Raw genomic sequence first — 108,201 nt, forward strand, 5'->3', positions numbered from 1 at the left:
AAACTGGTCCAGGAGGTGGCACCCACGGCCAGTTGACGCCTCCACCTCAGTCCTGCCCTTTCATAATTCAGGAGGAGGAGGAGGAGGAGGAGGGCGGCGGCAAAATTAGGTGAGTTATTAGCCCTGCCTGTCATGGGCTACAGATGCACTTGATGTTGGGCAGCATCAGATTTAGGGCAGTGTGGGTGGATTCCCTGCACAGGGCTCTGAGCCAAGGGAGCACAAAATTGAGAAGATCCATAGTTGAGAAGATCCATTTGGGACTCCCTCAGGGTGCCATATTACCAACGATAACCAAAGGCTGCCCCTGTTTTGGGTTCCCTGCCTTCTGCTTCACCAGTCCCAATGGTTTACTCTCTAGGAAGTGTGTTTCGCATTGCATATTCATATTTAAACATAGTCTAGCTCAGTATTGTCTGCAGTGACTGGCAACAACCTTCCAAGAAATCAAGTAGGGGACTTTCTGAGCTCTACCTGGAGTTGCTCTACCTGCCACTGAGCTCTGAACCTCTCTTCAATATACTGCTATGACAGGTACAGGTAATAGTGTGTGTAATAGTCCCAATAAATATGTCCTTGGGGAAAGCATTTCTGATGGATGGTTTTAGCCTGTGGAGCTCTCTTTGCCCTGGAGGAAATCTGAGTGTCTTTGGAAAGAAGCATGACACCTTTTTATCTAGGAAATAAATTATAGCTAGGGATTACGGATCCTTTCAAGATCAGCCTTCGTTATTTACTTAAAACATTTTTATCCTACTCTTCATTCTCCTCCTGCAACAAAAAAATGTGGTTTAACTAATTTCAGTGAGAAGACAGTTCCTGTGCTAAACATTACGATCCAAGAGACATGATACAAAAGGGAGGAAAAGGACTGGAGGAGGAAAAAAGAAAACACCAGCATTATTTCTTTGTTAAAAAGTTCTTGTAATGAGGGAGAGGCACTACTGTCTCATCCCATCTTTGTCCCACTCCTGACAGAATGGCCACTGCTGATGACAGTTGAAGAAGAAACCCAGTGGAGTTGGGCTTTAGCTGAGCAGATTTTAACATTCCTAAAATTGCTTTTGGGTTACACGTTTCCTGAATATTAGCATGACTGGGGCAGGTGAGGCTTCACTACACCTGCACACAGCACTTGCCCTATGCTGCCACCTGCTGAGGAGAGGGATCCACCAAAGCTATAATAGCCTTGGGTGCAAGTCTCCAAGGCTGTGTTCTAAGGGGCAGGACTTCCTCATCCCTGTGGAGGCTCCAGACTATGCCAGGCTGATTGGATAAACCCTTTTGCTGCCTCATGGGCAGCCCAGCTGCACAAGTAAACTAGGTGGCATTAGGCACATCTGTGCCACCTTGACTTCCTTGGAGGAAAGGTGGGATATAAATGCAATAAAAAACAAATACAGTGAGGAGAACCATGGAGGGTAAGCCCAAAGGGCCCCGCAAGGTTCTGCCCTAACCAAATTGACCTGACAGGTTGAAATCCGGAGCTTAAGGGAGAAAGGCAGTCTCTGCAGTGCAACCTCCTTCCCAGAAGGAGTGTTCCGAGTTCAGGGTTTGAGCCCTCCATTCCCCTTATCTCAGCTGATTAGACATTCTATGGCTGCTAAGGAGCCTCACTCAGTGCTACTGTTTTTTGTTTTTTTTTACTGATACTTCTGCCAACCTAAGGACTCCTGGCCAACCCCCCATGCATGTTGATATTACCTTCCTGTTTTGAAAAGAGTCTCCTCCTTGGAGCTGCATTTGCCCAGGGCCACCAACAGCTAACTGCCTGCCCATCCATTTTTGCTTGTCAGCCCAGCTGCATCACCTGTCATTTGGCTCAGCCCTCAACCTGGCAGTCACCCATAAGCAGATTAAAAGAGAAGGGGGGAGGATTCATTGAAGAAGGAAGAACCTGCCAGGTGAGAATGGGGACTGGGGATTGGCAGCAGGCCCATGTGCCCTGAAGCAAGCAAGGCTGGAGAAGAGGCAAAGCAAAATGGGAGAGGGTGGGCAAGGTCTTTTCATCCTACCTGTAGCTAATCTGCTGGCCCACCCACTCCCCTAATGGGACTCTAGATCAGGCATCTCCAAACTGCGGCCCTCCAGATGTTTTGGCCTACAACTCCTATGATCCCTAGCTAACAGGACCAGTGGTCAGGGAAGATGGGAATTGTAGTCCAAAACATCTGGAGGGCCGAAGTTTGGGGATGCCTGCTCTAGATTCCACCAATTCCCTCTTCTGCTGAGCTTCCAAAAGAGGCTGTTTCCTAGGATTTTCTTGGGTGCAGGTGGTTGCCCCTGGGGAAGGGGAGAGTGCTGAGCCAGGGCCTTCCACAGGGCTGCTGTGAAGCAGGGTAATGCATACCATACCTGCACCACGGCCAAGGAAGACACCTACAACCAGTGCTATTTTTATTGAGGAAAAGGTGCCGGACCAGTTGGAAAAGGCCAAGAAGGGCTCTGGCACCAGGAGCATGATTCACCCCACTGCACTGGCATTTTACAAACATGATCCAAGTGACGCTCTCAATTAGTTTGTGAAGATCTAGTCAGTGATGGTCTAGGATGGTGATTCCCAATTAGCTAAGTTCTGCAGATCCTCTACTTTTGAAAAGCCACGCAATGGAACCCCAGCTTCTAAAAATTATCTCTAGGGTAGTTTTTGTTATGTGAATGGTGCCATAGACACCTGTGTGGGTTACATAGACCCCCTGGGTTCCATGGAGCACCCATCAGAAACCACTGGTCTAGGGCATAAAGATTACAACAAGATGGGTGGGGGGAAATGTTGACTCTGTAGTCTCATTAGAAAAGACCTGCTCCTGCCTGGATCCTGGAGGAGGAGTTGAGCCCAAGGAAAAGAGCTAAAAATGTGTCCCACTTACCCTTATCACTCACCAAGATAAGAGCCATGTACTGTAGGTGTTGTCTATCACAAATTTAGACTCCCTGTGCGGAAGGGCTCTATATGATGCCATTTTTAGGGTTAATCTTCAGCCACCCTGCTGGGTCATTCCCAATGGATGGAGCAATGGAAGGGTGGAATGGGAGTGGGAAGCTTTGCAGAGATCAGCTAAGACCTTTGGTTAGGGAGAGAGAAAGAGGTGGCAGAAAGAGAAAGGTCTGCTTCTTCTTCTTTGGCGATCACTCGTAGCCGAGTAAGATTGTCTTCCATAAACACGATTTTAACAATGGGTCCGTAAGTGACTGTGGAGGCCAATTCTGGATCCACACATCCTTCCACAGTGGGGACATTGGTTTCCAGGCGGGAGTTGATCACGGTGTGGATTTGCCAAACGTGCCTTCCTCTTAGCACGTTTCTCCCTTGCGTCCTGAGATCGAGTTTCTTCAAAGCCCATGACACCTTTGGTAAAGGCTGTTCTCCAACTGGAGCACTCGCAGGCCAGTGTTCCCCAGTTGTCAGTGTTTATACTACATTTTTTTACTGCAGCCAGAGGGCACTAGTGCTTCACCCTTCTGGACAGAGGAAGCACCTTTCTGAACACAAACAAGGTTAAGCTTCCATAATCTGTTGCCACTCCCAGGGCTTGGACTCTCCAACTGTGCGCATGCAGCTAGTATGCACTTTGGTAAATCTGGTTTTCTTCCCGCTTGAGTTGCAGCCAATATGGCCAATGATCAGGAATTATGGGAGCTGTGGTTCATCAACATCAGAGGGTCACAGGTTAGCCCCTTGCGTTTTGAAGTTTCATTGGTTTCCGCACGTAACACTAAAAAGCTGTGGCTTTTTAAAGTGCTTAAGTTATGGCTGCATCATGCTGTATCATTTATTTTAATTTTTGTATAGCATTTGGAAGAAAATTCAAATCCTATACCCACTTACAGGGGAGTAAGTCTTACTGAACTCAGTGGGAATTACTTCTGAGTAGAATCATATAGTGTTTCACAAGACAGGTCCTTGTCCTGAAAGGGTTACGGTATAAAATGCAGGAAAAAGGAAACAAAGGGAAAAAATTCAATTCAAGAATTTCGCCTTCAATACTATATCCACCTACCTAGGCGTAAAATCCATTGAACTTAATGGGAATGTTTCACAGTGGACATTCACAGTTGATCTTAAATCCTTCCAACACGAGTTTTTCAGCCTTCCCTCAGTCATTGTGTCTCAGCCTAATCTACCTCACAGGACTGCTTTAGCATCTTGCTTGCTTATTTTTGAGAGCTGTAATTAGGGAAGTGGTATGGTCTGACCCCCCCAGAAAAGTCATTAAGTGTTCTATCAAGACCACCAGCAATTTTACAAGTGGTTCATGAGAAAAAATGTTTGGGAACTGCTAGTCTAGCCCACACCACAATCAGTCTGTCACAATATCAGTCATCAGCCAGAAGCTGATACAACTTCAATATTTCAAGTGGGAAGGAGGGAAAGCCACACTTTAGAAAGAGAAGAACAGAACCACTCACTGGAAGAGAAGACTATTGTGGGATGTTGTGCAATCATCCAGTGGTGTGGCTGGGGGGGGGCATGGGGCAGTCGCCCCAGGTGCAAAATTCTGAGGAGGCACAATCAGGTGTCTCCACACAGGTGCCAGCTTCCCAGGAGCATAGCCAGGATTTTTGTAAGGGAGAGGGGGCTTAACAGTCAGAGCTTCTGATCAGGTGGTGCTGGAAGTCCCAGCCATTTCTGCTTCATGAATTCCTAAACACATCCATTCAGAAGCAAGCTGTGCTGGGTCTTCTCTCCAGGAAGTTTTATCTTCAGGGGGTTTTCTTTCGAGGAAGTGTTTAGGATTGCATACTTAAGCACTGTCAGGAACTCCTCTGCCTACTCAGATTGGCTGCTGTTCCCCCACCCACAAAACCAAATGGTTTTGAAAGCACCCAAGAGTTTTATTTCCCCCCATCCTATATAGACACAGATTGATAGTGACAGAATCTCTTCTGGATCAGAGCCCACTTGCGATACTGGGAGTCAAGCCAGCTGAGTGGCTTTAGGATTTGGAGATTTACAATGTGTTTGTTGTTTTCATTATGTTTCTATTTTATTGTGTTTTTCTTCTGCCCTATTGGGCTCAGCAGCAGCAGTGACACCACCAGGGGGGAAAAATGCAGGACGAGGGACAGAAAGGGCAAAGTACAATTCTAAGTGGGTGAGATATGCCCACAATAAAACTGCCACCCTAAACATATTTTTTCCTGAAATAAGTAATTTAGGTCATGTTTTTTATATAGCATGTATTAAGAAATTCAAATTACAGTAAGGAGAAAGGCTTTCAAAGAAGGTAGAGTCGCTCCACAAACATTGCCTTGACATACTGTACAAATTAGACATGCAGAACACTTTCTTCAGGAAACAGTTCCTTTTGAACCAGTGCAGACAGAACCAGGAATGAAGACTTGGAAGGAAAGTAAGAGCAAACAGATATCTGGGCCCTATACACCCAAGAAACTGACAGCATGTTGTGTGTCTAAAGAGCCACCTGTGTGCTGTCACTCACTGAGAAGGAACAGATCAGTATGTAGATATAAAATAGTCAAATATGCTTCTTTTGTACTTCTGCAAAATGACCTACCTCAGTTTTAATGTTATAAGACTTTTGATGGGATTTTTCTTTTTTTTAAAAAAAGTTTAGAGTCTCCTTGGAAGCATCAGGAAACCTGAGGCTTTACAATGTGGGAAAGTTTGTTGTTCTGATATTTTTGTATATTCCTGTTCTTCTTTCCTCCTGGTTTGAGCAGTGGCATAATTCTGGTGCCAGCCTAATGAAATTATAAGATTACTTTGCCCATGGCCATAAGATCCTTCCTTTAAAAAAAAAAAAAGCAACCAAAAGACTCTTGGCCTGTGGAGTGCTCTGCCCAGGAAGCTCTTTTCTTCACCTTTTTTTTGCTCAGGTGACACCTTTTTTCGTCACCTCAGTATGGTCACTAAACTTTGGTGTGTGTTGATAGTGCAGGTCAGGGACGAGGAACATCTGGTGCCCTCCAGAACCTGCTGGACTCCAGCTTCCATCATCCCTGACCACTGGCCAGGCAGGCTGCTGGGAGATAGCAGTCCAACCCCATCTAGAAAGTCACAGTTGTTCCCCACCTGCAGGTGAAGGTGTCGGGTTTCACTGTTACAGATGCAAAACCTGACTGTCTGTCTCCAGGCACTGCTGTCATCTGCAAGGGATTCCCATACAGTGGGGTGAATGTTGCCAGCTTTCACGTCCCATTTGCAGACATCTTTGTAACACAGAGCTGGTCTGCCAAAAGGCCTAGTGCCTGAAGCCAGCTCCCCATAAAGCATGTCCTTGAGGATCCTGCCATCTTCCAGAGAAAATGGTACTTTATCTTAGGCAAACAATGATGGGAACATGTCCTATTAGGTTTGTGTAAATAGATAAATATACCAGTGCTTTTTTCGGAAAAAATGTTTAGGCGTACAGTGGTACCTCTAGTTGCAGACACGATCCTTTCTGGGGTGCCGTTCACACTCTGAAAAGTCCGCCAACTAGAGCGCCGCTTCTGCGCATGTGCGAAGTGCGCAGAACGCTTCTGTGCGCACGCGCGCGGTGAAACCTGGAAGTACACACTTCCGGGTTTGCCGCGTTTGCAAGCCGAAAAGACGCAACGTGAACCTAACGCAACACGAGGTATGACTGTACTCTCATTTTGACTCAAGAAAACCACCATTTTATAGTTTAAATCAGGAAAAATAAATACTGTACAGTAAATGGACAAAAATTACTAAGATTCACAAAATGTTTAGGGGTATGCGTACCCCCAGAAGAAAAGAGCACTGGATATACCGTACTACTGCTTGATGTGATTGTAATAAAAGTTATGCATCTCACTTCCTGACGCATTTGTCTTGAAAGCACTCCACTACAACATGGTGAGGACTGGGGTGTGAAAAGTGAAGTTAATTACCAAGCTGATTAAAGATTCTAACCCTGCTAAAAATCAAGAGAAGTGCTACCCTTAAAAGTCTTATTAAAACAAATGACACTTACAAAGCATCACATAGGTTACAAAGCATCACCTGGAGGAGACTCTTGAGAGTCCCATGGACTGCAAGAAGATCAAACCTATCCATTCTTAAGGAAATCAGCCCTGAGTGCTCCCTGGAAGGACAGATCGTGAAGCTGAGGCTCCAATACTTTGGCCACCTCATGAGAAGAGAAGAATCCTTGGAAAAGACCCTGATGTTGGGAAAGATTGAGGGCACTAGGAGAAGGGGACGACAGAGGACAAGATGGTTGGACAGTGTTCTCGAAGCTACGAACATGAGTTTGACCAAACTGCGGGAGGCAGTGCAAGACAGGAGTGCCTGGTGTGATATGGTCCATGGGGTCACGAAGAGTCGGACACGACTAAACGACTAAACAACAACAACAACCTAGGTTCTAATCTGTACTGATCAGGGCCAACAATTCTTTATCTAAAATATATTTTAAATTATGTCATTTATATCCCACCAAGGAGCTCAAGCAGCATATTGGGTTTTCCCCAACCCACCTAAACATTTAATCCTCATAACAACCATGTGAGGTAGGTTAGGCTAAGTGAGAGTGACTGGGCCCAAGGACACCCAGTGAGCTTTGTGGCTGACTCTGCACTCCATGGCTACTAAGCAGCCTCACTCACTCAGTGCTCATGGAGGGGTTGCTTTTAGCTGATCCCCAAGGCTTTTTTTTTAAAAAAATAAAAATAAAAATAAGTACCTCTGAAAACCTGAGGACTCCCCACAGAATCTGTTATGCATGCTGATATTGCCTTCCTGTTTTGATTACAAGCCAGACACCTACTATTAGAAAAGAGATTGTGTTTGCCCAGGGCCACAAACAGCTAACTGCACTCATGTATCCACCCTCCCTCCCTAGGCACCCCCTTCTCTGCTTCTCAGTCTAGCAGCAACAGCAGCATTCCCTGGCATTTGGCTCCGTCCTCAGGGCTTGCAGTCACCCAGTATAAGTAACTTAAAAGGGAAAGGGTGTGGGGAGGGGAGGCGTTTGGAGCAGGAAAAACCTGTTGGGCGAGTATGGGGACTGACAGCAAGCCAAGGGGCCCTGAAGCAAGTGATACTTGAGAAGGGGCAAAGTAAAAGGAGTGGGTGGGCAAGGTCTTTTTAGCCTAGCTAATCCCCCACCCTTCAAAGAGAGAGGTGAGCTTCCAGAGGAGACTGTTGTCCAGGAATGTGCTGGAGGCAGATGGTTGCCCCTGGGGAGGGGGGGTAGTGGTCAGCCAGAGTCTCCCACAGGGTTTCTATGAGGCAGGGTGGTGTATGCAGCTGCATCAGTGCAGTGCCAGGAAGACACCTGCACCCCCCAGCCCTGTGCCGTGCCTCTTCCCCAGAGCAGCTGTGCAACCCTAGCAGCCCTTTCCTGCCAGCTCCCTTAGGAGAGTTTAACAGGGACAAAAATACAGTTGCAAAGGTTAAAAAAGGCAGCCCTCCTAGGGAGGCCGAGAGAGGTGGCCTTTTGTGGCAGGGGAAGCAAAGCTGAGAATTTGTGAAGATTCAGTCAGGGATGGTCTGGGAAGAGATCACAAGGCTATAGGAACATGGGTAGGCAAACTAAGGCCCGGGGGCCGGATCCAGCCCAATTACCTAAATCCGCCGCGGATGGTCCAGAAATCAGTGTTTTTTTACATGAGTAGAATGTCTCCTTTTATTTAAAATGCATCTCTGGGTTATTTGTGGGGCATAGAAATTTGTTCATTCTCCCCCCCCCCCAAAAAAATATATAGTCCGGCCCCCACAAGGTCTGAGGGACAGTGGACCGGCCCCCTGCTGAAAAAGTTTGCTGACCCCTGCATAGCAGTTGGGTGCAGAGAAAGTGAAACGAGAGAGGTGGGTGGGAAAAACTGATTAGAGGGCCAACCCCTCATAGCTGGGGCTTTTGGGAGTTGTAGACCAAAACATCTGGACAGACCTAGGCTGGTTTATGAGGTGGTATGGTATAAGGGTAGGGGAGAGAGGCATTCCAATTGGGATGGAGCATTTTGCACGTGCACTGAGCTGCCCTCTCTCTGCCCCAGCTGCAGTCAGCTTTGGGCCAGTGAGAAAGGTTTATGGAAACAGGCTTGCACTTGCCACTAGTGGAGCAGCTGGCTTTGAGGGGGCAGATCAGGAGATGTTCTGTGTGGGTTTGTTTTTTTCTTCGATAAGTTTTACTTTTCAGTTCAGGGTAGGCTCTGGTGCCCCATGACATCCCTGAGCAACTCTTGATGCTCTCCCATCACGCACCCCAGGCAGGCTCAGGGAAAACACCCATGTTTAAAAAAGAAAATCCTTTATTAAAACTTTACACCCTGATTGTCCAACCCTTTAGCTTAACACCAAGTCTATTTCATACCTAAAAGTAGGAAAGAACTGACCTAGGAGCACTTAGGAGATGCTTATTAAAAAAAAAAAAGCAGCCAAGAGTTTCTAAGAGGACTGCTGGCACTTTGGGGGCTGAGCCAATAGGGAGCAGGTGCCCCAGCTGATCGCAGGAGTCTGGGCAGGGCTGCTCCACTACAGCACACACAGAGCTACTACATCCCCATGCACCACACCAGCCCCATCCCCATAGTCCATTCATGAATCTTGTACAGAGGCACCAAATGAATATGGGTGGAACACACATCAGCTCCAGCAGCGAGAACTGGGCATCTTCTGACACACGCCCTCTCTTGGAACCAGGGTACAGAATGCAGACCGGTTCCTTGGCAAAGGATGACGCTTTCATCAAGAGGCACTCAGAGGCAGGTAACATACAGCATCGCTCATCTGGCTAGAAAGCCTTTGCAGGCACATTCAGGAAGGCAGCCTGTGAGTTCAGAGGAAGCCAGACACTCTGCCAGGAAGCTGCTGGGTCCTTCTCAGGGCTTCAGGTGTTGCCACCAGGGACTCAAGGAGGAGGTGCTGTGTGTTTGGCATTCGGACAGGAGCCGGTGCAACGCAAGGGAGGCTTTGCTGGGAAAGAGGAGCATGTGGTTCTTGCAGAGATCCCCAACAGCAGGGGTGAGAGCCAGCCACGACCACCCTGTCTCTGGGCTGCAAAAGTCCACCCACGCCTCTTAGTCATCGACGCCCCCGCCGTACATGTCTGCCAGCTTCTTGAAGCGGCCGCCCCAGTCGTTCAAGTAATCGTAATCCTGGTCCTGGTCGGAGTTGGAGGAGTTGAGGGAACTGAGGGAGCCGGCATCTGAGCCACTGCCCTCATAATCAAACACCAGCAGGGAGTCGTAGGGGGGCGCCGTGGGGTCTGTGTCAGCCGCCTTTAGGTTCTGCAGGAGAAAGGGGAGATGCTGCCTTTATAGATGTAATAGTTTTACACATGATTTCAGTATATTCTAAATAGCTTTGGGATGCCTCATGGAACGTGATTCATAATAATAATGGTCTCAGTTGTATAGAACAGCCAGTTATATCTCTGAGGGTCAAGAGGAATTTCACCTTTTACACCAGAGATAAGAACCAACTGTGCAGGATAACTTTTTTTCTCAAACTGCAGTTCTCTTAAGAATTAAACATTGCAATCTGGTAGAATGGATAGTTATTTCTGAATGAACAAGCAACGTCCTGTGAGAGAGGTGGAGTGTAAAATCAGTCCTAGTCGTCTGTGGACTGCAGAGTCTCCAGCAGCACAGCTGGGAAACCAAAAATCTGCTGCCTGTCAATTTAGATGGTACCAAACTAAAAGGACAGACTTCTAGAAACTATTTAGGGGTTGAAGAGCAGTATAAAAAGACAAACTAATAATAAATAATAATACGGTAATAATAATAATAATAATAATAATAATAATAATAATAATAATAATAATTTTATTATTTATACACCGCCCATCTGGCTGGGTTTCCCCAGACATGCACACTCAAGCTTTAGCCATTTGCTTGCCTTATGCAACAGGGGTGGCAAACCTGTGGCTCTCCCTACAACTCGCCATCCTTGACCACTGGCCATACTGGCTAGGGCTGCTGGGAGCTGGAGTCCAACAACATCGGGATATGCAGCAGATTGCCTACTGGCGTTCCCTTTTGGCACCCTCCTCCTCCAGCCTTACCTCATGGATGAAGTTGCCAATTTCATCTGGGTTTGCAGGGCGTGGGCGGTACTGTGGAGCTGGCAGAAGGGTGGGCAGGACATCGTTCCTGAGGACGACTTCTGGACGAGCATCCAGGCCCCTGTGTAGTTGGCTGAGGTCATAGTCCTTTCAGAGGAAGGGGGAGAAGAGGAGAGAGAAAAGATGATGCAGAGGCTCTGCAGCTTGAAAACTGCAGAATGCAACAGGGCAAGGAAGCTGCCTCTCCTTCCTTGCCATTTTGATGCTGATGGTAGGCAACTGGAGGTACTGGAACAAAATAAAGACACTTGGAGAGGATGAAGATCAGGTCACAACACCACCTGACCCATTGTGGGCTGTAGAGAATGAACAGCTGTTGAGGATGGGACATGTTTTTCAGCAAAAGACCTTGCTTATCTCTGGGAGGAGAGTCTTCTGGGGGCATTGCACATATAAAAGATACCATAATCCCATCAGACATTTGCAACACAGCACATCCTTTGCAGAAGACACGCTCTCAATTGCCTCATGTCCCTTTTAAATGGATAGAGCTGAAGGGGCACCCACCTGGTCTTCTTCGCCACCTCCCTCTTCGCCGTAGTAGAAAATGTTGTCCCGGGTATCTTCTTCTGGAAGCAGCAAAGGCTCCTTCACCACTTTCCTCCTTCGCACAAAGAGGAGCAGCAGTAGGAGGATAACTGGGAAAGAAACAGAGAAAGGCTCAGCACAGCATCTTAGCAGGAGCTTCTGCACTCATGCCGGAGGAGCAAGCCTTTCCTTGTCTGGTGCCCCCTCCTGGTGTTTTGGACTACAACTCCCATCTGTCCCAGCCAGCATGGCTATATGAAGCTGGAGCTGATGAGAGTGGAGTCCAAAAGAGAGGGCACCAGGTTTCGGAAAGGTGAACCGAGATTCTACTGGAAGCAGGCATCTATGCCTCCGAAAGCCTTGCACAGCTGTAGCAGCTCTGGCTACAAGCTCGGCAGGCGAATGGTGCCTCTGGGGCTAGCCAGGGGGTGGTTCCCAGGCCCCCATGGGGCAGTGTCAGGAGGCACCTCTTTTTATGGGGCAGGGGATCAGCTCAGAGATCAGCAGCTGCCCCGAGGATTCCCGAGGAGAGGAGGCTGAGGGAACACTCCACAAGGGAGCATATTTGAAAAAGGGTGAGATGCTGCCAGCTCGGCAGGCAAGGGGTGACATAACTGGGCTCCTGAGCCCCACAGAAAGAATGGTCAAGGGAGCTATGGACTCAAAAAGGTTGAAAACCCCTGGTATAAGAAGTTGCCCTCCATGGTTTCACTCCCCCACTCTGCCCACAGAGACAGGAGGACAGTGACCTGCACACTTACTCAGCACAGCCAAAATGGCTCCCAGGATGGCTAAGATGATGGAAGCCTCAAAGACAGTCCCCTGCGGACCTGGGCACCCTTCTGTATGCCCCTCACAATCACAGACAGTTGCTGTCAGGACCGTCAGCCGCTCCATGTTCTGGTTGTCAAAGAGCTGGAGGTAAACTTTGTACGTCTCTTGCTTCAAGGGCTGCAACAGTGTCAGGGTTGCAGTTTCTCCTGCAAAAGGAACAACCAGAGCATAAGCGCAACGAAAGAGGAACGGAGTTGGCTCATGGGGAATGGATTATGGCTACCGAAAGAAGCCTTCCGTCAACACTCAGCTAATGAATTCTCTTCAGCTGTACTTGCTGAAAAGGAACAATGGCCGTACACAGTGTAGAACCTTACCCAAGTAGACTGTCTTAGAAAAAGGATTTCCAAGCATGTGCAGACAGGGGAGCTCACCCCAGCCAGGGCAATTGGCTTCCCTGGGATATTCCTAAATCCTAAAGGGAACAGGGAATAACCATCTCTGGCTGGCTAAGACCTTGGGGGAAAGTGGGGAGGAGAGAAGGGAGAACTAAGAAGAGGGAGTCACTTGGGCATTGCTGCATTAGGAGAGAAGATTCCTGTTCCAGCACAGACCATGCACAGCTATTCTGGAAGGGCACCCCATTTCCTCCCCACTGCTCACCCCACCTTTGTTGTCCATCTCTACGGCCCAATTTTCTTCCGAGTTGTGAAGAAGCTCTGCACGGAATGGGGAGGTGTTGGGGGGAAGGTCCTTGTCCATGATGCGCAACATTTGGGGCACTGGCTTGCTGTTGCAGACGATGATCTCCCGCCGGTCGGGTTCGGGGCCATTGTCGTTCACATCTAGCAGAGTCAACAGGAGGGTGCCTGTCCCGGTTGCTGAAGGCGTTCCTGTTTGGAGCAGAAAGGAAAGAAGGTGGCTTTAGAAACAGCCCAGAGATGAATGAGCAAGAGGCATGGCTGCACTCTGGCTCAGACTCATTTGCCACACCTTCCCAGACACAATTCTGCAAGAATCCCAGGAGCCCGGCATTCAAGTTATGTCCATAGGTTTCAGAACTTTTCTAATGGATATGGTCAGAGATAGGCCTTAATAAAGGCTGGCAGTGTCCCCTTACACACCAGCATGCAAATGATGGAGCTTCTGGGTCCTGTATAGCTACAGACCCTCTCTCATGGCTTCCTGCTCACAAGAGTTGCTCTTTGCAAAAACAAAACAGAACCAAGCATAAAGAAGTCCAGAATCCTACCAATTACAAACAGTAAGTTCAGAATGTACAGAATGAGGACATGTGCAAAACATTCAGGTTTGTGCCAACTATCTGCATTAATGTAATTTATTCTGAGGCTCTGTGTTGTGTATGATTTCTTGAAGTAAAACATGCTTAAGTACATCAAAAATAGGCTTTTTATTTAAGATTGATGCTCAAACTGCCACGGCTTAGATATTCCCATTTGCTTTGGCTTTTGAAGAGCATTAAACCCTGTTCAAAATGCATGCAATGTTGAGAAGAGCATGCTTAATTCAGCATTAATCTGCAGAATGTGGCTTATTAGCCTGTTGTTGTTTTTTAGCACAGAATGTGAGACTTTTGCGTAGTAAGAGTTGTGGCTGTGGTGCTGTGCATATCATCCACAAGTGAGTCCTTGCAACACTGTTCTTCTCAGGAGAAGCAGAAAGTGGGCTGGGGTGGGAAAGGGGCAAAAGGTGTCCCAGGTAATTAATGTGTGGATGAACATTTTCCTCCTCTTCCCCACTGCCATCCACTGGGGCCTGGGGCTGCATCTCACTCCCATTCTAGTCAGCAAGCAGGAAGCTGTCTGGGACCCCTGATTTGTGTCTTCAGAAGGCCTGGGTTGCACCCGCCTCTGCCCTTGTCTCCACTTTTCTAAACAGATAAACAGCCAAGGTCTGGGATGTGGTTTCTCGTGACAGACCGTGAAAAGGCTGCAGCTCCACAGCCACGTGCCCCTCACAGGGGAAGCTCCCAGTCGGCTGATCCCCAGGCCAACAAAGAGTCCTTTGATTCCCTTCCCCCACAAGAGATGGTGACCAAGGGCAGGGGGCTCGTCCCTCCTACCACACAGAGCTTACCATCATCCTCTGCCAGCACAATGGCCATGTAGGTGTCGTTCTTGACAAAGTGGGACTCCCGGTCCAGGCTGCTCTTAGCTGTAATGATGCCATTTTCCGGGTGGATGGCCAGCCAGCCAGCCGGGTCATTCCCCATGGAGTACCTGGCAGGAGAGAACACGTTTAATCCCAAGAGACCACAAAAGGAGGAATGTGCCTTGTAAGGCCTGCCAGCAAGAAAGCCCCTGAGAATTTCAGCTTTGGGGCTAATTCGCACACGCTGTTTGCTACAGCAATGTTAGGATGGTGGAGACATTGCTTCATTGTTCTTCTTCCTTAAAAACTGCTTGTGAAGACTTAGCATGCCAGAGAGGCTGGCCTAAGTTTCTCCTCCTCCCTGATCTCCCAGTTTTTCTGTGTGCATCTAAAATATATACCTCCCTTGTTTTTTGAGAACAATGCATCACAAGTGAGCCACATAGAAAAGGGTTGTGGGGCAGCCTACTTGCATTTTGGAAGCTGCTGCTTTTTGCCCCATCCCCAGCGGGAAAGGTAAACGATCCCTACCCCTCGAGACATACATCTTTCAAGATGCAATTTATCCTGCTTTCAATCTTTTCTCTGGATCAGGCCAACATCATGTCTTTGACTTCAGCACAATATGCTTGCTGCATTGAACTCAAAAGCAGATAAAATGCAGTCTCATTTGACCAGCTGCTGCTATTGATCCAGGGAGCCTGCATGCCTGCTCTGAAACTCAAGACTGACTTCTCCTTACACTCTGCAGCACTTACACATTTCTCAACACCAACCTGAGCTGGTCCATTAAGAGGTATCACTTTACCTTCCCTGCATTTCCTGCCCTCCCTTCCAAGCACCCAGAGTTCCATTTATTAAGACGGAGCCACTGAGCACTGATGGACATCCCGTTCTTGGAAGGTGGAAATGTTTAGAAGCAACAAAGCCCAGCCTGATGTGGCTTTTGCTATCGGCGATCAGCCCCATTGATCTCCACCCACCTCTCATCAAGCCATTAAGCCAATGCTGCCTGCCTGTTAACATTATTCACCCCGCTAGGCTCAACTCCTGGCCAACCAGCAACAGAAATGCTTACTTGATTTTCTGGGGTTGCATCTTATCTGGGTCCTGTGCCGTGTATGCGGTGACTTTCTGCCCTATTGGGATGTCCTCTGAAACCTCTGCCTTGTGGATGGGAGGCACAAAGACTGGGGCCTCATTCACATCCCTCACATTGATTATCACAGTAGCTGTGGAGGTTGGGAGCTTCACCACAAAAGGGGCCTGGTTGGTGACAGCTACCTGCAGCAGGTACTGTTTCTTTGCTTCAAAGTCCAAGCCCTAAAAACAAGAAAAAGACCAGACATGTGGAACTGGCATTTGCTGGGGCTGAAGCAGGAGAGAAGTGGAGTGGCAAAACCAGGGAGGGCAACTGCAGCAACCACTGTTGTGAACTAGAGGGCAAGGGCATTTGCTTCCCTCGCCGTGTGTGTCTCTTGGACTAGGCAAAATACCTTACTGCAAAGACAACAGCTGTAGGCAACAGCAGTCTTTGCCAACCGCCAGATGTTTTGCACAGCTTGGCTACAGCATTGCTGCTATTGCTCCTTCAGCATCCTAATTCCTTATTCCACATTTACAAGGCATTCATCTTTTAGAGTGGCAGCATTTGTTCTCTGGAACTCCCTGCCCATTGATATCCAACAGGCACCTCAATTGGACTGTTTCTGACACCTGTTAAAACCTCTTCCACACAGGGAAGCTTATCCAGGCATGCTGTTTTATTATGTATATTTTTAAAATGTTGATTTTATCTATATTCTGATTTTATAATGTCTACTGTTTTTAAAGCCTGCTTTTGTTCCCCCACCCTACCCACAAATGTTTTGTACAATTCTTTGCCAACCACTTAAATGATACTTTTTTGATTAAGCAGCACAAAAAAATTGCTATAAAAAAAGGTGTACAAGCACACACATTCCAGCACCTACTTTAGCCGTTTTCAAGATGCCTTCATTGGTCTCTGGATCAGTGGAGATGGTGAAGGAATTCCCCTCATTGCCTTGCACAATGTTGTACTCTGCAAGCCATGCTGGGGAGCCGACTTCATCCTTGTCAGTCACAGCCAGCCTCACGACCTCCAGCCCTGCTTCGTTCTCTGGTACTTCTGCAGAGTACTAGAAGTGGAACCACGCAGTTAGCTGCACGGATAGGGAAATGCTCCTCTGCTTGCAAGGCACAGGCCCATCATGCATGCACTACACAACCCAACCACCCACCAATCCCCAACCCCTTCAGCTTAGTATGCAAACTCCTGGCGGCCTTGTCAGCAGCAGTCCTTAGTCTGCTGGAATTATTTGTGCAGCCAGGGGTGCGCCTATCCTGTTGGAGCTTTGGGATGAAATTCCTGACCCACATAAGCCAAAGGCCGTTTTGCAACCAGGAAGATCTAAAACAATGGGGGTTGCTATAAGCAGCAGTTGTCTACACAACAGTTACAAAACCCTAAGCATTCAGAGGAGCTGCTGCATTGTCTGACCCCTATTGAGACACCCCAATATCATGTGCATCTCCCCACAAGCCTCCCCCAAGTAGTTGCTCCAAAGAATGCAGGATTGCTACCGTTGGCTCCTTGAACTCTGGTGCGTTGTCATTTACATCTGCAACTTCTATCACGGCCACTGCGGTGCCAGTTAACCCATCGCCGTCCAAGTCTGCTGCTTGCAGGGTCAGTGTGTATTCACTCACTCTCTGGAAGAGGCAAATATTGTGGTTGGTATAAGTGATAGATTGACAAAGGCTCCATTTGAGTAAAGGCATCTCTTCCTTCACTCTGTAGCCTGTGGAAAAAGTATGCCATCCACTGCAGACTTTCTCACACACGCAAACATGCCGTATCACAAGAACACAGCCCTCCAGGAATTTGTCCATTCCAAATTGTTGGCGGCCACTACCTCTTATGGCAGCAGAGCCCAGAGTTTAGCTATTCACTGTACTTACTGTGAGGCTCCCCCCCCCCCCCGTGCTGGCCTTTTACCTCTCGGTCCAGGCCACTGGCAATCACACTGATGACCCCTGTTGCCTTGTTGATGGCGAACATCTGCTTGTGGGGCACCTCGGGAACCTGGCTCAAAATGGAGTAGGCAATGACACCGTTGAGCTGTGTTATGCCATCGTCTGCATCAGTAGCGGTGACCTGCATCACAGAGGTGCCTGGATTGGTGCCAAAGGGGATGGCAGAGGAGGAGGGAGAAGATAAAGGAGGGGGGAGGAGAGATTGAACGTAATGCCCAGCATATGAAGCAGCAGCCTTAAAGACAAGCAAAATCTGTCTATCAAGCCTATGACTGTTTCCTCTTGAAACTGGGGTCCCTTGCACCTGCAACACAGGTGCTCTGCTCCAGCTGCTATAGCCCTCCCATAGCTTGCACCATCGTTCACCAACCTGGTGCCCTCTAGGCATTTTGGATTACAACTCCCAAAATGCCAAAAGCTTAAAAGGGTTTGAGCCAATCTTAGTGTCCCTTTTCTCGACAGGATATTTTGTTTCAAGGGCTTCTTGGTCTGGACAGTGTCATTGGCTGGAGTAAGAAATTAGTTTTCAATAACACATTTAATCTGCTACTGTTCTAGATTGAAAGATTCAGAAGCACATGGCAAGGCTTGCTTATATTTTAGAAAACAAAAGAGCAGGTTGGCATTTTGAGCACCTTGGGCAGTTTTCTCTATTTGATTGCCTCCAGATATGGGTGGACTACAACTCCCATTAGCCGCAGCAGGCTTGATCAATGGTTAGGAGTGATGGGAACTGTGGTCCAACAATTTCTGGATGGAAACAAGTTGGGTAAGTAGAATGAAGATGCCTCTTATCAAATCTGACACCACCACACACTTGCATAATCAACCACCAAAGTATATGTAAATCTCCACTTCAGCCATAAGCATCCAATGAAAATGGTCAAACCCGTCCACTCTATAATCAAGGCTTAGTTTTGGAAATATAATCTGCTGCCAAAATGAATGAGCCAACAGAATTAATAAATTTGCACAGTGGATGTTGGATTTATCTATCAAGAGGGGGACTTTTTCTTCTTTATTGAAATAAGCATTGTTATAGTTCCCAGTTAGAAGAGCCATTTGTATGTGTGGTGGTGCCAGATTTTGCTTTATTTTTAATTTTTAAAGCATGGGGGAAGTCCACCCACTGTTGCAGCCAGATTGCAAATAGGAAAAGGCAGATAAGCCATGCCAGGGGTAAGTTCGAGCAACCACAAGCAAAATCCTACTGTTTCTTATTTATTAAACTTATCTCCCATGCCCTTCATCCCAAAGGAGATCAGGGTGGCAAATGCGCAAGCGATAAAATACCTACAAACAATCCCATTACAGATGCAGGCTGGCGTGTGCATCACCAGGCCAGAGATGCCCCCTCTTCACACACCCCACCCGCATGGTGCCATTTGCTCCCTCTTCCAACCCCTCCTTACCAGGTGTCACTCCTTCCAAGACAGACCCTCTGAAGACCTCCTGGGTAAACTCAGGCCTGTTGTCATTTTGGTCTGTGACTCTGACAATGATATCCATGGGCTCTTCCACAGGCTTGCCGTTCTCAGACACAGCATGGGATAAAAGCTGCAGAGAAAAGGAGAGCCACATTTAAAGCACTTCCGTGGCCTGGAGGTTTCCTTCTTCTGCTTCTAATTTGATGGGAGGAACATCCATCCAGCCTAAATGCCTGCAGACAGACTTAAACCGAGCAGGGGACCTGGTCTATTTATTTATTACATTTATATCCCACCTTTTCCTCCAAGGAGCTCAAGGTGGCATATATGGTTTTTCCCTCCCCCCCCCAGCCATGTCACAACACTCCTGTGAAGTAGGTTAGGATGAGAGGCGGTGACTGCTCCGAGGTCACTCAGTGTGCTTCATGGCCGAATGGGAATTTGAACCCTGGTCTCCTGAGTGCTAGTTCAAAGAGTTCCCTTACATGGTACTTGTCAATCTCCTCCCTGTCCAGCGGCTGAGTCACTTTCATCCATCCTGTCTCTTTCTCAATGATGAAGACTCCTTCAGGAGGGCTATCCGCACCCTGACCAGTGATGCTGTAGAAGATCTTGGTTTCTTTGTCCCGGTTGGATTTGATCTGAGGCAGGCAGAGAAAGATAGGAGATGCTGCACAAAACACTGGAAGCCCACTTTCCAAAAAGGGCTGCTGGTTCGGGAAGGCTGAGCACCCTTCGCTATCCGAAAAGCTCAGCCACCTGCAACCTCAAGCAACCTATTATAAAAGGGCATTAAGCACAGATACCCTGGGAATGAATCCACCTGCCCTTATTACCTCTGGGGCAAGGCCCACAGACACACCTACCATCACAGGAATCTGCCATACCTGAACAAGGTTCTTAGGGAATGGGCCCCTTTCATTTTCAGGAACAGATATGGGAGGAATAACCCAGTCCCTTTTCTGCCTCTTCAGGCCAGGCTTTGCCGGGGAGAAATACAGCACTTCTGCTTGGCTGGCAGGCTCAAACTCCTCCTGTAAGAAGGGAGCAAGAGTTTTAGAGTCCTCCGCAACAGCAGCTGCCTTCCCAAAGCAGGTGTTGCTCTCCAGGTGTGGGTGGACTGCCATCAGTTCCAGCAGCTGGGAGCCCACAGGTTGGGGAAGGCTGAGCGAAAACAACAGAGCAGAGTAAGAGGGACCATTCTGGTGCCTTGACTGCACACATATCCTATCCAACTATCAACAAGGAAAGAAGGCAGGTGGCAGGTTTGTTAGCACTGCAGGCTGCAAGGCCAGCAGTGTGGGGAAGTCGCTGTCAATTGCTTTGAGAACAGCTGACATTAGCCCCCGCCAGGACGGTAGTAGCTGGCCCAGCTAAACCTACCAGCAGCTTCAGAATGGGGAATTCTACAGGTGAAAGTAGGAAAATTAGAATATCGTCAGAAAGTGCATTTATTTCAGTAACACAATTTAAAAGATGAAACCAATACAGTGGTACCTCGACTTATGAACGACTCGACAACCGAATTTTTTGACTTACGAATGGGGCAAATGGCCGCACGCTTACAAATTTCTCGACATCCGAACGGAAACCGCGGCGGTTTTAGATAGGGAACGGATTAAATTCGTAAGTCGAGGCACCACTGTATATGAGATAGATGCATGACATGCAAAGCAAGGTATGTCGAGTCTTTATTTGATGTAATTGTAATTATTTGTCATTAGGCGGGTCAATTAGAAATGGAATGTAATTAATGAAATGTGACCCAGGTGGCGCTGTGGGTTAAACCACAGAGTCTAGGGCTTGCTGATCAGAAGGTCGGCGGTTCAAATCCCTGCGACGGGGTGAGCTCCCGTTGCTCGGTCCCAGCTCCCACCTAGCAGTTCGAAAGCACATCAAAGTACAAGTAGATAAATAGGGACCGCTCCAGCTCCCTCGGCCTATAGAGCGAGATGAGCGCCGCAACCCCAGAGTTGGACATGACTGGACCTGATGGTCAGGGGCCCCTTTACCTTTACCTAATACAGTAGCAATGTTTATTTTTGTTTATTTTTCTATTATTGTAACTATTTGTTTTATTACTGTGAAATTTCCAAAAGCAAGCATTTGTAAAAATTAAAATTAAAATTAAAATAAGTTGCATTACTGAAATAAATGCACTTTTCGACAATATTCTAATTTTCCAAGTTTCACCTGTATATACAATTCTAACCCTTCATGGAAAGCCAAATGCCATCCTCTGGAGAGCAAGTTCCCATCGAAGTTTTCTGCAAAAACCCAGAAAAAGAGCCAGTTTTGAAAACACCAAAAATAAGCTCTTAAGAGCGACAGAGTTAAAAGCTAGAGCAAATGAAGGCTGTGGGGAAATCCAGAGTTATTTCTGTAGCAGGAAGAGTTTCCCTCCTTGTGGCAAAGGGAGCCCCTCCTCAGAGAGGTGCATTCCACCTGCAGAGGTACAGCCTTGCCCTATTAGCATAGTTTCCAACACAGCAGCCATTCTCAAAGGACAAAGGTTGCCATGGTGCCTGCCACCTGCACTCCCCCGAGGCCCCTGCCAGCTGCTTTGCACACTACCTTTGGAGAAGGAGGGCCTTTGTTTCGCACCAGCACAGTCACCAAGGCAGAGGAGGATCTGGTACCCGTGGAATCCCAGGCATGCACAGCGAAGGTCGTCTCCTGCCCATGGAGCAGTGTTTGGCGCTGCACCAGGACCGTCCCATTGGGCAGCACCCGGAAGTTGGCATCCTCTGTTGTGTACGAGGCCAGCTTCCATCCCTGGCAGTCTGCAAACTGGACTGGTGGGTTGGGGAGGGAGGAAGGGAGGAGAAGAAGGAAAAGAGGCTGTGTCAGCCTGGATCCTAGCCTAGCAGGAAAAAGCTCCACTCAATAACATTAAGAATTAAATCTTAACCTTAGAGGAGAGATATTTTGGTATTTTGGCCCTGATGATCCTCCAAGCCATCTGCAGCTCACAGTCCAAGTTATTTAGATCCACCCTGAGCATCAGCAACCCTTATCAGGGCCAGCCAAACTTTGACCTGTCTCGGCACATGTGCAAACAAGTTTCCTAATTGAGGGAGCAAGAGTTTGGAGGAGGAGAGCTGGAATGTGCTGCTGATAAGCCATCACCCAGGAAGGGAAGCACTGAAAGAGCTTAACTGCATTCAAGACAACTCCTGCAAATGGATGGGAGGGGTCTTGTTTGCCCTTTAATGGATTGGCACTCAGAGAACCTTGGATTGCTTGCGCAGGGGCTACGGAGCAAGGGGTTGTTTGAGCAGCAACAGCCAGAGCAGCAGCAGAAGAAGAAGAAATCCAGGCTTAGTCCAGACTGATTAGAGCACTCTGCTCTGCTGATGTAGCAAGCAGCCAAGCCCTCTGTGCATGCCAGAACACATCCCACTGACTGGCCTTGGAAGCAGAAGTCCACCGCAGCTTAAACAAAATATGCCAGGGGCTCCCCTCTTGCTCACGACTGAACCCACACCCAGTCCCAAAGCGGGCTGCTTGTCATCATCAGATTATCTGGATTTTCCCAATGCAAACAACAAAGCGTCCACTTTGCTCCCAGTCCTGACCTCACATTTCAGCTGCAGCTCATAAGATGGAGACCCCACCATCCCCCCCAAAAAATAATGGCCAGGGAGTGATAGCAGCAGCATTTGCATCAATATAGACAAGTTGAGAAGCCTTTTTCCAGCCAACAGGAGAACAAAATATACTTTGCACCAGATCCAAGAAACAGAAATTGGATAAGTACATGTCAGGGCCGTCTTAAGCATGTCGGGCGCCGTGGTGCGGAGATCGCTCCCGCGCCCCGGCCCATTTCTTGCCGCGGCTGGTGGGCGGCCGCCCCGTGCCACCCAGCCTACCCCTAGAGCCAGCCCTGAGTTGTGTGTACAATTGCATATACATGCACATGCCTGGCCAAACTGTATTCCAATGTCTTGGTGCTGGAGTGGAGAACCTCAGGCCAGTGCCAATGTGGCTCCCCAGGCCTCTGTATGGCCCTCAGAACTGCCCCTGCTTTGTACCCTCCTTGAATATTTTTGCCTGGCTGGTAAAACTGACCGTGAATGCCTGTCTGGGTATAATAATAATAATTTATTATTTATACCCCGCCCATCTGGCTGGGTTTCCCCAGCCACTCTGGGCAGCTTCCAACCGAATATTAAAAACAGTACAGCATCAAACATTAAAAACTTCCCTAAACAGGGCCACCTTCAGTTGTCTTCTAAAAGTAAAATAGTTACTTATTGCCTTGACATCTGCTGGGAGAACGTTCCACAGGGTGCCACTACCGAGAAGGCCCTCTGTCTGGTTCCCTGCAACTTGGCTTCTCGCAACGAGGGCACCGCCAGAAGGCCCTCAGTGCTGGATCTCAGTGTCTGGGCTGAATGGTGGGGGTGGAGATGCCCCTTCAGGTATACAGGACTGAGGCCGTTTAGGGCTTTAAAGGTCAGTACCAACACTTTGAATGGGACGTATGGGACGTAGGATAGAGGAGTGTGTGCAAAAACCAGCCCACTGTGTGAAAAACTGAAATTTTCATTATTGACTCTGCCGGCGTTTACCACTGGCCCTGCCCAACCTCTGGCACGTGGCCCTCTGAAGGTTGCCCAGAAGGGAATTTTGCTCCCTGGCTAAAAAGGGCTTTGCATCCTGTACTTAAGACAAACATATTGAAGCATTTTGAATTCCGGGGAGGTCAGATCCAAACAAACACAACATAGGTTTTGGGAAATAGTAGAACCCCATAAACAACAAGTCAAAATCCCCATCCCACCAGGATGCCACTACTACGGTATGTCTCCCATTTTGCTTCAAATGTTGAGGGGGACAAGGTGAGGCAGTGTACCCACCCCAAATATTAGTCTGCCTCTCCCCATATTCTTGTTTCCAGCCATCTAGCAAACCCTCCGAACACGTTAATTCTGGTGTCACCAGTGCAGGCAACCGCAACACACCCTAAATCGCCTGCAGCTGCTGCAGCCAGGGCATTGGCTCTGGATTCTGGGAAAATATGCCCTTCCCACCAGGAAATTGTGTGGCAGTATTTGATGCATGATGCACTTCCTGAGACTTTTCATAAAAGCCCAACTAGTTTCACTGCCTCTTTATAGCCCCTGCTTTCAGTCATGTGGCTTATGAGTCAGTCATAGGAAGGGATAAGTATTTGAGCTTGTTGCAGAGAAGTTCCTCTATGCCCTTTCAAGGATGGGCTTCACTGCCCACTCTAGACCAGCCTTTGGCAGCCTGGTGCCCTCCAGATACTGTGGACCATGACTCCCATCAATGCTGGCTGGGGCTGATGGGAGCTGTAGTCCAAACCATCTGAAGGGCTGCAGGTTGACAAAGGCTACATTAGACCTTTATCTTGTTCCTGTCTCATTGTTTAAACTAGACACCCAAGATCCACCAACTGAAGTCAAATAGTCCAGAGATGGGGAGATTGTGCCCTTTCTCCAGATATTGTTGGACCCCATCTCTCATCAGCCCTGACCACTGGTCATGCTGGCTGGAGCTGACGGAAGCTCAACAACATCTCCAGAACCACAGCAGGTTCCCCCTTCTGGGGGGGGACCAGTGGGGTAGGCACACAGATTTAAGTGTAAAGGGCACTATTTCCGAGTGCATATGCTCAGCCCAGGAATGTGTTTTCAGTCCCTTAACTGAGTCAAGCTTAAAAACCAACAAAAACCAACTCCAGTCTTCCCTCCTCATTTCCACCCGCTCCCCCAAGACAGCCTAATTTAGAAAGAGGCTTTTAGTTGCTGCTGTTCTACCATTTGGAAACAAGAGCACTTTGCCAATGTATGGCAAGTAACTCCAGAGATCTACTAATAGATCTACCTTCTGCCCGCTCCTGTATTATGGAACCTGGATGAAGACTATCAAAGTCTCTCAAGCTGTTCCAAGGTATGAGCTGAAACAGTAGAGCAGGCATCCCCAAACTTCGGCCCTCCAGATGTTTTGGACTACAATTCACATCATCCCGGACCACTTGTCCTCTTAGCTAGGGATCATGGGAGTTGTAGGCCAAAACATCTGGAGGGCCGCAGTTTGGGGATGCCTGATCTGGAGGGTACAAGAGTGGCCAAGAAAGCTCTAGAATGACTCTGAGATCAAGAAAATCCCTGGTGACAATTAGTGATAGTATTATACAAGTGACTTTTTGCAACTACGCTTATCTGACTGTTGTTGACAAGCCCTGTGTGGGAGACAGTGAAAAGCCTGGAGTAATTAGCAGACACCATTAACAACTGTGAGGCTCTGAAGAGCAGAAGGACTCATGAGTCATGCCCCATCAGTGAGAGTATCTGAAGCCACAACTGAAATGAGACCCTAAATGAAACAATTCCTTTCTTTATTGGACTAGAGAGAGCCATTAATATTCCAAGAGAGCTTTCAAACCACTGATGGCAACAGCCAGGACCGGCCCTACTGTTAGGCAGAGGGAAAGTCACCTCAGGTGGTAAATGCTGAGGGGTGCAGAGCAGACAGAGCTGTGTGCTCTATGAGGTTGGCACTACATTGCCTCAGCTAGCCTCCTGTCTTCAACTGCAGTAATATAATAATAATAATTTATTATTTATATGCCACCCATCTGACATGGTTGCCCCAGCCACTCTGGGCAGCTCAGTAGAGAACATGGCCCCATTGCTCTTGCTGAAGTAAGATTCAAGTGTCCATCTGGTTGGTTCTGGCACCTGGAATGAGAGGAGGCACCATCTTGCCCTTTGACTCAGGCAGCCCCAGTGGTAACACTGCACAAAACACAGAACCCGCAGAGCCATGCAATGATGCCATCAACAACTGCTTGTGAAACCCATGAACAGAAGTACCAAGTTCCAGAAAGGTAGCACCTGTGTGTCAAGCACATGATCCATGCATCTGGTCAAGCAGACTTTCCTCCATGCAAACTTATGCCATAACAAACTTATGCCATAACTTATGCCATAACTTATGCCAGTGTTTCTCAACCTTTTTTGGGCCACGGCACACTTGTTCCGTGAAAAAAATCACGAGGCACACCACCATTAAAAAAGTTAAAAAATTTAACTCTGTACCGCCCTATATTATAATTATGACTGTAGAAACACTTGCCAAATATTGCTTTCCGGTGGGTTAGTGTTGTGTATTGGCGGCCGCCAGGCTCGTTTGCACTGAGCTTTGGGAAAGAGGAGGAGAAATATTGCTTTCCGGCGGGTCAGTGTTGATTATTGGCGGCCGCCAGGCACGTGACAATGCAAATCACCCTTCTCGTCGCCGCACGTCGCGGCACACCAGCCAGCGTCTCGCGGCACACTAGTGTGCCACGGAACAGCGGTTGAGAAACGCTGACTTATGCCATGCAAACTTATGCCATAAGCCATACCCCAAAAATAAGACATAGTGATAGGCACAGTTCTGGAGGGCACCAAGGAAGAGGCTGGATGCGTAATAAAAATAAGACATCCCCTGAAAATAAGCCATAGTGTGTCTTCTTGAGGAAAATAAATATAAGACGGTGTCTTATTTTTGGGGAAACATGGTATTACCCAAGAGTCTGAAGGCCTCCAAGCCCTTGCACTTTTTATAAACAGCAACTGAACTTGAGTTACCAGTCTGGACATTTGGATGATGAGTACCAAGCTATATGTATAAAGAAAGATGGATGTATGATGGTTCTTGTATTGTCAACATGAGCCGCCTTTTTTGTTTGCTGTTATTCCCCCCTTAACCCTCCTTCCACTTTTTGTTTTGTCTTCATTAATAAATTTGCACACACACACCCCCAAAAATCGTATGCCATAACAAATTTGCTTATCTTTTAAAAGTACCTCAAGACTCCTGTTTCAGAAGCATCAAAATCACCCTGTACTGGTCCTAAAATGCAGAACAAACACTCATTGCCAACAGTGACATTCAGGACTATGAGTTGCATTCAACTAAGTCCTACTCAGAGGAGACCAACTGAAATCAATGAGCCTAGGTTGCTTGCATCCACTAACTTCAAAGGGTCTACTCAGAGTAGGACTAGTATGGAATACCAGTGGGTAATTCCCACTGCAGTTCCTCCTCCCAGCTCAGGGATTTGTGGCTGCAGAGATGTGTCTGCTTAGCTGCGACCTCTCTGGAACAAGGACCAGCATTTATGCTGGGAAAGAACAGACGCTTCCGACTCTGTGCACATCAGGCATGGAAAGGTTTGGAGGTCAAAGCCATCTCAGTCCATCTCTGAGCTCTCATCACTTAGTAGAATCTGCCGCGCCCCAAAGCCATTAGCAGAGACCCCTCCGTATGCCATTACTGGAAATAGCTTCCTTCTTCCCTTCCCCAAGAGGCTTTGGCAGCAGCAGAGGAAAGCAAGTGGGTTGCCATGCCTCCTTCCACAAGCAAGGCAGCTCCTAATGGTCATGTGCGTGTGCAGGGCTGGAACCAAAAGGTTTGCTGGGGCCTCATAAGAGCAGACAGCAAGGGCTGAAGAGGCAGGCAGGGGCCCATCACATCCTGCAACCTGCCCCTGAAGCCGTAACTCAGCCTTTAAGTCAGTGCAGTCAGTGGAGCAGTTAATCCCCAGCCAGCCACACATCAACAAGATGTGTAACAAGAACGAAGGAGTTAGCAATTAATCGCTCAGATATTTCACTTGGCTCTGGACTGGGGCTCCAACTCCAGCCCTCCAAGGAGCTGGGCAGTAGGGAGAGAGGCACAGGAAGCCCTTGGTGCTGCTGTTGAGCCCAAAGGGAGAAAGAAGAGATGGCACAGGGGCTCCTTCTGTGCCCACATGGGCAAGCAGTTTTCGGCCCACTTCACAGTAGGTAACAGGGGAACAAGCTTACAGTGCAGCCCTGCCCCCCACTATGACCTCCCCCTTTCTCCAGCATGCATGGAATTCGCTCCCCCCTCCCTCCCTCTGCGCTCTTATCTCAAGGCCCCTCCATTATGGAGGTCAAGCTGTGCAAAGAGGTGAGGAGAGCTGCAGCTACAGCAGATTAAACTCTCCTTCAGCAACTCAGTAAACATCAGGCAAATTCTGGAAGGGGCAGAGATTACAGCCAGGAACCCACCAAGGCTGGCCCTATGGAAGACAAGGCTGAACAGAACCACCTTCGAAGGAAGGTTTGCAACAGAGGGCAAATAGGCACAACAGCTTTGATAAAACTGGGGGGGGGGAGAGAGATGCTGCAGTAATTTCAGCTAATCCGCTCACAACTGCCAAAGTGTTCTGATTACTGTAGTTTCCGTCAGGTATCAGTTTACCCTGGCCTTTGACATCATACACACACATTCCAGGACCAACTCTATTACTATGAATGTACAGTAGTTTGTTTGAAACTCTTTGCTGAATACTGAATTGCTGTAACCCACCCTGGGAGCCTAACGGTGAAGGAGCAGGTAAAACATCATCACCATCACCAATATACAAAAGAAGACATTAGAGTGCAAAAGCATAAAGAGAAATCTGTTTGTAGCAGAAACATACAGATTGCACAGTAGCTACACTGACCGGCCAGGAAGTCTTGCTCCTGAATCTCAAATATACATGCTGCAATTATTTAGTTGAAATTAAAATGTACTCTGCACATGAACCAAAGCCCTAATTACTTTGTATGCATCATAGCCAAGCCCTGGCTTTAAATTATACCTTGGGCAAGGATAAGGAGGCATTCCTGGCCTATATGACTGCAAGTTGCACTCTGGAGAGTAACAGACACTTTCAGGAGCTGTAAACTTTTCCCTCCTCCAAGTTCCAGAGGCTACCATGAGCAACAAACAATGAAATCATAACGCTATACAATTGGACCATCTCCCTGGGGTAGCAGAGAAACAGAGGCCAATCTAGAGAGATTAAGTCAGCCAGGATTTCCTCGTTGTGCTCTAGCACTGAGCTGGCACATAATCTGGCAAATTGAGAATTCCCTACCATACAGAGGGGAGATCAGATGAAAGTTTTGTGAACACGAAACTGGGGCTACAGAGCCTCCCACCGAACTATGCAGGGAGCCCAGGTTCTGACCTTAAGGACACAAACATTTGCATTGGAAGGCCTTTTAATTGGCTTTGGGTGCCAGCCAGCAAACTCTGTGTGCAGGTTGGATTAGGCCATGGCTGGGTGAACAGGTCATTTCTGAACACTGAAAGGACTTGCTGAGCGAGGACGGCCAGCTCCAGTGTGCCAGTACTCTTTCACCGCTCATGCCTCCGCCTTTCATTCCCAACCCCAAGGCAGGTGGAAGGAATTCTGTTTGGGGAGGCGGAGGCAGGGAGAGCTGGTCGCTTGCAGCAGAAGGGGCAGTTTCGGTCTCTGGGAGAGTTAAGTCACTGGCACAGAGAGAGTTAAACGGATTCCTGCTCCTGGCAGGGGTGACCGAGAAAAGGAGACAGACCAGCCTCTGTTCCATGCACAATGTCCCTGTTTCACAAAACAACTAGACACACATTTGCTGGCAATTAGGATGCCATGCCGAACAGCTAGGCCAGCCTGCCTGCCTGCCTCCCCCCCCCCCCCGCCCATCAGCATCATCTGGAGCAGCAGACCCCAAGAAAGATGGAGGATGGAGAGAAACCGCAACGGCATCACGCAGCAGGTGCCTGGGGGTCTATCACGAAATTGAGGTACGGTAGCACCCACCCTCAGGAAAGAACACATTCTCATCCATCCGTGGGTGGAACAGTGGAAGCCGGAATGTGGGACATCAGCCAAGCCCAGTTCTGTTGGCCCAAAGGCTGCAAAGGCCCACCTGCTCCTTGTTACAGGAATTCAAGTGGGGCTCAGGAAGATCAGCCTTGAGGGCACAACAACCTCCTCTGGGAAAGCTGCCAGAGAGGCAGGGGTGGTGCAGAGATGACCGGGGAATCCTGGGTTCAAATCCCCATTCAGCTGCAAAGCTCATTAGGTGAGCTTGGACTTTTCACTCTGTCAATCAACCTAGCCAACCTCACAGGGGTGTTGAGAGGATAAAATGGGGGGGGGGGCAAGAGTAATGTGGCCATGGCAACTTATCTGGAGGAAGACAGGATAACTACAATATTAGTAACTATTATTAATGATAGCAATAAGTATGAAAAGTAATGATAAGCCTCAGTCCCCATAGAAGCAAAATCCACCTTGTCCCACTGTAAGCTTATACCATGAGGCAAAACTTGGCTGAAGCTTATTCAGGCAATGGATTTGGTGGTCCTTATGGAGTGCAGGAAACAGTAAAACAATTTAAGTGTAGAATGGTGGAGCTTCGTTTCATTTACAGAACAATTTCAAAGATTTATAATGATCTGTGGATCACGTAATAATGTGTTATATAGATGTATAAGTTGTGGTGTATGAGAATACAAGTTTTCATAATGTAGGGGGGGGGAGGAATTCCTGGGAAAATAAACGATTTTTAAAAAATTAATATCAAAATTGCAAACCCTTTGGCCAACTTCCACTAAAGGTTAACTGGGGGGGGAGTGAATTCATGAGCAACCTTTGGGGGCCTTAAGTACAGAAGGGGAAAAAAGATGGACTAGAGAGGAAGTTGGGCAAATGAGAGAGAATATGCTAATGCCAAAACAACCAATTTGCTGGGATTTGAATTGCAAAAAGGCAAGACAAGGGAGGGGGGTTATCAGAAGACAGACTAGGTAATACCGGTAGGATAGTCTCAAGAGTTATGGAAATCAACCCACAACTGAAGTTCCTTTATTGCCTTGCCAGGAATTCCGTTCCATTGAGTTGGTCATTTCCAAGCCACACCTTGTGGAAAACCAACTCAGCTCCGACCCCCTCCGACAGCACAGCTTCACAAGCACCTGGAGGGGGAGGGGAGAGCACATGGCAGCGCCGGAATAAGCCCCACCCCACCCCCAGGCCCAACCAGGTACCCATCAAGGGCCATCAGCCCAGGATTATCATGCAGAATGGCTGGGGACAAAGCGTCTCTCCAGGAGTAAGCAGGAAGGAAGCAGGACCCCCCCCATTCCAAGACACCTCCAACAGTACTGCCGCGCCGGGCGGAGCGCGGCCACCTCAAGGGCCAGAGACCACGGGCGAGCAGCGCTTGCCAACCCCCCTCGAAGCTCTCAGAAACGGCGGGGTCGGGGAGTGGTCAGCCCACAGTCCAGTTTGCAAGGGGCGGAAAAAAGGCTCTGTAATCCCGCGGATAATAAAAGCGGTGCCCGGGGCTGCAGGAGGAGCCCGTCGCAGCCGTCGAAGGCGCCTCGCCTGCCCTGTCGCAATCTTCGAACCGGAGCCCTCGAGGCGCACTGCCGAGATGGATCTCACCCCCGCCCTGTCCCATAAACTATACTACGGGAAATCGAAAAAAACCAGCACAGGGAAAGGATCAGCCAGGAGACCTCGGGGGGCAACAAAGCCGGAAGAGCAGAAGGGACAGCAAAAGGAGGGGGGGGGGAGACGCGAGCGCGCCCAGATGCCACGGAGAGGGGCTCACTTCAGACAAATACTCGAAATCGTGCAATCGCCTCCCCTAAGCCCAGCACACAAAGCCCCCAGTCCTCTTCCAGGTCCGGGAAAGTCATCAGGGCACCCTCCCCGCCCCCCGCCTCCTTCTCACCTTGGCCCAAAACGTGTCCCCGGGGCAGGTCTCCGTCCGGCACCTCGAAGGTGAAGACTCTGGAGGTGAAGCCAGCGGAGCAAGGCTGCGTCGGGTCCGCTAGCAGAGTCCACACCTGAGAGGGGTAAACGGAGGGACAGTCAGGCACCTGAAGCCTCAGTGAAGCGGAAAAGGGAAACGTGACCCTGTGCCCCCCTCCCCTCGAGGAACAACATCTCCCCCTCTCCCCAAGGCGTTGGTGCGCCCCTCGGCTCCATTCCAGCCCTGGGATGTGCTGTTTACCGACACCGTCCTTCGGGGACCCGCTTAGTTAGGCACTCACCTCGAGGAGAAGAAACAAGAGGAGGGGCCGCAGGCAGCTCCGCTGGAGCCCCATCGCCTCGACGAGAAGGGAAAAGGCCGCCGTCGGCAAAGAGAAACCTCGTCGGAGCTCCGGGCGCGTCCCGCGTTGCGTCGCCTCGAGCTGCCTGGCCTGAAGGAGGCCCCCTCGCGTCGCCCGCCTGCTTTGCCTGCTACTACCACTGCGGGGCTCCGCCCGGCCTGCCCGGCGTCTTTAAAGCCGCCGCGCCAGGTGAGGCTCCGCGGGCGGGGCTCCCGCTGCCAACGCCCCGGCCCCTCCCCGCCTCCCCGGGTCCTGCAAAGGCGAGCAAGGGGCGAGACCGGCTCTATCCCGAACGCTACAAGGGGGCCCCCTCTTCTCTCTCACACACACACATTCACTCACTCAACCCCCCGAAACTCTGGTCGACGGCTGTGTTTCGGTTACGCAGGGGGCGCTTTTCTGGCAGGGGGAGCCTCCCTCTTTATTCAGCACCCGCTTCCAAATTGCTTTCACCTCCCTACATCGCTTAACGCGATTTTAGCTTTCTGCATTTTTAAGAGGGTTTAGCTGGAGGCTGCATTTTTTTAAATAAAAAGTACCCAAAGAAGGAAATAAAACTTTTACAGTGACATCCTCAAAAGGGGATTGGCCAAATTTCTCTTTGACTTCTCGCTCCCACTTTTGAGTTCCACGCCTTTGAGCCCCCCCCCCTCGTTGTTGCAACTCTTCTTGGGGCTCGATCCTGGCCATCCCTTCTACAAGGTCACGTGGTTTCTCTCGCTAGGAGCCCCGGACCCCAAGGCACTAGCTCTCCAAGGTTGTGGGAGCTAAGATTTGCAAGGGCCTAGTTGTAGAGCACCAGTGGGGGGGGAGCCCCCAGTCCAGGGACTATCATTCCCCAAGTGGTAGAAGATCCTGGAAGGACTTTGTGCAATTTGGGAGACAGTGAAATATTCCAGAAGATGCTGGAAAGCGTCTCCAGCAGAGAGGCGCTCGGGTTTGAGCTTCCATAAAGCTGTGCCCTCCTTTAAGCTGGGATCCTGTGTTCTCATTCCTGTTTGAAGGTACCTGTGGACAGCTTCACAACAGTCAGAAAAGGCCCTTTTGCCATGCTCAGAGGCATAGCTTCCTTCACCTGTCAACTAGAGATGAGTGCCCAATTGCTAGGGTTTTAGACTAGTTTTAAATTTATTTGTGGTTTTTGTGCAGTTTAAACTCAATTTTAATTACCTTATGTGTAAATTACCTTGAGATGGTGATTTGGAACATGATTAATAAAGACTTTTTTTAATTTAAAAAATCAGAATGCCAAAAACATTATTTAAAGGTCACTTGTATTTCTTCTTAAAATATTCATGCTCTTTAATCAGTTTTCCAATGAATAGGCTAAAAACAGGTACTTGGGTAATATGACACCACAGCTTTAATATATGGAGGTAAGTGTGCATATGGAATCAATAGTTGGCAAAAGACTGAAGGATTTTATGTCCAGTCTGGGCCATGAAAATGGGCTTTTAGCAGGCTCAAGGCCTTTACAAGAATCATATGAGGGATGAGGAACATTGTGGCCCTTTGGGTGCTTTGGACTTCCAGCTCCCATCAGCCTCCCAGTGCAACCAATGACTTGGGCTGCTGGAAGTTGTAGCCCATCTACATCTGGATGAATCCCACAGTCTCCCCAAGCCCTGGATTAGACAAATTCATGGAGGAAGAGCTGCCTGCCTGTGACTGTTGTTGGCCACAATCATTACATGAAAACCTGTGCAAAGGTAGTCTGCCTCTGAATATTGGTTGCCAGAGAGGCAAGTAACTGGGGTGAGGGCAGGGAATGGCCCATTGCTTTCTGCTTCACTTATCTGCTTCTGAGAAGCATCCAAGGGATTGTCTTGGGAATCAGGAAACAGGAAACTGTTCTAGATTGACAGAGCCATTTAAACAAATCACACCAGGGAGAGAGCGGGTGACGCCACCACTGTGCCAAGAGGATGGCCTCCATATCATATACTCAGCTAGGTGCGAGGCAAACCACACACACAACAAAGCATGAATGATAGTCAAAACATCCTGTGGCACAGTCAGCAATGACCCAAGAATCCCTGTAGGGGATCGCAGCAGGAGTGGTTAAGATTTGTATGCTGCTCGGAACACCCAGCGTGGGTGGAAGAGGCTAGATAGCAATAAAAATAAATAAATATTTAACTGTGATCCCAGCTAGTTTAGCACCACCTTCTACTCCTCTTCAGGATTTCAGTGAGAAATCTCTCCCAAGCCCTTCCTAGAGATGCTGGGGACCATCTGCATGGAAAGCAGCTGCTGTGCCACTGAGCCATGGCCTTGTTCTCACACACACATGGAGGGAAAGCAGATGAAGCCACCAGGACACACAGCCCCATTAGTAGAAGAGGAGAAACAGCCATTCCTGGAGGAGGGGTTCAAGACCCACTGGGGGAAGGAAAACCCAGCAGGGAAACAGAGGTTCATTCAAGGCAGGCTATGAGGGAAGCCAGAGACACCCGTCTGACAGAACCAGCTTCCAGTAACAACCTGCATCTACGTAGCACTTGGGCCTGGCAAGTTCAAGCCCCCTTGGGAATATGGATTATCCTCCTACTCTAACATTTTCCATGTCTGGCCAACATCAGATTGTATTAGAGGAGGCAAAAGAGAGGATGTTCCTGGGAGCCACTGCAAGCTAAATAGGGCATCTCTCTAACTACCAAGCCACAGTACCAACAGCTGGCAATGGCACCCTGGTGGTATAGTTAACAACAACAACAACAACAACAACAATAACAACAACAACAACAATTTATACCCCACCCATCTGGCTGGGTTTCCCCAGAGATTCCCCAGCCACTCTGGGCGGCTTCCAACAAAATATTAAAATACAATAGTCTGTCAAACATTAAAAGTTTCCCTAAACAGGGCTGCCTTCAGATTTCTTCTACAAGTCTGGTAGTTGTTTTTCTGGTGACATCTGGTGGGAGGATGTTCCACAGGGCGGGTGCCACTACCGAGAAGACCCTCTGCCTGGTTCCCTGTAACTTGGCTTCTCGCAGCGAGGGAACTGCCAGAAGGCCCTCGGCGCTGGACCTCAGTGTCTGGGCCGAACAATGGGGTGGAGACACTCCTTCAGGTATACTGGACCGAGGCCGTTCAGGGCTTTAAGGTCAGCAAGTCAAATCTGCTACATATCTATTCCTGAAAAATAAACTCAAAAATTAAGCGATACTAGAGGACAAGCAAAAAAAGATTCATTTTCAAGCATGCGGCAAAAATATACTGTTTATATCAATAATGATAACAGTGTTGAAATGCCCCCTGTGAAATATGCTACTATTTGGAATTAGTAGGCATGTTTCAGTTTTAAGTGAGAATATCATAAGGCCTTGAGGTCAATATCATGATCTTTAAAAAAAAAAAGTTACTACCCCACCCCCAATACAAGTAAAGATAATTATTTCTCCCAGAGACTGTGAACAAAACAACCCAAATTTGGTAGTGTCCCTTCCTCTCTGTGTTTAATTTTTATTCATTTGTGTTACCTTTCTTTTTTCTTATATGTTATTGAATTATTTGTTCTTGCTTCAGTAAAGGGGGGGGGAGGCAGCTAGCACAGTTAAAAGGATTCTATTTCCCATTAGTTCCTGACTGCTTCTGAATGCCAGTTAATACGCCAGATGGATTTGTTTTTTTGTTCCTATAGGACTGTGCAAGCTTTAAAGTTACACAGAACACTTCATCAACATGGATAGGAAGGTAAGTGACTCTCAGGGCTGTGCAAAGAGCAAGGCTGTTGCTCCTATAATGTTCACATTTCTTCAGTTGCCTTATGTTTAGCCTGGGGAGATTACACCCTCCAAGTGGGCAGGAATGGGCTGAAGAGTGTGTGTGTGTAGAAACTAGCTTTCTGCTCGAAACTCATTGCACTGCCCACTTTTGCCTCAGGCCCCACCCACCCACCCCTAGCATGTGGCCCTTGGAAAATTCCCCACAAGGGAATGCGGCTCTCAGGCTAAGAGAGGTTCCCTATGCCTGCTTTAAAAGTCTAAGGAGATCCTGACAGGAGAAGCAGGAGAATGCATTTTCATGGCTGGCTGAGCTTTCCATATTTGGGCACAGAGGTGACACCTGAGGCCTCTCTGTGGCACAATATCCTGATGGAGCTCAGCTTTCATCAGGTTGCCACCTGCCAACTATTTCCAGTGAAAGCATCGGACTTCCTCTCCCACACCTTCTGATCTGCATTTCCTTGTCCATGAAAGAAGGGCGGATGGGCCAGAATGCAAACAGAAGGTGCTTCTCTCTCCCCTCAGCAAGCCAGAGGGAGTGGTTTCGGTTGTTTTGTATGCAATCCCTCCCTCCCTTCCCCCACCCAGGGCCTGTCCATAGTCCTTTCATTCTGCCTTGGTTCATGAGTGATTCCATCCCTTTGGCATTTGCAAACGCAGCCTTGATCTCCTTTTGCTCGCAGCCCACGAGTTGGCTGTTCATTCCGGCTCATCCATGCATAGCTGGCAGGATAAGCTGGGAGGTTTCCAGGTCCTGTTCCTCCCAACCCCCACCAGGCCACTGCAAAGCCTCCATGCAGCGTTGCCAACTAGTAGGTGTCCTTCAGGTGCTTCGGACTACAACTCCCATCAGCCCCAGCCAGTATGGCCACATTATGCTAATGGGAGCAGCTGCATTGGCAGGGGCTGGTGGGAGTTGTAGTCCAAAACATCTGGAGGGCACCAGCTAGATAAAGACTGCCTTGATGACAGGGTTGAGCTGCAGTCTCAACATGAAGGTGAGAGCCAGTGTGGTGTAGTGGTTAGAGCATTGGATTAGGACTTGGGAGACCAGGGTTCAAATCTCCACTTGATTCTTGGCCATGAAGCTTAGCATGTGACCTTGGGCCAGTCCTTGCTACAGACATCCCTCTTTCAACCAACCTTTTAAAAATCCTTATCCCAGTGGTTATCCGTCCTCGATCTGATGTTATATCTGTGCTGTTATTTTAAACTGTATAGTTATTGTTGCTTTTAAAAATTGTTTTAATATGCAATTGTTTTTAACTGTCAATTCACCCTGGAAATAGCAATGAGGTCCTTACCCTTGGGACGTGCCTTGTTATTATCATTTGCAGTAGTCGTATTAAAAGTATTTATTTTCTTATTACCCACCCTTCACCAGCACTGGGAGATGTTTTAGTTATGTCCAATAACTTGGAGAAGACACTCTGAAGCTTCCCACTCTCCCTGCTCTCTCCCCCAGCCTTGCTCTGTATAGTGACTGAGGCAGCTTGAATTAAAGCTAATAATTATAGAAATCATAGAATTGTTAAGTTGGAAGGGTTCCTGAGGATCATCTAGTACAACCCCCTGCAATGCAGGAATATGCAGTTGTCCCATGCGGGGATCGAACCTGCCACCTTGGTGTTACCAGCACCACATTCTAACCAGCTGAGCTAGCCACCAGAGTTGGAAGGGACCCGAGGGTCATCTAGTCCAACCCCTTGCAATGCAGGAACCTTTTGCCCAATGTGGGGCTTGAACCCACAACCCTGAGATTAAGAGTCTCATGCTTTACTGACTGAGCTATCTTTGATGATGATGATGATTTTCTTACCCAGTCATCACCATGATATTCCAGGAGGGTTACAACAACTTAAAATAAGCTAAGCCAATTGTGCTCAAGAGACTAAGGAGGTTCCTAAAACTTATATCCTCATCCTCAAAGGCTTGGCCAGTGAGTTGCATCTTCAGTACAGGAGGCAAGCTGCATAAAGGAGGTGCTAGGTGGGGAGGGAATTCCACAGTTTTGGGGCTGCCATAGAGAACTGGGCGGGTGGTGGAACTACCAAGAGGGCCCCCCTGCCAGTTTTAATGTCCAAGAAGGTCCAAGGTGGCTGTGCTTCAGATACTGGAGCCTAAGTCGCTGAGGGCTAAATAAGGGAACTAACTGCTTCCACATAATGGCATTAGCAGGTAAATGGATCAGGCAGACCTGGAACTGCAATTTCATTTCTGCAAAGCCAAGCCCTCCTCGCCCCTCCTGGTATCATACATGGTGAATAGAGAGTGGGGTCACTCACTGCCCCCATCTCACTCTTTTTTCACAAGTGCATTTTCAGCTTCTGAGGTCTGTGGCAAGTCTTTGGGCAGCCAAGGCATCTGCTTCCCATCCTGGAGAGCAATTGGGCTCCAAAGGGTTCTTTTTTAAACATTTTTTTAAAACTTATTGTCTTTATATCTCACCTATTTCTCTAGGGAGCTTAAGGTAGCATAAACCTTTTAAGTGGAGATCTTTATCCCGGTCTGCATCTCTACTGGAACTATTTTTAAACATGGAATAGTGTTGTTGTTGTGTTTTAAATGTGCATTGTTTTATGTAGGGAACTGTTCTATTTGTTTTCTAATTGCATATTTCATTGTTGCGAGGCAACCTGGAGCCTTGTGGTAAAGGACGGTCAAGAAATCGAATTAATTAATTAAATACTGTTGTTGTAAGGAGGGCAAATACAATTACAATTAATATGCTTTGCCACTGGAATTTGATCCATAAAACAAATAACAACACCCGCACCCATACATAGAGATACAGTACTAGGGTGTCCCAGGAGATTCCAAGGCCCAGCAGGCCTTCTGAGGAAGAACAGATTGAGAGAAAAACTCTCTGACATACTCTGTCTTTTCTTGTTTAATGTTCCTAGGAATAGTAGAAAAATAAAAAACGAGGGTTTGGGGAACAAATATCACAAATGGAGAAAGAGATCTGTTGGAATGTAATGTTAAAGTGCTGTCTAAAATGTGTAAGATATTATTGGACTGGGAAACAAAGGATGAGAAAGTAAAATCTTCAATGATACATTGGGCAATAGACATTGGTTATAATATTGGTTATAATACTGCATGCGCAGAAGCACTAAATCACGACCTGCGCACGCGCAGATGCGGCACTGCAGGCTGCAAACGCTGTGGGTTGCGAACGTGCTTCCCGCACCGATCACGTTCGCAACCCGAGCGTCCACTGCAGGGCTGTCTTGAGCGTAGCTGGCGCCCTGGTGCGAGCTATCCCTCCGGTGGCCCCCCCCCCAGTTTCCGAGCACGTGGCTGTCTGGTGGGCGCAGCACGGCTTGCGCAGGCGCTGCAGCGCAGTGCCCCCCTGGCGGCCCTGCACCCTGCACCTGCACCACCCAGCCTTGCCTTAGGGCCGGCCCTGGTCCACTGTATAAAACCAGAAGCTTTCCTTCTGGGAATTTACCTAAACAGTAAAGAAATGTATTTATGTATGCGACTACAGCGGCAAGAATGTTATAAATGGAAAGAAGAAGTCCCAACAAAAGACAACTTGATACAAAAACTCATGGGCTATGCAGAAATGGCCAAACTTACTGGAAAAATAAGAAATCAAGACAACAAACTTTTTATAAAAGAATGGAAATGGTTTACTGAATATGTACAAATAAATTGCAAACAAATAAGGACATTGGCAGGATTATTGTAATGACTTGCAGTTTCATAAGAGTAAATAATTAAAGTAGATCAATAAAAGAATAAGGTAATTCAGAATATGCAGGAAATAATAAATAGAAATTTAAGGAACCGTAGAAAGAGGAGGAAGTCAAGTTTTGAAATGTTAAAATGCCTGTAAAACTATTGAAATGTATATAACTGAAAATTACAAATATATATATATGCAGTATATAAATGTTCCTGGGAATAGTGTGGAATCATCCCCTATTCAACCTGCCTCATCTGTGACTCAACAAAGGAGTCACAGGAGAGGAAGTTCAACTGAACAGAGTTGTCCTTCTCTCTCCTAACTTTCCTTCCTCTCCTCTTCCCTCCTCCATATTATTCCGAATTTGATGCCCAGCCTGGATTTCCTCTCTGGTTAAGGTGAAGAAACCTCCAGGAACAAAGAAGTCTAATAAAAGAATGTGCCCACATTTTTTGTATGGTATAATTTATGGAATATAATTTATTCAATTTATATGGGATTTTTTTTAACCTCATATATCTAAAATTTATCCTACAGTGTGGAATGGGTTTCCATTGCTTAAGCTTAATTTGTTCCCACATATCGTAACGTGTTATTAGTACCTTCTTATGATTAGCTCCAAGACTCCCTTTTTCCAAATTTATCTAATTCTAATTTAAGCATTGATAAAAGCTTTCCATGAATTAGATTACATGCATACCATATAACCAGCACGGATGCTTAATAAATGTTATTCTCCCCATCCCCAGTAACCCTTCATATGTGCCTTAGATGTAGTGCAATTGCTACTGGTCACAGGGAAAGGGTGGAAAACAATGGGGGGGGGGGACAAGGGGCAACCTTGATTTGCTCCCCTATGAATGTGAATAGGGTTTGAATTCATGTCATTTGTGCAGACAGAGGCCTGATGAAAGGCGATGAGAGGCACAGCATCTTCCTGGTTTGGGTATAACAATGATTTCTGATGTGGACCAAGCACTTTGGGAAGACACCGCTCCTCAAAACGTCATATTTGGTCAGTGGCGTATCTCAAGTGCCACTGGCCTTGGGGGCTTCTGACAAATCCCATGGCCACTTGGCCAGCAAAACCAAAGTAAACGATTTGGAATTTTGCTTGTTCCTCTGCTTCCTCTTTCCTTTCATGCCTCTTAACTTATAAGCCTGAGAGAAGGGACTGCTCCTTCCAAAATCCTCATAAAAATGCGGAGAAAATTGTAGGTCCAATAAATAATAACAACAATTTTATCTTTATTACACTTTCTTTCAATTATTCTTGTTTATTCCATTACTATTTAAAATTATGATGACAGGAATAATAATAATACCTTACCTGTTTTGCACTGGCCTGGAGAAGTGCTTCCACCAGATCACTCAGTCTTGGGTCTTTTGCTTAAATACCGCTCTGGTGGTGGAGGTGGGTGAGTTAAGTGGAGGTGGAAACTTTTCTGTATACTCACAGTGCCCTCTTGTGGTGGCCAAGGGCAGCGCTTCTGCCAACCACGTTAGCTTGAAAACAGTTTATAAAGCAACAAACTTTGTTCCGAAGTTGAATGGTGGGCAGCCATTCTTTGTGCTCCTCTGTGGAAAACCTCTGCTGCTGCTATCTGCACATTAGCTTGCTGTTAACAACTTCATGGATAAATCTCTGCTATGGGGATTTAAAGAGAACGTCAAGACAAATGAGGACCAGATCCTGGTTAGTCTTTTGATATAATACAGTGGTGCCCATGTTTGTGTGAGTGTCTGCCTCCTTCTGCTTACTCGTGCAGCACTTTCTCATGTTCCAGGAGAGCACCTTCCTCCAGGACTAGGGTCTCAGTCACAAGAGAGTAAAGCCTTCACCAAGACACTTAGCCAAGAGGGCAGAGTTCCATAGGTCCAGCAGACAGAATCTGTCTAGGTCCAAAATGTGATCTACCGGTAGAAGCAAAGTCAGGAAATGGTCCACGGTCAATCACACAGGGAGTTAAGGGGTGCCAAAGCCAGGAACAAAGAGCCAGAGATTTGTGTTATTTCTGGCAACTGAAAGGCTCAACGGGTGGGGGGGGGGGTCTTATATACCCTGTCCTTGGCAATAGGGGCCCAGGCTGAGCCCTGTTACAAATGTAGCCCTGCTGTCTAGTCTCAGACGTGGCGAGCACCCCACAGAGCCTCCTCGAGAGAAAATCGCTCTCACCACTCTCTCCCCAGCGCAGCTGAAAGAGGGGAAAGCAACTGGTATGAGGGGCTTCCGGATGGGAAACATGGGAGCAGGAAGGTGAATTTCAATGCGGCACAGCCCATCCTGCGAGATTATTAGAAGCACGGGTGCTTAATTCGGATTAGTGCCGCTGCCGCTACCCCGGGAGACGCACTCCGAGCGATTCTACGAGGAGTACAGTTTCAGGACGTGCTGATGCCGAAAGGAGGCGCCAGTGAGCCCGCCCGCGCCTTTCAAGGGGTTCGGGCAGAAAGGCACCACAGCCCCCCGCTCCCCCACCCCTTCAGGCTGGCTCTACACGTGAAGCACGGCAGAGGGGCTTTCCCCATTCAGGAGGAAAAGGCAAGACTGCCTGTAAGCGGAAAGCTAGTCTCGCAGCTGCAGAGGAAGGGTTCTCGCTACGCCGCTACTTTTCTCCTTGCAAGGAGCAGAGAACGACTCTGGCACATCCCTCTTCTCCTGCCCCGCTTCGGGTTCAATGGGGGCTCTGGCTTGGCCTGAGGAAAAGAGTGGCGCTGGCGGGGAGCCCCGCCCCTCGCCACGCATGGGGCGGAGCCTCGTTTTAGGGCGGGGTACCGCACCTGTGTGAGCCGAGTACGCGCCGAGGGCCAGAAACTGCCTAGCGCTCGACGCTTGCGCTTGCACGATGGCGATGCTGCAGCCACTGCCAGGACGCCCGTCGGGGCTTTGCTTATTCCTGCTGCTCTTACAGGTAAGAGGGGCCTCACGGGGCGCTGCTCGGCTAGAGGATCTGTCCAATCTCCCCGCGACCGCTGAAGCCCACCCTGCTCTCAGAGAGGGAGCCTTTCTCCTTTCTTGAAACTATTTCTATTAAAACTTTTGGGTTAAGTGTAGTGTACAGATATATACATAGATAGCTAATAATAATATGCACAGATAATAATAATAATAATAATAATAATAATAATAATAAAATTAATATGATGTAGTAAACGGGAAACAGGCGGGGAAGTTTTGTGGAGAGAACATAAACTTGAAGTGTTGCATCCCACAGTTTGAAATAAATGTCACAGTTTCAAACATTGTCCTTCTCTGAAGCTGTGGTACAATAAAGATATTATATGTTACCCCAAATTAACCTTCAAGAAGGAAGTAGAAGTCAGTTTTGGGCTGACATAAATTATAAAACAATCCACCTTCTTCTGAAAACTAATTTTTTGGTTGTGGAAGGTTTATTTGACTTAGTTGTCAATCAAGACAATGGTCCAGCTTTGTCTCCTTTCAGGTTACAATTCGCTTGTTTCCAGTTTCTTGCTACCACAAGGTCTAGCAGGCAGGCTTAAAAGTGACTGCTTTTCTTGAAGCTCAAGGGAGGTGGTTTTTAGCCTCTTGATTCATCCTTATTTTTCCTGCATGCTAGGCTGGAAGGTGGCTTTGTGAGGAGACGGCAGCCCAGTGTCAACCAGGCTTCAGTCAACAGACTTACACTTTCAATGTGCCCAGGTCTAACTTGGAAAGATATCGTGTGTTGGGCAAGGGTAAGAGATATTTCTTAATACTCCCTCTCTCCTTAAGATTTCCATTTGTGGGTGGGGCATTCCGCCTTTACTTATCCATAATCACAGAATAACCTTGTCAAATTTGCTGTGTAGCCCAGTCTCTTTCTTTAAAACACAGTAATGTATTTAGGGGGCTGGATTCATCATTCTGCTAAGTATGCTAAAGAGCAGAGCCCAAGCCCCCTGCTGTGATGTCACCGTCTGGGAGTTTCCAGGGACAAGAAAGTGCCCTGTTTCCTAAATGTCATTGCAGCTCATTCTTCTGGCGAAGGATGACTCACAACCGATAAGTGTGAACAATCCTGCGAGAAAAAACAGGCTATAGCACCCATGAGGTAGATACAAATAATAACAGAATTTACATGCCCTGGGCTTTGGCTCACTTGTAGATTCACTGGATGATTACTTCCTCCTTCCGTAAGAGGAAACTGACTGAATGCTGGGCAAGCTATTCTTTCTTCTGTAAAATGGGTATAACATCTTGCCTTTCAAGGTGATAGGGATAATGAAAAGGCTATTCTGCAAAGGACAAAAAGTGCAAGTTTATGAATGATAAATGGAAGAAAGTTGGTGAATATAGACGCTCAGCTCAGCTGCATATGAATCTGTGTCCAGCTGGGAGCGCAGATTGCCACCTAAGAAGCTCTGAAGCTCTCATATTTGGGGCAAGTTAATGATACCAGGTTTTTGCCCCTTAATCTGAAGCACTGCTATTGTCTGCTTGTGACTGGACTGGAGGAGACTGCTTTTTAGTCCTCTGGTATAAACCTAAGTACTTTATAGTACTGCTGGGTGTGTAGCTTGTGTTTGTTCATCTGAACTTTGACTATTGCTCTTGACTGGTTACCAGGCAGCCCAATCAGGGGCTTCCTGCTTTTCTGCTTATTGTAGTTTCGTTAGCATGATGAGGCGGGCTGCGGGCCTTGTCAATAATCCTTTGTGAATCATTTACCTTGTTTCATATGGAATCAGCTTGGAGTCTTATTTTCCGTTCTGCTGTGAAAAAAGATTGGCTCTTGACTGTTGACCTTGGCTGGTGATCATGAAATAATCCTGAATTTGAGCTGTCTTTGCAGGTCGCTATCCTATGTCCTGACCTCTTCCTCTTCATGTCCTCTTACCCTGGTTGAATGCAAGGCCAGGCCCCTGTAATAATAATCATCATCATGCTTATGCAGCTTTTATTATTGGTATTTCATCAAATAAAGTTTAAGGCAGCCTAACTTTTAAGTAACAGATCTTACTAGTAATATCAAGACTTTTAAAAAAGAGAGGCTTTTGAAAGTCTTGCCCTTCCCCATGTTCATTCTTGCCAGTTACTAGATTCCATTCTTGCAAAATTAGAGGGAAGCTGAGTCAGGTTGTCGTGTGCGTGTGTAAATTGCACTTGTGCCTCCCACAATTGGACTGCTTATCACAGGCTTTTGGGGGTTGTTGCCAGTGAGTCAGTGCTGGTGATTTCCTGCTATGGTAACAAATCTGAGAGTTGCTTGGCGTTGTGGTGAAAGGACTGAGCTGCAACCAAGGAAATCATACGGTTGAATCAGCTTTGCTACAAACTCACTAGACTGCCTTGGACTTCAAATCCAAGATGGCGACGTGAAGGGTAGCTTCGGCGTGCACTCGGTAAAGTTTCTGTTCCTAAGAGCCTCTAAGTGCTTTAAGGGTGCTTTAGAGCAGTTTTAGGTTTGTTTTAAGGTCTTGGAATTCCTTTACTGCCCTTATTATTTTTATCATGCCTATAAATCTATAAGACAGCGCTGCAGTTTAAGACTGCTAAGGAGCGAACTGTTAAAGGGGGCTCAAAAGCGGGCAGGCATCTGTGGGAGAAAAAGACTTTGACAATCCCACCCACCATTGAACTCAGTGTGTTTTGACTATACACGATTTTTGGCTTTAGGTGCTCTCCCCAAAATGTAACCCCATCATAAGTTGAGAGTCACCTGCATATAAAAACCTAGACTTCCAGTTCCACACATTCAACATGAGATACTGTGATGCTGACCTGAACCAAATGGTACCACTTTAGAGGTTTTTAAGGCTCCCACTTTGATGAAAGGGCACATGACAATGAAACAGTTACATTTAGGAAAGCACTCCAAACTCTCCCTGGAATCTAGGAAGCTCCATGGAAGTGAAGTTGCATCTTTTGCCAGATTGCGCCTGAAAAATCTGTCTAGGTATTTGTGGGCGAGTTAGAGCCTTATTGCTCACCGCCTTGGCCTTGGCCTACTCTTGATAAGGCTGCCCAAGATAAAGGTCCACTGCTGAACCCATTTGAAATGCTGTCCAGTTGAAGTTAGGGACATAGGAAGCGGGAAACTTCAGATCATTCACCTATCTAGTTCAGTATTGTCTGTGCTGACTGGCAGCAATGGCTGTCCAGGTTTTCAGGCAGGGAACCTTCCCAGTCCTCACTGGAGATGATTCTTCCATGTATTGAACTCAAGACCTTTTTATATACAGAGCAGATGCTCATCCAGCCAGCCAGCCACAGCCCTTCCTCAACAGTGAGCACCCGTACAACAGGCATGCAGATCAGCCAGGGAACAGCCTTTTCGATCATGTATTGCTATCTAAATTATAGTTGGGAATTTTTAAAATGTGCATCTATGCATATAAATTAGTGTATGCAAATGATATTTAAATGTATGTTTTGTAAGCAGAAAGGGGTATCCCCAAACTGTGTCTCTCCCTACCTGCCACACAACCAAGCTCTTCAGCCGCTAGCCTGTTTCCCACCATTCTCCGAAAGTGAACCATTTCCAACTGGAGCAGCTGAAACACTTACTAAGCTGCCTGCACAGTTGGTGAGTCCGCACCCTGGGAGTGGCCCCAGATTGTGGAAACTTACCTTGTTTGTGTTGGAAAAGGTGCTTCCTCTGCTCATAAGTTTGGTGCGTGAGCACCCCCTGGCTGCAGCATTTTTGGAAAAGCTTATTTTGGTAAAGCCCACCTGCCAGTTCATCCTCTTGCTTCCTAATTGCTGAATCTCTGATGCCCCCCCTCCCAATCTTTCTCTCTCCTCCCTTTCATGCAGTAAACTTTGAGGGATGCTCAGAAAGGACACACCAACCCTTCGCTTCGGACGACACTCGCTTCAGGGTGCGCTCGGATGGCGTGGTGGTGGTGAAAAGGCCTGTCCACATTCGCGAGTGGCACTTCTTCATCCATGCCTGGGACGGGGCTGGAAAGAAACACTCTGCCAAGGTGACACTGCGAAGTCATGGCCATGGATCCCACAAGCAGCATCCTCACGCGGTACGGAGCCTTCTGTTCAGAGCCTCCTTCCTCTGCCAGCCTCCCTTGCCCTCTTTGTTTGCCAGGGAGCCTTCCAGAGGCATCAGCCAAGGCTTCCATGATGAAATGCCCTGCTTTGTTCATCCCTTGCTGAGCTAGAGGTGCATTTATTTTTATTTTTCAGGAGCTCTATTCCCTTGGTCATGGAGAGGTGCTGACTTTCCCAGTATCCGGCCCAGGCCTGAGGAGGCAGAAGAGAGACTGGGTCATCCCACCCATTGTTTGCTCTGAGAATGAGAGAGGTCCTTTCCCCAAGCAACTGGTGCAGGTAAGTTGAGGCGGCAGCATCTCCTGGAGTCCCTGCAGGGGCCTGCTTCCCTTTAAGTTACTTGATGCCCAAGTTGGTAATGTCTTAGGGTCACTGGGGGTTGAACTAGATGGGCCCAGAAGCAGAACATGGGTGCTTCAACATTAACCCCACCTGTGATTCCATGCAGCTGGCATTCAGAGGCATACTACCTCTTGACCGTGGAAGTAGAATATAATCATTGTGGCTGGTAGCTCTTGGTACCCTTACCCTCCATCAAAAGGTTGACTCTTCTATTCCCCCACCCCATTTTTATTTATTTATTTTATAACACCACACACAAATATATACAAATCCACCACAAAAAAACACACAATACATATAAATTCTTGTCATTTCATCATTTTTCTTAATCTCTTTGGGTGACTTCCTCGAGTCCCCCCAATTGAATTTCAATTTTTATCTATTATATCTGTCAGGGGTTCTTGCAACTACTCTAGAGTAACGACGTTCCGCATGCCGGTTTTTAAACAGTTTTTATTAGTGCAGTCCATTTTCAGTGAGACAGGTGTGTAAAAGCATGTCTGCTCATTCTGATGCAGAATCCGGCACTGCTCCTCCCCTTGACTTCCACCAACATAAGAGTCTAGGGACAGTGAACCTTCTTCCCCTCTTTCTTCTGCGTAATTCCGGAACCGGAGGAAAGGGTCTGTGCTCCATGTTTTCCTTCTCCCCTCTTTCCCCCTCTATTTCCTCCCTCCTGTGTGGCCGGGTCTCTCTCATGCTGCCAGAGCCCCGGACCTCTCCCTCCATTTCCTGACAGGCTTCCTCAGCGTGTTCGCTTTCATCACTGCTTGGGGAGGAGCTACTTCTGATGCACGGGGGAGGCTCTCTATACTGTCTTCCCCTTACAATATCCTTATCAAAAATTTCTCTTAAAAACTTCCTCACTTATTAATACACTAAATAAATTTTCTACTTTTACACCGATAGCCTTTATCCACTTCCAAAAAGATTCCAAAATATCAAATATTACAATATTTATTCAGGTATAATTTAAATTTCTTCCAATCTTCTTCCACCGTCTCTTCTTTCTGTTCGAGGAGTCTTCAAGTCAGTTTGGCAAGTTCCATAAAGTCCATCATGTTCATTTGCCATTCTTCTATAGTTGGTATTTCTTGAGTCTTCCAATTCTTGGCAAGTAATAATCTAATAGGTTGACTCTTCTAAAGGCATCCACGTTAGTGGCCATCACTACATCTTGTGGGCTGTGCATCATTGGAGGCTGTCTGCTGGGCTCATGAGCTGCAGGTGCATCTCTGTTGGTGTGGAGGGTGGGCAGAAATATGACATGCGTCAGGGAAAGGGATATGGCATGTTTCAACCAGCCTTGACTACCTAATGCTCAATACCTGTCATCATCTTGATTATTTTCTCCACCAGATCCAATCTACTAAGAATAAAGAGATGACAGTCTTCTACAGCATCACTGGGCAGGGGGCTGATACTCCCCCGATTGGAGTCTTCATCATTGAGAGGGAAACTGGCTGGCTGAAGGTGACCCGCCCACTGGACAGAGAGGATATGGACAGATACGTTGTGAGTCCCTGTGCACTGTTCACGATCAAGCTTCAGGTTCTTCTTTCAGGAGTTGGAGCTGGCTGTTGAGCAGCATTCAGTGCTTGGGTGCTGCTCCTCTGGTGGGTGGGAGGAATGGATGGGAGAAAACATACCAGTACGTGAGACAGATGTCTCCCTTGGGTGCCCTCTAGGGGTTTGTCGGCAACTGCCAAGCTGTTTGGTGTTGCATTAGAGCTGGCTTCTCCCAGCCTGACCTCCTCCAGATAGTTTGTATTACAACTTCCATCAGCTCCAATGAGCATATGGAGGCTGCCAAGTTAGTGAAAGCTGTGTTGTAGATTAGAGACATATGAAATTGCCTTATACGGGTCAAACTATTAGCACATCTATTTATTTCAATCTTATAAATACCACTTATAATTTACCACTTATACCACATATAATTTATACCACTTAATTGCGGTCATATCTAAGCAGTATACAGGAGACCCAGTATAATAAGATTAAAAATTAGTTTGAACCATAAAATCTGAGTTCAATTAAAAAGCCTGCTGGAATAAAAAGTTTCCATCTAGTTCAATGGGGGTGGGGCCTTTCTGACCTCAACTGGAAGGCCCCATAGTTCTTAACATGAAGACTTCTAGTGGAGACAACCTGTGCATCCAAGACAAGACCCACAGTGACTCCCCTAAGTGAGTGAGCAGAGATATAAAGCATCAGATTGATCTAGCTCAGTCTTACCTGCCCTGACTGGTAGCAGGGTCTTGTGGGGATTGAACCTGGGTCCTTTGGCATGCAAAGCAGCTGAGCAATGGCCCTTCCACAAGGCCCCCCTACCTGCCTCTTTTTCGCTCCCCTGCCAGAGAAGATAGTTGCAGTCCTCCTTCAGGAACTTTCAGTTTCAGAACATGATGTCCATTTGGCAAATAGAAGAGCATGTCCTGACTCCCATGAGGTGTCTTGGCTGTCTCAGGTTTCTTTGTAGTGAAATTTCCTCTTGAAATATTGGGTGAATATCTCTAAAGCCTCATGAAACCTCTAAAGCAGGCATCCCCAAACTGCGGCCCTCCAGATGTTTTTGCCTACAACTCCCATGATCCCTAGCTGAGAGGACCAGTGGTCAGGGATGATGGGAATTGTAGTCCAAAACATCTGGAGGGCCGAAGTTTGGGGATGCCTGCTCTAAAGCTATAGGGGTTAAAAGCTGGGCATCCTGTTTCTTGAGTTGCTGTTTTTTGGGAGTGAAGCTATAAGGTGCAAAGGAGGAGGTGGCTGTGACAGGGGAACTGGCAGAAGCCTTTTGCTGCTGTCCCCATCATATGACTTTTGCCTAGAACAGTAATAAACTTTCTATGTCTGTGGTTCCTTCCTTTAAAAATAGAAAAAGAGCACTTTTTCTATTTTTGTGCCCATACTAGTGAATTAATGGCCCTTTGTTGCTTCTCCTCTGCAGCTTTTCTCTCATGCTGTGTCTGTGAATGGGCAGCCTGTGGAGTACCCCATGGAGATCATCATCAAGGTCAGGGACCAAAATGACAACAAGCCCATTTTCACCCAGAGCGTCTTTGAAGGATCTGTAGCAGAAGGAGCCACCCCAGGTAGGTGTGCGTGTGCATATACTGTAGTTTTCGCTCCATAGGACGCACCTGACCATAGGACGTACCTAGTTTTTAGAGGAGGAAAACAAGAAAAAAAATTGCTTTCTTGAATTGTCCTAGGCCGGGGGTCGGCAACCCGCAGCTCCGGAGCCGCATGCGGCTCTTTTACACCTTTGCCGCGGCTCCGGGGCGGATACTAACGCCACCGTCGCCTGCCGCCCTCCCACGGCGCCCCTGTGCGCCTTTCTTTTGGTTTTTCCCCCCGGCGCGCCTGTGGATTCCTCTTTTTTTTTCCTGAAGCTGCCGGGCTGGGGGGCGGGACCTGGGAGGAGGTGAGGGGCAGGCTAGGCTAGCATGGCGGCGCGTTATTGGCTGGCTGACGCTGACGCCCCTCCCTCCTAACTGGCCCGCCCCTCGCCTCCATGCCGGCTGCAGCTTCCTCTTTTATTTTTTCTCCTCCCGCCGTTGCCGGGCGAGGGGCGGGCTAGCGAGGCGCCACGCTAGTGGCTGACTGGCGTGACGCCCCTCCTCGCTGGCCCGCCCCTCGCCCGACAACGCCGGGAAAAGAAAAAATTAAAAAGGAAGCTGCCTGCCGAGCGAGGCTGCCGGCTGCAGCTTCCTCTTTTATTTTTTCTCCTCCCGCTGTTGCCGGGCGAGGGGCGGGCTAGCGAGGCGCCACGCTAGTGGCTGACTGGCGTGATGCCCCTCCTCACTGGCCCACCCCTCGCCCGGCAACGTCGGGAGAAGAAAAAATAAAAAAGGAAGCTGCCTGCCGAGCGAGGCTGCCGGCTGCAGCTTCCTCTTTTATTTTTTCTCCTCCCGCTGTTGCCGGGCGAGGGGCGGGTTAGCGAGGCGCCACGCTAGTGGCTGACTGGCGTGACGCCCCTCCTCGCTGGCCCGCCCCTCGCCCGACAACGCCGGGAAAAGAAAAAATTAAAAAGGAAGCTGCCTGCCGAGCGAGGCTGCCGGCTGCAGCTTCCTCTTTTATTTTTTCTCCTCCCGCTGTTGCCGGGCGAGGGGCGGGCTAGCGAGGCGCCACGCTAGTGGCTGACTGGCGTGATGCCCCTCCTCACTGGCCCACCCCTCGCCCGGCAACGTCGGGAGAAGAAAAAATAAAAAAGGAAGCTGCCTGCCGAGCGAGGCTGCCGGCTGCAGCTTCCTCTTTTATTTTTTCTCCTCCCGCTGTTGCCGGGCGAGGGGCGGGCTAGCGAGGCGCCACGCTAGTGGCTGACTGGCGTGATGCCCCTCCTCACTGGCCCACCCCTCGCCCGGCAACGTCGGGAGAAGAAAAAATTAAAAAGGAAGCTGCCTGCCGAGCGAGGCTGCCGGCTGCAGCTTCCTCTTTTATTTTTTCTCCTCCCGCTGTTGCCGGGCGAGGGGCGGGCTAGCGAGGCGCCACGCTAGTGGCTGACTGGCGTGACGCCCCTCCTCGCTGGCCCGCCCCTCGCCCGACAACGCCGGGAAAAGAAAAAATTAAAAAGGAAGCACCGGCCGAGCGAGGAGCCCCGCCCAGCAGCCCTCCGGGCACAGAGCCTATGCCTGAGCCAGCGGGCACGGAGTGGCAGCCCTGCCTGCCAGGGCGTGCTGCCAAGCGCCAGGGCCGGAGACGGCTGGGCAAGCCAGCAAGCCTTGGGTGCCTGGTTCCTCAGCGGCGTCTCCTGGGTGCGTCGCCGCTGGGACAGGGAGAACTTAGCTGAGGAAAGAGAAGGTGTGTGTGGGTGTGTGTGAGTGAGTGAGTGAGTGAGTGAGAGAGAGACAGACAGACAAACAGACTGTGAGGGAGAGGGGGGAGCCTTGCCCCCTTCTCTGTTTCTTCCCCTCCCTCCCATCCCTAGTCTGTACAAAGTGGGCCAATGCCATGTGGGGAATTGCTTGATAGGCATGGAGTGATCGGCCAATAGGGGTGTAAGGAGGGGAGGCCGAAGAGGGAGGCTGGTCAGGCTTTACCCCACCCTCTAAGAGAGGCATCATAGAATCATGGAATGGGGTGGAATTGGAAGGCACCCAGGGATCATCTAGTCCACCCCCCTGCAATGCAGGAATCTCAACTAACGTATCCAAATGGTCATCCAACCATTGTTTCAAAGCCTTCCCGGAAGGAGAGTCCACCACCTCGGGGGGGGGGGTGCCAGATGGTGATCTCGCCTAGGGCGCAAAAAACCCTAGCACCAGCCCTGCTAACGAGGCCAACTGGCCTGGGCCAACAAGGCTCCGCCCCTTGTCCGCCGGGCGCGCTCCGGCTTTTCTCGATCGCGAGGCACGCACTTTTGCCGGGCGACCTCCACTGCCACGCGCTGTCAACGGCATTTTAAAGAGGTGCAGGGCAGCACATGACTCCGGCTTTCCGGCTGGCTTTCCCGAGGGGGCCAGCAGCGCGCGCGCCTCCAGTCTCACATTTCCACCACGTCTTCTTTCTTGGAAAGGGCTTTTGCGAGGCGAGCAGCTACTTGTGGAAAAATGTAACCGAAGGGGAGGAAGGAGGAGAAGAGCTGAGCGGGCGGTGGCGGGGTGTGTGTGGAGGAAAAGGAGGGACACACACACACACGTCCCGGGCGCCCTCCGTCCTTCCTTCCTTCCTTCCTTCCTTCCTTCCTTCCTTCCTTCCTTCCTTCCTTCCTTCCTTCCCTCCCTCCCTCCCTCCCTCCCTCCCTTTCCTTCCTTTGCCAGCCACTCAGTCTCTCCAAGGTACAGTCAGAGGGCGCTTTAGCCATGCCCGCCCCCTGCGGTTGCTGTTGCTGCCACTCCAGCGCTGAGGAGGCTCCCGTTCCCCGGCCCCTGCTGCCGCTGCCACTGACAGACGCCCGGGGAAGCGGTGAGGAGACGGAGCCGCGCCACTGCCCCTCACCGCCTTCGTCCCTCCTTGGCATATAGCCCCCCCCCGGGGGGGGGGCTGATGGCTTTTTTGTATGGTTGGACAACTCCATCTATTTCTGGTCTATTCTAATTCTGCACAAGTCCATTCCATTAATCTGCCACCTATTTAAACAAGAACCCAAAAACACACATTTTGAAATGTATATTCTTTTAAAAAGACATGTTTCTAAAGATATTTTCGCTTTTTTAAATAGGCATTTTTAAACAGAGGTGTTTTTTTGGCCAGTAACTACATTTGAACATTTGAGAAGTCTAAAAGCCAGTAGATAATGATCCTAACCATGTTTCTCAGAAGTAAGTCCCACTGAATTATATAGCATTAAGGTAAGAAACAATATATGCAGTGTTATATTTGTTTTTAATGTCGCAATGGTTTTGCGGCTCCCAGTTTGTTTGTTTTCTTTGGAAACGGGTCCAAGTGGCTCTTTTTGTCTTAAAGGTTGCAGACCCCTGTCCTAGGCGTAGCAGTCAACTCCTAGAGGCCTAGGTGCCTTTGCCCCCCACCCCCCAATTAAATATTTGAGGAAGCTTCTTTTGCAAAGGGGGAAAGCTCCATTTTTTAAGGATCAGCTCAAAGTTGTGCAGCTTTTTTTTGCTAATGGGAAAAGCCCTGTTTTTTTGAGGGGGGGTCAGATCAGGGTTGTGCATCTTTTTTGCAAAGGGGGGAAGCTCCATTTTTAGGATCAGCTCAAAGTTGCTGAGTTTCCTTGCAAAGGGAAAAAATCCTGATTTTATGGGGTTCAACTCACAGTTCTGCAGCTTCTAGGAAAGGAAATAGACCCATTTCTACAGTTTCCAGACAGATAATCTAATCAGCCAGTCACATGTCTCCCTCTGCAGACAACAATTGAGGCCTAGGGGAGGGGCCAGGAAGGGAGCTAGCTCTCTTATCTCCCTCCCCGATCTCTTGCAACCAGCTGCTGAGCCGGTTCCTTTCCCTCTTGTTAGCCTTTAGCTCTTTCTAAAAAGATCTGCCTTTAGCCCCTGGCAATTCAGCTCCAGGGACCACGCATTTGCTCCATAAGACGCACAGACACTTCCTCTTACTTTTTAGGAGGAAAAGAGTGCGTATTATAGAAAGAAAAATACGGTATGTGAGAAAAGGCCATCAGTGGCTGGTGCCCATTGGGACTGGTTGGGTGGAAGGCAGTGAGCCTGGTTGTAGGTAGGGTTGCAGCCAATGAGAGGGAGAGCAAATGAATTCTAGCTTTGTCCCCCCTGCCCTGCTGAGTTCTACAAGGGCAACACTGAGGCTAAAGGAGAAGGAAGGTTGCAGCCAGTGGCATCCCACCCTCCAGAATGGATGCATTTAACAAGGAGGGCAGAGTGGTTGGGCAAGCTGAGGACAGACAGACATTTGTGGCCCAGTGCCCCATTTGTCCTCCTGGACCCAGCCACCATGGGAAGTTGCTGCAAATCCTCTCAACCCTGACCATTGACCATGCTGGCCATTTCCCCATGATGGGAAATGGAATCCAACTCTGCCTGGGGTCCATGGCTTCCCCAACCTTGATTTATGTGCATGGTACTACTTCACTGCCCCCCTCTAGTTTATTTTCTGCAAAGCCCGCTCAGGCCAAGCTGTGCTTCCACCTCCCTATGTAGATTATGCAGCAGGTAATGGAGCCCACAGATCCCTTCAGCTGTCATGCAGACTGGAATGTACAGTGGTGCCTCGCTTAACGAATGCCCTGCTTAACGAAATTTCCGCTTAATGAAAGGTTTTTTCTAGTGGAGGTTGCCTCGCTAGACGAATTCGTTTTACGAAAAATTCGTCTAGTGAATCGCGGTTTCCCATAGGAATGCATTGAAATTCAATTAATGTGTTCCTATGGGCAATTTTTTTAAAAAAAAAATTCAATGCATTCCTATGGGATTCGCGAGACAAATTTTTCGTTATAAGAAAAGACCCGTGGAATGAATTAAATTTGTCTAGCGAGGCACCACTGTATTGTGCTCAGGTGCTCTGTGGCTTAGGAACCTAGCTCAGGGTTGCTGACAGCACAGAAAGTATGCTGAAACCTTGGAAAGACACTGTCAGCCCTGCCTGGAGATGCTGGGGGTGAGATGCTCACTCCTGAACTCTGGAGTGAGTTGCATTCACTTGGCACGTCTTTTAACACCTGTCTGAGACAGAATCTGTTCTGCCTTCCTAACTAGCATCAAGGCAGCCTCCCCGCACCCCGTTTCTGCTTCTCAAATGCTTTTTTATGCATTCCCAGGTACCCCAGTGATGCAAGTGTCTGCCACGGACAAAGATGATGCCGTGAATACCTACAATGGGGTCATCACCTACTACATCATCAGCCAGGAGCCCACACAGCCCTACAGTCAGATGTTCACCATCAACAATGAAACAGGGTGGATCAGTGTGATCACAACAGGCCTTGACCGAGAGGTGAATGTCCTGGCTGTGGGTGGGCGGGGGCGGGCAGTGTTTGAGGGTGTCAATCACTGTCAAGCACACCTGTAGCATTTTCCAAGTCTGCACACTTGCAATGAGTCACTTGCACTTAAACCCTGTTGGAAGCAGTGATACGTAAGCACCCGATCAAATGCTGATTTGAAGCCACCTCTTCACTTATTATGTTGTATGAGTTTAACTGTTGTAATGATAATGATAAGAAGTGGCTAATCTAGGCTAATCTTTTCACATGCAAGGCTATGATCTCCCACTTCCCCATCGAGAATTCTCTCTCTGTAATGTTAACATAACATGGTTATTTGGTTTGCTTTCAGAAATTCCCCCAGTACACGCTGGTCATTGAAGCTAGAGACATGTTAGGAGAAGGCTTAAGTACTACAGGGAAAGCAGTGATTATTGTCACGGACGCAAACGACAACCAGCCAATATTTGACCCACTCACGGTAATGTTGAGGCTTCTCCTACGCCTTCCTTGGCCAGTCTGGCATCGCGTCCTACCCTGCCGAAATCCTCTGTCCCTGTATCCCAAACTCCTGTCTTCTCCAGAAAAGAAGGGGGAGGCCCTGGGGAAGTTCCAGAATAGCACCATCATAGCATCCCACTGAGCTGGGCCTCTGCACCCCAGCAAGGCAAAGCCACACTCAGTCTAAGTCAGTGTCCTCCTTCTGTCTTCTAGTATGTTTCAACTGTGCCAGAGAACAAGGTGGGATTCCAAGTTGCCAGGCTTTTGGTGAAAGACGCAGATCAGGCAGGGACCTCAGCATGGAAAGCCAAGTACACCATTGTGAAAGGAAATGAGGAAGGCAACTTTGAAGTGGCTACCGATCCCCAAACCAATGATGGTCTCCTGACAACCATTAAGGTAAGCCGAAGTCCCTCCTTAAGCTGCAGTCCTCTTAAGCTTTCTGCCTCATAAGCTGCTGGGACTTATGCTTTGCCCTGGTGTTTAGGTGGATGTTACTGACACCGCCTGATTGCATCATCTCTCTCTCTCTTGCCTCCTTTCCAGGGTCTGGACTTTGAGGCGAAGGATCTCTTCACCCTTCTGGTTACTGTGGTGAATGAAGTTCCCTTTTCAGTGACTCTCCCAACATCCACGGCCACAATCACTGTCAACGTAAGGGATGAGAATGAAGCCCCCATCTTTAATCCCCCTGAAAAGTCTGTGACGAAGTCTGAAGACCTCCCTGCTGGGCAGCTGGTGACTACCTACAGCGCTCAGGAAGCACAGTTCCCCTACCCAACCAAAGAATCCTGGGAAGTGCAGTTTGTCAAGGGTGCTAGGAATTGTAGCTCTGTGAGGGGCAAATTACATTTGCCCAGATCCTTTGGGGGAATTCATGTGCTTTATCTGTATGGTGTGCAAAAATGAAGCATTTACTCTTAAGAACAAGAGTAGTCTAGTATTACAGCTGTGACCCATTTCCATTTACTGTATCTGAAAGTACCCTAGTGAGTTTGAAGTTTCCTCGAGTTACTTGGCCAGTGGGGCTCTCAGGATCTTCTATAACACTGCTTTGCCATGTGGGGCTTTTATCCCCTCTGCCCAAATGCTAATGGAATTATTTTTTTACAAGTAACTCCCCAATACACTCTGATCCTGCAGGCTACAGACAGCTTAGAGAAGGTCTTAGCACTACAGCAACAGCAATGATCAAAGTACGTACTGAGAACTCACAAATACTCCTGGGTAACCATACCACTGCTCCTGTATCTTCCTTTTTGCTCGTGCTGGGGCATGATGATATTGCTGGTTCTCCCACAAAATGCTTGCTGCATTTTACTCCAGTGAGAAGTCCCAAAAACTTCAAATGTATATTTTACAGATTAGGCTGGGTAGAGATGGAGATGGAACCCTCCCCCCTTGCCCTGAAATGAATCCTCCCCCCGCCCAGAAATGAATTGGTCCCTTTCTCATGTTTTCAGGGGGGCCCCTGTTGAGCCTGCCCTCATGGCACCACAAACCACAAAAGGGTTAAGACTTTCTGCTGAGTCATGACAGGCAGCCAGCCTTCCAGGGGAAGGCAAGAAGGAAGTGGAGTTGGAAGGGGCTGCATCAGAAATGCCCCAGAATGGATGAGAGAAACCAACTACCACAGAGGGACGGAGGAGGGAGACCCCAGGTAGTGAGAGATTCTAGGATGGTGGGTGGGCTCAGCCCAAGAGAAGGGATAGCCTTCCTGCTTTGGTGTTTCATTGGGGAACTTGGCAAGAGGGTGGGAATGTAAATTTCTGGCAGCTTCAGAAAAACAAGAAGCTTGAATGCTACACTCTTGAATGTCTTGGGGAGTTTCCTGGCATGTGCCAGAAAGTAAAGGAACTGTGTGGCCAGGGATCAAATGTTTAAGAAGGCAATGAAATAATACATGGGGCGGGGAGTGAGGGGGAGGAGCAGAGCTGCCATTGTTCAGTCCTGCCTTCTGGGTGGAGAGGGGCCATAGCTCAATGTTCTTAGGTTCATCCCCAACATCTCCAGATAGGGCTGGGAAGGACCTCTGTTTGAAACCCAGGAGTACTGCTTCCCGATACTTAAGAGCAGAGGAATGCACTTCTGTGAGGCAGGGCTTCTGTCAAGGGGTTGGTATTGTAAGGCACCTGCCCCAGAACCACTGCTGGCCTTTACTGCCCCTGAACCTCCTCTACACCTTCACTACTTGCTCACCTGCCCTCTCTGTACAAACAGTGGCAGGCACTATATTAAAGCTGCAGGGCTACAATTTGGGCAAATGAACAGGCAGCGTGGACAGCAGCAAGCAAGCAGGGTCTGCCGAGGGCATCTTGTCCTTACCCCAGCCACCTACCCACCCACCTCCAACAAAACCCCTCACCCTGGAGCCAGCAGAGTTTGTGTTTGAACACACAGCTGGTGGATGGGTGAGCAGTGGGTAGGCTGGGGTTGACAGGCACAGCTCTGCTCCCTCTCCCCCCACAACCACAATGCCTCATAGAAAGCCCCCATGCACACAGCACTTGGGAGAAAAAGCAAACATTTAAAAATGGGAAGGTTGTGAGGGCAGCAAGAAAGAGCTTGGAAAATAAGGGCCTGCTGCTGAGGCTGACATCTTCCTTTGGGAGTCATGGAAGGGGAAGGAACTTGTACAGAGGCCTTTGTTCCACCCAGCTCTCCATTCTGAATCCCAGGTGGCTAGTTCAGATGAGGCCCACCACGCTTTCCTGACTGTCCATGCACTGAACGTGCTCACCGGCCTCCCTGCCCAAGGCCTGACCATGCACTTCTCTAAGCTGGAGGACCCCCAACGTCCGTGGGCAGAGCTCATGAGGAGGTAAGAGGGGATGAAGTGGGACAATCTCCCTCCCTTGGTAGGGCTGGGGGCGTTGCAGTTTCAGCCTCATTTATTCTGTTCCAGCAAGACAAATCCTGATGGGCGCTTGGACAGAAACAGCCCGATGCCCAGGGAGCTGAAACCTGGCACCTATAAGCTGCGCTTTGAGACGAGGGAGTACTGGGAGCAACAAGGATACAGCAGCTTCTACCCTTATGTGGAAGTAAGTTTGGTTCCCAGATGAAACTCATACCTGGAAGGGGGTGGGGTGAAAGGCTCCTTCCTACATAGGGAGGACTGATGGTGGCAGTGACCATGACTCACTGCCCTTTGAGGGATGTAATTCCTGGCAGGAAAAGAACAGCATTGGAAAATGGGAGAAATCAGCATAAACGTTACATTATGAAGGCTGCATGCCGTGAAGGCCCTCAGAAACTTGGAGGAAGAGGCCTGGGTGGTTGGCAGGAGATGCCTGGTGAGCTGGATGTTGTGCATGAGACATCCCTGAAGGAGCACAAAGCCAGAGGTGTGCCAGGACTGGGCACTACGGGTGCTCCAGACCAGGCATTGGTGCCCCTGACAAATGTCTTCTCATGGGCTAGGCCCAGTGCAGCGAATAAAGGATCTCAGACCAAAGAGCACTACCAACCTCCTGCTATCCCCCCCCTGTATTTATACACCCTCTTTCTTGTCTCTCTGTTTAGATTGTCTTCACCATCACAGGGGAAGAAAAAGTGCACATCCCCTTGCTGCTCAGCCCCTATTCCTACACCACCTACAGGGGAAGCTAGTGGGAGACTGGCCAGCAGGAGGGGCTGCTTCAGCAAACCAGGGTGCCTGTTTTGAGAGAGCTGGTACAGTCCAGCGGATGGAGAGCTGTGGTTACATCCAAGGACAGCTCTGGCCCAAGCCTCAGGCTGGGGGCTTGGTCATGAGCAGCTGCCTCGTAGTAAATGTGAGATTAATCTAAAGACTGATACTTGTAAGCCTCTTGCTTTTAAATTGGAGATGCCATGAATTGGGTCTGGGTCCATGACACACGTGTGCTCTACTGATTGGGTAGGGCTTCCCTCAGTTGCTGGGGAACATGAGTGGGGAGAGGGCTGCTGCACTCACGTCCTGATTGTCGGCTTCTCAGAGGCATCTGCTTGGCCACTGGGGAACAGGAGGTGTGGAGGACTTTGGAGGCTCTAGATAAGGTGGGATTAAGTAGTTCAGGGGCTCATTAATCAAGAAGAGGATGGTTTTCAAGTCCCCAAGCTCTGCCTTGATGTCGGCAGGAAAGAAAAAGGGAGGCTTTGCAGAGAGTGAGACCGAATAGCCCACCACAGGGCCTCTTTAATACAAATGAGGGCTGGAGCAGATTCAATCTCTTTCCAGGGGCCTGCTCTCTTCCTCCCTCCCCTCTACGGCCACAGCAGGAGCGGGACAGTGGCTTGCTTGCACACAAGGCTTAGGCTGAAGGCATTCCAAAGTATGATGTCAGGCTGTGCTACGTGGGGGTTGAGACAAACCCAGCAGGGCCCTGGCCCAGCGTGTGGCCGATGACGGAGGTCTCCAGGGGCTTGAAGCCCAAATTGTCCAAAGGGATCCCAAAGGCTGTGAGCTTGGCCTCGTACGTCCGCAACAAGTCATTGTGGGCCTGCAATGGGAGGCAATTGCAGGTTGAGGAGAGGGATCAAACATCATATATCATAACACAGCCACCTAAGGCAACTTCTCTTGTCTATGCTCTGGTAATAGCCAGCGCAATGCACCCATGGCAGTGGCAGCTGCATCCATATTTCTCCAAAAGGATGCAAGAGAGCAGGAAAAGGCCAACTAAAATGGTTGCAGGCAAGACCATCTCAAGGAACAAATGCTTAGAACAAACTTGTTAACTTAGAAAAATGGGGCTGAAGGTGAATACGATGCAACTTGGTAGGTCAGATGGAGCGGTGGCTAGTACAACATTTGTCAAACCCATCAGCTGTTCACAGAAATGGGTAGGCAGTGGGCATTAGAAAAGACAGAGGAAGTACTTATTGGCATAAACCTATGGAACTCACTGCCACAGGATAGTGAATTCCTGCTAGCATAAGTGGCTTTCAAACAAGCCAACTGCTAAGGAAAATATATTTCCTTCCTGGGTTGTGTCTAAAGAGACCTGCTCTCTACATTTTGCTCCAACAGACATTCAAGTACATTTATAGGGCTCTCCTCAGCTGGAGCTCTTACCTTGCACACTCTGGCTAGCTCATACTGCAGGTCCTTGATGGCATTGTTTTTCGAATCCAGCACATCCTGTGAAGGAAGGTTGTTTGGGTGTTAACACATCAGGCAAGGGAACTGGCCCACAAGGGAACTAGTCAAGGCCCAGCCAGAGCTTCTGGCCATTTCTTAATGGGCCACGACAGGCTTATGCAAAGTTAGGTGCCCTTCTGCAGCACAGTCTTGTGCTTGGCTCTTTCCTTTCTGCAAATTCTGCACGCTGAATGTCCTAATCTGTCTGTTGTTGGCTTCCATGATTTCATTAAGCAGTGCCAACGTATTTCCAAGCGTCTCTACGGCCATGAGGTTTAGAAACCTACTTTTACAAAATCAGGTAAAACCCGAGAATCTCACGGGAACTGAATCACAGTACTGCATCCCACACTTGGAGTGCTCCACTGTGATTGCTTTGCCATCTACAAACAGGAGCTAATGCGCCTCTTGCCTCCCTGCACAATTTCCTCTTTGTGACTCAAATTAAGGCTCATCTGCGTTGCCCGCTAGTAATGGGAGATGAGAGCTGTGGGCTGGCATTTCTGCCACCAGGCCATTTTTTGCCCTATTTGGCACAGGATCTGGTGCTACAATACCCAGGGAATCCCCTATGGACGTGCCTCCTGTGCAAGCAGCAGCTGAAGGTAGGAATGTGGGAGGCCTGGTGGAAGGAGCAGCTGCCTCTGGGAAGAATCTCCAGTTACTGGCGCCAGCCGTGCTTGGAATGTGGAAGCCGCTAACTAAGCCCCCTTCCCAGGCAGGCCAAGTCATGGGAGATAACTTTGTTTCCATCCCATCAGGCATTTTAGACACTGGACAGGACAGGAAGCCTGAAGAGTGAGGAGGCCACAGAGGTCCCTATGATGGAGAACCTCCCTTGGCTCTTGGGGCTGGAAACACAGAGGGGAGGGGCCCTGCCAGCATGATGGGCAGCCCCTGCTCCCCAGAAACAACTTGACATGCCAGGGGAATGCTTTGAAAGTGCAGATAGCCTTGCTGTGCACCAGGGCGCTGTTAGAGAGAACCCAACCTTAGCAAAGAAAGCGGGCAGCTAGGAAATTGGCAACCATGGAAACCTCATGGAGTGGAACGGGTTGAGAGAAAGCTGTGTGGCAAGAGGTCCCCAAGCCACGCTTGTGTGGCTAGAAGATTCTGACAGTCCCAAGTGGCCACAGGGAGAGAAGGGAGGCAAGGAACCGAGAAGGCAGCCAGGAGCTCATTCTCTCTCTCCCTTTCCATCTCCACTGGAGACTGAGCAGCAGAGCAGGAAACACTGCCAACGAGGGCACATTGCTGCTTCAGTTCTCACAGTTCTCATGCTGCAAAGGGGCATGTGTGCTCTGTGTACTGAACGGATTCTGGGACCAGAATAAACGGCACATAGGTTCAGCAGATCTGCATGTAGAATCTCTTCCAACTCCACCAGCCAGAGGGGAAAAAAAACAAGTCTCTGAGCACTGGAACTTCCCCATTCAATCTGGCTCCTGCAGATTTCCCCAGGCACGGCACCCTCATGCCAAGTGTATTCCCACAGCCAGAAGGACAACAGACACTTGCTGACTGATTGTGCATTCTATGTCCCAAGAAAGCACCAAAGAGGCTCAGGTCAGATAGGAAGGAAAAACATTCCCCTGTGGAGCAATTCACCCCACCACTGGTTCAGTCACTGTTGCGAGGGTCCCTTCTGTCCACAGTACTGCCCATGTGACTGACTTCTATAGCTGCTGCTGGAAACAAACACCTCCCAGCAACTTCTAGCCAACCCGAGGCAACTAGAGGCCAGTTGTGTGCATGTGCATTCAGAGCCTGCTTGGCAAATGAAAATGTTAGTACAGTGGTACCTCGGGTTACAAACTTAATTCGTTCCAGAGGTCCGTTCTTAACCGAAAACCGTTCTTAACCTGAGGCGCACTTTTGCTAATGGGGCTTCTGCTGCCGCTGTGCCACCGGCGTGTGATTTCCGTTCTCATCCTGGGGCAAAGTTGTCAACCCGAGGTACTACTTCCGGGTTAGCGGAGTTTGTAACCCGAAGCGTTTGTAACCTGAGGTACCAGTGTACATGCTCTGATTGCTTGGAGGGCTGAGGCAAAGGCTCTTTCATGCTTGTGGGCCTCTTGTGCACAACTAAGGGCAGCTCCTCTGAAATACTGTGCAGGCTACATTTATTAATTGCCCCTTAATGAGAGGGAGTGCTCAGAGAAAAACTAACTTCCCCTTGTCAGGTTGGGTAGAGTCTTATTATAGGATGGCTCCCTACACTTGCCCACACCTTGAGCCCCTGGCAGCTCCCTTTTAGCCAGTGCACCTTTTTCATGTGCATTGCAAAGTTTTACCTAGATCTTGCCTAATCCAAAACAGTGCTCCCTCCCAGCAGCAAGAAGGAATCTGACCAATTGTTCTCATCTGGCTTGGGGGTTGTTTGTTTAACTGAAGGGTATTAGAAAAATATCTATAATCCATCTATATAAACCCCATGGTGATTAGGAGCACAGTACCTCCAGCTTGCGGGTGACCACACTGAGAGCACCGGGATCAAGGTTGGTGGCAGCCAGGACCTCGTTGAGCTGCACCTCTTTCTTCTCCAGGATGTTGGAGAGGCCGAGAAGCTTCCGCTCCAGCAACAAGTTCTTAAAGCCAGTTTTCTGCTGCACCTCGTTAATGGCTTTGGTGAATTTCTGGTACAGCTCATCTCGCTCGTCCTGCACCTGTGCAGAGACAACCATCAACCCCAGAGTCAAAGAGAGCACTGCTCTGAGCCTTGGCACAGACTGGGTGCTCCATGAAGCCTCTGAACCAGATACTCTGTCAGTTAATAATGGGCTTTGGGTTTTGGTGTGTTTTGCTTGTCCACTGTGAGCACACGGGAAAGGCCTGGAGATCAGTGGTAGAGCACATACTCGGCATACAGAATGTCCAAAGTTGCATCCTGCACATCTCCAGGGAGGGCTGGGAAAGGTGAAACCTTGAGAGCCACTGTCAGTCAGTGCATAGACCAGACTGAGCTGCATGGACCAAGGGTCTGGCTGTGTATTTAGGCAACTGCCTATAGTCCTAACATTCATGTGTAAAAATATTCTTCCAAAAACAAAAAGCCAGCTACCCAATGACAACAGCTGCCCACCCCCCTCTGTCACAAACCAACACAGATGAAAACGTGTTGCAATTATTCCAAAAGTTGGGACTTTAGTGAGTCACAGAGGGAGGGGCAATGCAGAGCTCTGAGGCAGCCCTTCAGGCTATTAGGGAAGGCAGTGGGAGCTGGAAGACAGGGCTGGTAGTGATCAGGTTTTTATCAGTTTTAGCAGTTAAAACCTCTTGCATTGTGCTATATATCCTCTTGCATTGTGCTATATATATGGTGGGTGTGCGTGCGTGTGCGCACCATGCAAATGCCCACTCACTGCCATGCTGTGCTCCCATATGCTGACCTTTGTCAGGAAGAGTCAAGCCCCTGTTTTCAACCCCCAGCCTTGCAGCAGTCATAGAGGGCAGCTCCACAGAGGAGCCCAGCCCACTTGCTTGTCTCCTCCTCAGGAGTCAGAGAACTGAGGAATCTGCAGCAACCTCTTTCTCCCATTTCAGGAACAAAAACAGACCACCCGGCAAGGCATGGCAGACTAGGCCATGGGCTTTAAGCCAGCCTCAGGAGAGCAAGAGAATGATGCCTTTGGGGACAGAAAGGCCTCCTTTCTCTCCCAATGCACTTTGCAAGGATCTGTGGGGGAGGGGGGAAGGGAGGCATCCTGACCCAATTCTTGTTAGTAAGGGATCCCCTCATTAAGATAGGACCATGGCAGCCAGTTTTCAAAGGCAGCTAATGAGGTCTCAGATCAATGCTGAATGGCATGCAAACCTGCCCCCATATCTTAATGAGTTACACTAAAAAGAGCCCCTCCCCCCCATTCCCCCTTCTGATGGGAGCTGCCCCTCTCCAGTATCACAGTCCCCACTTTTTAAAGTCATACTGATGACTAGACCAGCCCAGCAGTAGACATGCCGCTGTTCAGACAAACACAAAGTCCAGCTGCTCAAGCAATCCAAAAGAACCGCAAATATTTACAGCTAATTGGGAAATGAAAGGGAATGTCCATTGCAGGCAGTTTGGGCTCAGACTTCTCCATCTGCTCTAAAGGTCTCAACAAAAAACACCCAGGACCACAGAATTCTCAAGGCCCAATGGATGGTGGGTGGTTGGGTATATAGCCTCTCTACTGGATATCTGTAGAAAATGAGCCCATATTTTTCATCCTGTCCCGCAGCCCACCCATCAAATCCAACCCTCTCCAACTTTTGAGTTCAGCCACAGCACAACAGTGATTTTTGATCCCTACCCTGATGAACCTTTGCTGTAGCACTTCATGTTCCCACTGGAGATCCTTTAATTCCTTCTCGGTGGCTTTCAAACGGGCACGTGTGTGCTGGAGAGGGAAGAGAAGGAGGTTAAAGCAGCCGCACACAGTTCCTAGGGCACAGAAAGGACTGATGGGTTTTGACCTCCAAACCAGACAGTGCAAACTGTAAGAGTGGGAAAGTATGATGTTCCTCTATCTGCTCCACAGGGACTGGGCATCATTCAAGTCCCTCATCCTGGAAACATCAGCTCGGAGGTCCCTTGCCCCCCAACTTCCAGCATGTTTCATGATCCTTATGGCCCCCTGCCTTCCTCTTCACATAGTAACTCAATGGCTCTGCAGATGTATTTTGAATGTAGTTGAGACTATTTTTAATTATGGCAAAACTGTTGTGTATTCAGATACACCAACAACTTTGGTGGAGTGTGCAGCATCAGAAGGGAACAAAACCTAAAAAGAGATCTCTGGTTGTGAGTACATGGCTGCATGTAAAATCACAAAACTCTCATCTTGAAACACTGATAAAAATAAAAAGCAACGTGCTGGACAAAAACTAGAATGGAAGGAGCACTAACATTTGTCTAAATGACCACTGTTAGCACTGAAGGACATCACAGAAAGGGTGGTGCCTGTTTTACACAGTACAAATTTCCAAACTCTGGAAATAAAGGGCACATGAGAATAGAGACTATGCAAACTGCTACCAAGAGTGGAAATAAAAATTTGTGGCATGAAAGTGGACTGGTGCAGAAATGGCCCAGTGCTGTTCACACCAAACTAGCAGTGAGTCAGTCCTACTAAGCAACTCAGATTTCATTGGCCAGGACACTCAGGACGGGACCTGGTGAATGCAGAGCCCTGGGACTCACATGCAACATGGCCTTGTCCTTTTCATAGTGCGCCAGTTTCTTCAGCAGCTCCGCCACCTCTTCACGGGCTCGTTGCAGTGGCTCCACCAGCCTTTTGTTTTGCAGCAGCACTTCAGCCATCTCCTTCTCCAGATGCTCCTCCCTCTTCTTCATCTCCTCCATCTGCTCCTGTACTCCAAGACACACACAGAGAAAGGAGGCTGTGTATGCCTCAGGTCCTCAAAAACAGGCAGCAAGCCCCATCCCACCAGTCCTGACCACCTGTCTGGAACATGCTTACTCAAACCTCCCACGGGACCCACCACCACCAAGGCAAAGAGAAACAGCAGCTCTGAATCACCTGAGGATAACCAAGGCTGCACCCTGACACATTTGACTGGCCCACTGAAGTGAATGGAACAAATTTCCAAGCAAAGAAGGTCAGGGTTGACATATAAGATATAGAAGCAGGCTTTCCCCCCAAACCAGAATGGTTCGCTTCCCCAAATGGGAAACACGTGACCTTCAACTACAACAGGGGTTGGTCCATAGTGAGAGGCACGAGAGAAGAGCTTCAGAACTCAAGGTATCCACAATGGCAGAGCAAACAAATGCAACATGTAGTGGCTCTAAAGCAATGGCAGTACAGAAATCAGCCAAAGCAAAACAAAAAACAAAACACAGAAAGCCCAATGAACACCATCTGCTCAGACCTTCCACTACCAACAGGCTGATTTGGGGGTGGTGTCGTGTGGTGCATGTCTTTTACCTTGAGGGTGTTGATAAGTGCCAGGTTATTAAGAGTGACATCGTTGTAGTAGTTCTTGATGTCGCTGAAAGCCTTCTCATGATTCTTCATCAGTGTGTTGATCTGTCCATTCTTCCTCTCCTCAATCTCATGGATTTCAGTCTTCCTGCGCAGGTCTAGCTCGTCGCGTAGGACCCGCATCTTCTTCTCATACTTGGCCTCGATCTCTGGGGAAGTGGCACCCAGGGCAGACTGAGTGCTCTACTAGGCAAACAGGTGACAAGGCTATGCATGCTATCTGTGGGCTGTTGCTCTATGCTGTGGGGAAGAGGAGATGGGGCAAAGTGTTCTCCAGCTCCAACAAGAGGGCGAAGCAAGACTCTAGGCTGACTGGAGAATGTTGTCACCCAAAGGCACTGGAAATGCTCAGACTATATATAAACAACTCTGGGGCCCATGGAGCCTGGAATTCCCAGCAGAGATGGAATTCATAGAAGGCCTAGCTGCAAATGGCACTTCTGTGCCTAGCTATTTTGACACATTTAATTTGATGAGGAGCTTAGAACTGCTGTCATGTTCCACCTTATAATGCATGTGGCATTTCAAGTAAGCCTCAGGCCCCTCCCTCGGAATGACTGCAAAACAGACAGGAGCTGGCATGCAAGACAGGCCCTACACAAATCTGTGCTCTCTATCAAGCTGCTACTTAGCCTCATTTACACACAACATAGGGCGGACTCACAAGATGGGCCTTACACACCATGGCTACAAAGTCACACACATACACCTTCCAGAAGAGTGAGACTGTGCCATAAGGAAGCAGCTCCTTTGTCACTGCATGTGTATGAGAAAGGGCACCCAAGTGATAAAGTGACACTGTGGCCCACTGATCCTTGCCTGGGCACAAATATAGCCTTCCCTTCCAAACCCAAACCCTTCAGCTTTTGGTGGCGAGCCCCAGAACTGACCTTTCACCTGCCTCTCAAAGTCATTGCGCAATCGTGTTATGTCTTCTTGTTGTTTCTGCCAAGATGATGATACTGGTTAGTGACATATGTTGCATATACAAAGGCCTACTCTTCCTAGCTCAGAAGCAAAGCCAAGGCTGGTTTGCTCTGGAGGAACAACTGAGGTTTAAGAACGCCCCCCTCCTTCCCACCCAAGCCCAGCCCAGCAGCCAAGTCCGGCATCACTTCAGACATACCAGCCGAAGGTTCTTCACCACCATCTCGTTGGACAGCTCCTGCTCCTTCAGCTCCACTTTCAAGGTGCGCATGTCTTTACGCAGCTCCATCTCCTGGGACCGGTGATCCTTCTGGGCCAGCTTCATAGACACCGTGCTCTCTGCCTTCAGCTCTGTGATGTTGTTCTGGTGTTCGTACAGCAGGTGCTTCACCTTCTGCTTGTAAACCTGAGAGAAAAGGAAGACGAGGCAGGCGTTGGCCCTCATCGGCCAAGGTACCCTACTCTCTTTTGCAGAGGCCCAAGTAAATGAGAGGCACTTGTGGCTACTCAGGGGAAGGGGATGGAAGTCGGTTGAGGTGCCCCAGCCAGGGGTGCCAGACCAACCAAGCTGGTGACCAACTCTTTCTGCAGCACCATGGCCCCAAGTTCATCAAGTATCAGGAACTGAAGAAGATTCAGGAGCATGTGAGCCTCTATGTCTTTATGCCAAAAGAATAGACCCTTCCACTGCCGTAGCCATTTCCCCACTTCCCATCCACAACATTGGGGGGCTGGCCAGAGAGCATGTTTCACAGGCAAAAGGTTCCTAGTAAAAGGTTGTTGGGAAACCCAGTCAGATGGGCGGGGATATAAATAATAAATTATTATTATTATTATTCCAATGGGAAATGTTTTATTTTACTTAAATACATACTCCATACAAAGTAGCTCATGTTTTTATCACTCACCTGTCAGGGATGCTTTAGCTGTGATTCCTGCACTGCAGAGAGTTGGGCTATATAACCCTTGGGTTTCCTTCCAGCTCTACAAATCTGTGATCTGTGAAGTCCACAGGCTCTTACCTTGATTTCCACCTGGTGACGCTCTTCAGCTTCCTCCATCTCGCGGTCCTTGTTGCGCAGTTCAGCCTTCTTCTCATCCAGCTGCCGCCGAGTGATCTCCCAGAAGGTGTGGATTTTGTCTCGCTCCAGCTGGAAGTAGTTGCGTTCTTCCCGCTCACGGTCCAGTTCCTCCCGAATGCGGCCCATGTGTTCCTCCAGCTGCAAAGCCAAGAAGAGGGTCAGTCAACAGCCAGGCTGGAGCCGAGATAAAGGACTGAGGGAGCCCACCATTGCCACTACTGGCATTGTGCCTTTTCTGACTCAGTGAATTCCGAAGCTTTTTCTTTTTCTTTTCAAGCCAAGGCTTTCCTGTGAACTGGCATAAGAAACATGGCTAATTCCAGAAAGGGTGCAACTGTTTAATTTCAGAATGCACAATAAATAGGTGAACAAATTATCTGGTTAGAGAAAGGCTTGGCTCCACGAGTCTGTTGCTTTCTGGAAGTGGATAAATCAGCTTAGAATGTTTAGGGCAGTTTTTGCCAACCTGGTACCTTCCAGATGTGCTGGTTGTATCTACCATCAGCTACACTGTTGGGTATGCTGGCTGGGGTTAATGGGAGATGCAGCCCAAAACATCTGGAAGCCACCAGGATGGCGAACACTGTTCCTGTGCAATATTCTCACAATACCTGCACCCAAACTATAAAATGGAACTGTGAGCTTAGCTATACTGAAGAGGTGTCTAGTTTTGCTACCCTATGGAATACATAAGGGTATAGTACGGAACGACATGGACCCCTGGCAAAATAGTGGCTTCTCCCAATGCTGGTTCTCAGTGCTGTAGTGAAGTGTCAGAGGGATGGAAAGAGTGGACCTGCAACAAGCCAGCTGAGAGACTGCATGACTCACACTTGGTCTTACTCCTAGCCAGGAAGGTCAGAGATAATGAGGGTAGGCCAAGCACCCCATACATCACTCCACCCCAAAATAAGAGACACCTTGATCATTCTCTAATGTGATACAAGCCAGGGGTGGGAAACATGGGTGGCCTCCAGGGTGTTGCTGGACTACAACTCCCATCATCCTGGGGCTGCCAGGAAATGGAGTCCCCTAAATAACTCTAGGTAGATTGGTTTCCCTGTTGTTGGCAATAAACCACTTTGCATTGTAGTTTCTATTTCCCATTCACACATTTTAAAGAATGTGCCCTCTCTGTGTTGCCACTGCAAAGTGACCCCCTTCTCACCTGCTCTTTGGTCATGCCCTCCGGGGAGACAGCATCCACCACAGGGCTTTTTGCACCTTTCTTCTTGCCGCCTTTCTTTTCTCCTTTCTTTTTGGGAGCCTGAACAAACGTGGTAGTGGGGGAGAGGACAAGAGAGGAGAGGAGAGCATCTTCAGTGTGATGGATGAAGTGGGGAGCCAAAGGAAGGAAGGAGGCTGTGAATTCATGCTCATAAACCCTTTGGGCAATGATGAAGTGCCGTTTTCTCTAGGAAGGGGATCCACGCATCCCTTCCTCTCTCCAAAGGACAAATGGGTTCTGGCTGCCAGCACCTACAGTATTTGCCTGTGCAATTGCTCCATGGCGTTGAGGAGGCACACTTGTAAAATAGGGCGGGGGCGGGGGTGGGGGTGGGGGTGATAGTGAGAGCAGAGCTTACCAGGGCTCAAGGCTTATATCAGGGCTTACTCTTGGCACGCGTAAGGAAGAGTGACGAAGGAATGAGTGCCCCTGAGCACGTGCAGAGTTCGGTCTGTCGCTGAGCACGTCCAGCCCCCGCTCTTCCGGGGTGGAAGGTCGGGGCCTCTTGGTGGGCAGGAGCCCCAGCACCGCCCCGGTTTTGGGGGAGCCCCCCGGAGCCCCCTCATCGCAAGCGCGCCCCGCTTCCGGCCTCACCATGGTGGCGACTGAGACCCCTCTCCGGCTGCTGCCCAGGCTCGGAGTCGCCGCGTCTCCGAGCAACCGCCACCCCGGCCTCGCGAGAGTTCCGGCTCCGCCGGGCCCGCCCCTGGCAACGGGCCCCAGCCCTAGCAACGGAGGCCCAGAAGCCCCACCCCTTGCCCGTTGTCAGCCTCATCCTCGCTTGCAGCCCTTGGAAGCTGAACTGCTCCGTCTTCTGACTTGGGAATAAGCCCTATGGGACTCTATGGGACTTACTTCTAGGGCTGGGAAATGATGGAGGCAGACCTTGCCAGTGATGCAGCAAAACAAGGAAGGTTTTATGACTCAATTGGCTACGACGACGACAATAGCAATAAGAATTCATGGAGGTTTAGTAAGCGCAGCTGCCCACCACCGCAGCCACCTCTGCGGGTTTCCTTGCAGTTTTAGGTGGTGAGCTCTGTGGGAGCAAGGAAGCTCCCTTCGCCGCCTGTCCAACCCTACAAGGCACCAAGGAAGATGGCACAGTATGCATAAATGTATAAACAAGCAAGCAGGCAAGTCGTTTTTATTGCTTTTAATCACAGGCCATTGCAACAAAATACAGTGACAGGAATAGGACAGGTATCAAAACATTAGAGGTTTAGATCAAGAAATTACCTGGACCATTTGCAAATGCTTATAGTAAATATTTGCCCATTGCTGATTTTGCTGCAACTGTGCGTTAAAACTAGGGGACCTCCTGGCAGTGTTGTCTCCTGCTTGCATTGCCTTTATCCACTGACTGTGTGTGACTGGGGCTGATGGGAGCTGGAATCCTGAAACATTTGGAGGGCCACGGATTCCCCATCCCTGCCTTATGCCTCCCCACCCTCTTGAGTAACCACCAATTTGAGTCTGGGATGCTGGAGGAGCTCAGCCCAGAAAAAGGTCCACTGAGAATGAAGAAAATGCCTCTGGGTATGTGCAGAGCACATTTCTTTAACCACTAGGTAACCTGTTTCTCAATCCCAATCTGAGATTAGGAGGGGCTATCACCAAGGTGGTGGTAGGGGGGATCAGGAGGAGGAGCAGAAAGTGTCTGAGCCAGGAAACAGGATGATGAGTGATTCAGGCAGAGGCAACGAGAGGAGAGGCAGGTGGAGTCCAATTACAGGCCTCCTCAGCTTTGCCTGCTGAGCTCTCAAAATTTGTTTTAATCTCCAAGGCTGAAACAATGGCCTCACATTTAGCCTTGACCCCAATGGCCTTGTGTTAATTACCCAGAAGCCCCATCCTCTAGCTAAATTGCTTGGTTGCCCAGGCTAAGAGGCTTCCCTTCATCAGCTCTGTCCACCTGTGCACCCCTAGCCCACTGGGGGTTGTCCGTCATGGCATTGTTCCCTCCGGTTCTGATGGTAGAAGCTATTTGTGTATTGTACACAGCATGGGCCACTTTGACCCCCAGAGAGGCAGCTCTAATGCTCCTGCATTAGCCAACCTTTCCAACCTGGATTAAAGCTCCCATCAGCTCCAGCCAGCAGAGCTGCAGGATGCTGGGGGTTTATGGGAGCACAGCTGTGCTGGCTGGAGTTGACAGGAGTTGCAGGTCAAAATATCTAGACTAGAGGATCCAAGCTGGGGGGGGCTGGTCTTGACCAGGCATCCCCAAACTGCGGCCCTCCAGATGTTTTGGCCTACAACTCCCATGATCCCTAGCTAACAGGACCAGTGGTCAGGGATGATGGGAACTGTAGTCGAAAACATCTGGCCGAAGTTTGGGGATGCCTGGTCTTGACCCTAAGCGAGTGACATTTGTTGAGATTCATGTGGTGAGAAGGAAGGAAACGGGTAAGCAAGCAAATGACCCCACCAGTGAAAAAGGGTGACCTGCTGCTTCACACAGCTATAGTTGACAATGATGTAGAGAGCACTTCTGACAGTGTGCAGAGTGTACCTGCAGGGTCAACTAATCAACCATTATTTTATTTAGTTATTTAATTTGTATTTATTTTATGGTGGAACTAAAGGATTTCTGACAGGGGCTGGATTCCAGGAAGCACTGGACCCAGTTGCCTAGTTTAGGGTGCTATGCATTGCCTATGGCACATTGATTCCCACTGTTCGCTTTCACCCTGAGCCTGCTAGAGCAGTGTTTAGACTTCTGCCTTCTGCTTCGGTCCTGCATGGATACCTTGTTCCAGGAAGACAACAGCCACGGGGTTTCTCTTGTTGGCATTGCTTAATTGGGGTTTTCCGCTTGGATTTGCACCTGGATCTGTTTTTAGAAGCTCTTGCTTGGGGGTGGGGTGGAGTAGAGTGGGGTGGGATAAAGAAAATGGAGGTTTTGCAGCTGGAGACTGGAATAAAAGCCTAGTGCAGCTCAGGTGGCAGAGATGCCAACTTCCCTCCACTCCCCGCTGGGGACATGGGAGGTGCAAAGCAGGACTGATGAGAAAAGCTTCTCTGTGGGTCTTCCAGGGGCGGGGAAAGAAAAGCAAATCTCCATCTGGGCTTGCTGGTTCCCCAGGGATACTGAGCCTGATGGGAGACAGACAGTTCTTAATGTCTACGCAGAGAAGTGGTGCTGTCCTAGGGAACCCAAATATTTATTGGGGGTGCAGTAAATTCGTAATAAGAGCCTTGCTGGATGAGATCAAAGGCCCATCTACTCCCACATCCTGTTCTCACAGTGGCCAGCCAAGTGCCCCAGTGGGAAGCCCAGAAGTGGAACATACTGTAAGTACAACAGGAGCTGTCTCTCCACCTGTGACTCCTATCAACTGCATCTGATCCTGCATCATGATCAGCAGTCCTGGATAGCCTTATTCTCTTTTAATTTCTTGCAGTGCTCAGTCTGATGCCCACAGGCATCGTCTTCATTCCACCCTCAAACCCACAATTTCCAGCCCTCCTCTGCTGTTGCCCCACCCAGCAACTGAAATGCTCTGGTAGACTGACCCTGAAACTGGAGGTTTTTCGTTCTTAGCAACAGACTTCCCCTTAAGAATGTCAAAACAAGGCTAAGGTTGTGGGTCAGACCAAGGGCTGTCTTCCCCCAATGCTGTCTCCGGGGTCCTCACAAGCAGGGAGTGAAGGCCTCGCAGCACCCGTCCCTCTTCCCGCCTCTCTGAAGGAACCCTCTGTCTCTGCTCCTCCCTGGCCATGGGTCCAGCTGCCCCGCTGCAAGTCTGCCACCCAGAAGGTCTCTTCCTCTGACTTCAGCGGGGTGCGGATTGCGCAGGGAACTCTGCATGTGCTCAGAGGCGCTCCCTTTTCGACGTTCCAGGGCTCAGATTTCGCAAGGCGGTCGGGGAAGGTTCTGGAGGGAGCCGAACGCTCAAGTCAGCCCAGCAGCCCGTTGGGTGAGCCGGTGGTGCGGACCGGCGGGCGGGCCATTCTCTCGCTGGCGCGGCCGCCTCCCACGCACCCCGCCCCCGCCCCCTCCCCTCGGCCAGTGCCTAGTGGCGCTCCTCGACGGCCGAGGTGGGGGGCTGCCGCGGCCGCCGCTGCTCTGCTGTGCCTGTCTTTCTGCCTCGCCCCCCGCCCGAACCGGCCAGCCGGGCCCGCTCCTGCTCCTCCCCGGCGATGAGCGCTCGGGCTGCTGGCGCGGCTGGTGCAGTGACCAGAGCGGCGCGCACGGAGGCGGCGGCGGCGGCTCGTCAGGCGGAGGAGCGAACGAGCGCAGCGGCTGCAGCAGCCCGGACGCATGGAGGGGCCGGGAGGGGCCGCCACCCCGGGTAAGTGCACCGCTCGCGACAGAGGACGCAACCCCAGCGGGACCCCCCCCCTCCCTTGGCGGATCACTGGAGCAAGTGGGGCCGCCGCCCCGATGCCGTGGTGAGGGGCTCTGTCTCGCCTGCAGCGGGCGCTGCTGCGCAGGAGCTGCCTGGACGGGCAGGAGGGCGCCACGGACGCTCCGAGGGGGCAGTTGGACGGGGCGCTATCCTCTCCGTCCCCGCGCTGGCCAGGAAGGGTCCCCAAGTGGATTGACCATCACCCGGCTGGTGGCTAGGGGGGCATCCGTCTTAGTTGGTGGTGACTCGGGCGGAGGGCGCCTTGGGGATCCCCACCGCGCGCCCCCAACTTAGGCGAGGCGCCGTGGAGTGTGTCGGCGGAGGATGGATGGGGCGCGCAGTGGGGTGTGACCGGAATGCTCCTGGAGTGGAGTCTGGACCTCTGGGCTGGGGAGGGTGTGGCTGCCGTGGGCGCGGTGGGGAGGTCGCGTTTGGGCACGTTTGTTCATTGCTGCTTTTCAAGAGGCTCCGGGGCGAGGCGTGCTTGGAGGGGCCGATGGAGCTGACTGCCTTGTGGGGCGCCTGCTTGGCACGTGGGGCTGCAAGTAGCCTGGCCGGCTGCTTTTAGTGGAGCGGGAGGGAGGCAGCAATTCCAGGGGTCTTGCCCACGGCAAGTAGGCTACCCGCTCTCCACTTTGCTCCAGGCTGGAGAAAGATCTCTTTCCCATCCCTCCTAGAAGCAGGCATAAGGTCTCTCAGCTGCCCCAGCTGTGGCACCCCTCGAGGGTATCGCCCCCGTTCCACATCTGGAGCCCAGCAGGCGAGGAAAGGCAGCCCAGCAGCCCTATGTCCTGACCAGCTTCCCCTGACCAGGGCAAGCCCGCAGGCAGGCTGGTTCTCCGCGGCCGGAGGGAAGCGCCTCCTCGCTGCTGCCCTGCCGCTGGGAAGATGCTGAGACAGGCCCATCATCGGAACCCGCAACGAGGGTCCCTTTGTGCTTCTCAAGGGCTCAGGAGGAGGCGAGTTGGCCCAGGACCCCGCCGGGCTTTGCTTGCTTTTAATTATAGGCCTCGTGCAAGAGCGCCATTGAGCATGTGCAGAGTTCTTTCCTCTTTTCGCTGAATAAACTCAATCAGCACCCTCCCCTGGGCTTGAGCTGCTGATAGATGCGTGCCTTGCTCTTTTACCCCAACTCTCTTGGCCACTAGCAGGGGGCGGGAAAGGGTGCTGAAGAATATTGGAGAGACAAAGCGTGAATTTCTCCCCAATGATTCCGTCCCTCACACATTTATGGAAAGGCTTCCATCTCAGGCTGGCCTGATTCCTGGTAGGGTGGCAGCTCTTGCTTTGAGTATCCGCAGCCAGCCGTTTATTCCCCTTACCAAACGCGCAGCTTCCATCAGTCCAGGCCCGGTGACCTGGAGCGCCTTTCACGTAATATGAGTCAGCAGCAGTTGTGAGAATCTCCCCCCACTCCTCCAAGCCCCCTTCCTTCAGCTGCAGGAAGGATGCTGGAAGGGGGCAGGCTGGGAGAGGAGCTGAGATGATGCTAGTTGAGAGAAGCAGGTAGACTCCCTCCTTTTTGGGGGGGAGGATGTAGATTGGGGAGGGGGCTGCAAGGGGAAGGGGCAGCCAGCGCAGAGCAGCTGGGGTGATCTCCCCAGACAGCTCCAGTCCTTCCAACTCAACAGTCACCAGCAAATTCTTCTAATTGGATTCCCTCTCAACATTCTCCATTAGGGATGCTGTCAGATTTAGGAGCCTCAGAAGAAAGATGCCATTTCTGAATCTGGCAAGCAGATGCTCAACATTAATGCCTTATAATGCATCGGCATGATTTTAACATTTAAACGCGCACACATTTTCAAACCTGATTCCAAGATCTGGCCAGAGGCATTTCATCAAACATCCAGGGATGGCTCTAGTATACCGGTAGATGTAGTTAGTAGAACCTCTTCTGCTGGAGTCCAGCCCTGGGGTGCCACTTTACATAAACAAGGGCTGGCACAGACCCGACCAGCCTCACATTGGCACAGATAGGTGAGGACTATATTGAACAGGAGGAGTCCAGGCATTCATTGGCAGGAGCAGCAAGAAACTTTTCTCTCTCTCTCAAGGCAAGGGCCTCCTTCCCTAGGGTAATCTGTAGGGTTTATATACTGTTGGTTGGCAAAACAGGTAACAGCAGTGGGTGGGACCAGGGTCAAAAATGGGCAGTGACACCACCTTTTCTTTCTCTCCTTGCTATCCATTTTTTCCACTGCTGCCTATTTTCCCTTTCACTTTTAGGCACCCCTTCTTCTCCACCTCTCTCTATCTCAAGCAGCCCCTTCTCCCCCTCCCCTGCCCACCACTGTCTCTTTCTGGCATGCTTTGTTCTCTCTGTCTTTTTGACACCCCCCTGTCTTTTTCTGACACACCTCCTCTCTCTTTCTGACACCCCTCCTCTTGCTTCCTCTCCCTCTCCACCCAGCAGACTGCCAGGGGAGGGACAGGTCCCTCTTGTCAGAGGCCTGAACTGATGGCTTGCAGAGCATTTTTTGCAATGAGCCTGAGGACCGCTGGTTGTCCCTGCCCCTGCTTTGCAGCCTACATTTCTGACACAGAAGAGGCAACAGAGGGAGGGAAGGGAGATGGAGACTGGTGGGGTAGATGGGGAAGGATATGCATTCATTTCAGAGGAAGCAGAAGAGATCATAAAAGCAGCAGGCACACGAGAATATAAAACCTTATCTAAAACTCTTTTGTTAAAGATAGAAACACACTATGAAGGAATGATTTTTTGCATTATGGTGCTCCATTGGGGAGCAACCAGAAATAATATCCTTTAACGCAGCATCTCCCTTCTTTCCTGCCCGCCCCCCCCCCCCCGCGTGGCAGGAATGACCCGAAAATTTCCTTATTAACAGTGCACATCCTCCTTTAGAGAAATAAATCTGACATTTAGATGTGGCTGTTACTAGTGACCTCCTGAGTCTGGACTACTGTGTTTGTTTTGAGCCAATCAAAAGCATGTCAGTGAAAAAGGAACCAAGGCTTAAGGATGAGTCAATACTGTAAAGAAGAAAAGAGGATACTGGCTCAAACTGGCAGCTTCTGCTCAGTAAGAAGAGTTGGGGGGAATTGTTTTCCTTTCCCCCAGACTGGAATAACATGTGGAATCTATATAATAATACACATACACAAGGCAGGAGTTGGCAACTTGGCACCCGTGGGCACAATGGCGCCCTTGAGGTCTTGCTTGGGTGTCCACAAAGGCTTTTAGCCTACCCGCCCCCATTCACTGTCTTATTGCCCGTGAAGTTGTGAAGGGGGTGGCCCTACTTTCTCCCCCTTGAAAAGTACTGTGTATAGCTATAGCACTAAAGGAGGAAGTTGGAAGAATTTTGCTCTTTCCCACATCCTCTTTCACTTCTATGTGTTTTGAAGGCTCAGATTAAGTATTTTATTTAGATCCTTTGGAAAAGCAGAACGCATATGTGTGTCTGTGTGTGTGCGCACACATGCACGATTTTCACTCTTTTTTTCTCTTGGGATGGGGGTGTTCTAGGGAGAGAAGAGATCAGAGGCATTGGCACTCCCCTAAAATTCCAGATGTGCCCAGAAAATTGTTCCCATATTACAGAATGAGGAACATGTTCAGCACCTCTGAACATGTGCAGAGTATATTTTGTTTATCACTGGGATGCAGCAAATTACCAAATACTTAGCTGGTTAAACATCTGTCGTAACTTTACTTAGATTGGTTTTTATTGGTTGTTAAGATGATTTTAAATGGTTTCATTGGTGGCCACTTTACCAGGAAAGCAGACTACATATGCATGCAGGAAATTAACCAACAAAATCAACAAACCAATGGGGGGGTGGCGTTTTTTCAAGACAAACCATAGCTCTGGTACTTATCTTTTTGGAGGAAAAAAGCATACCCTACTGGAGCTGTTTGTAAGGTGGAAGCTGCTGATTACCAAGAGCTGCTGCAGGTTAAACAGGCAATTCTGACTCAGCAAGGAGTTCTGCAACCTGTAGAATGGGTTGGATGAATGCAAAGAGCTTGGACAGAATCCAGACACAGTTAAGTAAACAGCTCTGTTTGGGCTAGGAGAAAAGCATGTTTGTTCTGTCTCTGTTGTTGGAAAAGGACAGTGGATGGTTGTGTGCTCTTGGATGTTGAGGGGCCTCCTTTGAAATGAGCATCACCCCTGCTGGCAGTGCTGCACCCCCAAAGCCCTTTCATGACTCTTAGTTTGAGAAAGAACCAGATTTTTACCCACACTAGTCCATGTATTCCCCAGGGCCCCATCATCCCAATCAAATACAGGGCATGCTGACTGCAGAACTGGCAAAGATGATGATGAAGCAGCAGCAGCAGCAGCTTGGATCCATGGCTTGATTGCTCACAACGTAGTTTGGGAGGAATTCTCAAACCCCAGATGTTGTCAGCAGCTCAGGAAAAGAAGATGTTGATCTCACTGAAATTCCCCCTTTCACTGCCCTTGCTTTGAGCTGGCTAAATGGAGACCTCTTGCTCTCTCTGCTCACTGCTAATAGGTTCATTGCCCCTGGAGCAAGCGAGGGCTATGGGCTCCCTTTCCCCTTAGCTCCAGTCCATTAGGGAATATTGCCCCTCGCTTCATTCAGTGCTGCTAGAACATCTCTATTGGGAATCAATGCCCAACTCCCCCACCCTCCTCCTGCTGGGCACATTGCACTGCTGCTGCACGCAGTCTGTGGATGAGAGGAGGAGGCATGGAAATTAAAGAGCACTTTGTTTTTTCCAGTGTGATGTGCAGGGATGCCACAGTAAAATTCTGGAAGTGCATACATAAACGCACACTTGCAATCATGTAAGGGTACGCTGGAGGACTCAAATTCAGGACACAAGTGCTGGAGGAGGGTAGTTTTGTGGGGGAGAGTAATGTGAAAAATGACAGCAGTGTTGACCATGGGTCTTCCCAGCACATCAACATGCATGCTTAGCTAGTGGGGATTTGCATTTATGTTCTGGGTAACAACACCAACATCCTGCCTGTTAATAAGCGGGTAGGACCCAGCCTGCCAATCATTCATGGCACAAACCTCATGTGCCCCTGTTGCAGGGTGTCAGTTGCCTGATAGCTGGTACTGTGATGGGGCAGTGCCTGTGTGTGGCCTTGGCACAATGGACGAGGCGGAGAGTGATTTCCCAAGCTCAGAGGTTCTGCTTTTCTGTGTCTCTCTAGCTGAGCCCATTATATGAGTGGACTGTGCAGACACAGCCATTCTGGCACCAGCCATGATGTAAAGATAGAGGGGGGCACACATGCAAAGCCCTGGCACCTGGGGAGGGTCATGTGTACCACAACAAGCCCCTGACTTAGCTGCCAACACTGGGCAAAGTGAACGTCTCATCAGAGCATCTGGGGAGACCTGAGCTATGACCTACAGGAAACACCAAAGAATAGGATTTGCTACAGCAGCCTCCCCCAACCTGGTGCCCTCCAGCTGTTTTGGACCACAGTTCTCATCATCCCCAGCCAGTGCTGCTGATGGGAATCATACACCAAAACAGCTGGAGGGAATCAGGTTGGGGAAGGCTGCTGGCTCAGAGTCTCTCATGGTGTAACTGTTCTAGACTCTTGTGCAATTGCATTGCTGGGATTACCTGCACATACAGAAGCCAAGGCTGCTGGCATGTCTTCCACCCCTTGGGTACAAAACTGATGGCCATGGAGTAGGGGGTCAGTGGGGAGACATCTGAGTGCACACAGCCCATGGCTCACAGTCAGGACAGTAGCTTTGGTGGCATCCTCCTTCCTCCTGACAGACCAGTCTTTGTTCTGGGTCTGCCTGCCGGCCTGCTCTGAAACAGACCAGTCTTTTGTCATTGCAACTCCCAGCAGCAGCTAGTTCCTTAGCAGGAGCCCCAGGTTCTTGGTACCCATCTGTAAATTGCCCTGGGAGAAAGTGCCAACCTTTCTTCCCTTGCCGCTCTTCAGGCAAAGCCAGCTGCTGCTCTTCCTGCTTTGTCCCACACCTCTCTGGGTAAAACAAAATTTTAAAATTACTTCCAGTAGCACCTTAGAGACCAACTAAGTTTGTCATTGGTATGAGTTATGAGGCAGGGGGTGCTTAGTACTGGGAAAAGGGGAGACAAGGCTCCCTCCCCCTTTCCTGGATGAGCTCTTCATCCAAGGCTGAGCAAACAGAAGGAAGGGCAAGGAGAAGGAAGGAAACAGGGGCAGGGAGGGGTGTATCAGGTGTCTGCCTTTGCAAACACAGCCCCTTTGTTAACAGCCTCACAGCTGCAAAGAGCCTCTTGCTGCAGATTGTACAGCTTTGCTCATTTACCCCCTTTTCCAGTTTGGGGTGCCCATCCTAGAAGAAAGCTGCACAATGATGCTTTGAAGCCTGGATATCTCAGTTGGTTAGAGCGTGGTGCTGATAATGCCAAGGCTGCAGGTTCTATCCCTGTATAGGATAAGGTTACCAGATGTCCCCATTTCCCGGGAACAGTCCCTGGATTTACAGCTTTCTCAGCATTCACATGTACATAGCAAACAATAAGTGTCCCCGGATTCATTTTAAAAAAATCGGGTAACCTTAGTATAGGACAGCTGCCTATTCCTGCATTGCAGGGGGTGGGACTTAGACGATCCTCCGGGTCCCTTCCAACTCTACAATTATATGATTCTAAGACCATAAGCCCGCAGAAGTACATCTGTGTGGCTTGGCTTGGCTTGACCTGAATGGGAGCCACGTAAAGAGGGAAATGGGAAGGGAAGATGAGAGGACAAAGACCACAGGGGTATCGCAGGTTGGCATTCCAATTACGTAAAAAAGAGGGCGCAGATTTCCATATGAAATTTTATATGTATGGATGTATAGCCAGGCGTCCTTTTCTCATGGTAGCTACCCAGATGCCAGTGGGGAACCCTCAAACAGGAGCTGATCCCAAGAGCCCTATCCTCACTTTTGATTCCTAGTAACTGCTGTTCAGAAGCAGGTTGCCTCTGACTGTGGAGGCAGAGCATTGCAATCGTGGCTAGTAGTCACTGACAGACTTACCATCCATGAATTTGTAAAGCCTTTGGTTGGCAGAGGCTTGGTTAAGGGCTTGGAGCCGAACAGAAAGCTATTAAGGAGTGAGGCTGCAGGAGGAACCTGCAGGAAGAGCAACAGCAAATATCTTAAGCTGAAGTTTAAGTGGAAGAACCGTGGGAGACGCTTTTGACATGGTGCCAGTCTGTGCTGGATGCAAGGAGGGGATAAAACACACACACAGGGGAGACAGCCAAGTTGCAGCTAGACGTGGTTGACGCAGCAGGCAGGATTAATCCTTGCAGCCAAATTTAGTACAGGAGGGTGAAGAAATGCAAAAATGGAGAGCCAAAGAAAAGAGGAATGCTGTAGCTCAGCTGAACGGTGACCCAATGTCTGAGCTTTGGTAGAAGCGGGGGGGGGGGGTGGAAGTTGTTCCTTGGTTTCTCATCTGCCATGAATAAGTTGCAGGAGCTGCCTAGATAAGGAGCTGGAGTTTAAGAACAGAGAATCATTAGAAAAGCCTGCTGGAACAGGCCAGTGGCCCACCTAGTCCAGCATCCTGTTCTCACAGTGGCCAAGGTGGGAAACCCTCAAGCAGAACCTGAGTGCAATAGCACTCTCTCCTCCTGTGGTTCCAGCAAGTGGTCTTCAGAAGCATTACAGCCTCAGACTATTGAGGCAGAACCATCGTGGCTAGTAGCCATCCAGGCTGGTGGTCAGTTTAGGGGTCTGTTCCCAGAATTCACTGCAGAAACAAAGGGCAGTCCCACTCAGCTTCCTTCATGCCAATTGGAGGGGGTGGGGCTTGGATGGGACACTGGCCTCTCCTACCTGTTGGCCACCAAGCCTGACTGAATGGGCTGCTGATGCTGATGCTGGGTGGGTCTGATCAGGCCTGTGTAGTGATTCTCCCTCTGCTCTCCTACCATGTCTCCTGTAAGCAGATGCAACCCTTTGTCGTTTCAGAGCTGATTAAAGGGGCCCAAACGCCAGAGCGGCTGGCCCCCATTATTGTACCCATACATGGACTGGTGGAAGAGCCCCACAGCCCCCCTGCTGAGGAAGAAGGAGGGATCCCAATCCCCACTTCCGGGCTGCTGCAGGTTGCGGAGCGCAGGCGTAAGTAAAACCTGGAAGGAAGGAGTTGGCTCTCTGCTGGCTGCAGGAGAAGGCAAAGACCTTTCTGGGCCCCTAGCCCAGCTCAGCAACTCCCCCTGAGACCCTATGAGGACAGGGGACTTGGACTCCCTTACATCTGCATCTCCTGGGAGCTGCAGAAAGGCCCATCTGGGAGCTTACCACAAATAAGAAGCATACTTTGCATTCATTTAAAGTGCAGAGGCTAAAAGGCTGAGCTACGGAATCAGGAAGTTCCCTGGCTCAAATCTTGCCTCTGCCATTAACTCACCAGTGTTCCCTCTCAGGCCTCAGTCTGCAGACCATCTGCAGTGTGGGGAGGGCATGTCTGAGTCCAGGACAACTGACCCTATTAGAGGGCCTTCTCATCTGTTACCACACTGCATAACTGGTCATGGTTCTCAATGACATCTTGTCTCCATAGAACCTTTGAGCAGTGTCTCCTCCCTTGAGGTGCACTTTGACCTGCTGGACCTAACTGAGCTTACAGACATGTCTGACCAGGAGCTGGCGGAGGTCTTTGCTGACTCCGACGATGAGAACACAGGCAATGAATCCCCTGCTGGTAAGTGTGGTTGCCCAATTTAATCTTAAACCAATTAATTATGCAAGCTTTAAAATGGATGAACTAATTAGTCAATTCCAACTGCATAGATCTAAGATAGCTCCAAAGGCTGGGGGGAGAAACATGTTGGGATTCAAAAGAGGGATCAGCAAGCTGTGGCCCTTGAAATGTTGCTGGACTACAACTCTTATCATCCTTGACAAAAGAGTGCAAGACAAGACTGCAGGGTTGAGGCAACAGCTGCAGATCTAATGATCAATGTGGCACTCATCCTGCTAGGCATGTGGGAGAGGCAGTGTCACATAAATTGGCTTTGCAAAGCAGCTAAGCAAGTGCCTTATACTGGGATGTGTATGTGTCTCTCTCTGTCTGTGTCAGCTGACACCTTTCCACCCACCCCACCCTCTAGTAATCTCACTTGCAAGTTTGAGATTACTTAGGAGACGCATATCTGGAGAGGCGACTCTGCTCTCCAGTTTTGATCCTAGAAAATTTTCTAACCACAAGCAAAGTTGCCGTTTCTGCAGCTTCTTAGAATGCTTTCCTTTTTATACCATAGATCCTGCTGGATGGGATTAATGTTGTTACCCCATTCAGTAGGATTTTATTGATTTCAATATAATTCTGGTCTGTTGTCCCCCTCCCCAGGCTTTAAGTTTAACAAGAAGCAGTTCAGACATGATGCCACAAAGGGCCTAAGCGTCAGATGTATGCCCTGAGATCTGTTGCCTTCCAACTTGATGCATATTCAGTTGCAAAATGGCAACTCTGTATGGTGCCTTACGGCTCCGCAAAGTATGTTTTTGTACTCAGGTGCCCCAATTTCTTTTTTCTTTTTCGTCATGCATCTTATTCTGAAAATTACTTTTTTAAAAAACTGTTGATGTTCAGTGCACAAGAGTGAGTCTGTGAGGCCCAATTCTTGCAGCACAATCTTATCCATCTCTATAGCCAGAGGTAAGTCCCAGTGAGTTCTATGGTGCTTACTCCCAGTTAAGTGGGAACAGGATTGCAAACAGAGTAAGATGCTTTTAAGCAGCTAGCCAAGATCTAGGGCACAAAGACCAGGGCAGTGGCGGGGGGGGGGGGGGAGAGTGCCTGGCAACTGCCTTGTTGGGCTTGCACATCACCCCAGGCAGAGCTGCTGCGGCAGAAAGGTCACCTGAGCCAATCAACCCCACCTGTGATGATAAGGAACCTAAGCATGGAGTGACAGTGTGAAATCTGCTTAATCAAGCATGCCGGTAGGGGTGGGTGTGCGCCTCATTAAGCAGCCCAGCTGTGCCAAGAGTCTCAGAAAACAGATAGCATTTGACAGGTGTCTCAGAAAGGGAGACACTTTGGCTTAGAGTATGTTCTCTTTGATTGTGGAAAATATCAAGCTTCTCCCTGGGGCAAGCTGGTTCTCCTCTGAGTGATGATGTCCTCATTATCTGCTTGAGGATGATGCGCAAGCTATCGCTCTAGGGAGGGCTTGTGCGCTCCCTCTCTCTCTCTCTGTGTGTGTGTGTGTGTAGGGAGGGCTCCTCACACCCCATGATTCCAGGCCCTCTTGCATATTGCTCTTCTCCTGCCCCTCCCAGAGCAATGGCACGATGAGCAGCTGTGCTGAGAGGGGTATGAAGAGGGTGTCTGCGATGGTGTTTGCGGAGGCAGCAGCTGCATCCCAGTGACACAGATGGAGTGGAAATGCAGATCAGCCTCCTTGGTGGGAAAGTGTGAGTGGAATTAACGAGGAGAGTTCCCTGCACTCTCAGCAGACAAGAAGAGGCAGGGAGGGAAATCCAGGCTGCAGGTCGGCTTTTTGATTTGTTATTATTGGCCATCATGTGTGTGGATCACACAGAATGAGGCAAGCAGACTCCCAGGGGATCTGCCAAAAACACCCAGTGGATCCCACACCTCTGTTCTACCTCTTCATAGAAAATGCGGGGCTCAAAGTCCTTCCTCTTTCACTGGGAGGCTGCGTCTGGAAAGGGAGCTCATTTTATTTTGAGCAGGCCTTGCAAAATGTATTGGATGCATATGCCGCAAATTCAGCAAGGGAGACCCATGTGAGCTGCTCATGAAGGCCCCACTGAACTAGCTGGGTGTGTCCTTTGATGTGGCCACAGCTGGGAGCTGGCATTGCACATGACTAGCTGCCCCTCGCTGGAGTGGGAGGACTTTGTTTTTCTCACTGAGAATTTTAAGTTGGCTACTGTTTTAATCTGCTTCTCTTCTGCTCTGTTGTTGTTTTATCTGTTTTGGAAATCTGTTTGGTTTTTATTGCACATTGCTTCAGATGGCTGCCTTTGACATCCCCCAGTATGTGGAAAGATGGATCATAAATTAAGGGCTCATCCACACTTAAGTTTGACTTGTATTTTGATTGCATTGTGCCCTGATTACTGTACTTTTCCGTCTATAAGAGGAGGGTCTTTAATTAAAAAATTAGCTTTAAAATTATCCCTCATCTTATACATGGGTAGTGCAGAGTGGGGTTGGGCGATTGGTTGCAGCTGTTAGCAGGAGATTCTCAGCAGCGATAGTGCTGGTGATTGGTGGCTGTGAGGAGGGCTGCTGGCGATTGGCTGCCATTTTCCATTTTCTTAATTTGGAGTCCCCCAAAATAGGGGGTGTCTTATACATGGAAAAATACGGTAATTCCCCAGGGTCCAAGAAGTTTTCTCATTGTTCTGCAGCTGTGCCTTGCGAAAACCAGTTCTTACCCACTGAACTGGATCTTCTCAGATGCATGGAAAATCTGAAGAGAGATGTTGCTTACCGAGCTTCTGAGTCAATGGGTAAAATCAATTTTTCCCAAGGCACAGGCACAGAACAATGGGGAAACTCTTAGACCTGGGGGAATTAATTGGTACACAATGCAATCAAAATACAGGCAGACCAAAGTGTGGCTCAGCCCTGATTTTTGCAAAATCTCCAAAAGAAAGAAAGAAAGAAAGAAAGAAAGAAAGAAAGAAAGAAAGAAAGAAAGAAAGAAAGAAAGAAAGAAAGAAAGAAAGAAAGAAAGAAAGAAAGAAAGAAAGAAAGAAAGAAAGAAAGAAAGTTTTGAGCTTTTTTTAAATAGGAAATTTGCCCCCCCAAAAAACCCAACACTTACAACACTTACAATGCTATACACCCAGATTTCCCCAGACATTCTAAACGATTTCTGAAAATTCTGCCTGGATGCTATTTTTGGCGGAAAAATCCCCAGATATATCCGGGAAATTCCGGACATATGGCAGTCCTAACGAAAGGTCTGTAGGTGTGAAGAAGCAGCCAGGTGTGCTGGTCAGGTCCTGACCTGCCTTTTTTTTTCTCGGCATAGGTCTGCACCCCCACCCCCACCCCCGGGCCGGCTACCTGCGCTCCCCATCCTGGACAAGGTCAAAAGGTGAGCAGGGCCGGGAGAAGAAGCACCTCAGTGACTCGGAGCTCCAGGCCAGCAAAGCAGACACTTTCCTTACTGTGGAGAAGCCGAAAGAAGAATAATGAGAGCCAGAAGCCAGACCAAGATGCCAACACTCACTCTTGCACTAACCACAAATTCCAAGCAATTTGTGACCTTAAGAGACATTCATTCTGCCTCCTCCTCTGCCTCCCCCCCTCCCTCCCAGGTCAAGACATTTGCCAGTCTTGCTGGTTGTGTTAAAATCATTTTGCTTAGCCCCTGGCCATGAGTTACGTTTGCCCATCAGGAACCTTCTTTGCATTGCCATCAACACCAAGCAGCAGATGCCACGTCTAGGGGAGACGGCTGCGGCCCTGTTTCCTTTAGGCACTTTTGAACCTTCTGCTGCTACCTTCTCAACAAAGCCAGTTGTGATGGACACACTAACAAGAGGCTACCTTGCTGGGGACAAGTAGAAATGGGAGAGGGAGAGTGGCTTGAAGCACAGAGCAATAGAGAAAAAGTTCCCCCTCTTCAGCCACGTGCCTTGAGCAATGCTGGGGTGATGGGAGGCAGCGTCTCAGCCAGGGAAAGGAACCCTGTTATACCAAAGGAACCCGGGAGGAACTCAGAACCATTTCTACAACACTTCCAGGATATGTGGTGAAGCCAAAGGTCCGGCTGCCAGGAGGAGCTGCTGGGAAAGGGTGGAACCAGCCCTCACTTCCGAAAAGCACATTTTCTTCCCAGTGGCCTTAACTCCCAGCTGCTGCTTTGGGTTTTGGTCTTCTTAGCACACAGGCTTGGCCTGGCTCAGCATCAGGGCAGCTGCACGCTTCTCCTCCTGCAACTTTGTGCATTCTCATGAGGAAGAGCTCCCTCCATGGCCGGCAAGGGTGACAAACCACTGCTTTGAAGCCAGGCAGGAGCAGGACCGAATTGAGCAGCTAAACCCATCCTATGGTACGTCCCCTTGTGAACTGGGGAGGCCTCTTTGTGCCAGTGGGAAAAGGCACGCTGCTCAGACTGCTTCTTGCACTGTTGTGCATTAAACCAGAAGGTCTCTGCCAAGTGCTGGGCCCAACTTCTGTGTTTCCCCTAGTGGTGGCACTCTGGTGCCTGAATGCCCTTGTAGCAGTGACAGGGAGTTAGTTCAATCTCTGGGGTCCCCTTCAACACCGGCTCCCCCCCAAGGCTTACCCACCCTTTGTACCCTATTGAGGTTTTTGGGCCTCAGAAACTTTGGGGGCCCACTGTCCAGTTTACCTTACCTTCCTCACCATGGCTGGTCAGCCACTTGGTGTTGCTGCTTGGAAGACTGGGCACCTGCTGTTGGCACCCAGTTAGCTAAACCCAGAGGGTTGCATCCCCTCCCCCCCAAAAAACAGCCCCCCTCTCCTCTCCTTCTCAGGGTGAGAAAGCCAGGGTGGGGCAGGAACAGCAGCTTCTCTCTCCCAGCCCTACACCATTCAAATCGTGTTGCTCCATTCACTTTGCAAATGTGCCGCAGTCCTTACCGTGTTTGCTATCGAAACATGCCTGTCAGTGACATTGAACCGGAGGCTGAGAGGTGGCAACTTGCAGCTGAGACCAGTTAGGTGGGACCACAGGCCAGAGCTCAGCCCAGCCCTCTAATCCATCAAGCACACTGACTCTCCACAGCCTGAGACACCGCAGTAGCCATGGGCGAAGGGAATGCTGCATTTCTTTACAGCCACCAAGAGAGGTGGTCTGGGCCTTAGTTTAAAGCCTGTTTCCTTGCCAAACAGATCAGAGGGGGACAAAATCTTCTCGTGCATTCCTGGGATGAGTCTGTAGCAAGCTGCAGCCTCCATCTATTACAGCATAATGCTGGCATCTTAAGGCAAGAGGGATTTGTGTCAAGACAAATGGGAGCTGCAGATGCCCTGGTACCCACCCTCCTTCCTCCTCTTGGGGAATTCAAAAATGCACAGCCCTCAGCCCTCTCCACTATGCCTGCCATGCCAGGAGATAAACTTTCAAGCCCCATTGTGGAGTGCAGAGCGTAGATGATGAGGCTTGTCCAGTTTCACGGCTTAACAGATAAGCATCTGCTGATTGCAGCACAAACCGATCTCGCAGCCAGTTGAAGTGGATATGCTGGTGTATCATGATGCCCAGATGACATATGAGCCACCAGGGAATGTGTGTCTGTATGTGCCAAGGGGGCTCAGGGAGAACAACAGCTGCCTGCTTCCCAAATTGATCCTTTGCTTCCACAGCCAAATTCAGCTGTTTGCAGGGATGCTCTCAAGTGCATCCACACCCTTCCAGTTCACGAAACCCAGCTTGTTGTTTGTAACACAGGCACTGGAAGCCAACCCTAGAACCCCGAGTCCCTGTGCCAATTTAAGCTGGACCTACTGGGGCTTGTGGCAGAAGATGGACCTCACCGAAAAGCAGCCTCTTCTGGAGGACGTGAGGCTGGTTTCATCCTTGCTATGATCTGAGGAACAGCCAGTTTGTTGGCCAAAGTGCAGGCAGGAAGCTGCAGCAGGGATACCACCAGATCAGCACAATTACAGAGGCCCAGAGGCAAGGAGAGCAGGGGAGCCAAGGCCTGTGCTCGGCCAGGACAGACTTCGCTGGTGTGCTGCATTTTTCTCACTTGGCACAGCGACAGCATCAAGGCCACTTGAAGGCAAAGACAATGAAGCTCTTCCAGGTGGCGAGTTCATGTTTCCATCAAGTCCAGCCCCTTCATGCTTGGAGACTCACCTCTGGGTTGCTCACTCTTGGCAAAGCACAATTCCCATAGCCTTGCATTGTGCGCAGGTGGGAGAAGACAGCCTCAATAACCCTGACAGATCACCCCTGGGGTCTCCGCTCAAGAGCTGCTGGAGGCTGTCCTTCACAGCAATCAGGGTTTCTTAAAGACACAGAACCAAATTTTCTAGGAGCAGCAGCTAGAATGACTCACACCATTCTCTTGCACCCTCCTTCCTCATGCCAACAGGTCCACCCAGAGGAGCTCAAATGGAGGGTTCTTGATGCCAAGTTAATGAGACACCCGCACCCTGCTCAAAGTTAAGAGATACTAGTGATCATCATCTAATAATGTGCCATTCCTGGGTAGTACACAGGCCAGGAAGCTCCTATGCTCAGCCTGTAGTTACCGACAAGCCAGTTACTCAGCTGGGAGCTCCTTGGCACATGCAACAGAGGACCCGGGCACAGAGGACCAACCAGAACTTTTCTGCAGGCACACAATGAATAGGGGTCAGGAGGTGGTGCTTCCAGATACTTCTTGCCTCTCATTGGGCAAGGTGTAAGAGCTGGCAAAACTGAGTCTCAGTTGCTCTGGCAGAGGCAGCGTGGCAGAACTACAACTTTTGCAGGAGCCAATCAGAAGTGTGCTGGATATCACCTAACGATGACCCAAAGTGTTCTTTGCTGTTCTTGGGGCTGGGCCACAGCATTGACTCTGTCACACAATCCACTTGCTGGTGTCATGAGCAGGAAAACTGCCCTATGAACCTTGCAGACCCAGTCTGATCTTGATGATGCCCTGCACACCACCATCTTGTCATTCACCAAATAGACGTGTGTAATTCAGGTTTCTGCACTTGGGGGTTGAAGTTTGAATGTGCCCAGTTATGATTTATTGCTGTTCCCCCCCCCTCCAACCCCTGGGGTCAGACAGCAGTGGCCTCTAAAGCTGTGGAACAGACCCAGCAATAGATCACAGCGTGTGTGTCCTGTCCTGGTAATGTATGTCTGAACCATTAAAGCAAAATCACTGCTTTTTTGTCGTTTTGCTTTGTTCTTATGAAGCAAGGAAACAAACAAACCCACATGCAGAAGAAAACAGGCTGTTTATCATATAAATACACTTGCATTCCCAAGTCCAATAGATTCCTTCCCTAGTCCTTGCATGGAAGGAAAGACTGCTGAAGTCAGAATCCACAGCACAATGGAAGTGAGGTGGTGGTGGGGTGCTGTAAGTTTCCAGCCAGCAGCTGCAGAGCCCACAAAATCTGCTTTTTGCAAAATGTGTTTTCCTGCTCCCTACTGATAACACTGAGGCTCAAGTGGGGGTGACTTGTGCCCAACCTGATTTGTTTCCCCTCATCAGCGGCTTCGTCACAATCTGCTAATCCTGTAGGCCTCCTTCAGCCTCCATATATCTCCCATTTTACCTGAGATATATATTCAGTAGCATCCACACTGACACACCACACCACACCTATCTGTAATGTTCTTGGTACTTTATCTATTGCTCCTTGTTGCCCTCCCTGCAGATCTGCTTATCAAGGCTTGCACAACTGCCTTTGCTTACAAAAGATGCACGTTTTCCTCTTCTTTAGAAACCTGGTTGTCTTTTGGGGGCTGGCTTTAGCGCTTGAGTGTTTCATTTTTAAATTAGGTTACGCTTGCACACACTCTAGCAGCACACTGCCTCTCCTTCTATACAAGGCTAAATTTATGGAATGTGTGCAAAAAGCTGAAGAGGAGAGAAGGGGAAACTTTCTGAACTGAGTGCAAGCCAAGAGGTGTCTCAGATGTGCCCACAATCCATATGACCTCTGCTCAAGACCCTGGAGAGTTGCACCAGTCAGGGCCGGCCGGCCTTCCCCAACCTGGTCCTCTTCAGATGCTCTGAGCTGTTTTATTTATAAGATTTGTGGCTCACTGTTTAACCCTAAGGTCCCAAATCAGGTTTTAACAGCAGAAAAGACTACAAAAACAGACAAAACCATTACAATTACTACAGCTCCCATCAGCCCCTGTTCCGAAACATCTGGAGGACCCTTGGTGGGGAAGGCTGGAGTATGCAGCATTACTGGGCAAGAAGGACACATAAGTCTGACCTATACCTATATGGTAGATGTGGGGCACCTTTCATGTGAAAATGTGACTCCCTGCAAAGGTTCTCAAGGACAGGGAAAGAAAAAAGCAACTCATCATGCAGAAGATGCCTCCTATGCTGGACTTCTGGAAGAAGGTGGTGCCCAAACTTATTTTGGTCTTTGAATGTAGCAAATATGACTTTCAGTAAACCCAGCAGTGTTTTGCTGAGCTAGTCAATATTGTTTCTGCTGAGTCACTTTTCAGAAGCCGGTCAGTCAAACACTTTGGAACGGCCAGCATACAAGTGAGTAAATAGCAGAAGCAGCTAGCAGTGGAGGCGGGAGGACAAGGCCGACACACAGGTTTTACATGCGAAGCTTTGCCAACGTGGGGCAGGGGGTTGAGGATGACTTCTGCCCAGTGGGCATTACATGGGCAAATGCCAGGTTGATTTGGCATTTGGCAGAAGGCTGGATGAAGTGGTTCCAAAGGCAGCGGCTTCAAGAGAGTTTGCACGACACACCCACATCAAAACCCTCACAGGTAGGAATTCTAAGCCTTTTGGTGCCAAGAAAGGAGTGCTGGAAGTGGTAGTGGTGATGGGGTGAGTTGGGCTGCATACCCTCCTGCCCTGACTGCTCCAACAGTGATCTAGGAGATAAGACCCCTGAAGCCACTAAGGTGTCTTGCATGGAAGCCCATCAGTTGCCCACCATAGGTGGCAATTCCAAGGCAAAAGCAGCAGGAAGTAAATGGCCCAAAGGTGCCCTGAGCTGCTCCTTTGCAGGGACTCGGGTGAGACTGAAGTATGAACTGCCTAAACAACCAGGAGGGAGTTCCTGCATTGCTGCCCTCAAGACAAAGCCTCCTCTGCAGGGAAGGCATTTGGTGGTGAGAAATAACAGGCACTGTGTAAAGGAAAGAGGTTGCTCCGCAGGCAAAGGGAAAGCAGTTGATGTTGCACACAGGACAGCCATGGTCTGGAGTGGCCCTATTGGATTTGCTTGGGGAGAATCCTCTGGGGGCCCTTATGCCAACAGAGCTAGAGGCTAAGAATTCAAGTAGCACCATTTAAACTAGCACCATGTTCCTATTCAGACCCTGCTCAATGGGACCCTTCCTGTTTTCAACCCCTCGCTCTCCTGCAGAGGCCTCCCTGGGGTCATTTCCACCCTTAGAGAAGTCCATGGGGTTCACAGAAATTCTTCTGCATGGCCTTCTGCTGTTCACTCTTGCATTTGCAAGGCAGGCTGGCAGGGGAAGGGAGGGGAAGGGAAAGCAGGGGGGGAGCTGGAGTGAAGGCACTGAGCATAATAAGGCAGCCCTTGGTCCCTTGGAGCAGAGCAGTCTCCTGGAAAGTATGCTCCTCGCCTGCTCTTACCTTCCCAGACCTCTGGGTCTGTGTGTATCAGATGGTCGGTGGGTTTACTGGAGGCACAGAGGCTGTTTGTGATCAGTTCAGGAGAGGGCACCTGATTTTCTCTGCCCCAAGCAACCATCCCAGTTCATGTCCTTCATTGGAGGGGGAGAACTGAAGAAGGTTGCTTGCTGCAGACAGTGGTCCTTGAACATTGTTGCTGGTCCTTTGGTGGAAGGGGAGCCTGACAGTGTTCCATGATTCCATGGCAAAGTGAGGCTCAGCTGGTCTCTCGGCAATGCTGCCCCCAGCCAAAGAAACAGGCCTTGGTGCTTGACCAATGGACAATGTGCCATGCGTTTCTTTTCAGGCTTCCCCTAAGAGGCCTTCTCCTGGGCTCTCTCCTCCTCCCGCTCAAGATTCCAGTTCTTCAAGCCCTCGGGGAGGGAGGTGTCTTCTTCCAAGCTCCCAGTGCCCTCAACAAACTCCTCGTAGGTGGATTTCTCTGCAAAGGGCCTGGGCCCCAACAGCTCCACCATGTCTGCCTTCTCCAGGACTTCCTTCTCCAGGAGGCGCTTTCCTACCTGCAAGGGTCCAAATAAAAAGTAAACAGGTCACTGGATTCCTCTGGAGCTACCAGCCATGTGACTAACAACAACACCCCTGATGTAGGCATTGTGAGAAATTAAGAAGGCACAGCTACCTGGAGTGCCATGGCAGAATCTTTTATGAGGAACAACGTGTGAGTGGTAAGCCCTGCTGGGCACTGGGAGCCCTGCAGGTGCCCAAGGGGGCTGGGTGCTAATGCCAGCCCTGACCTGGATCAGCAACTTCTGCTATTTCTCTTAGGAAAATGGGTGGTAGTCAACTAGGTTTGGTGAGTAGACCCACCAAAACTAATGGCCCTAACCTAGTCATGTTCATTAATTCCAATGGGTCTCTTCTGTGTAGAACTTAGCTGAATATCACCCAATGAAAATATGGCTATGGAGAGCAAGCAACACTATAGAAACCCATTAAGAAACAAAATGCAAATTAAGGAGAGAAGCTACAACTCCCATTGTGCATTCCTTCCTGCAGCAAAATTAAACTGTTCCCCTCAAGAGTAGTTTCCGTGTCCTTCATTGCTTCTAATGGTCCCTGCTGTGCTGTCCCCATTTAACCTGCAAATGTGTCCCATTTCAGCATCTTTGAAATAGGGGTGGCACGTGGGTTGTGTGCTGCAAGCAGACCCGATCTGAAGTGCAGGACAAGTCAGCAGGGAGCTTCTGCCCTGGCTCCGTACCTTCTCCACGTGGCCACGGCATTGAGTCAGCAGCTCCAGGGTCTTCTCATAGGCCGTGTTGATCAAGGCACGCACCTCTTCGTCAATCAGCTCAGCGGTGGCTTCGCTGTAAGGCTTCTCGGGCATCAGATCACCCTGCTGCGGAAGGTCAAAGGAGACTTGACCCAGCTTGTCACTCATGCCAAACTGCACCACCTGGAAAGAGAGCAACACTCCTGAGCCAGCAGCAGGACCAGGGGCAGCGGGGGCGGGGAGTGGCAGACAGAGTGGGGTGCAGGGTTGTTTTTCTTGCCCCAGGGCATCCATCTTGAGCTGCCCCAATTTCCCATGAGTTTCACCGGACGCTGCACCCATATCCCCAGGTCCTGGAAGACAGAAACTTGCTTTCTGCAAAATTAGACGTTAGAAAGGTCCAGAGAGAAGCAGAGCACAGACAAGGCAGCTGGCACCAGCCTGGGTGCATGCAAAGCTGTGAATGCAGAGTCAGACAATTATCGCTGCATCCTACAATTTGGTGGGGAAAGGCAGGGCACAAATTTAACAAGTGATAAACCTCCCCTCTGCTCTGCCCAGAAGACTGACTCTCTGACATTTCTTTCCCTCTCATCCCTTCCTGTCCAAGTCTGCCCTTGAGATGACTATTGGAGGCAGTATTCCTCTGAATACCAGTTGCTAGGAAACATAGGTGAGGGAAGTGCTATTGCACCCAGGTCCTCCTTGCAAAGTCCACAGAGGCATCTGGCTGGCCACTGAGAGAACAAAATGCTAGACCAGGTGGGTCTCTGTTGGCTCCTTCAGCAGGACTCTTTTTAAGTTGCATGTGGATGTGTGTGTGTGTCTGTGTGTGCGCGCACACACGAGTGCATGTGCATAGAGGTCTTCCTTGCACACCTGTGTGACTGAGGTGGGGAGTAGGTAAGCAGTTCCAGTGCCTTTGCAAGAAAAACAAACCTCTGTTTCTAAAGTAAGAAGTCAACACTTTGAATGAGCTTCCCACTTATCAACTATCCTTGGCTTCTTAAACAGGGCATATCCAACACAGCTGCTGCATCAGATAAAGGGCTCTTATTATGTCCTCACACCTAGGGCACCCAGCAGCACAGGGCATGTCTTGATGGGGCATTACCTGGGCATAGGCACTCTGCGTCACCTTCCGGAGGTCATCCTGGGCACCGGTTGTGATGCGGCCAAAGAAGAGCTGCTCGGCAACGCGGCCCCCAAGCATCATGCACATGCGGTCGAAGAGCTGCTCCCGGGTGTAGAGAAACTGCTCCTGGGGCAGGTACTGCGCATAGCCCAGGCCCTTGCCCCGGGGGATGATGGAGACCTGCCAGGAACATGCAGAGCCAAGGTCAGCAAGGCAGAGCCCAGTCCAGCTCTGAGTCAACAGGAAAGTGGAGCAGCAGGGAGTGGAAGACACCCACTCACCTCCCCACAACCCACGCAGTCAGTCAGACACTTACCAAAGGTTGCTGCAGTTCCCTTGAAGGACAAAGATTTACATGCAGGGGGGAAAAAAATCTATTGAAGGGACCTAAATTGCATACAGTGATTTCCAAAACAAGGAACGCCAATTGCTCTCATCAGCCAACATCTGCAAGTACAGCAGTCTGTTATGCACACAACTATTCCTGGAAGGAGAGAGCAATTCTCCCCTGCTGGGAATGGCAAAGGGAGGGTCTGACTCAGTTGGGCACTTGGGGGGGGGGAGATCTCTGTTTTGGGTCCAACCCAGCTGTAATAAGTTGCTTTATACCGAGTCAGACCATGGGTCCATCTAGCTCAGTATTGCCTACACTAACAGGCAGCCCTTTCCCTGTATGCTCCCTTGCTGCTATCCTGCTCAGAATCAGCATTGCCATATAGGAGGATTTTTCTACACCATCCTTCCTTCCTTTGCCTCTGGACTTGGCCCCTGCTCCAGCGACAATGCAAGTGAAGTCAAGGACGTATCCTGCATTACATCGCTCCTAGCTTAACAGGAGCATCCTGGGGTGCTATCCTGCGAGGAACACCCAGATCCTGTTTCCTCATTCAGATCTGCCAGGAGGCACTTAGCACCTGGAGCTGGAACCAGGGAGGCTCAAGGGGATGGCAGACCCTCCAGGTTTGCGGGATGAGGCCATGAAGAAGTGACCTCAACATCAGCCACAACTGACCCTGCTCTCCTGGAAGCACCTCTGTGCCAAGCAGCCCATCTCACTACCACCTGAGGAAGTCACACTGTCACTCTCTTGGTCAGAGGACCTCCGCCAGAAGCCCCCGTCTCTCCTATTCCATTGGAGCCTACAGGCAAGGCCCCTTTAAGGAACAGAAACTGCTCCCAGCAGAGGCATAGCTAGCCACCTGGACTGTGCTGAAGCCCTGCTCAGGCCTCTGGCCAGGATGGTCTGCTGCTGAAGCAACAATGTAGCTTGCTTGTATGAATCTCCAGCTTGTATGAATCTCCAGCTTGTATGAATCTCCCAGTGCTACTTGGGACTTTACCTTTCCAGGTGCTGGACTTTGCCTTGCTTTGCTTAACCAGAAAGCGGACTTCACCTAAATTTGCTTGGCTTGCTGGAACCTGAACTCTTGCCTGGAACCTCATTCTGGGGCTGGAACCTCATCTGTCTGAGACCACCACCTGGGACAGAACAACCCTGTTGAGTCTTCTGAACCAAATGTGGACCTTCACTGAGCTTCCTGGCCCTTCTGGAAAAGAACTGGTGCTCAGCTGGCTTTACCCGCTCCACAACCTGCTTTGTGTTTATATTAGGAGAGCTTCCGCTGGCTGTGGGGAGACGCACCTTCAGCAAAGGGTCGGCGTGCTTTAAGAACCAGCCCACCACAGCGTGCCCAGCTTCATGGTAAGCCACGACGGCCTTCTCATTGGGCTGCAGGACTTGGGTCTTCTTCTCAAGCCCTGGAGAAAGAGTGAAGCGGGCGGGGGGGAGAGAGAAGAAGGAAAGTGCCGTGTTTGTCAAAAGGAATGAAAAAGCTCTCCACTCACCACACACACACTCCCAGCAGATACCAACCCACTGGAGAATCCACACAAAACTTGCAAGCTGTTAATGCCAAATTCTTGCCTCCACAGAGAAGATCAAAGACTCGCTTCTTTAAGTCTGCTATAGGAAACATTCTGCAACCAGAAGCTGTAAGGCAACATGGTCAGCTGGTTCACCCACAAGAGGCAGAGCAATGCTCCAATTGCAGCACAGAAGCCACTAAGCCTCCACTTCCCTTAGGGAAGCTTTCTCCCTCTCCTGCTTCTCAATTTCCTTTCACTAACAGTTTTCACAGCAAAGTATCTGCAACTGCAGAGGACTGCTCAAGGCCGGGTCCCTCTGGGGACCACTTCTCTTTGGGTTGTTAAAACTACTGGGGAACTGCAAATACTTCTTCTCCACCCACACAAAACTCAGCAGGGCTCTGCTCAGCTCTGCTCTTCTCAGGAGCAGAAGGCAGTAGCTGAGGCTCTCGCTGCAGAGGCACACAAACCCAAGAACAGGGGTCGGCAAACTAAGGCCCGTGGGCCGGATCAGGCCCAATTGCCTTCAGGATTTGGCCTGCGGACTGTCTGTGGATCCGTGTGGGGATTCTGTTCATTTGGGCTGCACCATTCCACCCACCCCCCTCACACACACTGCGGCAGTGCCTCTTCCTGGCTTCTCCCCGCCCTGCCTAGAGGAGGAAGTGGGTTGGGCTGAGCTGGCTGAGCGTCATTTTAAACAGCCCCTCTCCAGAGCCAGCCCTTTTGCACTGCTCATCTTCCCTCCACCACCCCTGCCGCTGCCCTGGTGCTCCTGTGGGCCAGAGAGCGGAGCGGACGAGCTCACTCTGCCTACCCATGAGAAGCAGCAGCAGCGGTGGTGGTGGTGGCGGCAGCAGCAGCCCCTGGGAAGGTAAGTGCAGCAGCTGGGGCTGGGGCGTGGAGAGGACGACTACTTGCCCCCTCACCTCTTTTTCCAACCCCCCTGCCCCGGTGCTGCTTCTCCGGCCCACCACAAGGTCTGCGGGAAAGTGGACCGGCCCATGGCTAATTTTTTTTGCCGACCCCTGCCCAAGAAGGATGTTCGGAATTCACTTCTGCAAGATGTGATGACAGCCGCCAGCTGAGATGACATCAAGAGGGGGGATAGGCAAGTACTTGGAGGTCTAGCGATGGCCATAGGTCACTGGGAAACTGGGTCAGGCCAAAGGGGCATCTAATTCAGCGCCCCATTCCACACAGTGACCAGACAGGTCTGGGAAGCCTAAAAAGCAAAGCGTGGAAGGCCTGGGAAGAACAGATGAGGCCACGTTCAGTGGCATATCCACCAGTAAATCCACAGGAAGCTGCCAGTGCAAACGCACCCTGACTTGCCCCATTGAAACTGGCAAGATTTGCTTGGAAATAAATGCTCAGGATCTGACAGCCTGCCAAGACATCTCTTTATAAGGCCACAAGCTCAACTAAACCAGCATCCTGCTTCCCACGGCGGCAGAAGTCTACGGGAACAGCTTTCGCTCTGCTCCTGTTCCCCAGCAACTGATATTCAGAGCTGGCATGGCGGAGCAGCCAGGGACCCTCACCCCCAATGACTCTCTCAATGGCCTGTTCAAAGTGCTTCTCATTCACAGTGGGACTGGCGTGTCGTGCGGCAATGAGGGCAGCCTCATTGCAAACGTTGGAGATATCGGCACCTGCAATAGGAGACAGAGAGAGATAGAGAGAGAGGTTAGTGCAACAGCTGAAGGAAAAGGGAACTTGGCATCTTCAGCAACCTTCTGTTTAGCAAAGCTTTAAGGAGGTCTTTATTCTAAGGAAGTCCAGATCGGCCTGAAAGTTCCTTCAAGCACCTTTGGAGCTGGCAAGACATTTATTTATTTATTATTCTATTTCCTATATTAACATACCATCTTTTCCTCCAAGAAGCTCAAGGTGGTGTGTATGGCTTTCCCCTTCCCATTATGTTCTCACAACAACCCTGTGAGGAGTGAGGTGGTGGCTGGCCCAATGTCATCCAGTGAGATTCCTGGCTGAGTGGGGGATACGAACCCTGGTCTCCCAGGTTCTAGTCTGACACTTGATAACAATTATACCACACTGGCTCTCATCAGAACAAATTATGAAAGGCAGTGGAAGGAACATCTTCTTCCTTGGCATTCCTAAGCCAGCATGGCAGGGCAATGCCCTTTTCTGTTTTAACTCAAGGTGGGGTGGGGGGTGTCCACATCCCTGTGCCCTTTTCTTTCTAACTGAAGCTTGTTGCCGCAGACTCTGCAAGCTCTTTTCCAAAGCAGATGTGCTCCTCCACAGCTGCCAGAGACTCTCCTTTGGGGAAGGACCATTCACCTCAGGCTACCCAGTTCCACTCAAACCCTAGGCCAATCAGCAGGGTGGGGCAGGAAGGCTCCTCTGACAGAGGCCCACAAAGTAACAAATAGCACCTGACTGTGTCAGAACTAGGGCTCCTGCCCCTGCCTTTCTGTTGCAATCTCTGCTTCCAAAGAAACAACATAGCCAAATGACTCAAACAAGGAAGTCATGCCAAGCCCCACAACAGCCATTGCCATGTGCTGGGCTTATGGGAGTTATAGTACAAAGCATCTGGAGGGCGCCAGGTTGGTGAAGGCTGCCCTACAGGTTCCCGTTCAGGTGCCCACTCTGACCAATAACGCTCCTTCTCTCCCCTGTCCACATGCTGGCATTCTGTCCACATCTCACCTGTGAATCCTGGGGTCCGGGCTGCCATCTTCCGAGCCAGAGTATCTCTGCTGATATCTGCATCCAATTTGAGAGGCCGGAGGTGGACTTTGAAGATGGACGCTCTGCCTTTGATGTCCGGTGGGCCTGGTTGGGGAAAGAGTGTTAAAGACGCGGTCCTCAGAAACGAGAAGGAGTTAAAAGAAGCTGGTCATGCTGCACAATAATAATTCAATAATAAATTTATATGGCACACATCTGAATGGGTTGCCCCAGCTACTCTGGGCAGCTCCCAACAAAATATTAAAAACACAATAAAACATTAACCATTAAAAACTTTCCTGAATGGGGTGCCTTCAGATGTCTTCTAAAAGTCAAATAATTTTAATCTGTTTGACATTTCCCCCTTCTTGAGAGATCGCCGCTTTAATACCCCAGGAAACCTCTCCTGACTCCAAAATATCTCATAAGTATCAGAATGAGAGAGAAAAAAGCAAAGGGCAGAAAGAAATTCCCTGCTGCTCCTTGGAGCCTCTTCCAAGCAGGTCAGGTCAGGTCAGGAAAAGTCAAGGCAAGTCTCTCTGAAGCTCATCAAGACTCTGGGTACCTCCCAGTAGGTACCCAGCAATGGGAGGATGTTGTTTCATTGAAGAGCTGGGGCTCAAACCATGGGTTACATTTCCTTCTGAGCAACCTTCCAGGGGCAAACTTCCAGTGGCGGGCAGGGAGACAGGCAAAAGTGGTGAGCACAACTAAGACTAGACATGGCATCTGTTACCAATATAAATCTGCCGATCAAAGCGTCCAGGTCTCATCAGTGCCGGGTCCAAGACATCGGGTCGGTTTGTGCCTGCAAGCACGACAACGTTTGTGCTGCTGTTGAACCCTGCACAGGAAATGAGAGATCAGCTCCCCGGTGCCTCTTGCAATTTTGTGCACAGAACACAAACATCTCCCGAGCCTTCTAGTGGAAGGAGTGTGTGTGTGTGAGCTAACGTATCCAGATTGAAATACAGTGCTTTGCAACAAAATTCAGAATGTAACCTTTTGTAGAGTTATGAAACTAGGTCACTAGCTAAGCCCACCTTCAGAATGGTTTAAAAGTAAACTAAAAAGATTGAGTTTAGAACCCAATTTAATGCCCCTTCCATTCTGCTAACACACACTCTCCCTTATCCCCAACTATGCAAGAATTGTACATGTTAAAGCAGCCTTGTCCCAGGGCTGGTATCCTCTAGGTGGTTTCATCACCACTAACCAGAGGATGGGGAAGGTGTGTGTTCAGAGTCCAGCCACATCTGGTTGGGGCACCAGGTTGAGGGGAAGGCTATCTATGAGGGGTGTTCTCGCTTGATCTTAAAGATGGTGATGGGGCAAAAGGAGCAGGGGACACAGCTGGGAAAAGCCAAGCTATTCCAGGCAGGGACCATGTTAAAGGTCTGGAAACATTAACACAGAAGCCTCTGTTAATGCTAAGAAACAGGGGTGAGAACTTCAGATTGCTTGTTCCTCCAGGGAGACAAGAGCATGCCAGCTCCTTCCCTCCTCAAGATGCCTCTGGTCCATCTCACCATCCATCTCTACCAGCAGCTGGTTGAGTGTGTTCTCTTGCTCGCTCTGGCCCCCGAAGTTCCCGTGGCCCCGCTTCCTCCCAACGGCATCAATCTCATCAATGAAGAGGATGCAAGGGGCATTCTTCCGTGCCAAGGCAAACATATCCCGAACCTGAAACAAAGATGTTTCCCCACAGAGCTGATACACCCACTGGCAAGAAAGCAGTCTGCTTTGGTGAGCAGCTGGGGCAGGGTGCTGCTGATGGGACTCAAGGTGGGAGAATCCTGCCCCTTTAGGAGAAAGGGCAGACTCAGCTGAGCATCAGGGAGATATGCAAGCAGGTGCAAGAAACAAGAGACTCCCCTGCTCAGGCACCAGTCCAAACCCTAAGCATCTGTTAGCATCTGTTTGGAGCATCAAATGGGCAAAGCTGAAGCCTGCATGCTCATGTCACCTACCAAAGTCTTCTATTATCTCCCAGAATGTATAGTTACAAGGCGAGTTCCTGATTTTGGATAACCATCCTTTCTGTACTTCACCTGCAGTACTGTGTTCAGTTCTGGGCACCACAGTTCAAGAAGGATACTGACAAGCTGGAACGTGTCCAGAGGAGGGCAACCAAAATGGTCAAAGGCCTGAAAACAATGCCTTATGAGGAACGGCTTAGGGAACTGGGTATGTTTAGCCTGGAGAATAGAAGGTTAAGGGGTGATATGATAGCCATGTTCAAATATATAAAAGGATGTCATATAGAGGAGGGAGAAAGGTTGTTTTCTGCTGCTCCAGAGAAGCGGACACGGAGCAATGGATTCAAACTGCAAGAAAGAAGATTCCACCTAAACATTAGGAAGAACTTCCTGACAGTAAGAGCTGTTCGGCAGTGGAATTTGCTACCAAGGAGTGTGGTGGACTCTCCTTCTTTGGAGGTCTTTAAGCAGAGGCTTGACAGGCATATGTCAAGAATGCTTTGATGGTGTTTCCTGCTCGGCAGGGGGTTGGACTGGATGGCCCTTGTGGTCTCTTCCAACTCTATGAGTCTATGATTCTATGATTCTATGTTTAAGAAGCTTGCCAATGCAGAACTTTTTGCGAGGTTCCCCAATCTCACCCTTGCAGGCCCAACTCCGACAAACATTTCCAGGAACTCGGAGCCGTTCACACTGATGAAAGGGACGTTGGCTTCTCCTGCAGTAGCTTTGGCCAAGAGGGTTTTGCCTGTGCCCGGGGGCCCCGTGAGCATCGCTCCCTGCAAGAGACAAGAGGCTGGCCAACACGAGGGAAGGTGGGGCAGCAATACGGCCCAATGACAAGCAGTCCCTCCCTTAACTGGTCAGACAACCCACATCACCAGCGCCTCAAAGCCTGGAATTGCACAACATTGCTGGGGCTCAGAGGTCCCTCATTTCAGGAAGATTCACTTACAACCCTCCAAGCTAATGCTATTCTGATGGGCTTCATTTATGGTGGTCTTGGACAGCCAACTGCTGTCTTCACCTCTCCTCCAAAAGCACTGGCCATTTGGACTTGTCTGTGTAACCTGATGAATTGGCTACAAATCAAAAGTGGGCACCTTTGGAATCTTGGCCCCGAGATCTTGGTACTGCTTTGGATTCTTCAGGAAATTTACAAACTCCATGATCTCCAGCTTGGCCTCTTCGCAGCCGGCCACATCTTTGAACTGCACTTCAATGTTGTCCTTCAGGACTTTTGCTGTCGTCTCTGAAACACTGAAGATCCCTCCTCCTCGCCCTCCACGCCCACTTCCCATTGGTCCACGTCTCAGAGTGAACAGCAGGAAGCCCAACAGCAGAAGGCTAGGCACCATGCTCAGGAGAAAGGAGCTGAAAGAGGAGAAGGTCAGAAGGCCCGTGAGCTACAGCAGGTGGCACCTGGGCAGTTTTAGCACAGCGGCTTCTGATCTGGGTCCTGTCACTCACCCATCACTCTCGGTGCTGTAGACCACAGACACTTGTTGGGCGCTACTGATCCCCAGCTCCAGCTGAGCAGCCTCTAGGTTTCGTTCAAAGGTATCCACACTGCCAATATTGAACCAGATGTGCTTCTGTGGCAACCAAGGACAAGTGTTGATTTTTCACACCCCCTGGCATACACAGAGCCTTCTCTTGCTTCAGGTGTGAAAGGGACCTCTATGGACCCAACTCCCTTGCCACCAGACTGCTGTGCCTTATACACACACACAGCTTTTCTTCCAAAGGTTTAACTGTGGCAGACTGGAGCAGTGATTGTGGGCATCCCCTGTCTTTCTCCACCTCATCCCTCTGTCCCCTGGAATTATTTACCTCTGAGGTGGTGCCAGGGATTGGAAACACCCGGACAAACTGCTTGTTCACCACTTCCAGTCGATCCACCTTAAAAGGAAGGAAGGAAGGAAGGAAGGAAGGAAGGAAGGAAGGAAGGAAGGAAGGAAGGAAGGAAGGAAGGAAGGAAGGAGAGGTCACATCTACACCATATATTTTGGGGGGGCGGGGGAAAGCTGTGACTGTTAAAGTGGTATAAGAGTGCTTTAAATCTATGGTGTGGACAGCACCAGAAAGAGTGACTCTTTCTGGGTTGAGCTTTACTTGAGTACAGAATGGTATGTTGTGGCCACAGAGAACTCCAAGCAAAGGGCAGAAATCACCCCATATTCACTGTCCTGCTCCTAATGCCTCCTCCAGGTGCCTACACTTTACTGGTAGAATAGAATAGGGAAGAATACATAAATGAGCTGCCCTCCTCTCCCAGCAAGAAGATGGCCTGCCACATATTGCCTCACCAGTCCTTTGGCCAGGTAGTAATGCACAAAGTGCTTCCAGCTGATTTCTCTGCCTGGATCTCGGTAGTAGAGGTAGAAGAACCCTGTGAGGATGCCAGCTCCCATGACAATCAGATACCGGGAGTCTTTATTATCCCAAGGGAATTCTCCCTGGGGGCAAAAAGGTAGGTAATTAATATGGCTGCTATCATCGTGTCATTTTCTTTTCTGCTTTAGCCATCCCCGATTCCAGCAGTTTTAGGTGGCTAATAGGACATTTCAGTGACATAAATGCAACAGAGAAAATGGTCACATACCTTCTGCATGTGATTCCACCACCCCAAATCCTCATCTTTCCTTCCTCTCTTGCCTTCTCCACCACTGCTTCCCTGGGTATTTTTGGGAAGACTGGGATTTTTGGAGCCAATAGGCTCTAGGAAGGAGAGAAAAAATAAAAATGCTTATACATTAGGCTTTAAAAGGCTCCTGGCTGCATTGTAGAATAATAATAATAATAATAATAATAATAATAATAATAATAATAATAATAATATATTATTTATACCCCGCCCATCTGGCCGGGTTCCCCCAGCCACTCTGGGCGGCTTCCAACAAAACATTAAAATACAGAAATCCATCAAACATTAAAAGCTTCCCTAAACAGGGCTGCCTTGAGATGCCTTCTAAAGGTCTGGTAATTGTTGTTCTCTTTGACCTCTGGTGGGAGGGCATTCCACAGGGTGGGTGCCACTACCGAGAAAGCCCTCTCGGTAGAAGAGGAGCAGAACAGGTTGGGGAGAGTTGAGATATGGAACAGTTTTCGGAATGGGAGGCATTCAACAACTTTAGGGAAGTAAATGAGGGGGAAGAAGATTGGAACAAAGGGAGCTGCCTTGTACTGAGTCAGATCACTGAAGATCCATCTCACTCAGGATTGTTTGCACCACTAGACAGCGGCACTCTGGTTTTCTTCAGAGAGCATCTCCCGTCCTACATGGAGAATAATGCCAGGAATCAAACCTGGGACTTTCTGCATGAAAAGCAGATGCTCTATCACTGAGCCATGGAAAAGAAGGTGCTTACCTTTATTATTATCAGGGGCTGCCTCTGTTGGACCCTGTCTCTTTTCATCTTTCTTCTCAAAGCCTGCAGGACAAAAACAGATCTCACTGTTGACAGCTTCAGTCTTGTTCTTTCCAGCCTCTATACTACACCGAAAGGTCCCCACCGCTGCCACAATGTTCTACTTCCCTAACACTGAAGTGACCAGAAGTGCCTCAATATCAACCTTCTATGCCCACACAATACACTTAAAGCTTGATAGGAGGCTGGTAAGTCAGTAACTATAAACCTGCCTGAAGAAAGCTTCAGTGATGACAGCTGAGGCCAGGGCAGTCTCGAGCAGGTCGGGTGCCCTGGCGCTGAGGCGCGGAGATCGCTCCGGCGCCCCCGCCCTCGCAGCGCGCAGCATGGCTTCCGCGCGGCTTTGCCGCGCAGCACCCCACCTGCCAGCCCGGCACCCTGGTGCCCCGTGCCACCGGGACTATACCTAGAGCCGGCCCTGGCTGAGGCTGTCTATCATGATCGAACACAGGCTTCAAGGGCACCAACAAATGGTTTTGCTAGCCTTACTGCCTGAGATTATTTTAAAGGGATGTACCAGAAATGGAAGTTGGGACCTACTATATGCAAATAATGTGCTCTACAATTAAGCGGGGGGGGGGGGGGAATCTCATGACATTCTTCTTCTCAACAGAGCCACAAACAAGAAGTGCCAGCCCTTTTCTGCTAGAGTCACATACCTTCAGGAGGCTTGGAGCACAGCCAGTGATGGAAGGACATGCCACATCCTGGATGGCCTCTCTCACACCACTGAAAAGAGCAAAGGGCGGCATTGGTTTCCTGAGGGCCAGCAAGGGTCCCTCCCCCTTTCTTTTGAACAAGATAAAAGGTACAAATATGCAACACAGTGGCCAGAAAGGCCTCAAAACCAAGTATCCAAGTATCCGTATGCAGAATCGTTTGTGCACCAGGAGTTCTAAAACCAGAAGCTGAAAACTACCATTATTCCAGAAAAAGAACCTATCACGGCCCATGGGAGGGTCAGTTTAATGCCCTTCTCTGCCAGTGTGCAGGTGAAGCTGAGAATGGCTTGTGCTAGTCCTATAGGAAAGGCTTTGTGCCATGATCCCCATAGTTCAGGGGCATTAAAGGATAATTATTTCCATGTTGAAGAAGGAATACAGATAAGGTAGAATAAAAAAATTCCTTCAGTAGCACCTTAAAGACCAACTAAGTTTTTATTTTGGTATGAGCTTTCGTGTGCATGCACACTTCTTCAGATACCAAGATAAGGTAGAGATAAGGTAGAGATAGGGGAATGAAGGTACCAAGATAAGGTACCAAGATAAGGTAGAGATAGGGGAATGAACTAACTATGCTATGTGGCCTGCTATTGTTGAGCAGTGGGGAGCTCAGCAAGGGCGTGTCGTCGTCCATACTTAAAACATCGGCATATTGCACACGGAGAAGCGCACGGCTAACATCGGGATCCTGTGCGCTCATAAATCAACCCTACTCGCTGAGCAGCTTTACACCAACCCTGCAACGTAACCCACTGAATTGTATAAAAAGCACTTGCACACATCTCTATACAATCCGCAACTCTAATGCCACTATAAAAATCAAGCTTCTCCTTCTCTGCCAATCCAGAGCCCGGGTTACATGAGCCGCGTTCTGACCACGCCCACTGAATATGGTCTATACCTGTTATGGAAGCGCTGGCGCGCGGCGATGACATAATCAGCGACCACCATTCCTAACTCAGACCATTATGGGGAACATAGGGTGGGCGCCGTTGTATTTACGACAGTGCACCACACAAAACAGCACCCGCCTTTTCCTCACCTGCCAGAACGGTACCAACTTCGCAAGTCCGCGGCTGTGGCAGTGGCCTCGCCACAATGCGGCCAAAGGTGGCGATAAAACCGCCGCCGCCAGCCGATGAGCCATTATTGTCCTATCACTCAGGCGCCGTAAGCGCATGCGCTTTTTGTTTATCTTACGGGCTTGCACTGCGCAGGCGCTATCGTTCTCGTTTCTCGCTATAGGAGGTATGTGAACCAACTTGTGTAACCAGGAAAACAGGCTGCAGCACTCTGATATGGCGACATGTAGTTCCGGGATTGAATTTAGCCGCGTATCCCATAAAATTTTGTCAGAGCCCAGCGTACACGTGAAATGCAAATTACCTGAGGCATTTTACTGGGCTGAGGAGTACATCCCCCCACCCCAAACCTATTTATGCAGATGTGGATTCAGGTAGGTAGCCGTGTTGGTCTGACGCAGTAGAAATACTGTATAGAATTTTTTTTTAAAAAAATTGTCCAGTAGCACCTTAGAGACCAACTAAGTTTGTTCTTGGTATGAGCTTTTGTGTGCATGCACACTTCTTCAGATACCTGAGGATCTGAAGTTGTGGCAACCTTTCTGACTACTCAGTACAGTATTCAGGGAAATTTACTCTGCAGCTATGCAGAGGCAGATTCCCCCCCCCCCCCAGTAATTCAAATGGACCAGGGCCAGCCTTGAAACAGAGAATATCCAAGGCATAATGAGCATTCCCTAACCATCAGCCCTTGCTCAGGAATCCCTCTGCTTGGCTTCTCAGCCCAGTCTGTCTTTCCACCTTCTTTTTCCTGTACCAACGGGAGATACAGCAGCATCCACATTTTACCCTCAAATTGTCAGCCAGAGATGGTACAACCCCCAGAATATGGGAGAGGTTGTGTCAAGAATGCTATGAACTAGGAATCCAGTACATAGGACTCGCTCAGAGATATAGAATCAAGATCTTCTGCCTTATGTTACAAAAGCTCTCACTGCTCACAATTCAGTGTACTTTGATACTAGAGAATCTGCTAGCACAAGATGGTAGCAATGGCCACCAACCAAGATGGCTTTGAAAGCAGATTAGACAAATTGATGTAGAATAAGGCTACCAGTGGCTACCAACCATTATGCCTGGGGGCTAGCCCAATACTGTACTGGAAGTGCTCAGCCTCTGAACACCAGTTGCTGGGGAGCACAAGTAGGGAGAGTGCTCTTGTGCTTATTTCCTGCTTGTGGGCTTTCATGAAGTTAGTTACTGTGAGAAACTATATGATGGTCTAGATAGCCATTTTGTCAGTTGGGAGCAGGGCTCTTTGGTTCTTACCTGACTGCTAAATCTCATATGTACCTCGTCCCTTCTCCCCCAGTATGCCCAATAGGTTGTGGCAGGGCAAGGAAATCTTTTTTGGTAACACTGTGTTGCGGTATCAAGCAAAAGGGAGCAGGACTACTGTGGTACCTGCTTGGATGGGCCTGGAATATTAGCAGCTTTGTGATGTTAAAATAACTCTCTATTCAACCAACTGAGCATGAAACCCATGAAAAAGAAGAAAAAAGAAGTTGAAACCCATGTTTCCTCTTCCCACATCCCTCTATAATCCATCTATAATCCAAGCTAAACTTGCACATACCTATTTATCAGCTATGGACTTACATT

General features: G+C 49.5%; 5 protein-coding genes across 7 annotated transcripts; 2 read left to right on the forward strand and 3 right to left on the reverse strand.

The window, feature by feature from the left end:
- Nucleotides 1-9,341: 9,341 nt before the first annotated feature.
- Nucleotides 9,342-32,037, reverse strand: LOC118086674 (B-cadherin). The gene is made up of 16 exons (XM_035118591.2): nt 31,805-32,037; nt 31,483-31,597; nt 21,515-21,735; nt 19,828-19,974; nt 19,426-19,581; nt 18,926-19,070; nt 17,476-17,651; nt 17,061-17,189; nt 16,430-16,615; nt 15,535-15,779; nt 14,442-14,584; nt 13,013-13,237; nt 12,332-12,550; nt 11,550-11,680; nt 10,983-11,129; nt 9,342-10,203 (listed from the first exon to the last, which is right to left on the reverse strand). Exons 1-16 carry the CDS (start codon nt 31,856-31,858, stop codon nt 9,994-9,996), a joined length of 2,649 nt encoding a protein of 882 aa, XP_034974482.2. The 5' UTR covers nt 31,859-32,037; the 3' UTR covers nt 9,342-9,993.
- Nucleotides 32,038-42,084: 10,047 nt separating this feature from the next.
- LOC118086676 (cadherin-1) lies at nt 42,085-59,268 on the forward strand. Its single transcript, XM_060276028.1, has 13 exons — nt 42,085-42,201; nt 42,871-42,988; nt 46,050-46,270; nt 46,434-46,577; nt 48,000-48,155; nt 49,591-49,735; nt 54,832-55,007; nt 55,349-55,477; nt 55,711-55,896; nt 56,044-56,151; nt 58,176-58,318; nt 58,403-58,541; nt 59,023-59,268. The coding sequence occupies exons 1-13, from the start codon at nt 42,136-42,138 to the stop codon at nt 59,107-59,109; spliced, it is 1,818 nt and encodes a 605-aa protein (XP_060132011.1). The 5' UTR covers nt 42,085-42,135; the 3' UTR covers nt 59,110-59,268.
- A 113-nt stretch (nt 59,269-59,381) lies between these two features.
- Nucleotides 59,382-70,508, reverse strand: GAS8 (growth arrest specific 8). Of its 2 annotated transcripts, none has more exons than XM_035118596.2 (11): nt 70,420-70,508; nt 69,766-69,864; nt 68,538-68,735; nt 67,715-67,921; nt 67,479-67,533; nt 66,532-66,737; nt 65,784-65,951; nt 64,894-64,980; nt 63,058-63,267; nt 60,536-60,601; nt 59,382-59,960 (listed from the first exon to the last, which is right to left on the reverse strand). In XM_035118596.2, exons 1-11 carry the CDS (start codon nt 70,420-70,422, stop codon nt 59,811-59,813), a joined length of 1,449 nt encoding a protein of 482 aa, XP_034974487.1. In that variant the 5' UTR covers nt 70,423-70,508; the 3' UTR covers nt 59,382-59,810. The 2 variants fall into 2 exon arrangements, with proteins under 2 accessions (XP_034974487.1, XP_034974488.1); XM_035118597.2 differs by lacking the exon at nt 70,420-70,508 and adding an exon at nt 70,184-70,395.
- Nucleotides 70,509-73,862: 3,354 nt separating this feature from the next.
- Nucleotides 73,863-89,788, forward strand: DBNDD1 (dysbindin domain containing 1). The gene is made up of 4 exons (XM_035118600.2): nt 73,863-74,123; nt 82,107-82,259; nt 82,702-82,842; nt 86,156-89,788. Exons 1-4 carry the CDS (start codon nt 74,093-74,095, stop codon nt 86,317-86,319), a joined length of 489 nt encoding a protein of 162 aa, XP_034974491.2. The 5' UTR covers nt 73,863-74,092; the 3' UTR covers nt 86,320-89,788.
- Nucleotides 89,789-90,035: 247 nt separating this feature from the next.
- Nucleotides 90,036-106,735, reverse strand: LOC118086678 (AFG3-like protein 1). 2 transcript variants are annotated; one of them, XM_035118598.2, is made up of 17 exons: nt 106,560-106,735; nt 105,455-105,524; nt 104,736-104,798; nt 103,970-104,085; nt 103,674-103,823; nt 103,198-103,266; nt 102,835-102,959; nt 102,468-102,738; nt 102,006-102,143; nt 100,915-101,068; nt 100,122-100,229; nt 99,365-99,490; nt 98,230-98,340; nt 96,462-96,577; nt 94,799-94,999; nt 93,673-93,867; nt 90,036-92,971 (listed from the first exon to the last, which is right to left on the reverse strand). In XM_035118598.2, the coding sequence occupies exons 1-17, from the start codon at nt 106,695-106,697 to the stop codon at nt 92,765-92,767; spliced, it is 2,358 nt and encodes a 785-aa protein (XP_034974489.2). In that variant the 5' UTR covers nt 106,698-106,735; the 3' UTR covers nt 90,036-92,764. The 2 variants fall into 2 exon arrangements, with proteins under 2 accessions (XP_034974489.2, XP_034974490.1); XM_035118599.2 differs by lacking the exon at nt 105,455-105,524 and having other exon boundaries at nt 106,560-106,734.
- Nucleotides 106,736-108,201: the final 1,466 nt, after the last annotated feature.

Source organism: Zootoca vivipara, chromosome 6 (assembly GCF_963506605.1).
Source record: "Zootoca vivipara chromosome 6, rZooViv1.1, whole genome shotgun sequence".
Taxonomy (NCBI): Eukaryota; Metazoa; Chordata; class Lepidosauria; order Squamata; family Lacertidae; genus Zootoca; species Zootoca vivipara.

Excerpts from the sequence above, each read along its gene's own strand:
- LOC118086674 (XM_035118591.2), bottom strand. The coding sequence starts at position 31,858 with ATGGGGCTCCAGCGGAGCTGCCTGCGGCCCCTCCTCTTGTTTCTTCTC. Across the intron at positions 15,780-16,429 it reads GCATCTTGAAAACGGCTAAA|GGCTTGGACTTTGAAGCAAA; the intron begins GTAGGTGCTGGA and ends TCTTGTTTTTAG. Across the intron at positions 13,238-14,441 it reads TGTGCTGGCAGAGGATGATG|GAACGCCTTCAGCAACCGGG; the intron begins GTAAGCTCTGTG and ends TGCTCCAAACAG.
- LOC118086676 (XM_060276028.1), top strand. The coding sequence starts at position 42,136 with ATGGCGATGCTGCAGCCACTGCCAGGACGCCCGTCGGGGCTTTGCTTA. Across the intron at positions 42,202-42,870 it reads TATTCCTGCTGCTCTTACAG|GCTGGAAGGTGGCTTTGTGA; the intron begins GTAAGAGGGGCC and ends CCTGCATGCTAG. Across the intron at positions 46,271-46,433 it reads ACAAGCAGCATCCTCACGCG|GAGCTCTATTCCCTTGGTCA; the intron begins GTACGGAGCCTT and ends TTTATTTTTCAG.
- GAS8 (XM_035118596.2), bottom strand. Across the intron at positions 67,922-68,537 it reads GTCACCAGGTGGAAATCAAG|GTTTACAAGCAGAAGGTGAA; the intron begins GTAAGAGCCTGT and ends CTTTTCTCTCAG. Across the intron at positions 66,738-67,478 it reads CTTTGAGAGGCAGGTGAAAG|AGATCGAGGCCAAGTATGAG; the intron begins GTCAGTTCTGGG and ends CCACTTCCCCAG.
- DBNDD1 (XM_035118600.2), top strand. The coding sequence starts at position 74,093 with ATGGAGGGGCCGGGAGGGGCCGCCACCCCGG. Across the intron at positions 74,124-82,106 it reads GGGAGGGGCCGCCACCCCGG|AGCTGATTAAAGGGGCCCAA; the intron begins GTAAGTGCACCG and ends TTGTCGTTTCAG. Across the intron at positions 82,260-82,701 it reads GCAGGTTGCGGAGCGCAGGC|AACCTTTGAGCAGTGTCTCC; the intron begins GTAAGTAAAACC and ends TTGTCTCCATAG.
- LOC118086678 (XM_035118598.2), bottom strand. The coding sequence starts at position 106,697 with ATGCGCTTACGGCGCCTGAGTGATAGGACAATAATGGCTCATCGGCTG. Across the intron at positions 104,086-104,735 it reads AGCCCCTGATAATAATAAAG|AGCCTATTGGCTCCAAAAAT; the intron begins GTAAGCACCTTC and ends TCTCCTTCCTAG. Across the intron at positions 99,491-100,121 it reads TGATCGGCAGATTTATATTG|GCCCACCGGACATCAAAGGC; the intron begins GTAACAGATGCC and ends TTCCCCAACCAG.